This window comes from Mustelus asterias, chromosome 26, assembly GCF_964213995.1.
Source record: "Mustelus asterias chromosome 26, sMusAst1.hap1.1, whole genome shotgun sequence".
NCBI classification, from domain to species: domain Eukaryota; kingdom Metazoa; phylum Chordata; class Chondrichthyes; order Carcharhiniformes; family Triakidae; genus Mustelus; species Mustelus asterias.
Window position 1 is genome coordinate 6994114 of NC_135826.1, and position 144179 is coordinate 7138292.

The 144179-nt window shown below is 45.9% G+C and overlaps 1 protein-coding gene across 3 annotated transcripts; it reads right to left on the reverse strand.

Annotated features, from left to right (window-relative positions):
* Positions 1-25392: 25392 nt before the first annotated feature.
* Positions 25393-98208, reverse strand: tnfaip8l1 (tumor necrosis factor, alpha-induced protein 8-like 1). 3 transcript variants are annotated; one of them, XM_078198136.1, is made up of 2 exons: positions 98005-98208; positions 25393-27185 (listed from the first exon to the last, which is right to left on the reverse strand). In XM_078198136.1, the coding sequence occupies exon 2, from the start codon at positions 27178-27180 to the stop codon at positions 26620-26622; it is 561 nt and encodes a 186-aa protein (XP_078054262.1). In that variant the 5' UTR covers positions 27181-27185; positions 98005-98208; the 3' UTR covers positions 25393-26619. The 3 variants fall into 3 exon arrangements, with proteins under 3 accessions (XP_078054262.1, XP_078054261.1, XP_078054260.1); XM_078198135.1 differs by having other exon boundaries at positions 97964-98208; XM_078198134.1 differs by lacking the exon at positions 98005-98208 and adding an exon at positions 55980-56230.
* Positions 98209-144179: the final 45971 nt, after the last annotated feature.

The following is a 144179-nucleotide window of genomic DNA, read 5'->3' on the forward strand; positions in this document are numbered from 1 at the left end:
ATATTTATTTGATTGGTTTATTCATCTCACTGTAAAGCAAGAAGTTAAATATTTTATTCAGAGTTTGACAATACGAAGTGACACTTGCAAACGTTCGGGTGATGTCACGTAATCAAATGTCATATAATTTAAAGTTTAAAGTTTATTTATTAGTGTCACAAGTAGGCTTACATTAACACTGTAATGAAGTTACTGTGAAAATCCCCTGGTTGCCACACTCTGGCACCGATTCGGGTACACTGAGGGATAATTTAGCATGGCCAATGCACCTAACCAGCGTGTTTTTTGGGCCATGGGAGAAAACCAGAGCACCCGGAGGAAACCCACACCAGATGTGGGGAGAATGTGCAGACTCCACACAGATAGTGACCTGAGCCGGGAACGAACCCTTGTCCCTGGCGCTGTGACCAAAATGGTGTCACTCAAATCATCATGGCTGGTGGCGGGGGCGGGGGGGGGGGGGGGGGGGGGGGGGGGGGGGGGGAGAGGAGTGGGGGGAGGGGGAGATTGGGGGGGAGGGGGTCAGGGAGTGAGGGGCAGTATTCTTTCATGTGGAAAGGAGGAAAGGAATGGAGCATAAAACAGTGCTACTGACATGTCAGTCTTTTTCCTTAATCGAGGCTCCCCCCCATTTCCGGTTGACAGGACACTCAACGGGGTCCGACCCATTTCCTGCACCTCTGCCCTCACCCCTCCCTCTCCTTCCCAGAAACATAATTGGGTCCCCCTTGTCCTCACTTTTCACTCCACCAGGCTCCGCATTCAAAGGATCATCCTTCGCCATTTCTGCCAACTCCAGTGAGATGCCACCATGAAACACATCTTCCTCTCTCCTCCATTTTGACTCATGTTTTGTCCCAACACAACCAACCCACCTCCGTTCCACACCCTCCCTCTGCCATTCCCACCACCCACAGCACCTCCCACCTGCCCACTGGGCCACCTGTCACTTGTTCTTAACTTTTGTCGACAATGAGCACTGGACTTTGTTTTTGCTTTAATACATTGTGTTATCAGAGAATCCCTACAGTACAGAAGGAGGCCGTTTGGCCCATTGAGTCTGCACCGACCACAATCCCACCCAGGCCCTATCCCCATAACCACATGCATTTACCCTAGCTAGTCCTCCTGACACCAAGGGGCAATTTAGCATGGCCAATCCACCTAACCCGCACATCTTTGGACTGTGGGAGGAAACCGGAGCACCCGGAGGAAACCCACGCAGATACAGGGAGAACGTGCAAACTCCACACAGACAGTGACGCAAGCCGGGAATCGAACCCGGGTCCCTGGCGCTGTGAGGCAGCAGAGCTAACCACTGTGCCACCGTGCCATTCTTTTACCTTAATGCCGCTATTAGCAGCTTCTATTTTCCAAAATACTGCCATTAACACTTCCTCTGTCTTGTGCCCTACAAATGTTGCAATCTCTCCAAGCTGCCATCTCTCACTGACTTTCTACTTTCTCCACCTGCTCCACCTCCTCTGACATAATTCATCACATTTCTCCCTCTCTTTAGCCCTGAAGAAGTCATACGGATTCGAAGTGTTTACCTTATTTATTTTGCTCTACAGATGCTGCCAGACCTGTTGAGTATTTCCAGCATTTTCTGCTTCTATCAAAGGAATTGAACAAACAGACTTCAGAGCCATTGTTGCCAGTTGCAGTCTGTCTGACTCACAGGACACTCTGTAATATTTCACCATGCTTTGCTGCACCCAACTACATCCCTGTGCTTCTGCAGAGACAGGGACATCCTTCTTTTTAATTGCAGAGAGTGAAGTAGGACCTGCCAACAAGGAATATTGAATTAACTTCTTCAGAGTTGATTGGTCTGAACTTATATATAAATAATCCTCTACACAGCTGCAGCCAGAAGATAAAAACAGGGAAATAGGAGTACTGGCCCAAATTGGTCTTGCATATCTTAGGTTGGAATGCCAGGGGCAGGTGATGGCATAGTGGTATTATTGCTAGACTATTAATCCAGAAACTCAGTTAATGTTCTGGGGACCCGGGTTTGAATCCCTCCATGGCAAATTGCAGAACTTGAATTCAATAAATAACATATCTGGAATTAAGAATCCACTGATGACTATAAAACCATTGTCGGAAAAACCCATCTGGTTCACTAATGTCCTTTAGGGAAGGAAATCTACCATCCTTACCTGGTCTGGCCTGCATGTGACATCAGAGCCACAGCAATGTAGTTGGGTGACTCTCAACTGCCCTCTGAAATGGCCTAGCAAGCCACTTAGTTGTGTCAATTGCTCAAGAAGGCAGCTCACCGCCACCTTCTCAAGGGCAGCCAGGGATGGGTAATAAATGCTAGCCTAGCCCATGTTCCACAATTGAATAAAAAAGTTTGGACCAGGACACCGACTTCTCAATTTTTACTGCGGTTTTTCCTTCTGGTACAAATCGCAGCAAAAGATGAATGTTTTCAGGAGGATGCAATGCTGGAGTTAAACAAGAAACCAAATAGCCATGCTGGCACAGAGAGCAGGAAACTAGCACACGCACACAGATTGTTAACGGTCTCAAGCGTATGAACCTTTGGGTGCAGCAAAGTGACGTCTACATGGATCAGTGCACATGCATAGGAGGCCATTTTGTGTTGGCAGGAGGCATGGTGTATCATTTAAGTATCAGGCACAATGTTATGTGACTATCAAGTATCACATACTCAAATATTTTAAAAAATCATGTATGGGATGTGGGTGTTGCTGGCTAGGCCTAGCATTTACTGCCGATCTCTAATTGCTCTTGAGAAGTTGGTTGTGAGTTTCCTTCTTGAACCGTTGCAGTCCATGTGGTGTAGGTATATTCACAGTGCTGTAGGGGAGGGAGTTCCAGGATTTCGACCCAGCGACAGTGAAGGAGCAGCGATATATTTCCAAGCGATATATTTCCTGATGGTGAGTGACTTGGAGGGGAACCTCCAGGTGATAGTGTTCCCAGGTATCTGCTGCTCCTGTCATTCTAGTTGTCGTGGGTTTAGAAGGTGTTGCCTTGGTGAGATCCTGCAGTGCATCTTGTAGATGGTACACATGGCTGCCACTGTGCGACGGTGGTGGAGGGAGAGAAGACAGAGTGCCATACTAGAGTTTTAGCATTGGGAAGAGGGCAATTATGTAGACCTGAGGAAAGAGTTGGCCGAAGTAAACTGGACACAAATAATGGAGGGCAGGACAGTTGAGGAACAATGGCAGATGTTCAGGGAGATATTGAATATCTCTCAATTAAAGTATATTCCCGAGAGGAAGAGGAATTGTAAAAGGAGGAAAAACGTCCATGGCTAGACAAGGATGTCAAAGAGGACATAAAGGCAAAAACTAGGGCATACCAAACTGCAAAAGCTACTGGTAAGCTGGAGGATTGGGAGAACTTTAGGGTTCAGCAAAAGGCTACTAAAATAGAATCAAAAGAGTGAATGCGAACTATGAAAGGAAACTAGCAGAAAACATAAACACAGATACCAAAAGCTTCTATAAGTATATGAAGAGGAAGAGAGTAGCTAAAGTGAATGTTGGCCCTTTAGATGATGATACTGATGAGGTATTAATGGGGAACACAGAGGTGGCAGAGGCACTAAACCAATATTTTGCCTCTAGAGAATAAAGAAGATTTTCCAAAAACTGTAGTTAGTGCAGAGGAACTTGGTGCAATAACCATCAATAGGGAGAAGGTATTGAATAATCTAATGGGATTAAAGGCAGATAAGTCTCCGGGACCTGGTGACCTGCACCCTAGGATATTAAAGTAAATGGCAGCAGAGATGGTGGATGCATTGGTTGTGATATTTGAAAATTTCTTGGATTCTGGTAAGGTCCCGGTGGATTGGAAACACGCTAATGTGACACCCCTATTGAAAAAGGGAGAGAGGCAAAAAGTAGGAAACTATGGGCCGGTTAGTTTGACCTCTGTGGTGGGGAAGTTGCTGGAATCAATCATTAAGGATGAGATGAATGAGCATTTGAAAAGACATGGCTCAATCCGCCATTGTCAGCATGGTTTTATGAAGGGAAAGTCATGCTTGACAAACTTGCTTGAATTCTTTGAGGACGTAATCAGCAAGGTGAATAGTGGATGTGGTATATCTAGACTTCCAGAAAGCATTTGACAAGGTGCCGCATGAAAGACTGATCCAGAAGGTGGGATCGTAGGGGATTGGGGTAGAGTACTAGATTGTATTGAGGATTGGCTGACTGACAGACAGTAGAGGGACGGGATAAATGGGTCCTTCTCTGGCTGGTGAAATGTAACTTGACAGGGGTCAGTCCTCGGACCTCAACTGTTTGCAATCTATATAAATGATCTACAAACAGGGACAGAGTGTAACATAGCAAAATTTGTGGATGATACTAAAATATGTGGGAAAGCAGGCAGTGAAGATGGTATGAAAGTTTTACAGATGGATATAGATAGGCTAGGAGAATGGGCCAAAATTTGGAGTTTAATGTGGATAAATGCGAGATTGTCAATTTTGGCAGAAAAAATAGAAAGGCAAATTATTATCTAAATAAAAGCAGATTCAAAATGCATTCGGGCAGAGGGATCTGGGTGTCTATGTTCATGAATTGCAGAAAGTCAGTATGCAGGTGCAGCATGTAATAAAAAACGCAAATGAGATGTTGGCATTTATTGCAAAAGGACTGGAGTTTATAAATAGAAAAGTGTTGCTGCAATTGTATAGGGTGTTGGTGAGACCACATCTGGAGTATTGTGTCCAGTTTTGGTCTCCTTATTTGAAGAAGGATTTGGAAGCAGTTCAGAGGAGGTTCACCAGATTGATTCCAGGGATGAAAAGGTTGATGAAGTGGGAAAAACATAAAGATGGGTACCTAACACATAAAAAGGTTACCTGGGAGAGAGACATGAAGCAGGCACTGACTTTTAGCGCAGACAGCTACTTGAAATTAAAACATGCAGGACAGACAGTTATTTAAAGTTAAACATTCAGGAATCAGATACTGCAGGAAACCAGTAAGGGCTTGAGGCACTTTTGAGATAAGGACAGACCTAGGACAATAAGGACTGATAAAGAGATTAGCCACAAATGGGAACGGGAATACATAAATGCAGGAAAACCAATTACTGTATGTATAGACCGAAACTAAGTCATTGATAAGTCACTGAAAGAGGAAATGTACCCATTCTATGAAACAATGTGATGTTAAAAGCCAATGTCTGTATATGTCTGGCTGTAACGATGTGTTAAACTATCGATCCTACTCAGCTATAACGATGTGTTAAATGGCTAATGTCCGGACTATCCAGTGTCTGAAAAGTATAAAAATGAACCACTCCTATTGTATCATTGAGAGAAGGGAGCTGCTAAAGTACTGCGGAGTGCCAGTGCCTTTCTCCACGAAGCTTCGTTAAATAAAACTGTATTGTTGAACCTCCAGTCTGACTCCGGTGGTTTTCTCACAACAGTTGATGTATGAGGAGAGATTAAACAGTTTGAGCTTATACTCGCTGGAGTTTAGGAGGATGAGAGGGGATCTGATGAAGGTATATAACATTTTAAAAGGGATTGATAAAGTAAATGTAGACCAAATGTTTTCTCTTATGAGGCAATCTTGAATAAGAGGTCACAGGTACAGGTTGCGAGGCAGTAGATTTAAAACTGAGATGAGGAGAGGGTGATGAATTTGTGGAACTCACTGCCCCATAACCCGGTGGAGTCTGAATCACTGAATGGCTTCAAGAAGGAGATAGATATATTTCTAATAAAAAAAAAGGAAAGAGGGATATGGAGAACAGGTGGGGACCAGGGAGAGATCAGCCATGATCTGATTGAAAGGCAGAGCAGGCTCAAAGGGCTGAATTTGCTTACTTCTGCTCCTAATTCCTATGTTCCTATGTTGTGGAAGGGATGACGATCCAGCGGACTGCTTTGTCCTGGATGATGTCGAGCTTCGTGAGTGTTGTTGGAGCTGTACCATCCAGGCTAGTGGAGAGTATTCCGTCACACTCCTGACTTGTGCTTTGTAGTTTGTGGACAGGAGGTGGTTACTCATCACATGATTCCTAGTCTCTGACCTACTCTGGTAGCCACAATATTTATATGGCTGGTCTGGGCCCGTTTCTGGTCAATGGTACCCCCAGGATGTTGACAGTGGGTGATTCAGCGATGGCAATGCCATTGATTGTCAAGGGATGATGGTTAGATTCTCTCTTGTTGGAGATTGTCTTTGCCTGGCACTTGTGTGGTCTAATGTTGCTTGCCAACCCACGCCTGGATATTGTCCAGGTCTTTCTGGATTTGGACATGAACTCTCAAGGAATGCATCATGTCAGAGTTGGCAACCCTGGAGAATGCACAAAAGCTGCAGTAATCCTTGCGAGTTAGTGTTATCAGCTGGATAATGGCAGTCTACACACTGTTAATACAACCACAATTCACTCAATGGATAGTGGTTACTGCCACCTGGTGGCCAGAGTAGCAGGCAGCGAACCATGATTAACAAGAAGGATCAAAACAGGCTTCCTACGGAATGTAGTTGATTGTGCCATTCAGGCGAAGTGTCTCCCGCATTAACTTTCATGCAGGTTGTTACAAGTTGAACATTCAAGATCATATTTTAAAATAACGCTTTCACAAGATAGTTGCACGTGTTCAAAGGTTTGGTCAAAGTTTTGGCTTCTAAGCAGAACCTTACAGGAGGAGTGGGTGATGGTGAAGGGGTGAGGTACAGAGGGCAAACTCTAGAGACTGGGGCTTAGGTGATTGAGCACACAGCTACCAGTTTGGGGAGGGGGGTGGGGGGCGGGGGTGGGGAGGGCAATAGAAAGGGAGGATGGTGAAGGCCAAAGGAAGGGAAACTTTTTCAGAGAGACTTGTTGGCTTGGAAGGGGTGATAGAGATAGGGAGAGATCAGACCATTACAGGATTTAAACCCAAGGATGAGATTTTAAATTTGAGTGGCTGAGGGACTGGGAGACAATGTAGGTCAGTTAGGACAGGAATGATAAATGGGGGGGGGGGTGGATTTAGTATCATAGAATCCCTCCAGTGCATTCAGCCCATTGCGTCTGCACCGACCCTCTCCCAGTAACCCCACACATTTACCCCACCAATCCTCCTAACCCACACATCCTTGGACACTAACGGGCAATTTAGCATGGCCAATCCACCTAACATGCACATCTTGGGATTGTGGGAGGAAGCTGGAGGAAACCCATGCAGACACAGGGAGTACCCTGTATGGGCAGCTCAGTGACACAGTGGTTCGCACTGCTGCCTCACAGCGCCAGGGACCCTGGTTCGATTCCTGGCTTGGGTCACTGTCTGTGTGGAGTCTGCGTACTCTCCCTGTGTCTGCGTGGGTTTCCTCCAGGTGCTCCGGTTTCCTCCCACAGTCCGAAAGACGTGCTGGTTAGATGCATTTGCCATGCTAAATTCTCCCTCAGTGTACCCGAACAGGCGCTGGAGTGTGGCGACTGAGGAATTTTCACAGTAACTTCATTGCAGATGCAAGCCTACTTGTGACAATAATAAATAAACTTAAACGTAAATTTAAGAATGTGTAAACTCCACACAGTTGAGAATGGAATTGAACCCAGATCCCTGGCACTGGGAGGCAGCAGTGCTAACCATTGTGCCAAATAGAAAACAGACAGCTTTGGACAGCTGAGGTTCATGGAGATTGGTAGATGGGAGAATCAGCAGGAGAGAGTTGGAATGGTTACATCCAGAGATGATAAAGACATGATTGAGAGTTTCAACTGGACCTGGGAAGAGTAGATATAGGTGGTGGAATGGATGTGGAAAGAGGTGGCCTCTGTGAAGCAGTGTGAATGCAGTCAGGAGCTGAACTTAGTGTCATGTAGAATGCTGAAGTTACAAAGCACCTGATCCTACATGAGACACGGGGTAGGCAGTGAGATTATTCAATGGGAACTGAGTTTGTGAACATGATAAAACAATTTAATCTTCCATATATTTAAGTGGAGGAAATAAATGTAATAGTATTTGTTATATATTTAAGACGTTGCAGGTGTATTTTAAGTGCTGATCACATGATTTGAATGTGATGTCATTAGGGTCTTGCAGAGACTGTTGCTTTACTTTAATTTGTACTCTGTATAGGCAAGAGGTCCCAGAATAAATCTCATGTTGTTTGAATCAAGGTGTGCAAGCCACACCTGTTCTTTTTGTTAAAACCCACAATCGCTAACGTAGAACATTACAGTATGAAAACACTTTTCCTTGGAAAATAAGCCAGTTTTTTTTGATTAACCTTGTACACAGCAGTGCAAATATCTTTCTGGAAATCATGGTTGATGGATCAGTAAATGGGAAAACACATTTACTTTGGAAGACATCTGTACTCTTATGAGTAAACCATCTGTGCACAAACAGATGAAGCAGGCTGTTCATTTCACTGCTCATCAAATCCAGATTAAAAAGTTCACAATTCCAGGACTCACCCACAGTGAGAGTTAATGTGTGTGGGACCCATACCCCAGTGAGAGTCAGTGTTTGTGTGAAACTGTACCCCAGTGAGAGTCAGTGTGTGTGGGACCCATACCCCAGTGAGAGTCAGTGTTTGTGAAACTGTACCCCAGTGAGAGTCAGTGTGTATGGAACTGTACGCCAGTGAGAGTCAGTGTGTGTGGACCTGTACCCCAGTGAGAGTCAGTGTGTGTGGGACCCACACCCCAGTGAGAGTCAGTGTGTATGGAACTGTACCCCAGTGAGAGTCAGTGTGTGTGCATCTGTACCCCAGTGAGAGTCAGTGTGTATGGAACTGTACCCCAGTGAGAGTCAGTGTGTATGGAACTGTACCCCAGTGAGAGTCAGTGTGTATGGAACTGAACCCCCGTGAGAGTCAGTGGGCCCGATTTCACCATCAAGTTGTGCCCGTTTTCGGGCATGAAAACTTGGTAAAGTCAGGCGTGAGGCAAGTAGTATGATCTGTGCCCACCTCTGCGCCCGTTCGCCCTTTACCAATGGCCGAAAATGCTGCCGTCAGGACCGCACCCGAAACTGGCGCAACGTCAATTTAAATGCATTTGCATGCATTTAAATTGACTTAATGGGCTACACCCCCAAACTTACCGGCACTTCCCCCTTTACCAACACGTTCGCCCGTCCAGATTCGACGCGAAACAGACATGGACCGCAAAGGTCCGATTCGGGTGCTCCAGCTTCTGAGGAGGTAAGTTCAGAGCTTCCAGCGGCTCTCTGACTCAGATCAGTGTCGGGGAGGGGGGGGGGGTGCGCAGGGGGATGAGGTGGGTCAGATTGTTCTCTGGAGGGGGGGGCGGGGAGGGTAGGAGTGGGGCAGGGGCAGGGGGGTCCGCTGCCACTCTGCGTGTGATTGGTGGGGGGGAAGGGAGGCAGGGGGCTGCAATTGGTCTGGGTAGCGGGGGCGTACATGGATAAGGGGGTCAGTAATGTTCGGCCATTGCGTTCAGCACCGCTCACAGGCTTGTGCAGCGAGATTCGGAAATGCTGCCCCCCTTTCCCCCCCACCGATCACACATAGAGTGGCAGCCACCCCTGCCCCTGCCACCCCCGCCAGAGAGCCATCTGACCCACCTCCCTCCCCCCCCACCAGAGAGCCATCTGACGCCCCCCTCCACTCCTACCCCCAGAGAGCAGTCCAATAAGTCAATTTAAATACATTCAAATGCATTTAAATTGATATTGATTTACCGGGATGTTGCCTGGTATGGAGGGTCTTAGCTATGAGGAGAGATTGGGTAAACTGGGGTTGTTCTCCCTGGAAAGACGGATAATGAGGGGAGATCTAATAGAGGTGTACCAGATTATGAAGGGGATAGATAGGGTGAACGGTGGGAAGCTTTTTCCCAGATCAGAAGTGATGTTCACGAGGGGTCACGGGCTCAAGGTGAGAGGGGCGAAGTATAACTCAGATATTAGAGGGATGTTTTTTACACAGAGGGTGGTGGGGCCCTGGAATGCGCTGCCAAGTAGGGTGGTGGAGGCAGACACGGTGACATCGTTTAAGACTTACCTGGATAGTCACATGAGCAGCCTGGGAATGGAGGGATACAAACGATTGTTCTAGTTGGACCAAGGAGCGGCACAGGCTTGGAGGGCCGAAGGGCCTGTTTCCTGTGCTGTACTGTTCTTTGTTCTTTGATGTCGTGCCCGTTATGGGCACGGTCCCGATGGTGGCCATTTTCAGTCATTGGTAAAGGGGGAACGGGCGCGGATTGCGCCACTCGCCTCACACCCAACTTTACCAAATTGTCACGCCCGGAAACGGGTGCAAATTGATGGTAAAATCAGGCCCTGTGTGTGGAACTGTACCTCAGTGAGACTCAGTGTGTGTGGAACTGTACCCCAGTGAGAGTCAGTGTGTGTGGAACTGTACCCCAGTGAGAGTCAGTGTGTGTGGAACTGTACCTCAGTGAGAGTCAGTGTGTGTGGAATGTACCCCAGTGAGAGTCAGGGTGTGTGGAACTGTACCCCTGTGAGAGTCAGTGTGTGTGGAACTGTACCTCAGTGAGAGTCAGTGTGTATCGAACTGTACCCCAGTGAGAGTCAGTGTGTGTGGAACTGTACCCCTGTGAGAGTCAGTGTGTGTGGAACTGTACCCCAGTGAGAGTCAGTGTGTGTGGAACTGTACCCCTGTGAGAGTCAGTGTGTGTGGAACTGTACCTCAGTGAGAGTCAGTGTGTATCGAACTGTACCCCTGTGAGAGTCAGTGTGTATCGAACTGTACCCCTGTGAGAGTCAGTGTGTGTGGAACTGTACCCCTGTGAGAGTCAGTGTGTGTGGAACTGTACCTCAGTGAGAGTGAGTGTGTATCGAACTGTACCCCTGTGAGAGTCAGTGTGTGTGGAACTGTACCCCAGTGAGAGTCAGTGTGTATCGAACTGTACCCCAGTGAGAGTCAGTGTGTGTGTGGAACTGTACCTCAGTGAGAGTCAGTGTGTGTGGAACTGTACCTCAGTGAGAGTCAGTGTGTGTGGATCTGTACCCCTGTGAGAGTCAGTGTGTGCGGAACTGTACCTCAGTGAGAGTCAGTGTGTGTGGAACTGTACCTCAGTGAGAGTCAGTGTGTGTGGAACTGGACCCCTGTGAGAGTCAGTGTGTGTGGAACTGTACCCCAGTGAGAGTCAGTGTGTATCGAACTGTACCCCAGTGAGAGTCAGTGTGTGTGGAACTGTACCTCAGTGAGAGTCAGTGTGTGTGGAACTGTACCCCTGTGAGAGTCAGTGTGTATCGAACTGTACCCCAGTGAGAGTCAGTATGTATCGAACTATAACCCAGTGAGAGTCAGTGTGTGTGGAACTGTACCTCAGTGAGAGTCAGTGTGTGTGGAACTGGACCCCTGTGAGAGTCAGTGTGTGTGGAACTGTACCCCTGTGAGAGTCAGTGTGTATCGAACTGTACCCCAGTGAGAGTCAGTATGTATCGAACTATAACCCAGTGAGAGTCAGTGTGTGTGGAACTGTACCTCAGTGAGAGTCAGTGTGTGTGGAACTGGACCCCTGTGAGAGTCAGTGTGTGTGGAACTGTACCTCAGTGAGAGTCAGTGTGTGTGGAACTGTACCTCAGTGAGAGTCAGTGTGTGTGGAACTGTACCTCAGCGAGAGTCAGTGTATGTGGAACTGGACCCCTGTGAGAGTCAGTGTGTGTGGAACTGGACCCCCGTGAGAGTCAGTGTGTATCGAACTGTACCCCAGTGAGGGTCAGTGTGTGTGGAACTGGACCCCAGTGAGAGTCAGTGTGTGTGGAACTGGACCCCTGTGAGAGTCAGTGTGTATCGAACTGTACCTCAGTGAGAGTCAGTGTGTGTGGAACTGGACCCCAGTGAGAATCAGTGTGTATCGAACTGTACCTCAGTGAGAGTCAGTGTGTGTGGAACTGGACCCCAGTGAGAGTCAGTGTGTGTGGAACTGTACCCCAGTGAGAGTCAGTGTGTATCGAACTGTACCTCAGTGAGAGTCAGTGTGTATCGAACTGTACCTCAGTGAGAGTCAGTGTGTGTGGAACTGTACCCCAGTGAGAGTCAGTGTGTGTGGAACTGGACCCCTGTGAGAGTCAGTGTGTATCGAACTGTACCTCAGTGAGAGTCAGTGTGTGTGGAACTGTACCCCAGTGAGAGTCAGTGTGTGTGGAACTGTACCTCAGTGAGAGTCAGTGTGTGTGGAACTGGACCCCCGTGAGAGTCAGTGTGTATCGAACTGTACCCCAGTGAGGGTCAGTGTGTGTGGAACTGTACCTCAGTGAGAGTCAGTGTGTGTGGAACTGTACCCCAGTGAGAGTCAGTGTGTATCGAACTGTACCCCAGTGAGAGTCAGTGTGTGTGGAAACTGGACCCCAGTGAGAGTCAGTGTGTATTGAACTGTACCCCAGTGAGAGTCAGTGTGTGTGGAACTGTACCCCAGTGAGAGTCAGTGTGTATTGAACTAAAGCCCAGTGAGGGTCAGTGTGTGTGGAAACTGTACCCCAGTGAGAGTCAGTGTGTATTGAACTGTACCCCAGTGAGAGTCAGTGTGTATCGAACTGTACCCCAGTGAGAGTCAGTGTGTATTGAACTGTACCCCAGTGAGAGTCAGTGTGTGTGGAACTGGACCTCAGTGAGAGTCAGTGTGTGTGGAACTGTACCCCAGTGAGAGTCAGTGTGTGTGGAAACTGGACCCCGGTGAGAGTCAGTGTGTGTCAAACTGTACCCCAGTGAGAGTCAGTATGTATCGAACTATACCCCAGTGAGAGTCAGTGTGTGTGGAACTGGACCCCAGTGAGAGTCAGTGTGTATTGAACTAAAGCCCAGTGAGAGTCAGTGTGTGTGGAACTGGACCCCAGTGAGAGTCAGTGTGTGTGGAACTGGACCCCAGTGAGAGTCAGTGTGTGTGGAACTGGACCCCAGTGAGAGTCAGTGTGTGTGGAACTGGACCCCAGTGAGAGTCAGTGTGTGTGGAACTGGACCCCAGTGAGAGTCAATGGGCAGAATGTTATGAAAATTATTTTAAGTGTCCAGCTAACATGAAAATGGGAAAGTTACAGATCTATTTTTTGTGTGAGATTTCACACACAGTCCTGTGCATATAGTGCATGGTGAAATGGTCTAGACTGCTTCTAGCTGCTGCAGGCAGTGGGCTGGGCTTATTTCACCAGCCAACCTGCAGAGGGAGTTATTGCACATGTGCAGACCTCTGTGTCAGCACATGCGCAATAGCAACTGCAGAGGAGGCTATTGTGCTTGTGCATCCTCTGATTCAGTACATGCGCAACAGTAGCAGCAAAGTTCTGACAGACAGAGTGCTGTCAAGCCGCTGTTGCTGCAGGCAGCCTCAACAAACTACCGCCTCTCCCCCCCCAAAATTGCAGGGGCCCGTGGTCGATTGTGAGCCCCATTCCGCCCAAAATGCAGCCCCCACCACCTTCCTTGCTGCCCAGACTGATTATGCCCCCCAGATGATCCCAATGCGGAGCGCAACATCCCCCGTCCTCCCCCCGCCACCGATCATCTGCAAAGTGCTGCGAGCGCCTCTCCCCAATCAGGCCTCCCCTTAAGGCCCTGTCCCACAGACCTGCCCCTATAAGCCCCGCCACGATAGGTCCAACCCTATAAGCCCCGCTCCCCTGAGAGTATGGATCCTGTGTATGAATGTATATTGTTTCTAGGAAGCATAGATGAATCACTTTATGAGCTCAACTCATTATCTTAGATCAATTGCATTATAAAATTCCAACCATTCTAAATGTGGGTGTTGGATAATTCATATTAGCCACTCTTGTGTTATGTGATCCTGTCAACCGATTATATGAACAATTCTAACTTGCATTTATATAACGACTTTTGTCCTGCAAAATGGTACAAGAGGCTTCATCAAACTAAATTTAACACTGGAGCACATGTCAGGGCAGATGTCCGAAACAAATAATATTGCAAATTGTTCTTGAATCGCAAATCCAGTCCGAAGATCCAAAACTCATAATGCATGGTCACAGTAACTTTTAAACTATTCAGGAAGAAATATTGATTAGGCGACGTCAAGTTTGAGTTTTCAATACCCATGAATGAGAAAAAAAGTCTCCTGAAAGCACTGACTCTGGTTCCAGAGGCACAGTCGTACTCTAGTACCCTCCCTAAATGACAATTTTAGATCTGTCAGAGTACACAATGTGTGTCTGTGTGCAAACTATTCAACTAATATGGACATCACAATGTAATCTTGTCTTCTCCTCTCCTGACATTGCAGGTGGACTTTACACAAGAGCTCCCCATTCTGTGTGGTTCCTGCCAGATACATATCGACTGACATATCAGCAGAAGCCTCAACATCTAAGTTTAACTGTCCTGAGAAATGTAGACCATAGGTCCAAGCCCTTTTAGACATTGCGATGAATGCTATTGAGAAAATGGCTTTATAAAAATTATCAGGAACAATTTTTACACACAAGCATTTAGGATTTTGGCTTGCCGGGGGATCAGTCCTCTGTGAATCGCTCTCAAGTAACTGCCTGGGTGTTGGGGATGAAGCTTTGCATTCCGATGTTCAGAAGCATTGGGTTCAACAGAGAGTTCTCAGCAGAGTTTTTGGGGCTATTCTGATCTAAACCACTGATGAGATTGGGGTCTTTCAAGGCTCAGCTAGTGAAACATGGCTCCCAGGAGATATTAATAAACACTGCACATCTCTAGCCCATGAGTTCAAAGACTGCAGGTGTCTGTGTGAGCCTTTTGCAAGGTGAGTTTGTACATTCTCAAGGTACTCCTGATACTTTGGACACAACCCTACCACCTCGCCCACCCTGGAAGCGGGGCAGGCGAGGTTCCGAGAATGGAAATCTTTGTTGGCCTCAGGCGGGATTTAACAATCTCGCCCGAGCGAGGCCATAAAATCCTGCCCTTTACTCTTTCATGGGATGTGGGTGTCACTGGTGAGGCGAGCATTTGTTTCCCATCCCTAATTGCCCTCAAACTGAGTGGCAATTCAGAGTCAACGACATTGCTGTGGGTCTGGAGTCACATGTAGGTGAGACCAGGCAGGGATGGCAGATTTCCTTCCCTCAAGGACATTAGTAAACCAGATGAGTTTTCACGATAATCAACAATGGTTTCATGGTCATCATTAGACCTTTAATTCCAGATTTTTATTGAATTCAAATTCCACCATCTGCCATGGTGGGATCTGAACCCGGGTCCCTGAAACATTACCCTGGGCATCTGGATTACAAGTCCAGAGGCAACACCACTGAGCCACCACCTTCCCCTTTGCTCAAGGTGGTTTCTAACACGGCAACTTACCCTGCAGAACATGATGCCAACACTAGGTTGTCTGAAAAAGGAAAGTATCTTACTCGCCAACTAGTAACTCCAGTCTGGATGTGTTACCGGCTGAATTTTCTCTTGATTTCATCCAACCAGGGGAAAAGAAGTCCAGCTTTGGGGTCCAATGCTGTTTACCCAGGATCTGTGCAAATCAACCCTGGAGAGATACAGGGAAACAATTTCCTCTGATGGTGGAAATCAAGGTGGCACAATCTTTAACTCAGAGCTGGATCCTTTGGCAGGAAAGTCAGGAAGTATTTTTCTGGACAAGTGGGAGCAGGAAATCTGGAATTCTCTTCCCCAAAAGCTGTGCAGACGGAGACAGAATAGCGATGGACATGGGGCTAAGATTGGTAAATATGAATTGAGGCGCAGAAAGCAATTACCAGGAGAAGTGGTCCAAATGGAAGCCTGATCCTAACTAAACCACTTAAAGAGGTTTGTTTTTGAAAAAGAAAAAGAACATCTTAAAAAGGACTTCAGTGGCTCAAATGCATATGGAATGTACAGTTTGTTTCCCACAGTTTATATTAGAATAGGTCAGCCAACAGTCAAGTTTCTATTTTTATTGCTGCATTTCCCAATATAGGATAGCACAGACCCAGCAAACAATCAGTCCCAACAAACAAAGTGTCTCCGTCTTCAATTGCTGACAAATTGACATTACTCTCTCTGTGTGTATGGATTTTCTTTCCAGCCTAATCCTCTCAGTCTCTTCTCCCAGCACGTTTTGGCATTTATTTTAGGCTAAATCTGTACTGGCTCCTCATGCCCAGTGACGTCTCACCCATGCGAGCATTTCTTATGCGCAAATCTAGGGCAGCGCGTGTTGGGAGGCAATTCAACCATGATGTGCAACACAACTGAGCCCAATCTGATCCACACCCAATGTTTAAAGCGTCAGGGATCTCTGACCATTGATCGGAAAGAGGAATCCGAGAGGACTCTTGTTTCTTCACCTTTGCCCAGAGGAAGGACAACATTAGTATCCCAGGCACCAGCTACTTCAACATGGGCTGGAATATATAGTGGCTGAGTAGTGCATTAATACCAGAGGCTCTAGGGTAGTTATAGTGTTAACAAGCCTGCCCCACTTCCAAGGGATGGGCATTTTCTTCATTTTAGCTTGTTGGATATTGGGAGCATCCCAGAGTGAATACTTTCTGTTCAGAGTTTGATTGACTGACGAGTGAACTAAATTGAAGCTGCTTAAGAAGAAAAGTTAGACAACTGCCTCACGCAAAAGAGGGCTTTAACCTCTGGGTGACTGACTGAAGGGGCCCCTGTGATTTTAACATTTGGGTTGATCTGAATTCATCAGGCGAGCAGTAACACTCCAAACAGGCATCCAGATGTTGCATTGCAAACGATGGTGATTGGGGGTTTGCGATTGCAGAGGGCGGGGGTCCCAGGACAGCAGTGACCCAGATTATTTTTGTGACCCTTGGAAGATCACTCCCCCTTCAGGGTCCACGATAATAATAAAACACTTGACTCACCTCTGCAAGTGGTAACAATTGCTTCACAAATCACAAAATCAGACAAAGAAGGCACTCTGTGAGGTGCAGCTGCCTTGTTGTGGGTTGCATTATCTGGAGCTCAGTTTGTAACCAAGGCCCAGGAGGTGATCAGAGGTCAGGGGGGCAGTGGAACTTACGTCCTTTAATTTAGTCTCATTTAGTGCATTGGCCACAGGGTGAGGTAGCAGCAAGCACAGTTCAACCGTGTACCCTTCAGTGCAATATACACCTCTCCAACTCTTAATTCATCACCTCAGTCTGCTTCCGACAGGGGTAAGGTTGCCAACCTAGAGTCTTTGGGGATTAAAGATTAATCTCCTTGACAATTTGAAAGATTATTGGAACATTAAAAGCAATGGCATGTTTTTTATTCTTTTGACGTTTTCGGCAAATGTTCTCCTATTAGTTATAAAAATATTGGGAGATTGGGATAAAAGACTGGGGTAATTGGAGACAAGAGGTCAGGGGAATGGATTCAGGGTTGGCGACTTTACCCAGTCCCAGAGAAGGGGCCTGAAACCAAGAATCAAGATATACTCTCTCTGGCTAATAATCCCGACAGGGTGGAAGGAGGCCATTCGACCCATCGAGTGCGCCAACTCCCCGAAAGAGCATCTTACCCAGGCCCAAAACCCCACCCTATCCTTGCACATTTACCATGACCAATTCACCTAATCAGCACATCTTTGGACTGTGGCAGGAAACCTGAGCACCCGGAGGAAACCCACGCAGACACGGGGAGAATGTGCAAACTCCGAACAAACAGTCACCCAAGCCAGAATCGAACCTGGCTCTCTGGTGCTGTGAGGCAGCAGTGCTAACCACTGTGCCACCTTATAACACTACATAATGTTTAGAGGGAAACCTATACTTACAGTTCTGGATGTTTCCCTCTGCCCTCTCCCCAATCATTACACTTCCGAATCCAGTAACATCACTGGCTCAAATGTTAATCTAATTTTATTTGATTTTTTAAAACCACAGATATAGTGGTATAGATGGTATGGTATACCATCTCAAAAATCAGTCCTATTATTGTTATTTTGCTCAGCGCCTGTTATAAAGATCTAACGTCCTCATTGATAAGAAAATGCTTCTCAGTATTTGAGAAAAAGATGTACAGAATTAAAATATACATTTGTTATTTATTCAATGGCTGAAACTTTCTGTGATACCAGTGCTTGAAAACTCTGAGAATCCTCGGGTGTCAGGGCATTGGATTGTCCTGAAATATTCCCCAGGGCTACAGTGGCATCATTGGTGGTTTCCAATTGGATGGCATCGCTTGGTTTCCATTCACGACCCACCCAAGATTGAGTGACCTGGGGGAGGGATTCAGGGCTGGTTCCTCCCCTTTTCTTGCTCTTCCACAGGAAGTGGAAGAATGCGAATAGAAAGCAAGGTCAGCCCAGCTCCCAAGCAACCATTAAGAGACACGCATTAAGACACTACTATGTAACAACACCATTAGGCTTGTATTGAGTTTTCCCTTTCCCTATGGAGAAGTAACTGTCCACATTAGGTTAATTGAAATCAGGAACTCATATCTGATTTCTTCCCGGCCCAACATTCAATCCTTTACACCAATACAGTACAAACAAGGCAGGGAGATGGTAAAATGTTCTAAGAGGGAAACATTCTCTCAGTCAGGCAATCCTCCCACTCAGAGTCATAGAGGTTTACAGAATGGAAACAGGTCCTTCGGCCCAACTTGTCCATGCCGCCCAGTTTTTACCATTAAGCTAGTCCCAATTGTCCGGATTTGGCCCATATCCCTCTATACCCATCTTACCCATGTAACTGTCTAAATGCTTTTTAAAAGACAAAATTGTACCCGCCTCTACTACTGCCTCTGGCAGCTTGTTCCAGACACTCACCACCCTTTGCATGAAAAAATTGCCCCTCTGGATTCTTTTGCATCTCTCCCCTCTCACCTAAAACCTATGCCCTCTAGTTTTAGACTCCCCTTTCTTCGGGGAAAGATGTTGACCATCTAGCTGATCTATGCCCCTCATTATTTTGTAGACCTCTATAAGATCACCCCTAAGCCTCCTACACTCCAGGGAAAAAAGTCCCAGTCTATCCAGCCTCTCCAAATGACTCAAACCATCAAGTCCCGGTAGCATCTGAGTAAATCTTTTCTGCACTCTTTCTAGTTTAGGACAAAACTATACAGCAACCTTTGCAACAAACATGGAGCTTGAGCAACTGTTGCCTAGAGTATGACAGCCCTGGTAATGATCCTGGTTGGTGATGGTGCAAAGTCTAGTAGTACTGCAATGGTACTCTACCTTTAAGAGATATATTTAAGAGATATATATTTCAAGCAGACTCTGGTATTTTATCAGTGCTGTGTTGTCTGTACCTGGTATCCTTTATTGCTGCTGAGGCAGTATGATTGATAGTACGTTGATTTTAATCTGGACTAATGCAGTGTTCTGGGGTTTCAATGGTCCTTTGGGGATTGCTGAGTGGAGCTTAATTGAGGATAATTGACAGGTCAGGTGATATGCCTGGGGACAGCTGTTTTTATAGAACATTCCAAATTTTTCCTTTTGTTTCTCAGTTACTGCCAGAAGCTGGTGGGAGAAGGCAGTGTCTCTCTCTCCAGGGGCTTTTTAGAAAGTATGAAGACCGGGACGCCTCAGAGACTTGATCCAACATTCGAAGGACCAATTCACAGCAGGTGTTAAGAAGCTGTAAACCCAGCATCAGTGAGCATACTTAGACCATAAGACATAGGAGCGGAAGTAAGGCCATTCGGCCCATCGAGTCCACTCCACCATTCAATCATGGTTGATTTCAACTCCATTTACCCGCTCTCTCCCCATAGCCCTTAATTCCTCGAGAAATCAAGAATTTATCAATTTCTGTCTTGAAGACGCTCAACGTCTCGGCCTCCACAGCCCTCTGTGGCAATGAATTCCACAGACCTACCACCCTCTGGCTGAAGAAATTTCTCCTCATCTCTGTTCTAAAGTGACTCCCTTTTATTCTAAGGCTGTGCCCCCGCGTCCTAGTCTCCCCTGCTAATGGAAACAACTTCCCTACGTCCATCCTATCTAAGCCGTTCATCATCTTGTAAGTTTCTATTAGATCTCCCCTCAACCTCCTAAACTCCAATGAATATAATCCCACGATCCTCAGACGTTCATCGTATGTCAGGCCTACCATTCCTGGGATCATCCGTGTGAATCTCCGCTGGACCCGCTCCAGTTCTGTGCCAAGCCCGCAGAAGGGTCTATGTCTGTGGGATGGTGTTTAACTTGGAACAGCAGAGATAGTTAGCTGTTATACTGTGTCATGTTTCAGTTTTGTAATTGGTAAAAGTTTTGCTAATTCTTTTCGTTATATTTTAACTGTGTTCTTAAATAAACTTTGTTTGATAAAAGCTTCCCTATGGGTCACTTGAATCATACCTGGAGTGAAACACCTCATGCTCACCAATGCCAAAATCAAATGTAAAGTTTAGGGTCTAGGCTAACTTCATAAAGCACCTTGGAGTTTCTGGCCGAGGTCTTAGCACACACTCTTAAACCCAGTTCCAGGTGGAGCCCCCTCTGCTCCTCGACTGAGTGAATGATTTGTAATCCCATTGTCAACATTTTATCATTACCATCCGGACAGGGGTAGGATGACCTTGGCTTCTCCATGACCAAGAGGGGATGGCTGGGAAATAGGAAATTTGTAAATGCGTGAAATCTCCACACAAAACACAATCAGCTGTTGGCCTAGCACAGAGCAGTAACCGATAGCTCTGTGGCCAGCACACTGATGGACAACAGCTCTGTAGTGATCTTGCATCCTGATATGCAACAAATCTTGTTACGCCTCGCTCTACATTGTGAAGCCCATAGACAGCACGGCCTTGCAGTCCTTCCTGAACGCGCTTTCTGAGGATTTAGACAACAGCAAGGTGGAGTGGTAGGGTCTATATCACCCACTACCTCCAGGGCAAGCTGACAAAGGATATACAGTCCTCAGGAGATGAGAACGTTCCTGGAAAGTAACCGGTTTTACCAGCTGAGTTGTATTCGACTGGAGACCAGCTGGAAATCTGCAAACGTATGCTTGTGGCTGGCAACATTTCCAAATTGATGAGCTAAGTTTAAGTTTATTTATTATTGTCACAAGTTTTCTTACATTAACACTGCAATGAAGTTATTGTGAAAATCCCCTAGTCGCCACACTCCGGCGCCTCTTCGGGTACACCGAGGGAGAATTTAGCATGGCCAATGCACCTAACCAGCGCATCTTTCGGACTGTGGGAGGAAACCAGAGCACCCGGAGGAAACCCATGCAGACATGGGGAGAACATGCAGACTCCGCACAGACAGTGACCCAAGCCAGGAATTGAACCCGGGTCCCTGGTGCTGTGAGGCAAGAGAGCTAACCACCCATATGAGAGGGGAGGCGTCACACCCTCATCCACAAACAGAAGGGGGAATGAGGGAGAAAATCAGAAATTGGTGGCCCATATCTTCATGCTTAATACCAATTCCAAACCCCTAAAGTCATTGCCAATCAGAGCACATCTGCTCTGGAGTTGGTTATCCAACTGATCACACCAGCATCGTCTCCAGCAAGAAAATCTCTGAAAGCCTTAAGATGCAATCGCCATTGTACAGTGCAGGAGGGTGAATATCTTCCTCATCAGCTTGGACAACGTGAAGGTCTTTGATAGAATATCGCACACCGACCTGACGAACGTGCTTTCCAAAGAGGGGTTTGGGGAGGGAATCCGCAATCGGATCCAACAGCCTGACAGACATTTGTAAAGTTTTAATCACCAGGCAGGAATCAAAAATTTTCCATTCTAATTTAGGGCGGCACGGTAGCACAGTGGTTAGCACTGCTGCTTCATAGCTCCAGGGACCTGGGTTCGATCCCCGGCTTGGGTCACTGTCTGTGTGGAGTTTGCACATTCTCCCCGTGTCAGCGTGGGTTTCCTCCGGGTGCTCCAGTTTCCTCCCACAGTCCAAAGATGTGCGGGTTAGGTTGATTGGCCATGCTAAAATTGCCCCTTAGTGTCCTGAGATGCGTAGGTTAGAGGGATTAGCAGGTAAATATGTAGGGATATGGGGATAGGGCCTGGGTGGGATTGTGGTCGGTGCAGACCCGATGGGCCCAATGGCCTCTTTCTGCACTGTAGGGTTTCTATGACTTCTATGATTAATTTGGAATCAGGCAAGGCTGTCCTCTCCCTTCTGTGTGTTTGTGTGTGCGCTGCATCAATACTTGTGCCAAGTCCATTAAGAAGGATGCTGGTATATGATGAGAAATCCCAGGTTCAGGTCAGGATCTCCCTGTTTATGGACCATGTTGCTGTCTTCTGCTCCTGTCTGTTGTCAGTCCACAGAGTAATGAGCATCTGGAACTCGAGTAAATTGTAGCAAAGGCCAGGCTATGTTTTTTGGGAACTGGGCCGATAGCTCTTCTGCCACCTTCACCATCAGGTCAGAGAACCTGAACATACAGGGAATATGAATCAAAGAGGTTGGGGTGTGTATCAGTAACCCAGGAGGAAGGTACACCTAAAATAAAACACATACTGGGCATGTAGGAATGTCACTTCCTCATTTGTGGCAAAGAACATCACCACCTGGCACTCTCAGTAGTGCTGTGTATCTTAAGTTTGAAGTTTATTTATTGTCACAAGTAGGCTTACATTAACGCTGCAGTGAAGGAATTGTGAAAATCCCCTAGTCGCCACACTCCAGCACCTCCAGGTAAATTGAGGGAGAATTTAGCATGGACAATGCCCCTAACCAGCACGTCTTTCGGACTGTAGGAGGAAACCGGAGCACCCAGAGGAAACCCACACAAACATGGGGAGAACGTGCAGACTCCACATAGACAGTGACCCAAGCCAGGAATCGAACCGGATCCCTGGCGTTGTGTGCTACTAGCCTTGCCTACAATCCACTCCTGTGCTGTGACAGTCATCCAAGCCCTTTTCCACTTCACCTGGGGGTTGAAAATGAACCTTGCTCACAAGGAACAAGTTATTAAAATCTTGAAACGAACCTCCCAGAAAAATTCTAAGTGTCGAATTTTGAAAATTGGAGTAAATCACACTGGGTTTTTTCAGCGGGATGTTGAAAATGAATCTCCTATACTCTAGTGCACTCTGCAGCGCACAGCGGGAATCACTCGGAAAAGCTGTGGGCAGGACCTATTCCCACTGAAGAAGCTGAAATCAGTGCGCTGAGTGGGCCCCGTGCATGCGCACATCTCTGGAATATTGCTAAATAAATCCTTCCAGCATTGACATTGCTGGCCTCAACCTCCCACGGACATTGCTGGCCACTCATCCCCCTCCCCCGCTGACCTCCCCATCACGCTAGAGAGGGGGGAGACGCTAGCAGGTGCAGAGATTCTAATTGCGCACCCGCTCATAACATGCTAAGGTATGTAAACGCATGGTTATGTCCGTTATGTTGATTTTCAGCATGGTTCCGTCCATGCTGAAAACTTTGGCTACGAGATGCGCGGTGACCCAGATGCCCAGCGCGAATCGGCCACCGCTCAAGTTTCCCGGCCCACTGCGCTGAAAAATTAGCGCACCCCCCTCCCCACCCCCCCTCTCCCAGATTGATGGGAAGAAAACCTACCAAGTGTTGCCCTCATCCTGATGGCTTCTTTTGTGTGTGGCTGCAAAAAACTAAGCAAAGATCCCCACTATGCAAATACCAAGTGTCTCTGTGCTTTGAAATTCTATTGACTCCCAGTTTAGTAAAGGTTGGTTCTGGTCACGATGCTGTGGAATTCTCCATTTAGATGGACCATGCCCTTGTTGAAAGTTTTGTGCCAAAAGAACCATTAATCACATGTGAATCAGACAACAGCTGGCATTTAAAGTACCTGACGCTCTAAGGGAAAAGTAGAGGGTCTATCCCGTCTGATCATTTCCGTCAGTTATTGGGCAAAATGCCTCACTGCCAGAAATTTCAAGCAAGAATCAAGATGTAGCTTGGCCAGTGGTAACAAGGGTCCTCGCTGTAGGATGTTTCACGCACACTCAGGAGTCTCAGCATTACGGGACCCTGTCCTCGAGACGGCTGGAGTGGGAAGTGTGCATTTGCAAAGACCATCTGGGAAAAGATGCCAGCCGAAAACCTCTGTCTTCCTTCATGGCTGCGATTTTCTGGTGCCGCCGAGTGTGAATGGAGTTTTGGTTGGAATGCAAAATTCCCCGTTTTCAGCGCAGGCACGGAAAAGATCGGAGAATCCCACCTACAGTTTTTTTTTGTGTCCGAGTTCATCTCGAGCATCTCGATCATGTGGGATTGTTCCAGGGGGATGCACATTGAGACAAACATCCAATGCTGCTGGAAGGGCCGTCAACTCAGTGAAAGACTCGAGTCTACCAATAAAAGGAGCTGCTCATGATGGAATGATGCAGACCAGCACAACCCAAGATCCAGGACTTGGTGCAAAGGGAATGCTCTGAAGTTTGCTGCAGCCACCACAAGGGCTCAGTGGGAAGTGAAGGCCCGACTGCCATTGTATACCGGGAGACCGGAACCGGTGTAAAACTCCTTGGGCTGCATGTATCTGAAAATGTTTAATCGTTTAAGTTTATTTATTATTGTCACAAGTAGGTTTACGTTAACACTGCAATGAAGTTACTGTGAAAATTTAAGAAGGCAATTGCCCCATTAGTGGATTGAGGTCTCGCATTATTGAATCCCTGCAGGAAGAGGCCATTTGGCCCATTGAGCCTGCACAGAGAACAATCCCATCCCATACCCTAGCCCCATAACCCCACGCATTAACCCTGCTAATCTCCCGAACACTAGCGGTCAATCTATCATAGCTAATCCACCTAACCTGCACATCTTTGGACTATGGGAGGAAACCAGGGCACCCAGCGGAAACCCACGCAGACACGGGGAGAATGTACAAACTCCACACAGACAGTGACCCGAGGCCGGAATTGAACCCAGGTCCCTGGCACTGTGAGGCAGCTGTGCTAACCACTGTGTCACCGTGCTGCCCTGTACCACAGATAACTACTCCATCTGAAGAAGGAGCAGCACGCTCCGAAAGCTTATGGTATTTGCTACCAAATAAACCTGTTGGACTTTAACCTGGTGTAGTGAGACTTCTTATTGTGCTTACCCTAGTCCAACGCCGGCATCTCCACACCATATCCTAACCAGTTGACTTGTAGTGCACTGTAACATTTGGATTGTACTGTAATGTACCTCTAGAAATGCAAGAACAAAACATATTTGTAAAACACAGATGTGGCTCAGGCAAACCTGCCGGTCAAGTGGTTATCATTTGGTGTGTGCCCAGACAGCAAGTGTTGGCATGATATTCAAATCATTTGGGCATCACAGCTCAGCTTGATTGAAAGCTACACCCAGGAAGAGCCACTACTTGTGATTCTGACTGATATTTATCCCTTGCTTGAACCAGCTCAAACATGTCTGCTGCTATTGAGTGATGAACTAACTCAGTGAAGCCCAAAAGCCTGGCTGGGTGTGGCTCAGCACACATCACTCTAGTGATGGATTTACTAACAGTGCTGTTGGGGAACTTACAGTCAGTAACGAGAGAGGAGCATTGAAATGAATTTGACAATTTTTCAACAGTGGACGTACAATACAAATATTTAAAGCACAGATGTGATAGAAATATAGATTAGAACCGCAGTATACAAACCATTTCACATTATAAGAGTCGCCAATCCTCCATTTTGAAAACCAATTCACAATACTCCCCAAACAATACACAAACTCATCAGAGATTCAGACTGGCTCCAAGTACAGACAGTAGATAGGCAATCGCACACAAATGGACCCAGGAGGTTAGATGTCTCAAAGCCAAAAGAAACCCCAGAGTCATAGCTGGTATCACACTTCAAATAAACATGGTATATAATCCTTTTGACATTTGTGGTAAAAAATAAACTATGCAAGTCTGGATCAGGATCAGCAAGTCCATTTAGCATTTGATTTGTTTGATGGCTTCAGGCTAAAACCGCAGTCTTGCTGAGAATCAGTGTTTTTATAACCTCGAAGCCAAGGCTTTGCAATTGGAGAATGATTGTAGTGGTTCACAGTGGTTGCGAGTGCTCGATGGGCTTGGATCGTGTTCTCCTTTCCTCCCAACTCTGCCCCAGATACTTTCCTTCCTCTCTCAAAAGCGTCAACTCTTGCCAAAGGCATCACAGCCCCGTGTATCTCAGCCACGCACGCGAGTCCAAGTGATGGTCGTGGTCAGGCTATTTGGCTGTAGAGGTAGCATAGCTGAGCCTGATCGTGTTCACATAAACTTCTGAGCCAGGTTTAGCCAATCTGATTTCGCTCCACGCATTCTAGCCCAGGATGACCGAGCTCAACTCCCATCTACGACACTTTCATGGCTAAGTCCAGCCCCTTTGACTCAAATAGGGATCGAGCCCAAAATGATTTGGGTCTACACAGCCCAATACAGATTACTCATCTACCAGATGGACAGGAGACACTGCGTCCAATGTATGTGAAAGCTAGTTCCATCACAATTGATTCCAATTATTTGTTAAAAGGGTTTGGCTTTAGCCTGGATCCATTGAAAGACGATTTCTCCATTTCCTGTATTGCTCACACGTGTATTGCTGTGTAATGTGGCTTAGAAAATGGGTCATCCACAGTTTAATGCCCTAGTAATTAAATGAATCACTGTAGTAAAAATACTTCAGCATCAAATTGCGGTAGGGTATTTTGCCATCTGTGTGGGGAAAAGGAACCTCATCAGAACAAACATCTTTATGCCATACATTTTTTCAAAGCTCTCCATCTCACAGTACATCCTCTCGGTCACGCTTACAAATGCCCCAATCAAATGTTTCCGTCTTCTAGCATTTTGTTAACCCCTTCACAAAGCTTCTTTACATGCATGCGGTAAGATTCTGCCGGACCGTACAGCGTCGCCAGGAATTCACTGTCCGCAAAGTGGTTAAAGATATGGTCAATGCGCCCGTGGGACTTGGACGTTAGGTGCCGCTTGATGGCCTGGTGGAGCAACTCCCTGCACTCATTCAGGATGTTGGCAAGGACCCGCCGGTCGAACGTGAAGTCAATCTGGTAGAAACTGACGGCCGTCATGGCCAATTGGTGGACCTTCTTGCGGAACTTGTCCACCACGACCAGCTCCTCTGCACTGAACTGGTTGTTCCTGTAGAGAACCCCGAGTTTGACCACCACCTTGATCAGGTTCTTAATGACCTTCTGGGCTTCCTTTTTGTTTCTCGTATATTCCTTGGTCACCTGGTAAAGTTCATCCAAGACCTCACTGCTCGTATCGTCAATGAAGATATTGGCCATGCTTTTGCTGGCCATCTTGCCGAGCAGCTTTTTCTGTGCCTGTATGGCCAGGTGTTTGGTGTTGAAGACATCCATCGTCTCTGGAAAAGAAATACAATTCCACATTAGGAAATAGTTGCAATCTGCACCCCCACCTTCACATACACCACTTCCCCTTGAATCAAAGAAGATGATGGCACAGAAATGAGGCCATTTGGCCCACTGCATCCTTGCTGCTGACAGTAACCATCCAGCCTAATCCCACTTTCCAGCTTTTGGCCTGGAGCCTTTTAGGTTCCGGCACTTCAAATGCAAGTTCAAGTACGTTTTGAATGTTACAAGGGATTCATCTGCTGGCCTTCCGGGCACTGTGATCCAGATCCTCGCCACCCGCTGGGTACAAAAGAAAAACCCCCTCAATCCTCTCTCAATCCCCTACCTCTGACCCTAAACCCAGTCATATTGGATATGGACACTCAATCTTCCTCTCCACTCTACCTGGACCCCTCACCATTTTAAACACCTCACTTAGTTTTCCCCTCAGTTTCCATTGTTCCAAAGAAAACAATTCCGGCCTATCCAATTATCCCTCAGAACTAAAATTCTCCGGTCCTGGCAACACTCTCGTAAACCTCCTCTGTACCCTCACAATTGCATCATATTGCTCCTGTAATGTGATGACCAGAAGTACACATTCTACTCCAGCCATGGCATAATGTATTTGTGCTGTTTTAAATATTATTTATTAACATGGGTCTCAATGACAAGTCCAGCATTTGTTGCCCATTCCTAATTGCCCTTGAGCTGAGTTGACTTGCGCAGCCATTTCAGAGGGTAGTTAAGAGCCAACCATAATTCTGAGAGCCTGGAGTCACGTGTAGGCTAGACCAGGGTAAAGACAGCAGATTTCCCTCCCTCGGGCGACACGGTGGCACAGTGATTAGCACTGCTGCCTCACAGCGCCAAGGACCTGGGTTTGATTCCCCGGCTTGGGTCACTGTCTATGCGGGGGGAGTCTGCACGTTCTCTGCGTGAGTTTCCTCCGGGTGCTCTGGTTTCCTCCCATAGTCCGAAATACGTGCTGGATCGGGGCATTGGCCATGCTAAATTCTCCCTCAGTGTACCCGAGCAAGTGCCAGAGTGTGGCGACTGGGGGATTTTTCACAGTAACTTCATTGCAGTGTTAATGTAAGCCTACTTGTGACACTAATAAATAAACTTTAAAATTAAAGGACATTAGTGAACCAGATGGGTTTTTACAGCAATCGATGATGATTTCATGGTCACCATTACTGAGACTAATGTTTAATTCCAGTGAGGATGGGTGAGGGGGAAAGAGTCAAAGCCAGATGTTAATATTTTAAATTAACCACAACAGGTCAAGATTAACAAGTTTTGATGTTCGGCATTGGAACACGCTATTGTTCGACTATTCGAAAAGAGATAAGAAGTAATTAGAATGTGAATATATATCCTGAGGTGCCATACATTATGGCTGCACTACTGTCATGTGCTGAATAATAATGTTATAAGTTGATCAGTAAATCAACCGCATGGAGAGCAACAAGAAATACACTTAATGAAGCTCCAACGCTCGGAGTCTAAAATGTGATTATTTCTAATTTATGGGAACCAGAAGTCATAACAGGCCCATTCTTTTCACAGGCTGTTCAAAAGCCTGCTTGTAAAATGAGTGATGCAGTGCCAACATCTTCAAAATGTTTGCGCTAAGTTCTTGAACGTGCTCCACAGATGGTGCACAGTGCATGCCAGAGATCATCTGGCAGATCTCCGAGCCCCCACCTCCCCCACCCCCAACCTCCATTACAACACTTCCATCCGAGGTGGGAGTGAAAAGGTAGGTTCGACACTGACCCCCGAGGTCGGTGTAAAGTTTATTTATTAGTCACAGGTAAGGCTTACATTAACACTGCAATGAAGTTACTGTGAAATTCCCCTAGTTGCCACACTCCGGCCGGCGCCTGTTCAGGTAAATGCACCTAACTAGCACGTTTTCCAGAATGAGAGGGGAAACCGGAGCACCCGGAGGAAACCCACGGGGACATGGGGAGAACATGGAAACTCTGAACAGACAGTGACTCAAGCCGGGAATCGAACCCAGGTCCCTAGCGCTGTGAGGCAGCAGTGCTAACCACTGTGCCACCCACATGGTTGTGGCCACAATGGGCAGGAGGTTAGACATTCCTGTGCATTGCTGAGAAACGTCACTTGCTCCTCAGAAAGAAGGGCCTGTGATTGGCAGGGAGGGTGCTTCACAACGCCAACGGGCCTGTCTTGACTGGCCAGCCAGTCAAGGTATGCCTGAGTAATGTGATGCGGACACCACAAACTGTGCACAGCAGAGAAACTCCACCCAATGTGCTCTCCTGGGAGGATGTTGCTCAGATTATGTTGTACAGTAGGTTTAGCATTTAAAGCTGCTCCGATTAAGGAGGATTGGTCCAGTACAGACCAAGGTTCAAATTAGGGTTGCCAACTATAATGAAATGCATTCCTGGAGGTTTCATCACATAATTTGCCTCCACACACCCCCACCACGCTCCAGTCATTAGTCGGCTAACATACCTACCCTGGTGACGCACTGCCTTTCTACGCCAATTGGAAAACAAAAGCCTATTACCCAATTGGGCATCAGCCAAATAGCCTTTCCCCCATCCCCATTTTCAATGTTTTTATAGTTGGTAAAGAGAAACGTTCGAAGAAAATAAACCAAAATTCTTATGAATGTTCCTATGATCTTTCTTCAGGACGGTACACAGCAGTGTCCTGGAGATTGACTTTCATTTCCTGGAGACTACAGACCAGCCCAAGGCCTGAGTCAGGTGGAGCTGCGAAGAATAGAACCAAGTGGCCACAGCTGCCTCTTAAAGGTATAGAGAACCACTGCAGGAAATAGCTTCTCCCTGCCCTACTGGTGGCAAAACTAACCAGATACCAGCTCTCTACACAGTCCATTAGGTACACCGAGCTGGGCAGATCAACCATTTGACAGCACATCAGCTGGGATACCAGTGGGCCACCATAGCTGGCCCTCGCGCCTGGGTTAGGGAAGTGTCAATATCAGAAATCAGCCCTGGTTCCTGCTCCTGAACGCTATCCAGCAAATGTGACAGAAAGCGAACACAATCAAATCAAGGAAAACCTCCACGTGTTGGGAATCAAATTTAGACAGGGAGTACAGGAAACATGCAACAGGTTAAGAGAAAAGGCAAGTTAACACTTCAATTATAAGATGCTGTCAAAGGTGCTAACCCTAGCCTGAATGGTAGCACCTTATGCCTGATGTAGAAGTTTGTGGGTTTAAAATCCCACTCTGGACACTTGAGCACAAAATCCAAGCTTACACTCCAGGACGATATTGGAGGAGTGCATCTGGCCCTCAGACGAAAACAAAAGATCCCAAATTAATGCAGTGATCTGGTCAATACGTAGCCCTTACTAACAGCACAAAAATAAATAATTAGGCCGTTACCTCATTGCTGTTGTGGGAGCTTGCTGTGCGCTGATTGGTTGCCATGTTACCATACCACATTGGCGTACTTTGAGGTGTTCTGAGATTGTAAAGGAAGCTAAATAAAGGCAAGTTGTTCTTTTGTTTGCTTCTTTCATCAGGACATTCAAGATACCAACAGGACTATGTATATTTTTATGCTGGATTCCATGACATCATTCAGAAAACAATATGCCATTCTTCCTGTATCCTGGAGACTATCTTCCATCAACCAATGCCACCAAATCACACAATCTAGCCATTTACTTCCCTGCTGGATTCAAATTAGCTTTGTATTTGCCTACATATTAATCACTACATTTCAAAGGAGAGGTCTAAAGGTGTCACAATGGACTGCCAATCCAACTCCAATCTCAAAGCCATGCCCACAGTTTGGCAGGGTGCACGGCATAGCAAACTGAATTTGTGACCTTCCTGGACAATGACCTTTGCTGTTTCAAGTTCCATTAGCTTGATCAAGATGCCATGTGAACTGAGAGAGTGAGCGTTGGCAGGCCATTTGGACATAGCAGAGGGCATCCCAACCAAGTCTAAATCTGTCCATTTCTAACATTCAGCCCCCAGCCGAGGGAGGAAAAACCACTCTGGATTCCTCACTATCCTCCGAGTGGAAGGCATTCCAACTCTCCAAGGTTACTCTGGAGTCTCCTGCGCAATACTAGCTAGGCCCTGTCAGTAGCTGAAAGGACAGTTTATGAAGCATGGGGGAGAGGTGGGGAATAGGTAAAACGGGGTCTTTATAGACAGGTCATGAAGTACCTGGGCCCCTGGATCCAATTGCTTGGCTCACAATTATTCTTTGCCAATGTTTTAGTGTTTTCATTCCTATAGAACTATAGAGGTATACAGCAACACAACGCCCATTTAGCCCATAAGGAAAGCATAAAGTGCTGGGGAAAAAAAACGCAGCAAGTCAGGCAACATCTGTGGAGGGAGACAGAGCTAATGGCTGGATTTTCACCCTCAAGGATTTCATCCTGAAGGCAGCTGGTGGGAGTCAGGACGTTTCCCAGCTTGTCTCACCCGTCTTGGGAAAAAGCACCAGAAAAGATGAGATTTTCATTGGGAAGGAACAGGGTTTGAGAACTGCTGTGGGGCCAACTGACCCAGGAAGGGGTTTGGAGGCAGATAGGTATAGAATCTCTACAGTGCAGAAGGAGGCCATTTGGCCCATCGATTCTGCACCGACTCTCCAACAGAGCATCTTCCCCCCCCCCCCCCGTAACCCCTACATTTACCCGACTAATCCCCCAAAGCTACACACCTTTGGACACTAAGGGGCAATTTAGCATGGCCAATCAACCTAAACCTGCAGATCTTTGCACTTGGAGGAAACCGGAGCACCCGGAGGAAACCCTCGCAGACATGCGGAGAACATGCAAACTCCACACAGGCAGCCACCCAAGGCTGGAAGCGAACCCGGGACCCTGGCGTTGTGAGGCAGCAGTGCTAACCACTGTGCCACCCTTAACATATTGATACATAAAGGGTCTGGATGATAGACACCTTTATTTTACCAAAGGCATGCGGGCTTAGGAGAATCCAAGATGATCCCAGGGATGAAAGGATGAGATAAGATGCGACACTGAGAAAAGGTATTAAAATAGCACAGGGAATGGGCAGAGTCGATGGAGAACAATTGCTCTCTAAATATGTATATATAACGGGCGGCACGGTGGCACAGTGGTTAGTACTGCTGCCTCACAGCGCCAGGGACCCAGGTTCAATTCCCAGCTTGGTTCACAGTGTGTGTGGAGTTTGCACATTCTCCCCATGTCTGCGTGGGTGTCCTCTGGGAGCTCCGGTTTCCTCCCACAGTCCAAAGATGTGTGGGTTAGGTGGGCTGGCCATGCTAACTTGCCCCTTAGTGTCCGGGGGATTAGCTAGGGTAAGTGTATGGGGTTAAGGTTGATAGGGCCTGGGTGGGATTGTGGTCAGCGCAGACTCGATGGTCCGAATGGCCACCTTCTGCACTGTAGGGATTCTATGATATCAACGTCAGTTGCGCTATTTAAATAGTGGGAGAGGTACTAACCTGGGAAGTAAGGACATTAAGGAAGATAGAAAAAAAAGACTGGAAATTGGAATTACATGTCAAAGCTACCAAATTGAAGACTTTGAGTGGCCAATTGCTACTTTGATACAAAATAAGTATATATTTGAAGATATTATTGGAAAATGGGGGAAGGATGGGGAAGAGGAAGGGACGTATTTTATATTAAGCTCACGTAGGAGAGCATTCCAGTTGTTTTTGGATGGTTTGCATTCAGCAGCTATTAGATATTTCCCATGAAAATCACACAGTACAAACATGACGCTGTGACATTCGATCAATGGCAGAGAATGATCACACTTCAAAAGCAGCTAGTGTTTCCACAGAAGAAGGGAATGCGTACCATGATGGATTTAGATGGAGGAGGCTGGAGTGCAGCATTAACACAGGCACGGACTGGTTGGACTGAAATTATAGTTAGCACAGCAACAGGCTGGTGTAATCCTCTGCAGCAATCTCCCTCCCTCTTTCTCTTACCCCCACACCTCAACATACCCCCCCACCTCCAATATAATATTTTGGAACTAATTCTTTGGTGGATTGTGAAGGTTCTTTTACATCATGGAATCTCGTCCATTGGGAACTTCCATTCAGGAAGAGAAGCCACCGGATGTGACCATCTGACTACGATTAGATAGACAAGAAAAGGACAAGGTGAGAACAGTTCAACCCAGCTGGATGATAGTGAGTGGCATCGGAGGAAGTTCTGCCTCAGCTGGAGTGTTGTGTTCAATTCTGGGCATCACAATTTAGGGTTGGACGTGAAAGCGAGAGAGGGTGCAGAAAAAGACTTACAAGAATGTAACCCTCATGTAATAACAGAAAATGCTGGAAAAACTCAGCAGGTCTGGCAGCATCTGCGGAGAGAGAAACCAAAGTTAACATTCCGAGTCCATGTGACTCTTCCTGTATGTAACCCTCAACCCTGTAACCAGATAAATGGATAGTTTAGAGAAGCTGGGAGTTGCTCACCTTAGGATAGAGAACGTTGAAAGGAGATTTGCCAGGAGAGGCAGTGGTGTGGTGGTACTGTCACTGGACTAGTAATCCAGAGACCCAGGGTAATGCTCAGGGGATCCGAGTTCAAATCCCATCACGGCAGATGGTAAAATTTGAATTCAGTAAAAAAATCTGATGACCATTAAGTCACTGTCGGAAAAACTCATCTGGTTCAGTAATGTCCTTGAGGGAAGGAAATCCGCTGTCCTTACTGGTCTGGCCTACATGTAACTTCAGACCCACGGCAATGTGGTTGACTCTCAAATGTTCTCTGAAATGGGGGGCTGTTCGGGACGAGCAATAAATGCTTGGCCCAGCCAGTGACGCCCGCATCCCATAAAGAATTTTTTAAAAATCATAAAGAACCAAGACAGTTCTTGGTTCTAGAAAGAAATGGTGTCATTGGCAGAAATTTAAAGTATCAGAGGGCACAGATTGGCAAAAGAAGCAATGGTGATGTGAGGAAAAAATTATTTTGACCCATCGAGTGGTTAGGCTCCGGAATGCATTGGCCTAGACTGCAGTGGAGTCAGATTCAATAATGACTTTCAAAAGGGAGGTGAATAAGTAGTTGAAGAGAAAACATCTGCAGGGCTATGAGGAAGGGGAGTGAGGCTAGCTGAGCTGCTCTTGCATAGAGCTGGCACGTACACGACGGGCTGAATGGCCTTCTTCTGGGCTGCAAACCATCCCATGATCTTACTGATAGGAATTGCAAAACAGAATTAAAAATACTAGCACACAAACAATGACCCGGAGATTTGAAAACCAGTTTTTTGAACATATATCACTGCTGCCCAAAGCAAGCGAAAAGAAAAACAACTTTCATATAATTCCCATGGATGTTGTTCTGGCTTTTAAACACCAGATGAGTTTAATCCCTACATTAAGAGGGAAGCAGTTCTAAATACAATGCTCATCATCTGTTCTTTTTTTCCCCAAATTAAGGCATTAGTCAAGTTTGATTGTCATTCTCTGATGAGTCTCCTCTGTTATACAGTCTGGGTTCCATCTTCTTTAAGCTACAAATAACTAAGTGTTCTTTCCTGTGTGGGAAGTCTGAATGCAAGTTTATTTTTGACTGTGACAATAGTTTGAAGTCATGCAGCGACCATCACGGGATGCACATGGTCTTACTTCAACAGCGCACTACGGAAGACAATCTCACCAATGTTGACGGCACAAAGATGATTGTTAAAACTCAGTTTTGTACTTTTATAATCAATTACAATTGTTGTTACATAAGAACATAAGAAATAGGAGCAGGAGTAGGCCATCTAGCCCCTCGAGCCTGCCCCGCCATTCAATAAGATCATGGCTGATCTGACGTGGTTCAGTACCACTTACCCGCCAAGGTTACACTATGTGTATTGAGCGCAAAGCAGTTTTGACACTAAAACTTGTATAGTGTCGGTCTTGGGTGTCTGTCTGTGTGGAATTTTCATATTCTACCCGTGTCTGCATGGGGTTCCTCCGGGTGTTCCGGCTTCCTCCCACATGTGCAGGTTAGGTTGACAATCCATGCCAAATTGCTCCTTTGGGTCCCAAAATGGGTAGATTAGGGGAATTAGCAGGGTAAATATGTAGGGTTATGGGGATAGGGCCCTGATGGAATTGTTCTCAGAGAGTCGTTGTAGACTCAATGGGCCAAATGGCCTCCTTCTGCACTGCTGGGATTCTATATTGCAAAGGTTGAACTGATCGTAAAGGCAGCAGGAGGGAGATTTCCTCCTCCCATTATATCTTGCTCAGGTGGTCAGGGAAGACTTTGCTTGCTGCAATGTGGACTTGGGGCGAAGTGGTTTCGCACCAACACAACAGTTATAGTGTAAATGCAGCCCGAATCTAGAGCCAAGGCCTGACCTTAAAGTTAAAGTTTATTTATTAGTCACAAGTAAGGCTTACATTAACACTGCAATGAAGTTGCTGTGAAATTTCCCTAGTCGCCACACTTCGGCGCCTGTTCGGGTCAATGCGTCTAACCAGCGCGTCTTTCGGACTGTGGGAGGAAACCCATGCAGACATGGGGAGAATGTGCAAACTCCACACAGACAATGACCCAGCCCGGGAATCGAACCGGGCTCTCTGGTGCTGTGAGGCAGCAGTGCTAACCACTGTGCCACCCGTCCCTAAAGCTAGAGAAAGATATAATGGGAGGAGGAAAATCTCATTCCTCCTGTCTTTGGGACCTGATTTATACTATACAAGTTTAGCATCAACATATGTTTCAGGCTGAATCTAAATGTGTAGTGTAAATATCTTGCAAAACAAGCTTCACAACCGAAACAATGTCAGCTCAACAGGAGGGAGAGACTTTGAGCAGTTAATTGTGAGCAGTGGTTGATGGAACCTGCTGCATCTACATGTTGGTGCTTGGAATGTGACAGGAGCACTGAAGCTATGTAGGTGTGGAATGTCAGATTCTAATTTCAAACAACAGCAGTCTTTAGATAACAGGAGGCAACATGCCCCGCAAAGCGTTTTCCAGCTATGGTATGCCAACCATTTACACACTGACAATTCAAAATGTTAGGAAGCCATTGGATGTGACATTCTGGCTACGATTAGATAGATCAGATAGACCTTAAGGGTCATCCAGACTCGAAACGTTGGCTCTATTCTCTCTGATGTGGAGATGCCGGCGTTGGACTGGGGTGAACACAGTAAGAGTTTTAACAACACCTGGTTAAAGTCCAACAGGTTTATTTGGTAGCAAACACCAATGGCGATCAGGATGTCGGGGGTCGGGGAGGGTCCGTGGGGCTGGCAAATGAGGAGGAGTCTGTTGGTGGGGGAGAAGGGGGGGGGGGGGGCAAAAATGCCAGCCCCACAGACCCTCCCCGACCCCCGACATCCTGATCACCATTGGTGTTTGCTACCAAATAAACCTAATGGTGTTTGCTACCAAATAAACCTGTTGGACTTTAACCTGGTGTTGTTAAAACTCTTACTCTATTCTCTCTCCACAGATGCTGTCAGACCTGCTGAGATTTTCCAGCATTTTCTAGTTTTGCTTCAGATTCCAGCATCCGCAGTATTTAGCTTTTATCAATTCAAAAATGTTGTTTTCTCTCCAGCTTCAGGTTGGCTCATATTAGTTCGGCTGGACTTGGGGCACCATCACCTCTGGGGTCAGGGGGCGTTGGATTTTCATGTAACCGGGTTAGAGGGCATAACCTCGAGGCACCAGTGCAATACCATGGCAGTGCTATATAGTCAGTCAGACATACCAGGCAGAATTTTCAGTGTCAAACCATTTTCTTGCCCATTTTTCCAACGAGGTAAATGGTGGTAATTTATGGCACTCTGTGCAATACAGTGTACTGGGAGATTTCTTGCCCCCCCCCCCACTTTCTCCCCCACCAACAGACTCCTCCTCATTTGCCAGCCCCACGGACCCTCCCCGATCCCCGACATCCTGATCGCCAACCGCACCCCCCCCCCCGACAATTGCCAGCCCCAACCCAATCGCCGGCCTCCTGATCGCCGACCCCACCGACCAGCCCCTCCCACCTCACTGCACAGTTCCCCCCTTCCCTCCCTCCGACAGAAATCAGGCACGAGCCTGACTTTTCGCCTCTCGCTCATATTTCCCACCCCCACTACACTACCCGACCAGCGCAGCAGGGCGGAACATCCCACCCTCCATCTTTCAGGGTGAGTCAGTCTGTTAGCTGAAAATCCCAACGTCCGACACAAAGCCGGGCAGAAGGGTCTCCTTGACTCCCCGCCAAAATTCCTCATCAAGCATCAGATGAATTGGTCATTCATTTCATAGCACATTGTGTGACTTTGCTAGTGCAGAGTGATTACCGCATTCACCAGTCTGACAAATTACTTCATTTCCTGAAGTAAGTCATTGTGTGAAGCATTTTGAAATGTTCCCATAGGAAAGGTGCTGTACACATATTAGCATAAAACCAGTTGGTGTGATGAATCGAGGCAGGAATGGGATTACGGGTTTGAACTCTGACATTTCTACAGTTATAGAGTCATAGAGGTTTACAGCATGGAAACAGGCCCTTCGGCCCGACTTGTCCATGCTGCCCAGTTTTTTCCATTAAGCTAGTCCCAATTGCCCACATTTGGCCCATATCCCTCTGTACCAATCTTACCCATGTAACTGTCTAAACGCTTTTTAAAAGACAAAATTGTACCCGCCTCTACTACTACCCCTGGCAGCTTGTTCCAGACACTCACCACCCTCTGTGAAAAAATTGCCTCTCTGGACCCTTTTGTATCTCTCCCCTCTCACCTTAAACCTATGCCCTCTAGTTTTAGACTCCCCTACCTTTGGGAAAAGATGTTGACTCTCTACCTTATCTATGCCCCTCACTATTTTATAGACCTTTATTAGTTCGCCCCTAAGCCTCCCATGCTCCAGGGAAAAAAGTCCCAGTCTATCCAGCCTCTCCTTGTAACTCAAACTATCAAGTCCCGGCAGCATCCTGGTAAATCTTTTCTGCACTCTTTCTAATTTAATAATATCCTTTCTATAATAGGACGAACAGAACTATACACAGTATTCCAAGTGTGGCCATATTAATATCTTGTACAACTTCAACAAGATGTTCCAACTCACGTATTCAATATTCTGACCAATGAAACCAAGCATGCCGAATGCTTTCTTTACCACCCTGACAACCTGTGACTCCACTTTCAAAGAGCTAGGAACCTGTACCCCGAGACCTTTTTGTTCTATAACTCTTCCCAATCCCCTACCATTAACTGAGTAAGTCCTACCCTGGTTCGATCGGCCAAAATGCATCACCTCACACTTGTCTAAATTAATCTAAGTTATTGCAAGTAAACCTATTTCCTAATAACTGATTTCTCTACATTACGAAGGCACAGAAGTAAATAATTAAAATATACTCTATTTTACAGAAAATGTTGGTGTTGACTTTCTTCATATCGTCAGTATCCATGGTTGACTCTTTTGAAAACTATATGCAGTTCAAGATTTAACAGTGTTTAGTACAGCCTGAACGGGTGTAGGTACTGGTTAAATACAAGGAAACTGTTGGAACTATGGATGGCCAAGTATAATTTAAATACCATGTAATTGATAAAAGACAGATGAATCTTTGAAAAGTGAAACAAAAACCAACTTGCCTGTCTGTTTTAGAACAATACCGAATCCCTCAGTTACCAATCTCTCGAGCAATTTAGATTAAAATTCTCATCCCTCTTTTCCTTCTCTGCTCAAATTCCTCCGAGATCTCTGGCCAATGCCAGCCTCTTGTGCACCTGTGATTTTACACACTCCACTGTGCCTTCCGTTGCTGAAATCCAAAACTCCGGAATTCCCCCCCAAAACCTCTCTATTTCTCTCTCCTTTAAACCTCCCTCTTAGACCAAACTTTTGTTCAGCTGCCCTAATATCTCCTCACGTGGCTCAATGTCAAATTTTGTTTGATGATCCTTGTGGGACTTGGGATTTTTTAGCATGTTAAAGGTATGACATAAATGCTCGCTGTCATAGAACCATAGAATCCCTGCAGTGCAGAAGGAGGCCATTTGACCCATAGAGACTGTGCCCATTCTCTGACAGAGTATCTTACCCAGGTCCACCTCCGTGACCCCACACATTTACCATGGCTAATCCCCCTAACCTACACATCTTGGGATGCTAAGGGACAATTTAGCATGGCCAATCCACCTAACCTGTGCATCTTTGGGCTGTGGGAAGAAACCGGAACACCCGGAGGAAGCCCACGCAGACAGAGAGAGAACATGCAAACTCCGCACAGACAGTGACCCAAGGCCGGAATTGAACCCAGGTCGCTGGTGCTGTGAGGCAGCAGTGCTAACCATTGTGCCATGTCATATCAATGTATCTCCACAAATCCATCCTCGAGTGCATACATTCTACTGATTTTGCTAATTAATTCCAACTTCTCAAGCTTCTAATCTATGTTCGCTCAGATTTGAACCCTTCAACAATTTGTTCAGATCAACTTTGCCGATTGCCTTTATAATCTGGAAAATTTCAACCAGATCTCCTCAAAGAGTTCCTCCCTTTCCAAACAGGAAGCTCCCATTTAGCCTGCTTCAGCTATCAGCAGAATTCTTATCCCTGCATTGCCCCGTAACCCTCTGAGGGCAATGATATCACGAAAAAGATATTTGAGAAAGGTCAGGCAGCCAGGTTACAACGAGGACTAAGCAACCAAAGTTGCCAGAAAGCCTCAAACTTTGGCTGCCATTGTCACCAATAGATAGTCAAAACAACATTCAGAATTTCAAAACACTTCCATCCAAGATCAGATAGAAAAGATACAATGCTCAACTGAAGCAATACCTGCCAAAAGTATAAAACATTCAGGAAGGAAACTATTAGTAACGCACCATAAATAACTTGAGTAATTGTCTCTAATCAAAGTGAACAGGTGTAACAGTTGGTATCTGCCAAATATTTAAAGAATGTCATACTAACAGGGAAGTGTCATCAGTACCAGATTCTTGGTAATATAGGAATACTCTAAGCAGATAACCATTGGTCCACCTCAACTACCTTTCCAAGTCTCCATGTAAAATTATGGTCTCAAAGGGTTTATTTATTAGTGTCACAAGTAGGCTTACATAACAGTGCAATGAAGTTACTGTTGCCACACTCCGGCGCCTGTTCGGGTACACTGAGGGAGAATTTAGCATGGCCAATGCACCTAACCAGCATGTCATCAGACTGTGGGAGGTAACCGGAGCCCCCAGAGGAAACACATGTAGACATGGGGAGAACGTGCAAACTTCACACAGACAGTGACCCAAACTGGGAATTGAACCTGGATCCCTGCAGCAGTGCCAACCACTGTGCCACTGTGTTAATTTTGGACTTATCCTGCAAATAACCACACATCCAATCTGTACTCGACTGCTCCAGCACTCTTCCTGCTGGCCTCTCGGCCTCCACAAGCATTAGCCAAGCTTCGAGTCACTCCTCCTGGCTCCAATTCTATTTTCTGTGAGGCAACTTGTAATTTTGTGTACAACAAAGGTTCTGTATAAATGGAAGTTGCTGCACTTTAGATTGTACAGCAAAGTCTCTCCACTCTTTGCTTGTGCTTCATTCCCTCATAATTGGAATGAGACTTGTTACATTGGGTTTGCAGCAAGAAAAAGATCATTCATCCCAATCAGTGCGAGTGCTCATAGAATCATAGAATCCCTACAGTGCAGAAGGAAGCCATTCGGCCCATCAAGTCTGCACCAACCACAATCGCACCCAGGCCCTATTCCCGTAACCCCACATATTTACCCCTCATCCCCCTCTCACTTGGGTAAATTTAGCATGGCCAATTAACCTAACCCTCACATATTTGGACTGTGGAAGGAAACCGGAGCACCCGGAGGAAACCCACGCAGACACGGGGAGAATGTGCAAACTCCACACAGACAATGACCCGAGGCTAGAATTGAACCCACGTCCCTGGCGCTGTGAGGCAGCAGTGCCAACCACTGTGCCACCGTGCCGTGTGGAAGGACTCTCCCCTCATGCATTAGGGGAGGCAGTGGTATTGTCACTGGACAAGCAATCCAGAGACCCAGAGCAAGATCAAATCCCAGCATGGCAGATGGTGAAATTTGAATTCAGTAAAAAAAATCTGAAATTAAAAGTCTAATGATGACCATTCCCGATTGTTGTAAAAACCCATCTGGTTCACTCACGGGAAGGAAATCTGTCATCCTTATCTGGTCTGGCCTACATGTGATTACAGATCCACAGCAATGTGGTTGACTCTCAAATGCCCTCTGAATCAAGGGCAATTACAGCTGGGCAATAAATGCGAGCTCAGCCAGTGAAGCTCATGTCCTATAAAGTGAATTTTAAAAAAAATCATACCACCCTCCTTCCACTCAAATCTACCTACCTCCATCAGCAGATCCTTCTACTTGATCTTATCGAGATTCCCCTGTGTCAATGCTATTTGCCTCAACTACCTCTCCATTCTTAAAGTTACAAAGCCAGTGCTCAGAGTGGACGGGGCAAACCCAACTCCATTCCTTGCTTGTTCCAAAAACCAAATTCAAAATCCAGTTGAATCCGATTCAAGGTCCCCAAAAGGGAGACAAACAAGACCCAAGCCGACAAAATGAGGCATTGCAACCCATCTTGGGCTTGATCTGACTCTCTGGGTAAAGAAGTTTCTCCTAAATTCCCTACTGGATTTATTCACAACCATTTTATATTTGTGATTCCCTGGTTTTGTAGATTCTCTTGTTATTCTCTTTAGGGAATTTCTCTTGTGATGGTGATCAGAATTGCAAACACCGTTCCAAGTATTCTATGCGCTGTAAGATTCTCAGCATATAGCTGGCATGTAGGAATGTTACTGAATGTGGGGAGGGGGAGGGTGAGTTAGTGTAGCACTGGGAATTCGGGATAGTTAGTATTCTTCCATGGAATGCAGAAACCGTGTAGAAGGACCCCGGCCTTCCTATCGATTTCGTTGGAAGCTGTAGCCACAAACATTATGACAAACTATGTTCGATTTTTCCTTTGTATTTCCATCTCTGCAGTTCACAGCTTGCTGCCAATGTTATTAACCTATTCATTGTTTGGCGATGTAATTTAACACTTTGTTATGCATCAACCACTTAGGGAAAAATAGGTTTCAGTGATTCCATTACAGCAAATTCAAAAGGCTGTTTCTCTGACGTGCTATTTATGTTACAATTATAGGTTAGATTTCTATTCTTGCTCCAGAGGCATTGCTGTAATATAAAGACACTTTTGTAATCATTCCACACATTCTTGGAGAGAGGAAAGTGCATAAACATAAACTCATGATTTTTGTGTGATGCCATCTCTATTTATATTTTTATTATAATCGAGGGCAGCACGGTGGCACAGCGGTTAGCGCTGCTGCCTCTCAGTGCCAGGGACCCCGCTTCAATTCCCGGCTTGGGTGACTGTCCGTATGGAGTTTGCACATTCTCCCCATGTCTGTGCGAGTTTCCTCCGGGTGCTCCGGTTTCCTCCCACAGTCCAAAGATGCGGGGGTTAGGCGGATTGGCCATTCTAAATTGCCCCTTAATGTCAGGGGGACTAGTTAGGGTAAATGCATATGGGGATAGGGCCTGGATGGGATAGTGGTCGGTGCAGACTCGATAGGCCGAATGGCCTCCTTCTGCACTATATGATTCTATGACCTGTTCTGGCTACGACCCCTAACAAAACCTGCTCAAAGTCGGACACTCATGAATTGCTTTTGGATTGAGGAAGCTTGGTCAGCCCATTCTCACAAACGTATCAAGAAAGACCCTGCAGTTTTCTCTCCCGTTCATATCTTCCACATTTTGGGTGGAATTTTCCATTCTGGAGACCAAGTCCGCTGGTGGGTGAGAAAGTTGGGATGATTCCTGCCAGGCCGGTGAACAAGTGCAAACTCCCACCTTTCGGTTTATTATGCATTTTCAAATCTCAGCTTGGCAAATCTCGGGTGGGCAGGAATTGCTCGCTCCACCATTACCTCAAGGGGTCAAAAGCCCTGGCACCATATTTAAAGGGACCGAGACAGATATTCACTCATTGAAAGCCAGGAGCTCCGCAGAATCCATATAGATTCCTTGTGGCTGGAACGCACACCGGAGAAGCTTGCAGATGTGAGCTAACACATCCCGAGACATAAGAGGGCGCCTCCAACATGGCCTTTCACTCGTCTCTAGATCAGAGACTGCCAGCCATACACCCATGGTCATGCCAATGCTCACCATTGCTGTGGTTCATATTCGCCAGCCTCTTCACCTTATAGAAACACTGCTGCTACCTCTTACTGCTTGGCCCTTTCTCTTCATGGCGCTGTACCACCCAATGCCAATGGGCACTCGAATGATCCATTATGTGAGCATGTCCTTTCCAGGCTTCCCTCCATCTCAAAGGCAGCACTAAGTGCTATGCATTACCTGCCATCCCGGGGTGGCACGGTGGCACAGTGATTAGCACTGCTGCCGCACAGCGCCAGGGACCCAGGTTCGATTCCCAGCTTGGGTCACTGTCCGTGCGGAGTTTGCATGTTCTCCGTGGGTCTGCATGGGTTTCCTCTGGGTGCTCCAGTTTCCTCCCACACTCCAAAAGACATGCTGGTTAAGGTGCATTGGCCACGCTAAATTCTCCCTCAGTGTACGTGAACAGGCGCGGAGTGTGGCAACTCGGGGATTTTCACAGTAACTTCATTGCATTGTTAATGTAAGCCTACTTGTGACACTAATAAAATAAACTTTAATACTTTACACATGGCACTCCTTCCTAGTGAGGAACATCCTGGAGGATCAGAGATGGGCGTTCCTCACATTCATACATGAATGTGCATGGACCAGGATCATGAGAGCCAAGTCTTGAGTGAACACTTTTCTGGTTGTTGCCACGACCCTCAAAACTCTGTCGAGAGTCCATGTCCTTGGCAGCAGAGAAAGAATAATCACGATTCCTCGTCAGCCATGACCATTTATCCAGGAGGATGGCAGTTTGGAGTCACGAATTGTCTGCCTTTCACCAGCCATATCCCTTGGAAGCATCCACCTCCCTCCGTTCTTTTACCCTTGTCTGATTGCAGCTGATAGCAAATCTGCAGTCCAAAGCCAATGTGGGGTTTGTACATTTCATGTAAAAATGCTAACTACCCCAAGCTCCCAGTGCTACCTGCAGGGCGGCACAGTAGCACAGCGGTTAGCACTGCTGCTTCACAGCTCCAGGGACCTGGGTTCGATTCCCGGCTTGGATCACTGTCTGTGTGGAGTTTGCACATTCACCTCGTGTCTGCATGGGTTTCCTCTGGGTGCACCGGTTTCCTCCCACAGTCCAAAGATGTGCGGGTTAGGTTGATTGGCCAGGTTAAAAATTGCCCCTTAGAGTCCTGAGATGCGTAGGTTAGAGGGATAGTGGGTAAATATGTGGGGGTAGGGCCTGGGTGGGATTGTGGTCGGTGCAGACTCGATGGGCCGAATGGCCTCCTTCTGCACTGTAGGGTTTCTATGATTTCTATGATGTCTTGGCAAGTTCAGCCTTAAGTTTACCATTCACTAATTTTAACTGTGACAATGGTTGGTTAGGGCAAGTTTAGGGCCAGTTATAGATGGCAGAGGGAAGTTATGTGTGGAACCGGAGGAGATTGGTGAAGCATTGAACCAATATTTCTCTTCGGTGTTCACGCAAGGGGACATGAATATGGAGGCTTTGGAGAGGGTGCAGAGGAGGTTTACCAGGATGTTGCCTGGTATGGAGGGGAGATCCTATGAGGAGAGGCTGAGGGATTTGGGATTGTTTTCGCTGGAAAGGCGGCGGCTAAGAGGGGATCTTATTGAAACATATAAGATGATTAGAGGTTTAGATAGGGTGGATAGTGATAGCCTTTTTCCTCTGATGGAGAAATCCAGCACGAAGGGGCATGGCTTTAAATTGAGGGGGGGTAGTTATAGAACCGATGTCAGGGGTAGGTTCTTTACCCAGAGGGTGGTGAAGGATTGGAATGCCCTGCCAGCATCAGTAGTAAATGCGCCTAGTTTGGGGGCGTTTAAGAGATCCGTAGATAGGTTCATGGACGAAAAGAAATTGGTTTAGGTTGGAGGGTCACAGTTTTTTTTTTTAACTGGTCGGTGCAACATCGTGGGCCGAAGGGCCTGTTCTGCGCTGTAATGTTCTATGTTCTAATGGACTGACTAATGAAGTGGTGACTGGATATACCATTAACCATCTTATATCCTTCCATTCGGTGTCCTCCTAATCACCTCTTTTTGAAGGCAAAGAACTTTAAACATGAAGGATTTCAGTTCTGGTCTTTTACTTCTAAATGAAGTTCTGATGGCAACTAATGAGATCCAGGAAAGATTGAGCTTTATTGGATAAATATGGGTCAACTCAATTATTTTATACTCCTTGTGCTCATTGGCAGCAACATGTCTGACTACGAACAAACTCTTAACAAGTGTAAGCTTCCTTAACTGAGCAAGGCAGTGACTTCAGAGCTAGATCCATGTGACCACAAGAATGCACGTTTGAAGCTGCCATTGCTGAATCTGCCCCAGTGTCTACCAAGGGGCAAATTCCAAATCCTGGCGCCCTTATCTAAAGCTGAATTAGGTCCATAATGTGAATGGGGTTTAAAAATGAATGGTTTGATTTGATTTATTATTGTCACATGGCAGCGTGGTGGCACAGTGGTTAGCACTGCTGCCCCTCAGCTCCAGGGGCCTGGGTTCGATTCCTGGCTTGGGTCACTGTCTGAGCAGAGTTTGCACTTTATCCCCGTGTCTGCGTGGGTTTCCTCCGGGTGCTCCAGTTTCCTCCCACAGTCTGAAAGATGTGCTGGTTAGGTGCATTGACCTGAACAGGCACCGAAGTGTGGCGACTAGGGGAATTTCAGTGACTTCATTGCAGTGTTAATGTAATCCTTACTTGTCACTAATAAAAAAAAACTTTAACTTTAATGTATTAGTATACAGTGAAAAGTATTGTTTCTTGTACGCTATACAGACAAAGCATACCGTTCATAGAGAAGGAAAGGACAGAGTGCAGAATGTACTGTTACAGTCATAGCTAGGGAGTAGAGAAAGAACAACTTAATGCGAGGTAGGTCCATTCAAAAGTCTGATGGGTCCAGAGAAGAAGTTGTTCTCGAGTTGGTTGGTATGTGTCCTCAGACTTCTGTATTTTTTTCCCGACGGGAGAAGATGGAAGAGAGTACTTCCGTTGTGCATGGGGTCCTTGATTTTGCTGGCTGCTTTTCCGAGGCAGCGGGAAGTGTAGACAGGGTCAATGGATGGGAGGCTGGTTTGCGTGATGGGCTTGTCACTTTGATATTTTCTCTGAACATCAAGAATACTCTATAAACCATCAAATTTGAGATAGACAGAGGGAGGGACTGTGTGGTACAGGGCATCTCTGCCCAGGAGCAGAATTCAAAAGCAGACTGGTGGGGTTAGTCTGCGGGCTGTAAGGGTACAGACATTAAAACCAGGGTACGGATACGAGTGCGCAGTACAAGATTGCTTCTGCCTGGCAGTGTTAACTGAAAGTCCTCCGGATGGTTAGGGCTGGGAAGCAGAAACAATCGCAGCAATGTAGTAGGAGGTTCAGACACATATTGGAGGCTCAGGAGAGAGAAATTGGTGAACAGTTTAAACTTTACCTGACGCAGAGGCTGGTACATGTTTGCAGTGAGTTTATTCAAAAAAAGGATCTAGGGAGTGCACTACGTAAATGGTGTTTGTCGAACTTTGGAGTCAGACAGGCACACCACAATGATATTACTAGCCCCGTGTGTCCCGAAAGTTCAAAGGCTGAGGCAGACAAAAGGGAGTTTTATTTTTTAACCAGTTGCACAGTACAACTATACATAGGAGTCTGAGAAACAGGGTGAATGGTTGAGCTACACTGCAACTCCATTTCCCTGCCTTGGCTCCATATTACAGATAGCCTTACTTATCAAAACTCTCCATGTGAATCTAATTAACCCAATCTTTCAGGAGAAAATTCCAGATTTCGACTGTCTGTTGTGCAGAAGACATAATAAATGGTCCAACTCAAATGAGATTATGTCCTTCATTCTCGATTTCCCCACTTGAGATGGTGACAGAGTGGTAATGTCACTCACTGGCCTAGTAATCCAGAGGCCCAGCCTAATGCACTTGGGACATGGGTTCAAAACTCACCAAGGCAAATGATAAATCAGGAACATAATGCTAACCTCAGTAATGGTGACCATAAATTCTGTTTGTGATTGCTGTGAAAACCCGTCTGGTTTCCTAATACCTTTTAGGGAAGGAAATTTGCCATCCTTACCCGGTCTGGCCTATAGGTGACCTACAGCAATGTGGCTGACTCTTAACTGAACCTTGAAATGGCTTAGCAAGCTACTCAGTTCATGTTTTTTTACTGTATCACATTTCTATGTTTAGTTGAGTTGAGGTTGAAATGTGTTTCAGTTTAAGCTGACCATTGCCAGATATTAACCACCCCAGCACAGGGCACATGCCTGTACTGTAATTGGCTTAAATAGATGACATATAATGCAAATTGTTTACAGATTTTAAATCTTAGCTTTTCAAATGAAAACCAGAATATTTGCATTTTATAAAATGTTTGTCCTTTTTATACTATATCTTTCTAACCTCCGACAGCTAATTGAAATCTGTTTAGATGGGTAACAAATAAATGCTGATCTTGTCAGTGATGCCTACATTTTATGAAAGAATAAAGAAAAAGAATAGAGGAGAATGAGTTCTCAGTGTTTATCCTGTTGAATTCCTTTAATAATTCGATGAAATCACTGACTAATCTTCTATAATCAAGGGAACACGGGCCAAGCTTATGCAATTGTCCTCATAACTTAAGCTTTTATTCCCTGATATCAGATTGGATAGTAAAACTGGAAAAACACTCTCTCATTTCGTACCACAAACATTCCCAACCTTGAGAAGAACACAAAATTCACCAAATATTTAAAAGATGGCATCTACGCTCAGTGAGGTTTGGTACGACGCCATCCAATGGCAGGGAGGAGAATCCTCCGAAATTGAATAAAATTTAATCCACGCTATGAACACTGAGCCAGGCTCAAACAAAAGCTGCTCACTAAATATTTAATTACATGACCAGGGTCAATTGTGTGTATAAAATGGCAGAGGGCATACTAAAACTGTAAACTGCACTAATCAGTAGCACCTTTACTAGAGTTCAGTTTTGGTCACCATGGCTAAGTAAGCAATTGGCAACACTGAACAACTCAAGTTATTTTTTTTAAACTTCATTTGTGGGATTTGGGCATTACTGGCCAGCATTAATTGCCCGTCCCTAACTACCCTCCATTTCAAAGGGCATTCGACAGTCAAGCACCTTGCTGCGGATCTGGACTCACATGTAGGCCAAACAAGAAGGGCAAATTTCCTTCCCTAAAGAACATCAGAGATGGGTTCTTATGGATTCCTGGTCATCGTTAGACTTTTATTTTCAAAATTCTAGATTATTATTGAATTCAAATTTCACCATCTGCCATGGTGGGATTTGAACCCGGGTTCCCAGACCTTGCCACGAGTGCCTTGCCCAGAGGATCTCGCGACGGGCAAATGTCGGACTGCCTCTGCCGCTGCATAACCCTCCCTCGGGCCTCAGGGCAAAAATCCCACTTGCGATTTTCCGTCTCCAAAGATGCTGCCAACCTCCTGAGTTTTTCCAGAATTTTCTGTTTGCATTTCAGATTTCCGGCATCTGCAGTATTTTGCTTTTATCATAAATGATGGATTAGATTGAATGCGGAATGCTCTTAGTGTAGTTTAAGATATTCTTGCTACGTACACAAATATATGTAGCGTCGGGATCTGGTTTAACTTCGTAAAATTTGCATTTATGCCTTCTTTTCACTTATAGATGCAAGGGGTAACACGGTGGCACACTGGTTAGCACTGCTGCCTCACAGCGCCAGGGACCCAGGTTCAATTCTGGCCTCGGGTCACTGTCTGTGTGGAGTCTGCACATTCTCCCAGTGTCTGCATGAGTTTCCTCCGGGTACTCCGGTTTCCTCCCACTCTCTAAAGATGTGTGGGTTAGGTTGATTCGCCATGCTAAATTGCCCCTTAGCATCAGGGGGATTAGTGGGCTAATGGGGATAGGGCCTGGGTGAGATGGTCATCAGTGAAGGTTCGAAGGGCTAACAGCCTCCTTCTGCACTATAGGATTTCTATGATTTGATGATAAGTAGCTAGTGGATTTGTAGTGTTGTTAGGGACAAGCAAATGGTTAAAGTTGCTCATTCCCAGGATGTTATACTGTTTGAAGTGTTCGGGCACAATTTATCTGCCATGTCTAGCCGCTACTGGAGTGCAGGATGTGCAATTTCTGCCTGCTGATTTATTTGTGTGACTGCATTGTGAAATGAGATAGCCGGGACAATCTTGAGATAAAGGCGTAGCACAATGCAGGGCAGGATGATTAGTTACATCCTAGATAGCCGAACGGGGATTTGCATCCGGTTACTGTAGGAACTATATCATTGCTGGGGGTGTTGTTCACAATCACACCTTGTCATGCCATAATGAACCAGCAAGAACAGTGTCTGTGAGAGATGGCTGCCCAGAAAGACTACGAGTTTTCCCTCACAACAGTAAAGTCAGGATTGATGAAGGTTACCTTTCTACCCAGGGAAATGTAGAGTCATAGAATCGTAAGAATCATAGCATCCCCACAGCGCAAAAGGCGGCTATTCAGCCCATCGAGTCTGCACCGACCACAATCCCACCCAGGCCGTAACCCCACATATTTACCCTGCCAATCCCCCTGACACTAGGGTTAATTTAGCATGGCCAATCAACCTAACCTGCACATCTTTGGACTGTGGGGGGAAACCGGAGCACCCGGAGGAAACTCACGCAGACACGGGGAGAACGTGCAGACTCCACACAGACGGTGACCCGAGGCCGGAATTGAACCCGGGTCCCTGGCGCTGTGAGGCAGCAGTGCTAACCACTGTGCCGCCCCATTGCATTCATTTTTCTGTATGTCCTTCCTGAAGAGACATTGGGCAGGATTTTTATGGCCTTGCTTGTCCCGAAACCCTAAAATCCCGCCCGAGATTAACGGACCTTTCCATCTTCCAGCCCTCGCCCGCTCCGATTCCTGTGGTGGGTGGGCTGGTAAATTCCGGCCATTTTCCAGCTTGCCCCAAGTTTGGAAAATCTTGACCGAAGTCAATGAACCTTTGCATGGTCCGTGTCCCGACCACTATGATTCCCATGCCGGGTGGGACGGGAAAATTCCACCCACTGAGTATGTCAAAGACTTGATCAAATGCAAAAAATTGTTAAGTGTTGCAGAGGTTTGTCAGATTTGGAATTCTCATAATGCCAAGCAGGGGAGACAAAAAATAATCTTTGTGTTCATTCAGGAATAGTTTGATGGCGGGATGAGGGAGGAGAGAGAGACGGAAAATACATTTGTTTCAGAAATTCTGGACGTGTGAACCAAGGTGGACCAAGTACATCCTCTGAATCTGAGCTCCAGCTAAATCCTGCAGCCATGTGTACCCTGAGATTGAGAATATGCAACAGCAATTAGACTGCTGGTCACAGACACAAACAGAAAACACTGGAAAATCTTAGCAGGTCTGTGGAGGGAGAATAGAGCCAATGTTTCAAGTCTGGGTGACCCTTCGAATGTCATTATTTTGCTTTATTATAAAAGCAGTATTACACTTTTATCTTGCTGGTCACAGGTCTAACACAGTAAGAAGTTTAACAACACCAGGTTAAAGTCCAACAGGTTTATTTGGTAGCAAAAGCCACACAAGCTTTCGGAGCCTTGAGCCCCTTCTTCAGGTGAGAATATCACTCACCTGAAGAAGGGGCTTAAGGCTCCGAAAGCTTGTGTGGCTTTTGCTACCAAATAAACCTGTTGGACTTTAACCTGGTGTTGTTAAACTTCTTACTGTGTTTACCCCAGTCCAACACCGGCATCTCCACATCATGGTCACAGGTCTAGGCAGGGCATGTTACAAGGCCAATTGTCTTGCTGTAATATTTACTCTATAGGCACTAGCACGTTGTATTGCATTCATTTAAAATGAATACCTCCGTTAAATGTAATGTATTGTAAATACAAGCCAATAGCTGGCACTTCTTTTAAAAATAAAGAATATATTTGGAGATGATTAAGGTTAAAATGTCTTGTGATTATTTCCTTTAAATTAACAGTGCATTAAAGGAACATAAACACATAACTGGATTACAAAGATTTATAACTTGTACAGTTAGGAGGAACATAAAGCATGCAACTGGAGTCATTGCAAATTGGTTTCAGCATTGCATCAAGATAAACGATGTGGTGTAACTTAAGTTGCCTGAACACAAAGATCAGCTGAAGGAGATAGCCTCGCCTCATTTCATCTGCACACGCACTACACTGCAAATGCAGCCAGTGGAAAATAAAGTTTAAATACTTCCACCAGACAACGGAGGAACTCTTGTAAACTTCAGTTTGAATAATTTAATTGCTTCGATAGGGTGGACCATCCAATTGGATAATTGATGCTGTTACTAGTTTTGGGTCTGCCTGCCTTAGATACGGCAGTACAAGCCAGCCACTCTCGTAGCAGTCCAAGCAGCTAACAGTGTGTCTGCCTTGTCCAATAAGTAATTGTACAAAAGGTAACTTAGGACATAACAACAGAATCCAATTGGGAACTGAACTACATATTCTCCCCATCACCCAGACCTGTTGAGCTGTAGTATTTCACAGAGAGCACAGGTTATTGTGCAGAGGAACAAATGTAATAGAATCCTTCCTCAATCCAATCAACTACCAAACCCTCCTGCAGAACAAGAAATATTATAAACCCAGCTCACACTATTTCTGTGAGCAGATTCGAGTAAATTTTTATGGCCAGCCTTTGCATTTAGAATAAGGGCGTGATCTTACACGCTCGCCGCATGATCGACTGCCGCGATGAGCATGCGAGGCCAAAAATCAGGATCGTGCTGGCCGCAAACCAATTTTTAACCGCATGCAATCGTCCCGGCCGTGTTTTGTTGGCGAGATCAGCTGCGTGCTCAGAAAGGGTGCGGAATCAGCATCATCCGGGCTCACTTGCGCTTACCTCCTCGCCGTTACAACCTCTCACCAGCGAGAATCACTGCTGGCAGTGGAGGCCAGATGTGATGGCCTCAACAAAGGCTGGAGGCCATTGAAGCCCCGGGTGGTTAAGAGCATGGCCGGGCAGTATCCATGGGATAGTACCAACTTGGCATTGTCCCCTGGCAATGCCCACCCAGCCCCCTGGCTCTGCCCACCTGCACCATAACTGTGCTAGGTGCTGTGCCAAGTGGGTGGGGCTATGACGGAGGCAGAAGCAATGAGGGAGTTCCGAGTTGGGGGGGTGGAGGGGAGGTCTGCAGATGGGTTGGGGTGATCAGCAGAGGGGATATGCAATGGGGCGAGTTGATCAGCTGGGGGAGGGGGGGGTGGGGAGGGGATATGCAATGGGGCGAGTTGATCAGCTGGGGGAGTGGGGGGGGGGGGGGGAGAAAGAGCCCAGTAAAAGGAGGTGCATGCAGGGTAGGGCATGGGGGACTTATCAGGATGGTCCCTGCGTTGCCATGGGGGGGATTGCACTGCCGCTGATGATTGTGGGAATGGTATGGGGTTCACTAGGAGATCGGGGTATCTGTACAATGGCACCCCAAGCAGTCTGAAACCAGCTTCACCGGCGAGCTTAGGCTCTGCCTCCCCCCAGTTCCAATGGTGAGAATCGCACCTCTGTCCAGAAATGTGACTGAGTGGCAGAAGATTGCATTTTCAAACTCTCATGAAAAACAAGCTGAAACTCTCCCGCTTTCTCGCTCATTCAGCACTTAGAATTATTTTTCGTAAGATCGTGCCCCAAGTCTCAGCATGTTTCTAACTTGCTTGACAAAGCTTCCTCCCAAAGCCTAGCTGGCTAACTGACTGGGCTAAGTGTCTACATTTCACTTTATGTTCCCAGTAGTGGGAGTGCAGTGTGGCCTATTCCTTACTCAGGAAATTCACCAGAAGATCTATCAACGTAACTGGCTCCAACTCCTTTCCTTTGAGAATATGGGTTTAAAGAAAACATTTTCCTTTGCTTGTCGCATCAATATAGGCCACCATAGAAACATAGAAGTTAGGAGCAAGAAGAGGCCCTTTGGCCCATCGAGCCTGCTCCGCCATTCATCGCGATCATGGCTGATCGTCCAACTCCATAGCCTAATCCTGCTTTCTCCCCATAACCATTGATCCCATTTGTCCTAAGTGCTATATCTAGCTGCCTTTTGAATACATTCAACGCTTTGGCATCAACTACTTCCTCTGGTAATGAATTCCACAGGTTCACCACTCTTTGGGTGAAGCAATGGTCTACCCCGAATCCTCAGACTGCGACCCCTGGTTCTGGACACACCCGCCATCGGGAACATCCTCCCTGCATTTACCATGCTCAGTGGGCACTCGCTATCCATGAGCCTCGACAAACTGGCTGGTATGACTTCAATATACACCTTCATTACCCAAAAAGTGACTGCAACCCAGGGTTTTTTTTCATATAAACTTGTGCAAAATCAACTTAGTTACAACAAGGAATGCTTCCTTTTAGTTAAGATCAAGTATCAGATCAAACCCAAGATGGGGTGCAATGCCTTATCCTGTCAGTTTGGATCTTGTTTGCTTCTCTTCTGGGGACCATGAATGGGATTCAATTGGAATTTGAATTTGGTTTTCGGAGGAATGGTTTTGGGTTTGCCCGATCCATTCTGAGTATTGGCTTAAGGATGGAATAAATTTTTTTTTAAAAAAGGAACACTTAACTATCACTAATTCTTAAACTGATACAAATAGTTTTAAAAAGGATCAAAAGTCTTGAAATGTAACAATTAACAACTGAATTCTAAAGTTAAAGACTTAAGTTCTTAAGGGCCCCACGCACCCCGGACATTCTCTCTTCCACCTTCTTCCGTCGGGAAAAAGGTACAAAAGTCTGAGGTCAGATACCAACCAACTCAAGAACAGCTTCTTCCCTGCTGCTGTCAGACTTTTGAATGGACCTACCTTGCATTAAGTTGATCTTTCTCTACACCCTAGCTATGACTGTAACACTACATTCCACACTCTCTCCTTTCCTTCTCCATGAACGGTATGCTTTGTATGGCGCGCAAGAAAGAATACTTTTCACTGTATGTTAATACATGTGACAATAATAAATCAAATTAAAAAGTTAGAGGACATCTGGGCAAGCAAAAAAGTTTTTTTAAAGTTTATTTATTAGACATAAGTAGGCTTACATTAACGTTGCAATGAAGTTACTGTGAAATCCCCAAGTCGCCACATTCCGGCACCTGTTCGGGTACACTGAGGGAGAATTTAGCATGGCTAATGCACCTAAACAGCACGTCTTTCGGACTGTGGGAGGAAACCGGAGCACCCGGAGGAAACCTATGCAGACACGGGGAGAATGTGCAGACTCAGCACAGACAGTGACCCAAGCCGGGTATCGAACCTGGGTCGCTGGTGCTATGAGGCAGCAGTGCTAACCACTGTGCCACTCCAGTATAAAAAAAGAGTTCCATTTCCTCTAGCTAGAAAAGAGTATGGAGTAGGCACTATCGTTCATAGAAACCATAGAAACGCTACAGTGCAGAAGGAGGCCATTCGGCCCATCGAGTCTGCACCGACCACAATCCCACCCAGGCCCTACCCCCATATCCCTACATATTTACCCTCTAACCTACACATCTCAGGACACTAAGGGGCAATTTTAGCATGGCCAACCAACCTAACCCGCACATTTTTGGACTGTGGGAGGAAACCAGAGCACCCGGAGGAAACCCACGCAGACACGACTAGAATATGCAAACTCCACACAGACAGTGACCCAAGCCGAGAATCGAACCCAGGTCCCTAGAGCTGTGAAGCAGCAGTGCTAACCACTGTGCTACCGTGCCGCCCCAGTTCAGTTCAGTTCTGTCTTGCTGGGAGCAGGTGCTAGATTCATGCTGGTACCTGCAGATATACAGGATCCCAACAGCTTCTCACCCTCAGTCGACATCCTCCTCATATCTTTTTGCTGACATGAGAGCAATGAAGCTCTACAGGCCGGAGATAGCTTAAGAAAAGAAAAAGATCCTTTTCTAGTCTTCAAAACTATTATTTCTGCAGTGCCTGATCAAGATCCAACTTGTAGACATGGCATCTCATCAGATTACTCAAAACTTGGTTGCAAAGCAAAGGAACGCTGTTTGTGGGCTTTGTCCGTGTTTTCTCTATTTTCCTGTAGTTTTGAACTTACTGATAACTTGTTATGTTAAACTCACTGTTCCCCCTGACAGCTAATACAATCCAAGCCAGTTGATGAAGTCAAAATCTAGACACGGATCTTTTCTTTACTGAGGGAGTATATTGACTTTTCCAGGTGTCCCCTGATTATATATGTAAGTGCTGAATTAAACAATGCCCTTTGCCAATGCATCTTGAGAATATAAACAATATTATTAACAATGATAACCTTGCTTTTAAGAAATGATAACCTTGCTTTTAACTTAAAGGGCAAAGAGAGAGAGCTCTTTTTCCCTGGAATGTTCTCTACCAAGTTTTTTTTTTAAATGACCAAGTCTTGTTCAAATTCACTTTCAGTGCTACTCCCAGAAGTACAGCTTTATCAAAGTTTCTTTTGGGTAATCTGATTTATTCATGATATTCTAGTAGTTTATCCAGGTGCACAGGGGTGACTATCGCGGTTATCCAGAAGCAACCTCAGTGCAGCGAGAAAACTCGACTCGTTTCGACTTGCAGTTTGATTCTGATCCAAACCTTACCTTCTTTCCATTCGCCTTCCAACTCCATGGCTGGTTCCGATCAACAGTATAAGTGGAAAAGCTTGGACAAATCACAGCTGAGAGCAGGGCAGTGCCAGTCAATACAACAACAAAAAAACCCGCCAAGTGTCCAAGGGGTTCAATCGCCAAAGGAATCCCGAGCGTGCACCAGTCGGGACACTTGTGAGAAGAGTTGAGGAGACGCTCTTTATTGGAAGTTGTCAGTCCAGGTTTACCCTGCCCTGCCCTCCTCCCCGGCTGACGACAGACACCCTTTCAGGTCCAGTCAAACAGACAGCTGGAAAGCATTCTTCTCTCTTTGATATGATCAGCGCTTGCTGAAGGTTGTAGGGTGGGACTAGGGGGGAGGTGGGGGTGGCAGGGGGCAGGGTGTTGGTGGGGATAAGCACACAGGCAGTCACACTAACTTCACAAACAAAACATTAGGAATTTGCATTCATTTTGTCTGATGGGTTTTGTATAACATGTCAACTATTTTATATATATATAGCGTATAATCTGAATGTCAGAATTTGTATAAAAGGAGTTAACTGTTTTGGAGGTAAACCTTCAGACTAAAGGAAAGGTCACACCCAAAACGTGAATGAGTTTTCTCCTTACGCTAATGGATAAACAATGTATTTCCCCAATTTCCTATTGTGCCAAGCGTAAAGAAAACAATTTGCAATTATACTACAAACAGTGCAAAAAGGAAATTCCTCTCTCTCTCTCTCTCTTCCTGACCAGAAGGTTCCAGGTTTAATCCTCATTCTGCAGTGAGTTCGAGCCAGGTAGTACTGGAGTTGTTGTGTTAACCCTCTCTAACACCAGGTACGGGAATTAGAATTCCTGCACTAGAGGGGTCAGTGGTTAAGTACATCACTCGTTGTGGTACTGAGCCACTTTGGGGCGGCACGGTGGCACAATGGTTAGCACTGTTGCCTCACACTGCCAGGGACCCGGGTTCAATTCCAGCCTTGGGTGTCTTGTGCAGAGTTTGCACATTCTCCCCATGTCTGCCTGGGTTTCCTCCGGGTGCTCCGATTTCCTCCCACAGTCCAAAGATGTGTGGGTTAGGTGGATTGGCCATGATAAATTGTCCCGTAGTATTAGGGGATTAACAGGGTACATACATGGGGTTGAGGAGGTGGGGCCTGGGTGGGATTGTTGTTGGTGCGGGCTCGATGGGTCAAGTGGCCTCCTTCTGCACTGTAGGATTCTATGACAACAATTGCAACCTTTATTTGTATAGCACCTTTCATGCAATCAAACATGTCAAGGTAATTTACAGAAGCCACACAATGCAGTATTGGGGCAGATGACCAAAAGCTTGGTCTAAGAGAAAGGCTTAAGGAGCATCTTAAAGAGGAAATGAGAGGCAAAAGAGATGGAGAAATTTATGGAGGAAATTCCAGAGCATTAGGGCTTTGGCGCAGGATGACATGGTCACCAGTGTAGGAGATTCAAAATTGAGGAGACTCAAAGGGTCGGATTTTCCGGCCATGCTTGCCCAAGACTGGAAAATCAAAAATCCCACCCAAGGTCAACGGACCTTTGCATGGTCCGTGTCCCACCCTCTATGATTCCCATGGCAGGCGGGACAGTAAAATTCCACCCAAAAGGTCTGAATTGGATAAGCACAGATAGGGATATCTCGTAAATAGTTCAGAGGGTTGTGGGACTCAGGGGAGCCTACAGAGATGGGGAAAGGCTAGGTCACGGATCGATTTAGAAACAAGAATGGGAATTTTGAAATTTAGGCATTGCTTGACTGGGAGCCAACGTACGCTAGCGAGTATAGAGGCAATCGGTGAACAGGACTAGGTCCGAGACTGGACACATGCCGGACAAACTCAATTTTCCAAAGGGTTGTATGCATGAGGTCAGCCAGGGGACACCATTGGAATCGTCAAGGTTAGAGGTAACATAGGTAAGGATGAGGGTTCTGACAGCAGATGAGCTGAGGCAGGAACAGAGTTGGGAGCCACAGAAATAGAAATAGGTCATCTTAGTGATGGAGTGGATATGTGGCCAGGGTCAAATGTCACAATGAGAGTGCAAACAGCCTAGTTCAGTCTTAGGCAGTTGCTAGGGACAGGAATGAAGTTGGTGCCTAGGGAATGAAGTTTCTGGTCTTCCCAATGTTTAATGGGAGGAAATTTCTGCTCATTCAGTACAGTACTCATGCTATGTTTTGGATGATGTGGTTGAAAGGCAATGTGTTGTGTGAAATAGGAGGGGGCCAATGATAGACCCTTAGGAGATAGCAGAAGGAACAGTACTGGAGCAGGAAGAGACGCCAAAGCAAGTGATAGCCTGGCTACGATTAGATGGACAAGAATGGAATCGCGCAGATGGGCGACAGAGAGGAGATATTGGAGGGGGGATGGATAACCATGTCAAAGGCTGCAGACAGGTTGAGAAAGATGAAGGGATAGATTACCTTTGCCACAGTCACATTGGATTCATGTGACTTCGATAAGAGCTGTTTCGGTACCAGGTTTGGACTGGAAATCTGATTGGAGTAATTCAAACATTGGCCAGAACTTTACAAGGGAAAGGGAAGTTAAAACAGCAGGGATTGGATTCCTTCCGGAGTCCTGCCTACCCCAGATGTGATTTTATGCTGGGGCGGACAGGGCCTTGGACGGAAAGCCTGCCCATGCCGACATTAAGGCCCTCAACTGGCCACTTACGGCCATTTAAGGGGTTTTCCCACTCAGCCTCAATCTTTAGTCTGGCAGATGCATGATGACCGAGGGTGGGAAACAGAAAATATTCTCGCCCTCAATTTTGGGGAGGTGGGGGTGGGGTTGGGGGAGGCAGTGCCTCCATTGGAAGGCCTCTTCAGGATGGAGGTGCCCAAACCCTCACTGGATCTCTCGCCCCACCCGGGCTCCCCTGCAGTAGCAGGATTGTCTCCCCTCATGAACCCCAGGTCACCCCCTCATCTTCCCAGAACCCCTGGTACCTACCAGCTCTATGGATATTGGACTGCAGTACCTTTGCCTTCCACTGGAGGGCTGTGCCTGAATATCCCTAATCTGATTGGCCAACAGCTTCCCAATTTTTTTTAAATCTACGGGATGTGGGTGTTACTGGGCCAGCATTTATTGCCCATCCCTAATTACTATCCATTTCAGAGGGCATTTAACAGTCAACCACATTGCTGTGGGTCTGGAGTAAGGGGCCAGACGAAGCAACGATGGCAGATTTCCTTCCCTAAAGGGAAACAGGTGGACTTTTACAACAATCAACAAGGGTTTCATGGTCATCATTAAACTTGTAATTCCAGATTTTTATTGAATTTAAATTTCACCATCTGTTGTGGTGGGATTCGAACCCGAGTCCCCTGAGCATTACCCTGGGTCTCTGGATTACTATTCCGGTGACAATACTACTATGTTGCTGCCTCCTGTGGATCGATGTCCCCCCAGTTGAGCACAGAATGGCAGTGGGTCTGTTGGAGTGGGCGGGGAAACATTCCCTGCCAATTCTCCAGATGATGGGAGCCAAGCACTCGCCATCCTGAAAATTCAAGCCATGGAGTTCCAAGAAATATGGATTTTGGAGCTGGCAATGCTTTTAAGGACATATGTGAGGGGAAGGGGTTGGAGGAGGGGCGTTGAGTTTGTAAGGTGCTGTGGTGATTGTCCCTTTAAGGGCAACACAGCAGAGTAAGGATCACATGGCTCTTAAAGAGACAATCACCATGGGCGCATTCAAGCACTGTTTTCCGAAGGGAGGGTGATGATTTAAAGGAAAGAGGGACAGTATTTGAAGGGAGAGAAGAAAGCAGAGCAGAAAAGTTTCCTCCTTGTTTGGGCTGAGTTAGCTGAGGACAATCTGCAACAACTGCTTCAGGCACCCTGGGCCAGGGAGGAGTAAGATCACCGGGGTAGTCACTGTATCACTATCCTATGTCCCAAGCCTGAACAGGGACATGTACACATGTCCACACACACACAGCGAGAGCAGTCCTTGCTGTTCAGGGTCAGGGAATTAGAAGTGCCAATTGGGAGAGACAACGTACAACTGCTTATCATCAAACTGTGCCCCAGCAAGGCAATATCTTTAGTCAAGGGTGGGAGAAAACTGCAGATAAATGGACAGAATTAACTATGCCTACTGTTCTAAATCAAGGCGATGATAAGTTACTCACTAGCTTTGTTGGGGCCACAATGTCTGTACAGCAATTTGCATCAGGGTAATTCTCAGGAATGCTGCATCCTCAATCATCGAAACATAGTGCAGAAGGAGGCCATTCGGCCCATCAAGTCTACACCAACAACAATCCCACCGAGGCCCCATCCCTGTAACGCCACATATTTACCCCGCCAATCCCTCTAACCTATGCGTCCCGGGACACAAAGGGGCAATTTAGCATGGCCAATGCACCTAACCCACACATCTTTGGATTCTGGGAGGAAATGAAAGCACCCGGGGGAAACCCATGCAGGTACGGGGAGAACGTGCAAACTCCACACAGACAATGACCCAAGCTGGGAATCGAAACCCAGGTCCCTGGAACTGTGAGGCAACAGTGCTAACCACTACACCACCGTGCCACCCCAAATGATAGCATGTGAATTATACCTGCATATTCCACGCTGTGAACAGCCAAACCTTTTGGTCGGAATTCTCTGGCTGTTCACACACTGCCGCCATTGCCAGAGAGAACGGAGAATTTGGCGCTCAGCCAAATCTCCACTCTCTGCAGCGGGACCGGAGAATCCCACTGGTGTGAAAGGCTGGAGAATCCCACCCATAGTTCCAATATTTCAACAGTTACTGAGGAAGCAAAGCACCTACGCAGGAGAACACCACAGGGTCAGTGCTTCCTATAGCCCTACAGTCCCACACAGCAGTGACATCTGCACTTATGGAAGCTGTGTTTCATTCCTTTGCCTCCTTCTCAGTTGGCAGCCATGGTTGAAGACTGTTCCTGACACTGAGTCACGAGGTTCTGGGTTCAAGTCCCACTATAGGACGCAAGCACAAAAATGAAAGCTGATAGTCCAGTTCAGTACTGAGGGAGTGCTGTACTGCTGGGGGTGCCATTTTTCAGATGAATTGTTAAATGGAGGCCTTGTAGGGTAAAAGAAAATCCCACAGCACTAAAGAGGAGCAGGGGACTTATCCCTGATGTACTGATTTTGATTTGATTTATTATTGACACATGTATTAGTAAACAGTGAAAAGTATTGTTTCTTGCGCACTATACAGACAAAGCACACTGTTCATGGGTACAGAGGGGAGAGGCAAAGGAGAGGGTGCAGAATGTAGTGTTACAGTCACAGTTAGGGTGCAGAGAAAGGTCAACATAATATCAGGTAGGTCCATTCAAAAGTCTGATGGCAGCAGGGAAGGAGCTGTTCTTGACTCAATTGTCCGTGACCGCAGACTTTTGTATCCTTTTCCTGACGGAAGGCAGCTGACTGATATTTATTCCTCAATCAACATCACACAAACAACTCATCTGATCGCAATCACATTGCTGTTTGGGGGAGCTAACTGTGTATATGCTGGTTGTCATGTTTCCTTCATAATAACACTGCAAAAGTACTTCATCGCTGTAAAGCAGTTCGGGATAAAGCGTGATCATGAAAGACTCTATATAAATGTGAGTCTTGTTTCATTGTACACTGAGAATGAAAGGCAAACATAATGAAAGTCTACTGCAAAATCAGAAGTCCAGCAGACTATAATCACAGGCCCATTATTACGGGTGAACGGTTGGTGGACCAGCTGTGCCCCGCGGCTACGTTAAAAGTAGAGATTAGAGATGACAATTGCTTACAATAAATGGCATTCTTTCTCTCTCTCTCAGGCAATTTCACCTTTCTATGTGATTATCACCCAATTAATGTTAGAAAGGTAGAGTTAGCTGGATATCCAGGTCTTCGAGGCTTGTCTTTTTCTGGCTTTTGAAGCTATTTGAAAGCCAGCCTGGGGGTGAGAATGTTGTGAAGGATTTTTCCTCCTTGACATTATGGAGTTTTACACGTCATTGAGGAACTTAAGAACAAGATATGGCTATTTAACTCCTCGAGCCTGTTCTGCCATTCAACAAAGTCACGGCTGATCTGTGACCTAATATGCGCTGAATTCCTTAATGTGTTTAGAATATAAAAATCTATCAATCTGAGCTTTAAAATTTACAATTTTGTTTTATTTCATCCATGGCGTGGGGGCATTGCTGGCTGGGCCAGCATTTATTGCCCATCTCTAATTGCCCTTGAACTGAATGGCTTGCTAGGCCATTTCAGAGAACATTTAAGAGTCAACAACATTGCTGTGGATCTGGAGCCACATGTAGGCCAGACTAGGTAAGGGCGACAGATTACCTTCCCATTGGTCAGCCAGATGGGTTTTTACAACAATTGACAATGGCACAGTGGCTAGCACTGCTGCCTCACAGTGCCAGGGACCCAGTTCGATTCCTGGCTTGGGTCACTGTGCGTGTGGAGTTTGCACGTCCTCCTCATGTCTGCGTGGATTTCCTCCGGGTGCTCAAGGTTCCTCCCACTGTCCAAAGATGTGCTGGTTAGGTTGATTGGCCATCATAAATTGCCCCTTAGCGTCAGTGTGATTAGCAGGGTAAACACGTGGGGTTACGGGCATAGGGCCTGTATGGGATTGTTGTTGGTGCAGACTCGATGGGCCAAAGTGCCTCCTTCTACACCGTAGGGATTCTATGATTGATGGTCATCATTGGGCTTTTAATTCCAGATTTAGTATTGAATTCAAATTTCACCATCTGCCGTGGTCCCCAATGCGTTACCCTGGGTGTCTGGATGGCTAGTCCAGTAACAATTTCACTAGGCCACCATCTCCCCTATCTCGAACTTTCTCTGCCATTCAATAAGATCTTGGTTGGTCTGATCATGGCCTCAATTCCACTTTCCTGCCTTTTTCCCTATAATCCTCAAGTCGCTTATAGTTCAAGAATCTATCTAACTCAGCCTTGAATACATCTAAATCTTCGCCGTCGCAGGTCACTGGCATAGATAATTCCAAAGATTTATGACATGCTTAGAAAAAACATTCCTTCTTCACTCCACTGTCAATAGTGGACCCCTTAGTCTGAAGCAATGTCCTTTAGCTCTGGGCCCTCCCAAGAAGGGAAACATTCTTGTATTAGTTACCCTGTGAAGTCCCATCAGAACCTTGTGTTTCGAGAAGATCACCTCTCCTTCTAAACTCCAATCAGTATAGGCCTGACCTGCTCCACCTTTCCTCATAAGATAACCTTTTCTTCCCAAGGATCAAAATTAGTGAACCTTCTCTGAACTCGATGCATATCTTTCCTTAAAATAAGGAGATAAAGATTGGGCTTTTCCGGCCACGACGAGGATTGTCCAGTCTTGTCGAAAGTCAATGGACCTTAGGCCGGCCCACTGCATCCCCTGCAGCTAGTCCTGGAAAATCCCAGACTAAAACTGTATGTAGCTGTGGTCTCACCAATGGTCTGTACAGCTATAACAAGACTTCCCTGCTATACACTTCCCCATTGCGATAAACTATTTATCTTCTTAATTAATTGCTGTAGCTGCATGTTAACATATATTAAATTCCAAATTTCTACCAGAGACATTGTGAGATGTTTCTTAATTTTACTCCTCAAAAACCTGGCTCTAATCTTTACACCATGTCCCCCTCATCATGGACTCTCCAACCAGCAGAAATAGTTCCTCTTTATCTACCCTGTCTAGTCCCCTCAATATCCTGAAAACTTTGATGAAATCACCCCTAAATTTCAGGGACTGACACCCCCGTTTGTGTAATCTCACCTCACAATTTAATCCCAGGAGTCCAGATAAATCTGGTAAATCTACACCGCTCTCCCTCCAATGCCAATATGTCCTTCTGATTTTGCGGTGCTCAGAACTGAAGCCGGTAACCCAGGTGTGGTCTAACCGGGGATTTGTAGAGCTGAACTGGAAGCAGGGGACTGCTTCAAATTCCCTTTCGAGAAACACAGGACAAGGAAAGGGGGAAAGGGTAGGAGAATGGCACTTGGCCATCATTGGAGAACTGGTCAGACATGATGGGTCAAATGGCCACTTTCTGCACTGTAACAATTCTCTGATTCTGTGACAGATGAAGAATTCATTACAAGAATCATAGAATCCTTACAGCGCAGAAGGCCATTCGGCCCATCGAGCCTGCACTGACAACAATCCCACCCAGGCCCGATCCCTGCAACCCCATGTATTTACCCTGCTAGTCCCCCTAACCTACGCATCCCTGGGGCAATTTAGCATGGCCAATCAACCTAACCTGCACATCTTTGGAGAGTGGGAGGAAACCGGAGCACCCGGAGGAAACCCATGCAGATACGGGGAGGACGTGCAAACTCCTCACTGACAGTCACCCGAGGCCGGGAATCGAACCCGGGTCCTTGGTGTTGTGAGGCAGCAGTGCTAACCACTGTGCCACCGTGCTGCCCCAAATACCATTTTCTCCCTCCCCAACATATCCCCACAGAGTGAGATTGAAACTTGAATTGTTGGCCTCAATACACAAACGTTTTTTATTTCAACTGCTCCTACAGCACACAGTCACGAAATGGTAGTCAGCCAACTGAATTGAAAGCAGTTTCATTTTTATAACTCAGTATGGAACATGTAGGAATTAACCTGTGTGAATGGTGGAGAATTAAGAATATTATCTTAGAAGTAAAGTCCTGTAGAAGGTGATAGTGCAAGAAAATTAAGCAGAGAATGACTGAGCAGCACTCCCATCCATTCTTACCTTTTGACCAAGGGTGCTCAGACTTTTAAGAGTCGTGGACCTTCAAGATATAGACCACCATCAATTACATATAAAACGTAAACCCCTGTGCTCATTGTTGCAAACATCTGAAGTTGTCAGTACAGTTCGTCAGGCTGTGATTTAGCATTTAACCCCATTGGAGGATTATGCAACACGCTTTTCGAAAACATCCAAATCCACAAAATTCAAAGCAGAAAATCAGTGAATAAAAATATTATTGGTTAGATTTTTGTAACTGAGGCTTGCACGGAGAAATTCCCTGACTTGGCAGACCCATCTTGTTTTAACAGACCCCTCCGTTTAAAGGACTCCGTTGGACTCCATTTTCACTCGGGGCGGAAAGGGGGGGGGATAGGAGGGGACAGAGTCAGGTTTGCTGACCCAGAAGCAGATCATAGTGGCCACAGCGGTGGACGGATGCGGAGCTGGGTTTGTTAGAAAACCCAGCTTGGTTCTCTGGGTCTGCATCTCAATTGTTTTAGAAGGTGTTAGGCTCTCCAGTGCTCACACCACACATTCTCTCACCCACTCCCCCCACGGCCCTTCAAAACCCCCTTTGGCCCATCATACCCAAATGTTATCTCCATAGTTGCTCATCAAGCATTTATCATGGGCAGACCTCAGGAGCCACGAAGGGATGAAATAAAAACTTCCAGCAATTGAATACAGCTTTCACTCATACACACTTGATTGTGGAAAAAAAACCTCCCATTCATAAAATGCATTCAAAGCTTCTAAATCTCAAGTGGCTTAGCTCTTAGTCAGTCCCCACATCAGAAACAGCTAATCATTTAATAGCCTATTAAATTGTCAATTAAATTGTGTACTTGGAACCCCCCCACTGTTAAGATCATTGTAGCTGTTGAAACTCAGCCAAACATTTCTAATGACATAATAACAGTCCTTGGGAAATGTCAACTGAAAACTCTATTGAAACTGCATGAATAGATAATTCATTTTTCTGACTTAACTTGATGTGGGCATAAAAGTCGACCTTTAAAGCTTCAAGAAACTTCCCCCAAAAGTGAGGGGTCGATTTATCCAATGAGCATAAATGTGAATTACTGGTGTGGGTGTGAGTGGCCGCCATTTTGAAATGTCAGTGGTGCACCATGCAAAAAAATGGGTGAAATGGGCATGGTTTTAAACTTCACGCATCTTTGTAACATAACACATATCGCCTGCTTGATCCCTTACATTCAGCTATTAGATACCAGTAATTATAATATCCATTGTGAAAAGTTGAAGCTGACTACTATAGTATGTCATGGTGGATCAACCTATTTGTCGAGTATATACAAAAACATGACTGTTGGAGCCAGGAAAATGGGATCAATTTATGTGACAATTTACAGCAAGGGGCGGCAGGGTGGCACAATGGTTAGCACTGCTGCATCACAGCGCCAGGGACCCGGGTTCAATTCCAGGAGTTTGCACATTCTCCCCATGTCTGCATGGGTTTCCTCTGGGTGCTCTGGTTTCTTCCCACAGTCCAAAGATGTGCAGATTAGGTGCATTGGCCATGCTAAATTGTCCCTTAGTGTTCCAAGATGTGTAGGTTAGATGGATTAGACATAGTAAGTGTGTGGGGTTGCAGGAATAGATCGGGGTGAGGGCTTGGGTGACATACTCTGTGAGAGTCGGTGTGAACTTGATGGGCCAAATGGCCTCATTCTGCACTGCAGGGATTCTATGATTATGATGTGAAGTTCTTTCCATTTCAAATAACTACAAGTACATCAGAAAATATTGCTTTTGGTTCCCTGTGTTTATGCGTGAAGGGAATTGTACTGGCCACAAAAATATTTCTCCTGAAAACATTGCTTCCCACCATCATTGGGTCTCTTCCTGTCCTCTTCACTCTTTCCTGTATTGCTATAGCTCCGGACAGCAAAGAAATTGGGAAGGAGGACAATTATTTTGTCCTTTCCATGACTTCATGGCCTCCCAAAGTATGGTAATGTAGGAAATTTGGCAGCCAATTTGTGCACAGCAAGACCCCACGAACAGTAGTGACATAACAACCAGATAATCCCACTTTAAACAAAAAGCTGATGTTGGTCGAGGAATATCTGCTCGACGAAACGCTGGGGGAGATTCCTCATTGCTCTTCATTGAAATAGTGACAAGGGATGTAATCTGTCCACCTGAGATGGCAGAAGGAAGCTTTGAAGGAAGTTACCTCTGACAGTGCTGCTTTCCATCAGTACCGTAGCAAAGTCTCAGCCCCGAACATGTACTCCTGTCTCTTGAGCAAGGAACCACACACATTGTGACTCAGAGAGGAGAGTGCTGCCACACACACCAACATCTAAAGTTGGTTTATAATCTTATATAATATTGGGAATTAAGAATCTACTGATGACCATGAAACCATTGTCAATTGTTGGAAAAACCCATCTGGAGTCAAATGTAGGCTGTCCTTACCTGGTCTGGCCCACATGCGACTCCAGAGCCACAGCAATGCGGTTGACTCTCAACTGCCCTCTGGCAACTAGGGATGGGCAATAAATGCTGGCTCGGCCAGCGATGCCCATGTCCCATGAATGAATTAAAAAAACACACAACTACTTGTTGCAAGAGAGAGAGAGTCAACCACAGAATCCTGCAAAGTTTCAACTCCATGAGAACTAAACAAACCATCATTTCCAACTAACCACAGCAACCAGAACCTTTATAATAAATTCTGCAGCTTTTTCCTTCCCTTAACCCCAGGCTGCAGCACACTGCAAAGCAGTCAAAGCTTGCCTGGAAGGATTGAAACTGCTTACACTGGGACCAGAAGAATGTTAGTATTTCCTGTTTCTGCCTCATGGGCCTCCTGCAGAAATCGGCAACACCAATGTAAACTTCCTGGATTCGGCAAGCGCTGCCCTCGACCCAGTCTATAGCAATCTCCTATTGACCAGCATACTCGTGCATCAGGATTTTATATTCCCATTTCAGTACATCCATCTTTCTTATTTGTCTTTGTTAGACTGACAACTTCCTCCCTCCCTTCCACACAAGCACCGACACGCGAGTGGGTCCACCGGTCATCCTTTGGTCACCTCAGCCTTGTGCCAGAGGCTAGAGGAGACACCTTCAGGGTTATCACAATCGACTCAGGTCCTTGCCCTAATGTGTTGACACTTAACTTTGCAGCACAGGTCACCGGAATTAACCTGTCCCCAGACTGCTGGAGTTAAATGTCACAATTTTGAGAATTACAATTTGCCAACTTTGACACTAAGGTGCGATCATTCTGACTTATTTGGCAATAGGAAGGGTCAGAGTGCACAACAATGGTGCCAATTTATTACAGTAAGAAGTTTAACAACACCAGGTTAAAGTCCAACAGGTTTATTTGGTAGCAAAAGCCACACAAGCTTTCGAAGCTCTTACTGTGTTTCTTCTTACTGTGTTTACCCCAGTCCAACGCCGGCATCTCCACATCATGGCCAATTTATTATGCAGTGTTTTCTTTTATTTTAATACCACCTCAAAATTACAAGTCGTTATATCTGGAACAATGTCCTAACAGAGTACTAAAAATATTAAAATTGTAGACAACTTCATTGTTGTGTTTAGTGCCAATACTAAATTCTTTAAAGTTTAATTATTAGTGTCTCAAGTAGGCTTACATTAACACTGCAATGAAGTTACTGTGAAAATCGCTTAGTTGCCACACTCCAGCAACTGAGGGAGAATATACTGTGGGAGGAAACTGGAGCACCTGGAGGAAACTCACGCAGACACGAGGAGAATGTTCAGACTCCGCACAGACAGTGACCCAAGCCGGGAATTGAACCCTGGTTCTGTGAGGCAGCTGTGCTAACCAGTGTTAAAAAACGGGTTAGAGGAATATGCGGAATAGGCAAGGAGGTGAATTTGACACCAGGGAGAGATCAGCAACGTTCTGATTGAATGGCACAGCACAACAGGCTCGAAGGGCTGAATCTGCCTACCTCTGTTCCTAATTCCTATCTTCTTATGTTCCATTGAGGAAAAAGGTACTAAACCCCTTAGGCATTCATGTTGTGAGACATACTTGTGTTATTTTTAATATTGTAAGAAATCCGAATGCTCAATCGCTGCGTTGCCTAGATACAGGCCCCGCACAGACAGCTACAAACCAAATGTAAAGTCCCCAGGGCTCATGCGTGGAAGGAGGCTTCTCTGTGACACACTACCAAAAACCTCCAACAAATACCAACACTGCCTGCCTAACTTCCCAAAAACTTGTGTTTGCTACAAGTTTGTTTGGCAATAGGAAGGGTCAGAGTGCACAACAATGGTGCCAATTTATTATGCAGTGTCCACACAAACAAAAACTGGCATGTAGCAAACTGGCCGCTGATTTTCTCACCATACTGGTGTATATTTTTCATTAATTTTAAAAATATTGACAAATTTGTCGTTAAAGAGTGATAGTCACGCTAGGAAACAACTCTCCCCCCCAAAAAACGAGTTTCCATGAATTTCAGTGGAAAGAAGATTGGATATAGTGAAAATAATCCATGTTGATTTGGTACAAAGCTGTTTTTGTGCAGTTACTATAGGCTAGTTTCACCCCGACAGAGTTTTGTTCATATTGTTATGTTCTTAAGTCATGAAAGAGATCATAAACCTCAGCTTTTTGCTCATTTAAAAAAGGACTTTGTCGAACCAAAAGATGGCTGTTACAGATCACGTGATTTACATGTTGACTACAGTTTCTGGAAGTTTCTGCAGCAGCTTAACTTTCATCCTTGTGAAATCTCACATCTTGCATTGTAAGGACACATTACAATCAACAAAACCAGGGACCAGCAGACTTTAAGAGTTACAGTGTCATAAAGTGCAGAAAAGCCCTTCGGTCCATCATGTCTATGCTGACAATAAGTACCACTGAAGGAGTGCTAATCTCATTGTTTCACACTTATCCCATATCCTTGAATGTTATGATATTTCAAGTGTTTTAAAGGTTGTAAAGGTTTCAGGCCTCCGGTATCTTCCCAGGCTGTGCATTCCAGATTCCCACCACCCTGAGAGAAAACAAATTCTCAAATCTCCTCTGAATCAACTTCAGCCTGCAAACATCAAAGCAAGACTCCAGGCTGACCAACAGTCTGCATTAAGTCTGAGCTCTTTGAAGCCTGTTTCTCCAGAGGATTCCTGCCATCATCAGCCTAGCAGACTAAGGCCAAGATTTTCCAATTGCCACTGGAGAATCAGCAGCCTAGCCGGAAGTCCATTTAATTCTGGCTGGACCGGTTGATCCCAGTGGCAGGCCATTCTATGATGGATGGCACAGTGGCTAGCACTGCTGCCTCACAGCGCCAGGGACCTGGGTTCGATTCCCGGCTTGGGTCACTGTCTGTGTGGAGTTTGCGCATTCTCCCGTGTCTGTGTGGGTTTCCTCCGGGTGCTCCGGTTTCCTCCCACAGTCCAAAGATGTGCGGGTTAGGTGGATTGCCCATGCTAAATTGCCCCTTAGTGTCAGGGGGAACTAGCTAGGGTAAATGCATGGGATTATGGGGATAGGGCCTGGGTGGGATTGTAGTCAGTGCAGACACGATGGGCCAAGTGGCCTCCTTCTGCACTGTAGGATTCTATGATTCAGGCAAGGCTGGAAAATCCCACCTAAATCTCAATATACCAACCTCATCTCACTGCGCCACCATCAACTTTAAAGAAATTCGGTGAAATCCAGCTTCAGATGGCTGAACTGTAGCTCCTCCACCTGGGAACCTCACTGAGCTCTGGCTTGCTAGACTTTGGCAATTATGTGAACTAATATCCATATCAGTGGTGCTATTGCTTGAAGTTATTCATTGCTGTTAAAACTCCTCTTTCCTATCTTCTCATTGTATGCACGTGTTTAAGTTTATTTATTAGTGTCACAAGTAGACCTACATTAACACAGCAGTGAAGTTACTGTGAAAATCCCATGTAGGTGTGAAGTTGTGACCATTCCCCGGGTTGGAATGCTTGAGTAATCCATACTTCTGATTTAGCCCCAAGGAGAATTTTCTGCGAGTCACTTTAAAATTGACCCCACAAACAGAAGGTTCGGGGAAACAAGCCACAGCCTGTTTCAAAAATTAAAACACCTCTACTTACGGACAGTCCAAAGATTATGGGGATTATGCATCCCCATATTTAACCCGCACATATTATGCATCCCCATATTTAACCCGCACATCTTTGGACTGTGGGAGGAAACCGGAGCACCCGGAGGAAACCCACACAGACACGGGAGAATGCGCAAACTCCACACAGACAGTGACCCAAGCCGGGAATCGAACCCAGGTCCCTGGCGCTGTGAGGCAGCAGTGCTAGCCACTGTGCCATCCATCATAGAATGGCCTGCCACTGGGATCAACCGGTCCATTGGCCAGGTTGATTGGCCAGGTTAAAAATTGTCCCTTAGAGTCCTGGGATGCGTAGGTTAGAGGGATTAGCGGGTAAATATGTGGGGGTAGGGCCTGGGTGGGATTGTGGTCGGTGCAGACTCGATGGGCCGAATGGCCTCCTTCTGCACTGTAGGGTTTCTATGTTTCTATGTTTCTAGACAGCAAGAAAAATGACAGAGTTCCATTTGTCTCCCTCTCCTGGCCGTAACAATATTTAATGAAATTTGATGACTGTACATGGACCTTCTAGGTTTATTTATTAGCATTTATTAAGTAGGCTTACATTCACGCTGTAATGAAGTTACTGTGAAAATCCCCTAGTCGCCACACTCCGGTGCCTGTTCGGGTACGCTGAGGGTGAATTTAGCATGGCCAATGCACCTGCACATCTTTGGACTGTGGGAGGAAACCGGAGCACCCGGACTAAACACACGCAGACATGGGGAGAATGTGCAAACTCCACACAGACAGTGACCCAAGATGGGAATTGAACCTGGGTCCCTGGCGCCGTGAAGCAGCAGTGCTAACCACTGTGCCACCGTGCCACCCGTCTGGGATCACAGTCAAAAACTCATTCATTTAACATGGTGGGCATTACAATTCAAATGGGCGCCATTACACTAAGTGTGGTGCGTATTTCAATGGTGAAATATGCCCTTTGTGGACTATAGGCCATTGTATCCCTGCAGTTTATTCATCCACTTAAAATAAAGTTTGGTGTTGATGACCTCTGAATTAATCAAACTGATGCAACAACACAATGGTGTTGCCTCAATAGTTCCAGTGCAAAAGTATCAAAAATGCAGCAGTCTTTCAAATATACGAAGGGACTACATTTCAAACATCAAACATGCAGACAGTAATGCAGTCATGGAAATTTAAAAATGCATAATATTATAGCAGTGTATTATAAACAGCATATTACAGTGTGATCTCTCTAAAATACATCAAACCCCGTGTAACAATGTAGTATAAATAGCATGATCTCTATAAAATACATCAAAAACAGTGGAGCCAAGCTACGAGCAGTATTAATAATAAATGATATTACTTTATTACAACCCATCTATTATTAAATGGTACAACTCCAATTTCCTCATTTTAATTCTGAGCTCAGATTCAAGATGTTGTGGTGCCTTTGATCTTATTGGTCGCTGTGAAACTTATGGCTTCCCTAATAGTTTTAGTGAATAAACCCGTCGTTATTTCCTGAGGCTAACACTAAGCTACACAGACCAGACACTCCAAATGTCTGATTCCTGATCTGTGCTGGGCTAGTTTGTGGCAGCACAGTGGCTCAGTGGTTAGCACTGCTGCCTCATGGTGTCAGGAATCCGGGTTCAATTCCGGACTTGGGGTCTGTATGGAGTTTGCACATTCTCCCCGTGTCTGCGTGGGTTTCCTCCTGGTGCTTCAGTTTCCTCCCACAGTCTAAAAGTGTGCAGGTTAGGTGGATTGCCCATACTAAATTACCCATTAGTGTCCCAAGATGTGTAGGTTAGGGGGATTGGCCAAGCTAAATTACCCCTTAGTGTCCCAAGATGTGTAGGTAGGCCGTGATAAATACGTGGGATTATAGGGATAGGGCGAGGGGAGAGGACCTGGGTAAGATCCTCTGTCAGAGAGCTGGTGCAAACATGATGGGCTGAATGGCCTCTTCTGCACTGTAGGGATTCTATGAATCTATGGATGGAGCTGGGGCAGGAGGAGGGTAAAGGAACAGGGGGCAGGAGGAAGAATCAGTTCTGAGCATACTCTTGTTCTCAGTATGTAGCTAGTCCAACCTTTCTGAAAGGTCATGATTGCGCTTGGCTCCGATATTCCCCAGCAGTCAATTAGGCTACTGAAGCTAAGGTCACACATGACAAATGACCTACTTGGGCCGGGAACCAAAAAGGCAATCTGTGGTTCCGTGTTTCCCAGCACTTTTAATAAAGGGCCAGCGGGGAGGAAGAGAGAAAGAAAACCCTAAAAAGGTCAGTCTGGAGGAATAGCATCTTGCTGATTAAAACCCTCCCTCATCACTTTGTTTCATTGAAAAGAATCCAAGGCAACAAGTACAGAAAAGGCGGAAACAGCCCCAAATATACTTTGCACAAGGCAGAAGCTTGTTTCCTCCCGGTTCCTCACAGTTAAACATCTCAAATTGTTTGGCATGGCTTTTAAAGTCTAAAACCATTGAAGTACAAAACAGACTTGGGAGGAAATCAAAGGCCTCCCAGCAAGACTGAATGAATGATAGTATCTTTAGGCAAAGAGAACATTGGAACTTGTTCATACCAATGAACCACAAGCCTTCACAAATAGACTAATAAGATGGTGGGTAGCAATGTCTTAGACAAATGCCCGCTGACCTCCGAACCTCTGGGCTTGGGCGGGGAGAAACAATGTGAAGTAGGTTGGAGCTCTGACGAAGGGTCATCCTGACTCGAAACGTTGGCTCTACTCTCTCCCCACAGATGCTGCCAGACCTGCTGAGATTTTCCAGCATTTTCTGCTTTTGTTGGGCCTGGGAGTTTAGGAGAATGGGAGGTGACCTTATGGAGATATCTAGGATTCATGGGGACATGATATCCTGTTTTCCCTTGTGGGAGAGTCTAGGACCGGGGGCATAATCTCAGAGTAAGGGGTTGCCCATTTAAGACAGAGATGAGGAGGATTTCTTCTCTCAGAGAGTAATGAATCTTTGGAATTCTTTACCTCAAAGAGCTGTGGAGGTTGGGTCATTAAGTATGTTCAAGGCTGAGATAGACAGACTTTTGATCAGTAAGGGAATCAAGGGTTATGGAATAAAGGTGGAAAAGTGGAGTTGAGGATTCTCATATCAGATCAGTCACAATCTCATTGAATGGCGGAGCAGACTCGATGGGCCAAATGGCCTACTTCTGCTCCTATGTCGTATGTTCTTATTTTCCTTTGGAGTGCATAGCCTCTTTCAATTATTTTGCATGGCCAACCTCTCTGTGATCTGCACGGGAACTTTTGGGTTGGCTTAGAGGGAATATTGATTCGGTGGGGGGGGGGATTGGAGTCAATCCAATGCCCCTGACCACATTCAACCTAATCCCTAGCAGCTGGGAGCCAACCCACACAAAATTGCCACTAGCTCAGTTTTAACTCTGGTTACATTATAACATATGTAACTATGATAACATTGGAGTCTGTTATAATGTAACCAATGGCAAAATGATGTGGTGGTCAGCTGACCCGGTATAAATACAAAACAGATAGGGATTGTGGGAAACTTGTGTGACCCAGGGCATGACCTGAGTGTTGGCGTAATGAAGTTTCTTTATTAAGCCTTTTTCTTTGATTTACTTTGTGAAGTTTGTTCTTTTATTGCTTGCAACTGAAGTATTCTTACTGCCAGATGAACAACATACTCAATAGAAATGCGGATAACTCTTCTCAACTGATAATAGAACAGCCCAAAGTGAAAGATGGCCATCTCGGGAAGTGCCTATACTGAGTTAGTCAATCTCAAGTCAGGACCTATTTTTATTTTTTCCACAGAAAATAGGCTAGGATTTTTTGCCCATCCCTAATTGCACTTGAGAAGGTGGCAATGAGCTTCCTTCTTGAATTTCTGCAGTCCATGTGTTGCAGGTACACCCACAGTGCTGTTGGAGTGTTCCAGGGTTTTGACCCAGCAACAGTGAAGGAACAATGATATTTCAAACTCAGGATGGTGGATGACCTGGTAGAGAACATGCCCTTGTCCTTCTGGGAGGTAGAGGTCGCAGGTTTGGAAGGTGCTGTCAAAGGAGCAATAGTGCACCGTATCTTGTAGATGGTACACACAGCTGCCACTGTGCATTGATGGTGCTGGGAGTGAATGTTGAAGGTGGTGGAAGGGGTGCTTTGTCCTTGATGGTGTCAAGCTTCTTGAGTGTTGTTGGAGCTGCACCATCCAGACAAGTGGAGGGTATTCCTTCACAATCCTGACTTGTGCCTTGATGGACAGGCTTTGAGGAGTCAGGAGGTGAGTTCCCTCCACAGAATTCCCAACCTCTCGCCAGCTCTTAAAGCTGTATTTATTTCACTGATCCGGTTCAGTTTCTGGTCAATCAGAATGTTGATAGTGGGGGACTCAGTGGTGGTAATGCTGAATCGCTTGTTGGAGATGGCCATTGCCGAGCACAAATAGAGTCATAGAGTTTTACAGCACAGAAAGAGGTCCTTCGGCCCATTGTATCTGTGCTGGCCATCAAGCACCAATTGATTCTAATCCCATTTTCCAGCACTTGGTCCATAGCCTTGTAAGCCACGGCATTTCAAATGCTCATCTAAATGCTTCTTAAATGTTGTGAGGGTTCCTGTCTCTGCCACCCTTCAGGCAGTGAGTTCCAGATTCCCACCGTCATCTGGGTGAAAAAGGTTTTCCTCAAATCCTCTCTAAATCTGCTGCCCCCTAGTTATTGACCCTCTACTAATGGAGAAAGGTTCTCCCTATCTAGAACTCTCCTAATTTTGTACACATCAGCCTTCTCTGCTCTAAAGGAAAACAACACCAGCCTAACCAGCCTGATGAACCTCCTCTACACCCTCTCCAGTGCAATCACACCCTTCCTATAGTGGCAACCAGAACTGCCCTCCGGCTGTGGCCCAACGAGTGTTTTATACAGCTCTGTCATAACCTCTCTGCTTTTATATTTTATGCCTCGGATAATTAAGGCAACATCCCAAATGCCTTTTCAACCACCTTATCCGTGTGCCCTGCTGCCTTCAGAGATCTTTGGAAATGAAGCTACAATTGGTCTGAACACCCACAGCTGGGGAAGAGTGAGAAACTTGAAAGTCAGACAGGCGCTGGAGTGCGATGACTACGGGCTTTACACAGTAGCTTCATTGCAGTGTTAATATAAGCCTACTTATAAACTTATCCCTGAATACTATTTAATGATGCTTGCTGAGAAGTGGGTGTGTGCATCTTTTCCCGAGTGAATAGAATGCCGGTGGCGGGGGGGGATTGATGGTTGTGGGGGAAGAGGGAGTAACCGGATTGAGTTCTTTACAATTATGAAGGGGTTTTGACAGAATAGAATGAAAGAAGAATGTTTCCATTTGTAGTGGAGTCCAAAACTAGGAGTCATAATTATATGATAGCTATTAATAAATTTGATTTAAATACTTCAGAAGAAGCTTCTTTACTCAAGAGAGTATTTGGAATGAACTTGCGGCCACATGGAATCGGGAGGAGGAACAGCATGGACGCTTATAAGGGAAGTTAGAAATGCGGGAAGAAGAAAGATGCTCATGCACAAAGCACTTTCACAACCACTGGACATCTCAAAGTGCTTTAACGATAATGTGTGATTTAATCATTGTTATAATGTAGGAACACAGCAGCTAATTTGTGCTAATGAACGCCCAGAAACAGCAATGTGATAATGACAAGTTAATCCGCTTTTGTGATGTTGATTGAGGAATAAATATTGACAAAGACACTGGGGAGTAACTCCCCTGCTCTTCTTCAAGATGGTGCCATGGGAACTTTTCCATCCTCTGAGCAGACAAGCTGGGGTCTCAATTTAACATCTCCTCTTGAAGACAACACCTCTGACAGTGCAGGCTTCCCTCAGTACTGCACTAGAGTGTCGGGTTTCGATTTCTGTGTAGCAGCCCTTGTGAATTAGAGGCATCGGCCACTCCTGACACTAACACGAGGGAGAAAAGTGCACTCGTAGAGTTTGATGAAATAGAGTTAGAGGAAGCTTTGTGTGGAGCCAAATGGAAATTGCTGTTAATTCTAGGGAAGAATTAGGGGGGATTATGGTACCTATTAAGAGTTAACATTTTCAGAATAATGCATCACACACTTGTATAACTGAAATCCCCAACTCTCTGCTGTTCATTACAATCTCTTGCAAAGTGTCACCATTATTTTCAAACAGCACAGAACCCAATCTCTCCGAAGGCCTGTTTACGATAAAGCCTCTTCTTGGCCTCTTTCTGTAGGCCTTGTGCAGCCAAAATACAATTGGCCACAAAGGACCAAACTCGATACAGCACAGGGCCACCGGGAAATGGTCCGATCAAACAGCAGTTCAAACCAAACTGGGAACAACAAACAAAGAGAAAGAACAAGAGCACATTGTTGATTTATATTGCTCTGTCCACCCACCGTGAAGCAATTAGCAAGGCCACAATGAGGTCCTGCAAAGCTGATTGCAGTTTGATGCTGATCCAGCTGGTGTACTACAACAGATTTTTAAACTACTGGAATGTTGAGCATTTAGACTGAAGTGTGCCCAGGCAAGTAAGTATCTATCCAATGGTCCAGTGGGTATGTGCACTGGCATTTGATTCTTGGTCTGAATTAGCCGTCTTCAGCTGGGTAAGCATGGTCAGCGCTCGGGGGAAAGGGGGTCTTTAGAGGAGGCTGATGGAATTTAGCCAGCGTTCCTTCTCCTCCTCAGTATCCAACTGCTCTTGCTGCAAAGTATGCTTGTGTAGGTGTCAAGGGGGGGGGGGGGGGGGGGGCGTTTTTCAGTGCATTGTACAGTTTTACTTTTAGCTGGTGTACTTGGTCAATGCCTTTGTGCCCTCTGACATGGCATGCTTGGCCAGTTCCCCGGGCAGCAGCAGGCACACAGCAATCTGGATCTTCAGGGAGGTGCTCTTGTTGTAATGGCAAGAAGGAAGCCTCACCCGCGATGCGCCCAAAGATGTCATTGGTGAATGAATTCAGGATGCTCATGGCCTTGGAGGAGATGTCAGTGTTGGGGTGAATTTACTTTGTAGATGTAGATGGAGTAACACTCCTTCCTGGACCTCCTCCTCTTCTTGCCCACTCTTTGTTGGTGGCTTCATCCGGGCTTTCTTGGCACCCGCCTTGGAAGCTTGGACTTCTTCTTCAGGCATGGTGCAGACTGCAGAATAACTGAATGGTGTTGGCCTCATTCCTATGTCTCCTCCTAATTAAATAGCCTGTGGACACCCACTGTCATTAAACAAGATAACGGAGGACAGCCAGTAGTCAAGCCATCTACACCCCTGCTTGAGCCAGTAGTTTCAGATGGAGGAGAGGGATGGGAATGTACGGACATATGGGTGCAGGGGGAGGTGGGGGAGCATTGGAATCAAAAAGGAAACAAACTTTCCATCTTACATTTAAATTATTAGTGCACTCCAAAATATCAAATGTTCATTTGCAGGCATTTAACAAGAGGGCACAGAGGAGGTTCACCAGGATGTTGCCTGGGATGGAGCATTTGAGCTATAAGGAGAGACTGGATAGGCCTAGATTGCCTTCTTTGCTCGAAAGAAAACAAAGAGGGGACATGATTGAGGTGTATAAGATTATGAGGGGCATGGACAGGGTGAGCAGGGAGCAGCTGTTCCCCCTGGTTGAGGGGTCAGTCACAAGGGGCATACTTTTAGGGTAAGGGACAGGAGATTCAGAGGGGATTTGAGAAAAAACCTTTGCACTCAGATGGTGGTGGGAATCTGGAATGCACTGCCTGGGAAGGTAGTCGAGGCTGTAAATCTCACAACCTTTAAAAAAATATTTGGATGAGCACTTGAAATAGGATAACATTCAAGTATATGGGACAAGTGCAGGAAAATGGGATTGGTGAGTCTTTAGTGGTAGATGTTGTCGGTGCAGACTCAATGGGCTAAAGGACCTTTTCTGCACTGTATGACTCTACGACACTAACAGGAAGAACTTTCTTTAAGATTCTGCTTCAAGGGTTCCAATGGTTAAGAATTATCACCTGGTCTAACTGACTTTTTTGAATCGAATTATTGACACATGTATTAGTATACAATGAAAAGTATTGTTTCTTGTGCACTATACAACCAAAGGATACCGTTCATAGACACGGAAACAAGAGAGTGCAGAATGTAGTGTTACAGTTATAGCTAGGGAGTAAAGAAAGATCAACTTAATGCAGGGTAGATACATTCAAAAGTCTGATGGCAGCAGGGAAGAAGCTGTTCTTATGTCGGTTGGTACGTGACCTCAGACATTTATATCTTTTTCCCAATGGAAGAAGGTGGAAGAGAGAATGTCCAGGGTGCGTGGGGTCCTTAATTATGCTGGCTGCTTTGCCGAGGTAGCGGGAAGTGTAGAGAGAGTCACTAGATGGGAGGCTGGTTTGGGCTACATTCACGACCTTTTGTAGTTCCTTGCAGTCTTGGGCAGAGCAGGAGCCATACCAAGCTGTGATACAACCAGAAAGAATGCTTTCTATAGTCGATCTGTAAAAGTTGGTGAGTCATAGCTGATGTGCCAAATTTCCTTAGTCTTCTGAGAGAGTAGAGGCGTTGGTGGGCTTTCCTAACTATAGTGTCAGCATGGGGGGGATCAGGACAGGTTATTGGTGATCTGGATACCTAAAAACTTGAAGCTCTCGACCCTTTCTATTTCATCCTTGTTGATGTAGACAGGGACATGTTCTCCTCTATACTTCCTGAAGTCGGTGACAATCTCCTTCGTTTCATTGACATTGGGGGAGAGATTATTGTTGCCACACCAGTTCACCAGATTCTCTATCTTTTTCCTGTACTCTGTCTTGTCATTGTTTGAGATCTGACCCACTACGGTGGTGTCGTCAGCAAACTTGAAAATCGAGTTGGAGAGGAATTTGGCCACACAATCATAGGTGTATAAGGAGTATATTAGGGGGCAGAGAACACAGCCTTGTGGGGCACCGGTGTTGAGGATGATCGTGGAGGAGGTGTTGTTGCCTATCCTTACTGATTGTGGTCTGTGGGCTAGGAAGTTCAGGATCCAGTCGCAGAGGGAGGAGCCGAGCCCCAGGCCACGGAGTTTGGAGGTGAGTTTCGAAGGAATAATGGTGTTGAAGGCTGAGCTATAGTCAATAAGGATTCAGTTAGGATTCAATAAAGACAGGATTCAGGTTAAATACAGGACTCATCACATTCAATTTAAACCAAAATCCTGAGCAAGACATTGGCTGGCTCGCTGTCAATGGTAATGCCCCCAATGACAGCAATCCTAACATTCTTTCCACAGTCAGTACACAGCACAGCAAAATGAGAATGCAAATAAACATCTTTTGGGATTTGTTTTAAAAACAAAAGTGCATTGACTCAAATGGCTGAGTCATTTGCACCAAATGGATGTCTAAGCTTGCTATTGGCATGGGACCAATAGGTCTCCCGCGTCCACACTGTAAGGATGCCTGTAAGCAACTCAAGTTGATCGGGATCGCAGTAGACGCGTGGGACGTTCTTGACCAGCATGCCAAGAGACAAGAAGTCAGGAAAGAAAATGCAGAGGACTAAAGAAGTGACCAGGTGGTGGAAAAAGAGAGAGAGCAGGCCAGAAGGAGAAAATATCAGTCAATCTCAGGCCAACACCATTCATCTGTACCGGCCGCCAAAGTGACTGGCACTCGCAAATTAGCCTCTGCAGCCAAAACAGACAATGTCCAGAAGTCACATGCACCCTGGGCGCAGTCCATCATCTACTCAGGCGGACTGATGCAGGAGGGATCGATGTATCATTAAAAATCTTCCATCAGACCCATTTACATCCTTACTTCTTGCCAAATATCTCAGCCACATCTACCAAAGAATTCTGTTACACTGACACTCCTAATGTTTTTGCAGACTCTGCCAGCTTGGTGGCAGTGTGGGGAAGTTCCCTCAGTTTCCTAACTCCGTTGCCTTCTTGTAAATATATAAAAAAAATACAACTGACACCATGGACAATTTTACTACAGTTTATTTGTCACTTTAGGTTCCATGAAATGGTAAAATATATGGGGGACATTTTGATGAAAAGTGTAAACTGATGTTACATGGGTGCTATGCTAATAAGACTGTTTAAAAGTCTGGATTTCACCCATGATTTGTCTGGGTACATGCCTGGGCATTCTAAAGCAGAGGCCTACACTCAGAACACTGATTAGGAGTAATTTCTCTTGGAGCGGCGCTTGTAGCCTCCAGTCACCCATTTTAAGGTGTGCAGTTTGCTGACAGGCATTGACTCTGCAAATGAGAAAGAAGGTTCACTGGTTCTCGGGGGAGACACAGGAGATCTTGCTAGAGGGGGTACAATGGAGAAGGACTGTCTTGTGTCTGCAAGGAAGAAGGGGGAATGGAGTTCGCAGAGCTAACTAATGCGGCAGATATGAGAGATTAGCAAGGAACTCACAACCAGGAGCACTGGACACATGACCGGGCGGACTATTTGACACTTCTCAGTAACTCCATCGTCCACATCACAACCTCAACCTACTCCAACTACCAACGAAATACGCTGCCCCCAGGTTAGTGACTCTTTGCTAAAGGAAGTAGGTCCTTCCCAACCATTTAATCCAGGCCCCTCATCATTTTATGCATCTCAAGTAAATCTTCCCTCAACCTTCGCTGTTTCAATGAAAACAGCCCCAGCCTATCCAACGTTCCCAAAACAATCCTCATTCATAAAGCTCCAGAATGTCTCATCGCACACATCTTTCTATCGCAGCCACACACCCTGCACACTAACTCTTCTGTTTTTCTTTACTGCTTGTTCCCAGCGACAAGGTCCATCTTTTCCTTCCCAGAAGAATTGGAATTGGGGGTGGCACAGTGGTTAGCACTGCTGCCTCACAGCACCAGGGACCTGGGTTCAATTCCCGACTTGGGTCACTGTTTGTGTGGAGTCTGCACGTTCTCCCCATGTCTGCCTGGGTTTCCTCCGGGTGCTTCGGTTTCCTCCCACAGTCCAAAGGATGTGCTGGTTAGGTGCTTTGGACATGCTAAATTCTCCCTCAATGTGCCCGAACAGGTGCCGGAGTGTGGCGACTAGGGGATTTTCACAGTAACTTCATTGCAGTGTTAATGTAAGCCTACTTGTGACATTAATAAATAAACTTTAAAAAAGGCAGAAGAGCCACCTTATTAGCCCCCTCCCAGAGGATGGGAAGATGAAGACTGAGGAAGAAGACACTGCCAAGCACTACTACTGTCACCGGCATCAGAAACTGACACTTCACATAACACAAGGGGATTTGGAATAGTTGTGGGTAAGTAAGGAATACAGAGTGGTCACACACCATTAGATGACATGACCCTTGCACTGCCTCTGGCCATGGTATCTCGCATTCTCCCCATCATTGCCTCTCCAAGGGGAGTGATCTCCCAGGGTTGTGTTTCTCCTCCTGCACGCTGGACGGCAGGGTCACCACAGGTGCAACCTAGCTGGGGTTAATGTGGGATCATAGCCCTGTTGTTGCAGCATTTTTGGTTCTGAATCAGGACCCTGACATCAGAGTCAAACTTGCATCCCCGATCCTGCACCGAGGGGAAAAACCGTCACCCAACAGCGCTTTTCCCTCCTTTGGCCAACTGGTGACCAGACTCACCATCAAATTAAGGACACCAAGCAGGTTCTCAAAGGTGGGGAACTAGAAGGAAGCCTCCATCTTAGAAGGAGCAACATCCAGCCTTTTAGTTAGCAGAGAGGGAGAGAGAGGAGGCCTCCCCTCTTTAGGTTTCAGCAACTTTTAAAGTAAAAATGTCAACATCAGCTGGTGAGGGGGCACTGTGTGCCCACCTTGAAGCAGCTGGTCTGGTCCTGATGCCATGTGGAGCCTTCAGACCATCTTCTGCTAATTGGCTTGAAATAGGCCATTAAATTGCCCAAGTTGACTACTCACAGCTTGCTTCATCCTCCTCCCCCTCCTCTCGTGCCTCCTGATTTTGACCGTCTGACACCATTACTACAGAATGGGGATGAGAATCATAGCCAACTGATAGCCAAGTTCCGCACACATGAGGACAGCCTCAACCGGGATCTTGGGTTCATGTCACACTATCTGTAACCCCCCTCGAAGGCCACATCATCCCGACTTGGAAATATATCATCGTTCCTTCACTGTCCCAACAGTTAAAATCCTGGAACTCCCCCAACCAATAGCACTGTGAGTGCGCCTACACCATACAAACCTCAGTGATTCAAGGCAAGTCTTCACTTCCTCTAGTAATGTGTGGCCATCAGAGCTGACCCTTGGAGACTTCCTCTCAGAACCTGGGAAGGCCAGCAACAAACAAAGTGCCAATCACAACTTCTGAAAATTGCTTACACTCAGTCATGTCAGTGTTGCTGTTGGGGTCATGACCTTTCCCTCTTGTGTCTATGGGAGTAAACCCAAAGCACCAGGAATATACAGACACAATATGGAATCACAAGATAACTACACATGAGAAAAGCCATCCCACCCAATTTAGTTTATCCATCCAGAAAGATCTTTAAGGGCCTCCATCTTAAGATGTGGAGATTGTGGTGTGGTGAACCATAGATGGTTACCACCATGGGTACTTGTACATATGTTACTCTTGTTACTGTTGGGGTTAGGGTTGGGGTGTTCCACCTGTTAGCATTGTTCTGTGGTACACTCCGTTTGGCTCCGCCTTCTTACAGGGGTATAAAGGTCACTGCTACCTCCTAGTAGCCCTTAGTCTGGGATAGTATTGTTAAGCAGTGTGCTCTATTCTTGTTGGGAATAAAAGCCTATATTCCCGGGTACGTCCTAGCCTCCCGTGTGAATCAATCGCGCATCAGAGATGCCAGTGTTGGACAGGGGTGGGCACAGTAAGAAGTCTCACAACACCAGGTTAAAGTCTAACAGGCTTACTTGGAATCACGAGTTTTCAGAGCGTTGCTCCTTCATCAGGTGAAGGATGTTATGGGGACTGGAAGGTATGGATTGTAATGAGGGGCTGGTTAGGCTGGGACTTTATTTCTCTGGAGCGTAGAAGAATGAGGGGGTGACCTTATATAGGTTTATAAAATCATAAGGGGCATAGATAAGGTGAACAGCCAAGGTATTTTCCCCAGGGTAGGGGAATCCTAAACTAGAGGGCATAGGTTTAAGTTCACCATCTGATGAAGGAGCAGTGCTCCGAAAGCTCATGATTCCAAATAAACCTGTTGGACTTTAACCTGGTGTTGTGAGACTTCTTACTGTATTTTAAGATCAACCTTGAGGGGCTGAATGGCGACCATGTTATGGTTTTCAACCCCACTCCTCTAACTGAAACTCTGTTCTACATGTTGTTTTCCAAGAGCAGGTCACTATGTGGCGAGTGGCTCCCTCCTGACTCCCCAAACCCCGTCCACTATCTACAAGTCAGGAGCAGTGTGATGGAGTATTCTCCCCTTGTCTGGATGGGCACAACTCCAATAACGCTCAAGAAGCTTGATGCCATCCAAGCCAAAGCAGCCTGCTTCATTGGCATCCCACCCACTGCCTTAAACATTCATTCCCTTTCTCCACTACCAATGCATAGTGTAGTATTGGCCAATTACCAAGGCTCCTTCGACAGCACTTTCTAAACCTTTGGCCTTCATCATTTAAAAGGACCTGGGTAGCAGACACATGGGAACACCACCAGCTGCAAGTTCCCCTCGAAGGCCACATCATCCTGACTTGGAAATATATCATCGTTCCTTCACTGTCCCAACAGTTAAAATCTTGGAACTCCCCCAACCAATAGCAATGAGTGCGCCTACACCATACAAACCTCAGTGATTCAAGACAGCAGCTCACCACCACCACCCTCTCAAGGGCAATTAGGGATGAGCAATAAATACTGGTCTAGCCATCAATGCCCATTTAAGGGCAGAAATACAATTGCACTTTATATGACAAATTTGCTGATATCAGTCCAATATTTATCTTCGTATTACAGGAGCTGGGCCTGTGTCCCTTTGCCATCCTCACAGTTCAATTTAAAGAGCTTTTCCCAATGAAGCTTCTCAGTTCCACTGATCAATGTGTACCTCTGTATGATCACCTCTGTGCTTCTTTAGCTCTTATCTTCCCTTTGCTTTCAATGGTTTATTAAATCCCTTTGACTTCAACTAAATTTATGAATTCATCTCTTTACAGTCACAGAGTCATAGAGATATACAGCACAGAAACAGGCCCTTTGGCCCAACCTGTCCATGCCGACCAGGTTTCCTAAACTGAACTAGTCCCATTTGCCTGTGTTTGGCCCATATCCCTCTAAACCTTTCCTATCCATGTACCTGTCCAAATGTCTTTTAAGTGTTGTAATTGTACCCGCCTCTACCACCTCCTCTGGCAGCTCATTCCATATACGCACCACTTTATGTGGAAAAAGTTGTCCCTCAGGTCCCTTTTAAATCTTTCCCCTCTCACCTTAAATCTATGCCCTCTAGTTTTGGACTCCCCTATCCTGGGGGAAAGACCATGGCTTTTCACCTTATCTATGCCTCTCATGATTTTATAAACTTCTATAAAGGTCACCCCCTCATTCTCCTACGCTCCAGGGAGAAAAGTCCCAGCCTATCCAATCTCTCCTCTTAATTCAAACCTTCCAGTCCTGGTAACATCCTTGTAAATCTGTTTTGCAACCTTTCCAGCTTAATAACATCCTTCCTTTAGCAGGGTAACCAGAATTGTACACAGCACTCCAAATGTGGCCTTACCAATCCACTCTAAGGGCTGGATTTTCGAGCCACGCTCGCCCCAAGACTGGAAAATCCCATCTGAGGTCAATGGACCTTTGCATGGTCCTGTCCCGCCTGCTACGATTCCCGTGGTGGGTGGGGCGGGGAAATTCCGCCCTAAATGTCTTCTTTTTCCTATTTCCTGCCTACTTGCAGTTATCTTGTCAAGAAAGCATCCAGGGCTTCTTCCCAATGAGAAGAACGCTATATAAATGCAACTTCTAATTGTTAAACTAAAGCCCTTATCCTAAAAATTGATTCTGGAGTGGGAGCGGAGGCCTTTGGACTGCACTGAGGTTACGGAGGGGGAAGGGGAGGAGGTAGAAATTGCTGATAGCTTCAAAAATTTCCCTTGGCACCGAGTTCTTAGTTACAATTTTGGATCTGAGTCAAGTGATTGTATCAGAGTTAATAATGTAACCAGTTACTTCTGCAAAGCAAACAGAAAGACCATTGATTTCTGAACACTCGCTGTGCCGGGTTCTCACTGTAATCTTAAATAGAAACTAGTCTCTATGATAAACCTTAAAAATAACTTTATGCATCTTGCTGGAATGTCAAGCCAGATAGAATGTATTTTATCATGCTCAGTAACCCATCATTTTAGATAACTTACTGGGCGTATCAGTTGGTATGTGAAGGCACGCGGGTCCACGCTAATAAAATCGCAGAATTGTTACAGCACTGAAGGAGGCCGTTCGGCCCATCATGTCTGCCCCAGCTCTCCAAATGAGCAATTCACTTAGTGCCACCCTCCCACCATCTCTCCGTAACCGTGCCCATTCTTCCTTTTCAGATAACAGTCTCATTCCCTTCTCAATGCCTCAGTTGAACCTGCCACCATCACACACTCAGAGTCATACAGGGTTACAGCATGGAAACAGGTCCTTTGGCCCAACTTGTCCATGCTGCCCTTTTTTAACCCCGAAGCTAGTCCTAATTGTCTGGATTTGGCCCATATCCCTCTATACCCAACTTACCCGTGTAACTGTCTAAATGCTTTTTAAAAGACAAAATTGTACCCACCTCTACTACTATCTCTGGCAGCTTGTTCCAACACTCACCACCCTCTGTGTGAAACAATTGCCTCTCTTGACCCCTTAAACCTATGCCCTCTAGTTTTAGACTGCCCTACCACTGGGAAAAGATGTTGACTATCTGCCTATCTATGCCCCTCATTATTTTATAGACCTCTATAAGATCACCCCTAAGCCTCCTACGCTCCAAGGAAAAAAGTCCCAGTCTATCCAGCCTCTCCTTATAACTCAAACCATCAAGTCCCGGTTGCATCTTTTCTTTTCTCAGGCTGTGCATTCCAAGTCTTAAGCACTAGCTGTAAGAGAAAAGCTTGTTTTCCTATCACTTTGTCTTCTTTTGTCAGTTACTTTAAATTGATGCCTGCTTGTTCTTGATCCTTTCATGAACAGGAACAGTTTCTCCCGATCTACAATGTCTTGACCCCTCAGTGTTATGAATATCTCTATCAAATCTCCTCTCAACCTTCTTTTCTCTAAGGAAACTTCTCCAACCTATCTTCATAATTGAATTTCCTTAGACCTGGAATCATTCTAGTGATCCTTCTGCACTCACTCCAATGCCTTCAGATCTTCCCTAAAGTGAGGTGCCCGGAACTATATTCAATACTCCAACTGAGGCCAAACGGTATTTTATACAAGTTCAACATAACTTCTTCACTCTTGGACACTATTAATTAAGCTCAGGATTTTGTATGCATTATTAACCACACTCTCAACCTGTCTTGCCACCTTCAGTGACTTATGCACACACACCCACACACTCAGGTCTCTCTGCTCCTGCACCCCATTTAGAATTGTACCCCCTATTTTCTACTGTCTCTCCGTGTTCTTTCTACCATGTGGCATGAATGTTACTTGCCAGTTGTCTCTCCATGTTCTTTCTACCAAAATAAATCATTTCACATTTTCCTGCATTGAACTTCATCTGCCACTTGTCTGCCCTTTCCTCCAAATACTCAATGTCAACACTATGCTTCTCACAGTTTCCAATACTTCCAAGTTTCATTTAAATTGCAAATTTTGAAACTGTGCCCGACACACCAATATTTAGATCAATTATAATAGGAAGAGCAAGGGTCCTATCACCAACCCCTGGGGAACTTCATTACAAACATTCCTTCATTCCGAAAGACATCCATTCACATTACTTTACATTTCCTCAGCTAATTTTGTATTCATGTTGCTACTGTCCTTTTGATTCCATGAGCTATAACTTTGATCGCAAGTCTGTTGTGCAGCCCTGTATCCAATGCCTTTTGGAAATCCATTTGCAACACATCAACAGCATTGGCCTCACCAATCCTCGGTGACCTCATGAAACAAACCTCAAAGAGGTCAGTTAAACATGATTTTCCCTGAACAAATCTGTGCTGGCTTTCCTTACTTAACCTGCATCTGTAATCATGAGTACTGATTTTGTCCCAAATTATTGTTTCTTGATGTTTCCCTACCACTGAAGTTAAACTGACTGGCTTGTAAGTTGTTGAGCTTATCTTTACCTTAGTGTGATGAACAGGTTACATTTTAAGATAAATGTCAAATGCTGACCCAAATAAGGGAACTGTATGATGAATTCTTTGATGAGAAAGACCCAATCACTTATTTCAAAATGTAGCAGACAATTCCACTTTTTCCAAATGTCTCACTGGTTAGATACACTTCCCAGGACAATGTTGGGCACAAAGACCAGGACATCTCAGGTTTGATTCCCAGCTAATGTAATGGATTCAGATTGTATCTGTGTAATTGGTCTCAGTGCCCCTGGACTAAGAGATAAAAATCAGAAAACATTCCTGCTTCTCACCACTATCTAGTGAGCCTGTTGAAAAATGGACATGGGTGAAGATAGAAACAGGCTTGGCTGTGGAAGTGGTAACGATTATTACCTTTCAGGTCACCTACTGAACAGACCCCAGTATCCATGGAGACAGATACGAAAAGACATCTACTTCATTGTACCCAGCAAAAGTCAGCATCTTTGGAGCTGACTTCAAGGCCACCTTTGACCAAGCGTGGCATCAAGGTGTCCAAACAAAACTGGAGTCAATGGGAATCAGAGGAAAACTCTCTGCAGGTTGGGGACATACCTAGCACAAAGGTTGTGGTTGTTGGAGGTCACTCATCTCAGCTCCAGGACATCAATACACGCTTGTCCTAAACCCAACCATTTTCAGCTGCTTCAATTACCTTCCTTCCATCATAAGATCAGAAGTGGGGATGTTTGCTGATAATTGCACAATATTCAGCACCATTCACGACTCGTCAGATACTGAAGCAGTCCATGTCCAAATGCAGCAAGACCTGGATGATATCCAGGCTTGGGCAGACAACTGGCAAGTAACATTCATGCCACATGCATGCCAGACTATGACCATCTCCAATAAGAGAGAGTCTGACATTCAACGACATTACCATCACTGAATCCCATACTATCAACTTCTAGGGGTTACCATTGACCAGAAACTGGACAAGCCATATAAATATAGTGGCTAAAAAAGCAGGTCAGAGGGTTGGCATCATGTGATGAGTAACTCATCTCCAGACTCCCCAAAGCCTGTCTACCATTTACAAGGCACAAGTCAGGAGTGTGATGAAATACTCTCCCCTTGCCTGGATGGGTGCAGCTCCAATACTCAAGAAACTTGACACCATCCAGATCAAAGCAGCCCGCATGATTGGCATCCCCTCCACAAATATGCACTCCCTCCACCACCGATGAACAGTGGTAGCCATGTGTATCATCAACAAGATACACTGCAAGAACTCACCAAGGCTCCTTAGACAGCACCTTCCAAAGCCACAACCACTACCATCTAGAAGGACAAGGGCAGCAGAAACATGGGAACACCACCATCTGCAAGTCCCTCTCCAAGACACTCACCATCCTGACTTGGAAATATATCACTGTTCCCTCACGGTCGCTGGGTCAAAACCCTGGAACTCAGAGCCCAACAATAACGTGGGTGTACCTATGCCACAGAGACTGCAGTGGTTCAAGATGATAGCTCACCACCACCTTCTCAAGGGCGACTAGGGATGGGCAACAAATGCTGGTGTAGCCAGTGATATCCACATCCTGTAAATGAATAAAAGAAAATGCTGGAGGGGAAAAGAAGGATAGATTTCCACAGGTAAATCAAGAGAAGTCATTCCTTGCTGATGACTAACAAAGAACGTACAAATCTTCCCTAAATACTTTGCTTCATCTGAGAATATCAACATATTGGGTACAGCAGAGGGCAGCAATCAAAGACAGTTCTCACAAAGACAGAAGAAAGGAGTTGGCTTCTATCCAGAAGGCGGCGGACTAAAACCAGATTCTTTGGCATGTCCTAAAAAGGCCAGCGATGCAAAAAATAGGTCTCGGAGGAAACTAAGTAAATAAAAACAGCATTTCAAATATCTCATGCACTTTCTGATTTGCTGCTAAACCACAGCAGTGAAGAATAATCCCGGATTGGACCCCAACTGAATTAGTCAATCTTGGCCAGGGCTGCAACCACATAATCCACTTTGGCAGCAATAATAGGAAGACAGATTATTACTTGAATGGGTGTAAATTGAGAGAGGTGGATACTCAGTGAGACCTTGGTCTCCTCGCGCATCAGTCGCTGAAAGTAAGCGCGCAGGTACAGCAGGCAGTAAAGAAGGCAAATGGCATGTTGGCCTTCATAGCGAGAGGATTTCAGTACAGGGATAGGGATGTTTTGCTGCAATTGTATAGGGCATTAGTGAGGCCACACTGGAGTATTGTGTGCAGTTTTGGTGTCCTTATCTGAGGAAGGTTGTCCTTGCTATAGAGAGAGTACAGCAAAGGTTTATCAGGTTGATTCCTGGGTTGGCAGAGCTGTCATATGAGGAGAGACTAAGTCGGTTAGGATTATATTCACTGGAGTTTAGAAGAGTGAGAGGGCATCTCTTAGAAACTTATAAAATTCTCACATGGTAGATTCAGAAAGAATTTTCCTAATGGTGGGGCCATCCAGAACTAGGGGTCATAGTTTGAGGATAAGGGGTAAACCTTTTAGAACTGAATAAGTAGTCTCACAACACCAGGTTAAAGTCCAACAGGTTTATTTGGTAGCACGAGCTTTCGGAGCGCCGCTCCTTCACCTGATGAAGAAATTTCTTCACCCAGAGGGTGGTGAATGTGTGGATTCACTACCACAGAATGTAGTTGAGGCCAAAATATCTGATTTCAAGAAGAAATTAGATATAGCTCTAGGGGCTAAAGGGATGAAGGGATATTGGGGGGGTGGGGGGGGGGGGAATCAGGAAATTTAATTTGATGATCAGCCATGATCAAAATTACTGGTGAAGCAGGCTCAAAGGACCGAATGGCCCACTCCTGTTTCTAGTTTCTATGTTTCTATCTCAGAATTCCAGAATCATAGAATTGTTACGTGCAGAAGGAGACCATTTGGCCTATCAGTCTGCACTGGCTCCCCGAATGAGCATCTTGACACAGTGCCAGTCCCCTGCCTTTTTCCCTGTACCCCTTCACATTGTTTCCATTCAAGTAATCATCTATTGCCCTCTTGAATGCCTCGATTGAACCTGCCTCCTCCTCACTTCCAGGAGTGCATTAAAACCAGAACCACTCACTGAGTGAAAAAGTATTTTTCTCGCGCATCATTTGCTTCTTTTGCAAATCATTTTAAATCTGTGTCCTCTCGTTCCTGATCCTTTTACGAGCGGCAACAACTCTGTCCATCCTCCTCATGATTTGGAACATCTCTATTAAATCTCCTCGTAGTCACCTTCTCTCCAAGGAGAACAGTCCCAACCTCTCCAATCTATCCTCATAACTGAAGTTTCTCATCCATTCTTGTAAATCTCTTTTGCACTCTCTCGAACACATTCACATCCTTCCTGTGGTGTGGCACCCAGAACCATACACAACATTCTGACTGAGGTCTAACTAGTGTCCTGTATAAGTTCAGCATAACCTCCTTGCTCTTGTACTCTACGCCCAAAAACTTTATTAATTGGATTTAAATCTACTGCCATGGAGGGATTTGAACCCATGCCACCCCAGAACAATCCAGGCCACTGGATGACTATTTTAGTGACATTGCCACTAAGCCACTGCCTCTCCCCAATATTTTTCCCTCAATCAACATCACAAAAGCAGATTACCTGGCCATGATCATATCTCTACTTGTGGGAGCTCTCTGTGTATACATCAGCTGTCACATTCACAACATTATGATAGGAACTACACTTCAAAAATACTTCATTGGCTGTAAAATACTTTGAGATATCTGATAGTTGTGAAAAGTGCTGTATGAAATGCAGGTTTTCCTTTCTTAATCCACTTATGCTACAGTGTGAGAAACACAGGGAGTCTTGTACATGGAAGAAACAGCAACTGCCTCATTCCTTAGGAGCCGGACTTTTTTTCTCTGGAGCGTAGAAGGCTGAGGGGTGATCTTATAGAGGTCTATAAAATAATGAGGGGCACAGATCAGCTAGATAGCCAATATCTTTTCCCAAAGGTAGGGGAGTCTAAAACTAAAGGGCATAGGTTTAAGGTGAGAGGGGAGAGATACAAAAGTGTCCAGAGGGGCAATTTTTTCACATGCAGTGTGACGAGTGTCTGGAACAAACTGCCAGAGGTAGTAGTTGAGGCGGTACAATTTTGTCTTTTAAAAAGCAGTTAGACAGTTAGAACATAGAGAACATAGAAAAACTACAGCACAAACAGGCCCTTCGGCCCACAAGTTGTGCCGAACACATCCTTACCTTCTAGACCTACCTATAACCCTCCATCCTATTAAGCTCCATGTACTCATCCAGGAGTCTCTTAAAAGACCTGATTGAGTTCATCTCCACCATCACTGACGGCAGCCGATTCCACTCGCCCACCACCCTCTGTGTGAAAAACTTACCCCTAACATCTCCCCTGTACCTACACCCCAGCACCTTAAACCTGTGTCCTCTCGCAGCAGACATTTCCACCCTGGGAAAAAGCCTCAGAGTCCACCCGATCTATCCTCTCAACATCTTATACACCTCTATTACGTCTCCTCTCATCCTTCGTCTCTCCAAGGAGAAAAGACCGAGCTCCCTCAGCCTATCCTCATAAGGCATGCCACTCAATCCAGGCAACATCCTTGTAAATCTCCTCTGCACCCTTTCAATCTTTTCCACATCCTTCCTATAGTGAGGCGACCAGAACTGAGCACAGTACTCCAAGTGGGGTCTGACGAGGGTCTTATATAGCTGCATCATTATCCCCGGACTCCTAAACTCAATCGCTCGATTGATAAAGGCCAGCACACCATACGCCTTCTTAACCACCTCCTCCACTGCGGGGCTGATTTTAGAGTCCTATGGACCCGGACCCCAAGGTCCTTCTGATCCTCTACCGTACTAAGAGTCTTTCCCTTTATATTGTACTCCTTCATCCCATTTGTCCTACCAAAACGGACCACGACGCATTTATCTGGGTTGAAGTCCATCTGCCACTTGTCCGCCCAGTCTTGCATCCTATCTATGTCCCTCTGTAACTTCTGACATCCCTCCAGACTATCCACAACCCCACCAACCTTCGTGTCGTCGGCAAACTTACCAACCCATCCCTCCACTTCCTCATCCAGGTCATTTATGAAAATGACAAACAGCAAGGGTCCCAGAACAGATCCCTGGGGCACACCACTGGTGACCGACCTCCATTTAGAAAAAGACCCATCTATACCCACTCTCTGCCTCCTTTGGGCAAGCCAGTTCTGGATCCACTGGGCAGCAGCCCCTTGGATCCCATGACCTCTCACTTTTTCTAGAAGCCTTGCATGGGGGACCTTATCGAACGCCTTGCTAAAATCCATATAAACCACATCTTCCCGTTACATGGGTAATATGGGTATAGAGGGATATGGGCCAAATGCGGGCAATTGGGACTGTTTAAAAAAAATAGGGCGCATGGACAAGTTGGGCCGAAGGGCCTGTTTGCATGCTGTAAACCTCTATGACTCTATCAGGCAGCTCGGAGCCGAGGCAGGAATTCTCTGACCTCGCCTGGGATTCTCCGGTCCAGTCGCTGTGAATGGAGATTTGGCTGGGTGTCAAATTCTCCATTCTCGCCTGCAGCGGTAGTGGGGTGTGTGAGATGGAGAATTCCAGCCAGAGTCTCTCATCAGGAGTTAAACAAGATGGGAAAATTACATTCACAGCCCATCTCCTGGGTAAAAAGTCCAGTCATATCATAGAGTGCCAAGCTGGCATGAAAGTTGATTTTTTACACAGAGAGTAGCGGGTGCCTGGAACTCGTTGCCGGGGGAGGTAGTGGAAGCGGATACGGTAGTGACTTTTAAGGGGCGTCTTGACAAATACATGAATAGGATGGGAATAGAGGGATATGGTCCCTGGAAGGATAAGGGGTTTTAGTTAAGTCGGGCAGCATGGTTGGTGCAGGCTTGGAGGGCTGAAGGGCCTGGTTCCTGTGCTGTAATTTTCTTTGTTCTTTGATTGGTTATATTTTCATTATGGCTCTGCTATCAAAAATGGTTCAGGAATCAACTTTGTTAAAAGAGATAACATTTATTTGCCCATCAAAAACCACAGGAAGAGTCAGCAACAATCTGTTTACAGCAAATTCAGTAACAACTGCATTTCATTTTACAGAGTAAAAATCATCAAAATAGCTCGTAACCTTCTTGTATGATCTGAACACCATCTCTCATCATACCCTTCTATATCTTTTCCCTTTTCCAATTCATGTAGCTATCAATTTTAATGATCTCCCATAGAACCATAGAAACGAGCTAGCATAGAAGGGGGCCATTTGGCCCATCTTGACCATGCCGACCCAAAGACACCCATGTGCCCTTTCTAATCCCATCTTCCTGCACCTGGCCCAGAGCCCTGCAGCTTATAGCATTTATGGTGCAGATCCAGGTACTTTTTAAACAAGTTTAGGGCCTCTACTCCACCACCAATGCAGGCAGCAAATTCCAGACACCCACCGAAAATGTTTTTCCTCATGTCCCCTCTAATCCTTCTGCCACTTAGCTTGAATTCATGACCCCCTGGTTTTTGAACTCTGTCAAGGGAAACAGTTTCCTCCTCTCTACTCTCCCTATCCCTCACAATTTTGTAATCCTCAGTCACATCACCCTTCAGCCTTCTCTGTTCCAAGAAAACAACCCCAACCTCTCCTTGTAGCCACAATTCTCCAACCCTGAAAATATTCCAGTAAATCTTATCTGTGCTCTCTCCAGAGCAATTACGTACTTCCTGTAATGTGGTGACCAGAACTGCATACAATATTGAAGTTGTGTAGCCTCACCAGTGTCTTATTCAGTTTCATCTTTATATCTCTACTTTTATATTCTATACCTCTGCCAATGAAGGAGAGCATTCCATATGCCATCTTTACAATCTTATCTATCTATGCAGCTACTTTTAGGAGCCTGTGCACTTGCACGCCAAGATCTTTCACTTCATCTACCCCTCTCAGTATGTTGCTGTTTATTGTGTATTCCATTTTACTGTTTGATCTCCTCAAATGCATTACCTCACACTTATCAGAGTTGAACTCAATCAGCCACTTTCCTGCCCACTTAAGCAATCTATCTATATCATTTTGGAGCTTACAACTATCCCCTACACAGCCAATTTTTGTGTCCTCCGCAACTTTTCCAATCATGCTACCGCCCCCACCTCCCCCCGCCCTCCCACCTCAAGTCCAAATTGTTAATATATAAAACAAACAGCAGGGGTCCCAATACAGAGCCAGGCGGAACACCACTTAAAACAGCATTCCACTTGCAAGGGCAGCCTTCACCCATTACCCTTTGTTTCCTGTTACTAAGCCAGCTTTGGATCCAATTTGCCACATTACCCTGCATCCCATGGACTTTTACTTTTTTGATCAGTCTGCCATGTGGGACCTTGTCAAACGCCTTACTAAAATCCATGTAGACAACATCCACTGCACTACCCTCATTGATCCTCAAAGAATTCAATCAAATTTGTAAGGCATGACCTTCCCTTAACAAAGTCATGCTGACTCTCCCTGACCAGTACATGTCTTTCTAAATGACAGTTTATCCAATCTCTCAGGTTCGAGTCTAACAACTTGCCCACCACTGAAGTTAGACTAACTGGCCTATAATAGTTTGGCAGTTCCTTCATACCCTTTTTAAACAACGGAACAGCATTTGCATTCCTCCAGTCCTCACCTATATCTAGTGAAGATTGGAAAATAATCCTCAGAGCATCTGCTAGTTCTTATCTGACCTCCATCACTATCCTAGGCAACAATCCATCCGGCCCTGGTGACTTTTCCACCTTCAAGGATTCCAACTCCACTAACACTTTCTCATTCATTATTATTATTTAATCCAATATTCTACACTGCTCCTCTTGGACTATTATATCCTACATCATACCTTTCCTTTATGAATATGAAGACAAAAAATTCATTTAAAACTCTTCTCATATCTTCTGCACATTCCCACAAGTTCCCTTCTTCATTTCTAATCGTTTCCACTTTTTCCTTACCTTTCCTTTTGCTCTTTATAAACTGGTAAAACATCTTTGGGTTTTCCTTAATCTTGCTTGCAAATATTTTTTCATGCCCTCTCTTTGATTACCTTATTTCTTTTTTTACTTGATCCCCGTACTTTATATATTCCTCTAGGCTAGCTGCAATGTTGAGTTTTTTTGTGACTATCACAAGCTTATTTCTTTTTTAAATTTTCCCCTGTATTTTTCTGAACAACCATGAGGGTCTAGATTGGCAGTACCATTCTTATTTTTGGAGGGGGCATGTCTGCTTTGTACTCTAAGGATCTCACTTATTTAAGTTTATTTATTAGTGTCACATTTAGGCTTACATTAACACTGCAATGAAGTTACAATGAAAACCCCCTGGTCGCCACACTCCAGTGCCTGTTCGGGTACATTGAGGGAAAAGTTTGCATGGCCAATGCACCTAACCAGCACGTCTTTCGGACTGTGGGAGGAAACTGGAGCACCCGGGGGAAACCCATGCAGACACGGGGAGAACGTGCAGACACCGCTCAGACAGTGACCCAAGCTGGGAATCAAAACCGGGTCCCTGGCGCTCTGAGGCAACAGTGCTAATCACTGTGCCACCATGCCACCCACTCCAAAGATGTGCAGATTAGGTTGATTGGCCATGCTAAAATTGACCGTAATGTCAGGGGATTTGTAGGGTAAATACATGGGGTTACGGGCATAGGGCCTGGGTGGGATTGTGGTCGGTGCAGACTCGATGGGCCGAATGGCCTCCTTCTGCACTGTAGGATTCTATAAAGTGCTTCCCACTGATTAATCCTTTAGCACGCTTATCCAGTCCACCTCCCTGGTAATTCCCAACCCTGCTTCAGATCAAAGTCCTTTCCTGGCCTGAAACGAAAGGATATTTATCCACTGAAGCTGTTGAGAAAAGTACAACGTCATGTTGCCTTTGAAAGTTCTTGGTAAGTTTACTGAGGTCTCACAACGAGTCATTCGGTTTTAAACACCCTCTCCCACTACGGAGATGGATTGTGTAATTCATGTCAAAACACCATTTAACATTCAGTAATCCAAGTGAAATTCTAGTGTTTATTGAACAAGTAAGTCCTGGAGCGGAGGTCAGGTTGGTGACCCAGGTGAAACATACACGCTGGTTAAAGTTTGTTACACATCACCATGGAAACCTCTCTACCGCCTCTGTGCTCTCCTGATTGGTACAAATTAAACACTCTTGGCTTCCGATTGGCCCAAAGACACGTCCTGTAGACTTGATATATTTCAATGGGATGAAATTGGCATTAAAATGAAAATTAGCATTGGCCACATCCTTAGAAAACAGTTTCACTCCAGTTCAATTGTTAAAATTATTGCTTTTAAAAAAAAATCATTCGCCCCCAACATGCTAATTCCAAGCTTCACTAACTTTCTTAAAAAAAAAGTTAGGTTATTCTTTCCCCAATATATATTTGTCGAGGAAAATACAATTATTGTGGCGAAAAACACACAAGTACAAATGCTCTGGGGAATACAGAGATTGAAAAATGAATAGATGTCAAGGAGGTGTGTGTCAGGCGAGGGGTTTCTGTAACTGGACTTTGTAAAACTGGTTATTCGCAATGAGCAGTGGGAGGACAAGAGACAAATCTCTCTACATAATCCCAATGGGGTTATGTAAAGCTTAAAAGAATGTAACTGACATTGTTATATTCAATTGCCCAAATTGTTTCCAGTGCAAGTTTGAGGCACCATTCCCTTCTAAATTACACGTTTTCCCATACCTTGAATCATTGTAATCTATATCATATCAGTCTCTCTCTGTTCCCTGTCTGTTTGTCCCGATAAAATCATTCGAGGTTTTTTTTTTACCTGTTCTCCCAAAGCCGCCAATTTTGATCCGGCGAGCTTACTTTTTTTTCCTGAACAGAGTTGGGGAGCAATAAAACCTCCTTCGTTCCCTCTGGCCGCTTTGAGAGGTTGTAAATCCGCAGCAGGCTCCAGAGTTTGGAGGGTGAATCATTCGCCAAATAAACAGCCCAGGGCTGGTGGTGCAAAGAGAAACCGAACCCCCTCCTCCTCCTCCTCTGTCAGCCGAGTTTGAAACTTGACTCCACAGAAAAAAAAAGTTTCAAATTTTCAAGGAACTGTCATGTAACATACAGCAGCGGGGCGGAATGTTGATTGACATTCAATGTGGCCAATCTAGATACAAACTGGGGCTACCAGGGCAGCAATCAGCACTTAACAAGGGGTGGATACTAAGCAGAGAAATGTCTGAAAGGGGCCAAGTTTCAATATTGCCAGTTTATTTTTTCTCTCTTTCTGTACGCTTCCTTTATCCAGCCCATTCCCATCTGGAGTCTTCATTCCCCAATGTATCCACTGAACTCCACCGGCTGGATTAGCATTTAGGCTTAGAATTTCTGAATGAATGTTGCGATAAGTGGTTTACACATCCTTGTTTTAATAATGTTCTTTCCCCGTTCCCCACACAGTCTCCCACCAGATTCCGGTGTATTTATTTATACAGAAGTGCAAACACACTAAGTACAAAAAGAGAAATGTATGAATAATGACACACTGGGATGCATCAGTTAAAGGGACTACACCTTTTTCTTGAACTTTTGATAAACTCCTGGCTGCCCAGACAATCTGGAAACTGGTTGAAAATAACTTCAAACACTATTTGGGGACCTACTGTTACTCTAGTAGGTGATTGAGGGATTACATTGTCATGTGCATGTATACATGAGTATCCAGGATGCCACATCACACACTCCTGCACTATACAGTCTCTTTACCAAATCAACATTGTGTCATTCCACCACACAGGCACTTGGGGAGATGTGAAAGATATACTCAATGAAAGGTTCAGAATCTGAGTCAGATTATTCCAGACTTCTGGGAATCACAAGACATAACACCTACCACTTTCACAGGGTCACTTATCTTGGAAGGGGTTTGCCAATTGGGCCAGTTCCCACTGATGTGGAACTGTCCAGGATAATTGCAGAATTACTGCGAAAATTAGTTGTGTAATTTGTTTGCTTGGATTATCTTGTAGCATTTTTGCTGTCTTGTGTCTCAGCATCATAAGAACAAACAAAGAACAATACAGCACAGGAACAGGCCCTTCGGCCCTCCAAGCCCGCGCTGCTCCCTGGTCCAAACTAGACCATTCTTTTGTATCCCTCCATTCCCACGCCGTTCATGTGGCTATCTAGATAAGTCTTAAACGTTCCCAGTGTGTCCGCCTCCACCACCTTGCCCGGCAGCGCATTCCAGACCCCCCACCACCCTCTGCGTAAAATACGTCCTTCTGATATCCGTGTTAAACCTCTCCCCCCATAATACAATCAGAATTGTTAGACATGAGGCAGGATGTTGCTTGTCCCGAAACAATGAAATCCTGCCCGAGGTCAACGGACTTTTCCATGGTCCTCCCCTCTTCCGCTCCGATTCCCATGGTGGGCAGGACAGGGCGGTAAAATTCCGGCCATGATCTCCCCTCGACAAAGCCATGTTGACTATTCTTCAGGGAAATGGCCCCATTGTCAGATATGCTATCTATTCCATGTGGTACCATCCTTCAAGAAGGAGAATAGGGAAAAAAACAGGTAATTACAGGTCAGTGAGTCTAACATCAGTGATAGGGAAATCATTGGAAAAGATTCTGAGGGACTGAATTAATCTCCACTTGGAGAGGTAAGAATTAATCAAGGATAGTCGGTATAGCTTTTGTGAAGGGGAGATCATGTCTGACAAATCTGATTAAATTTTTCGAGGAGGTGATTAGGTGTGTAGATGAGGGCAGTGCAGTTGATGTAGTCTACATGAGCTTCAATCAGGCTTTTGACAAGATCCAACATGGGACACTGATCAAGAAGGTAAGAGCCCACAGGATCCAGGACTATTTGGCAAATTGGATCCAACATTGGCTTAGTGGCAGGAGACAGAGGGTGATGGCCGTATGTTGTTTTTGTGTCTGGAAGCCTGTGTCCAGTGGTGTGCCACAGGGATTGTTACTGGGTCCCTTGCTGTTTTTAGTGTACACAATGATGTAGATGGGGATGTCAGGGGGTGGGGTGGGGGTGTGGTATCATCAGTAAGTTCACAGTGGTGTAAATAGCAAGGAGGAAAGCCTTAGGTTGCAGAATGATATAGATGGGCTCGTCAGATGGGCAGAACAGTGGCAAATGAAATTTAACCTGAAAAGGGTGTGGTGATGCATTCTGGGAGGATTAGTAAGGCAAAGGAATACACAATGAGTAGTAGGAGGTTAGGAAGTACAGAGGACCATGATGAATGTGGTCAGGTCAAAGCTTATAGAAAATAAGGCGTGTGCTTCAACATCTGGACACAAAAGAGGAAGCAGCTGTTCTTCCTGTGTACAGACTCACAGACTTCAGGGGTAGTCGCACTGAGAAATTTGGGAGAAGGTGACCAACAGTAGGTACTGTTATGTCAGTCAGGGACAAAGAACAGTTTTTGGGTTAATCACCAGGCAGAGTGCTGGGGAGGATGAATCCCCTATTTGAAGAAACAAAGCTTTTATTAAAGATCATGGAATCACCAGAGGAAAGCTTGCAACTGGAGTATATCTGAGTATGTTCAGTGGACATTCCAACCATTATTTTGTAAATTGAGTTTGTGTCTTGATATGCCCTGTTTGTGAACAGAACTCTCACTTACCTGATGAAGGAGCAGTGCTCCGAAAGCTAGTGGCTTGTGCTACCAAATAAACCAGTTGGACTTTAACCTGGTTTGTGAGACTTCTTACTGTGTTTACCCCAGTCCAACACCGGCATCTCCACATTAGTAGATGGAGCGACAGGGACTTTGTTTAAATGGACACTGGACGATTCACACCAGTGGGACAGGGAGAAAGATCCTGTTAAATCTGGGAGCAGCTTGAAACTTTGTAATCAAAACTATATTTCTGTTGAGAGTATGGTGTAATGCACAAACATGGCATGGGATTTTAGCTGTGTTAAGAAGTTAATAGGCAATACTTTCTGTAGTTTAGTGTATTAGCCACCTACTAAATAGTGTTTAGGAGCTCTTGGGAGCAGTGAGTAGCGTCCCTGCCTCTGAGCTAGAAGCTCTGGGTACGACTCCCATCCCAGGACTTGATGGCCAAGGAATCATATTCATGGCACGGCCAAGCAGGGTGAACATCAATCTGCAAATCCTCCCAACATGCCAATGGCTGGTGGTAAGAATGGGAAAGACCCCTGGTCAGCCATGCTTGATGTGGAGTGGCACCCCTTGAGCTATAAGCCTCTGGTGACAGACTAGTGACCTGTTCTGGCAATAACTAGCTATGGAAACAGATGAAAGTCTGCCTTAATGCACCACCAGATGTGAAAGAGAATTGGAAGTAATGTCAAGTTTCTGTTAATTTTAGTTTGTTGATTACAGTAAAAGTCTTAAAATGCAAACTCATTTTGTGTGATCCTTTAAGTTAGTCACCGGGAAATCTACATCTCTTTTTTTGAAAAGTTATCAGTCTGAACAGGGATTGTAACAATGACTTCAGACTTCCCAAAATTTAGCTGGAGGAATCACAGAAGAAGACCATTCTGTCCATCAAGTCTGTGAAGAGCTTTCCAGTTGATCCTGCACTTTGTGTTTTTCTTTAATATTCCTGCAATTTTTATCATTTAACTATTTATTCAATTATCTTTTGAAAGCCACTATTGAATGTTTCTCCCACCCAATCAGGCAGTGCATTTCAATTCTTAATCACTCATTCATTAAAAAAAAATTCCTCTCACATTTCCTTTTGTTCTTTTGCCATTTGCCTCAAATCCATACCTTCTGGAATTGACATCTCAGCCACTTGAATCAGTTTCTCTTCATTCATCCTACTGAAACCCTTCATTATTTGCTACACTTTGCAAAAATATCCCCAAGCTTTGTCTGTTCTACCTGAGGAGAATGATCCTAGCATCTACAGCCTATCCACATCGCTGTAATACTTGGTCATATTCTACTGAAGTAGGAGCGAAATATAATGGGTGCTGGAGATCTGAAATAAAAACAAAAAGTGCTGGGAAAATAACTCAGCAGATCTGACAGCCTCTGTGGAGAGAGAAAAGCAGAATTCATGTTTTGAGTCCAAATGACTCTTCTTCGGAATTTGGACCATTCTAGTGAATATTCTCTCAAACCCTTCCTAACCTGCCCAAAGTTTGTGCCTGGAATTGAACACACTTCTGGATTAGTGTTTGATATTGGTTTAACATAACCTCCTGGGTTTTTTGGCTTTGTTTATAAAGCCCATATGTTTTATTAACTGCTTTGTTCACCTGTCTTGCCATCTTCAAATATCTCTGTCTTGTGCCTCCTTTAAAATTAGACCATTTAGCGTCATTGCCTCGACAAATTCTTCCTGCTGAAATATATAATCTTATATATTGGGTTAATTAAGATTCAATCAAGACATGGGGCTGAATGTCCTGTGGTTCTGGGGGTATGGGGATGGTCCAACTTGTTCCATTGACCGACCTGCAAGAGAAGGGACTTTATCAGAGAGGGCAGGACACACACCATGCAAAGGTCCGTTGACCTCGGGTGGGATTTTCCAGCATTGGGGCGATTGTGGCCGGAATATCCTGCCCATAATGTCAGAGCAGCAATTTAACAGCACAGAGGTATATTGAGGCCGAGTAGATCCAGATTTAGAACAGGATATCATGGGTCTAGGCAGGGAATGTGACACTATGGTCAGGATCTTGCGGCCCCGCCAATGTGTGTCAGTTGGAGTGAGATCCACAAACCCCGCTCTCCTCTGGCACTGACAGTCGTGGATTCCCAGATGTGCCTGCACCATGCAGTCAAAGCCCTGCACCATGGAGCTCATATGCAGAGCCATGGTGCGGACATCTCCTGCCATGGAGTGCACATCCTGCACCAATATCCCCACTGCAGGCGCCACCGTCGCAGTGTTGGCCTCGGTGCGCTGCACCATCTCCTCAGATAGAAGGCATTGGGACTCCTCCAATTAGCCTTGTGCTCCGGGGAGGGCTGCAATCATCCCTTCCTGATTCTTGTGACTCTGTGTTTGCAGCTCCAGTGGGAGAACCAGGCCCAGGGGCACATCATCGGCAAGGGGCTCATCAGAGCCCTCGGCATTGGCATCCCTCTGAGTGCCGCTTCCCTGGGATGCCCTGCCTCCACCTGCTGTGAGGTTCTCACCAGTGAGTGACCTAGAAGCCTGCCTACTTATTGATCCCACTGAGGTGTGAGTATCTGACGCCTCTTCATGGTGGGGTTGGAGAAGTCCCCCTCTTAACTGCTGGTGTCCTGTGGTTCTGGGGGTATGGGGATGGTCCAACTTGTTCTGTTGGCCGACCTGCAAGAGAAGGGACTTTATCAATGCATTACAGGGGATACGGAGAGAACATTGACCAGTCATGGGAGACTTGAGGAATGACAGCATTTGTGTTGAAGACTGTCTCTGCTGCCCCCACTTCACCAGCAGCGCAGGCAAGCACTTCCTCCTAGCCAGCCACATTGAGGGCTCACTCCTCAAACTGTGCTCAGGCATGACTCCAGTTGGCTGCACACGCTGACAGTTTTCCCTGCAATGACACAGAGAGGGAGAGTGTAGGTGGGAGTGTTGACATTTAAGATGATGATGAGGTGTGGCAGGCGTGGGCCTTGAGTGGGAGCGTTCTCCCTGTATCTGCGTGGGTTTCCTCCGGGTGCTCTAGTTTCCTCCTACACTCCAAAAACATGCAGCTGAGGTGGATTGGCCATGCTAAATTGCCCCTGAGTGTACCAAGATCCCCAAAGTTAGGGGGAGTAGTGGGGGAAATGCATGGGGTTACGGGAATCGGGTGGGGGGTGGACCTGGGTAAGATGCTCTGTCGGAGAGTCGGTGCAAACTCGATGGGGATGGATTGAATGGCCATCTTCTGCACTGTAGGGATTCTATGATATTCTTTTAATATTGGCAGGATTTCACTGTGTGTAAGTTGGCTGTGATGTTTTTATGTATAACTCCAGTGACTGCAATTCAAAAATAATTAATTGGATGAGAGGCACTTGGGATGTCTTGAGGACACAGGGAGTCACCTTTTAGTGTGAGGGCTTTTCTTCTCTCTTTTACCTTGCCTGACACAGAGGCCTGTTTGTCAAAACTTTGTCCTCTTGTACTCAAGACATTCACAGGAGTACAATGTGAGGGAAGTCAACAAATTTAAACTGTATGAGAAGAGAGTGCTGATTGGTTGGCTGATGAATAGAGGCATTGCCATGAAGAATGCAGCAGTTGATGGTGACTGACAGTTAACTGCCAAGCATTGTTTGAAATTTAAACCAGGCAACCTGACTGTGATTGGTCAATGTGATGCCCTGAGGAATGAACCAGTGAATGGCTGTCACTTATTTTGTTTAGCTGAAACAGGTTCTTTCTTGTTCTTTCTATGTTCATTCTGTCTGCCAAGCACAGGGGCCTATGCATTAGTATATGTAGTTTCCAGTACACGCGAATGCGCCACATCATGAGTCTGACTGACGATTTTAAACTGGTTGTCAGCATGATTCTTGGCACACCGAGGGTTATTTAGTAAGTGTTGTTCAATGGTGGAATCACAGCGAATGTTGGACATTGTGATTTGAGGTGTGCAAGCAAGGGCTCGTGGCGAGTGGAGGGGTCAAGTTTGATGTGGTTCACCAGTCTCTGGAAGGTGCAACCTACATACAGCCTGCTTTCTTTTCATCTCTCCTTTCTCTCAAAGTAGTGAGGCAGGAAATCTGAGCGTGCTCAATCCTGACTGTCTTTTTCTCGGTGCTGGAGGCTAGATCTTATAATTATACCTGTTTGGTTGCACTGCAAGTCTGAAGCAGTTCATTAACAGTGCAAAGCCTCCAGTGAAACTGGTTCATGCTTTTAGTTTCATTTGAGACATTTGATCCTTTGCTATTCCTCACAAAATCCAAAGATAAAATAACATTTCTCAGTGTTTTTACTATTGCTCCAGAAATTTATCCTAATGATACAATTATTTTGACATTGTCAGTATATGTCTTTAATTTATTTTTGTCTGCCTGTGTCCATCCTAATGTTTTCTACCTTCAAAGTGGATGAGCACTTGTCACGACATAACATTCAAGGCTATGGGCCAAGTGCTGGTAATTGGGATTATGGGCGGCACGGTGGGACAGTGGTTAGCACTGCTGCCTCACAGCGCCAGGGACCTGGGTTCGATTCCCGGCTTGGGTCACCGTCTGTGCGGAATCTACACATTCTCCCCGTCTCTGCGTGGGTTTCCTCCGGGTGCTCCGGTTTCCTCCCACAGTCCGAAAGACGTGCTGGTTAGGTGGCCATGCTAAATTCTCCCTCAGTGTACCCAAACAGGTACCGGAGTGTGGCGTCGAGGGAATTTTCACAGTAACTTCATTGCAGTGTTAATGTAAGTCTACTTGTGACACTAATGGATAAACTTAAACTTAGGTGGGGAGAGGGTCAGGTGTTTATCGCTTATCAGTGCAGACTCGATGGGCCAAAGGGCCTCTTCTGCACTGTATGAGTCTATGAAACATTTTCTCCGTAGTCCTTTCCTCTTATTTGTTAGCCTCGCCTCATTGGGGGCACTGGCTCTTTTGAGTTAGAAATCCAGAGATTCGAGTGTATTACTGAGGGAGTGTTGCACTGTCAGAGGTGCCTCCTGAGGCCGTGTCTGCTGTCCCAGATGGATGTGAAAACTGACATTATTTGAGGAAGATCAGGGGAGTTTTGCTCAGTGCCCTGGCCAATAATTGTCATTCAACCAACATCACGTAAATCAGATAACCAGTGTGCTATTTCATTGCAATTTGTGAGTGCTTCCTGTGCGCACTGCATTTTCCTACATTAAATCAGTGGCCTTTGTTGTCTGTGAAATGTTTTGACATGCCCTGAGCTCATGAAAGGCAGCATGTAAACGCAAGTTTGGACATGATACTATCTTTACTGTCCTATTTCAGTTGTACGAGGATCACCATTCTGTTCCTGTGTGAACATTGTTTGATCTCAGAGGTGGGCTCAGTTGGAAGCCCCTTTGTCTGAGTCAGAAGGTTGTGTTTTCAAGCCACACTCCAGAACTTGGCACATAGTCTAGTTGGACAGTCCAGTGCAGCACAGAGGAGTGCTACTTTGTCAGAGACACCATGCTTTGATAGTAACATTAGCTTAGACACCCATTTTCCAATGTGCATGAGCATAAAAGACCGAATAATGCAATTTGAAGATGAGTGAGTGTGTTCTCTGAGTGTTCTATGACGTCCCTCTCTCAGATAACCACCAAAAGCAGATTAATCCATCATTTAAGTTTTTTTTAATCAGTGTCACAAGTAGGCTTACTTACACTGCAATGAAGTTAAAATTCCCTCGTCGCCACACTCCTGTGCCTGTTCGGGTGCACTGAGGGATTATTTAGCACGGCCAATGCACCTAACTAGCACATCTTTTTGACTGTGGGAGGAAACCGGAGCACCCAGGGGAAACCCATGCAGACACGAGGAGAATGTGCAGACTCCACACAGACAGTGACCCAAACCGGGAATTGAACCCAGGTCCCTGGCTCTGTGAGGCAGCAGTGCTAACCACTGTGCCACCATGCCGCCCCATGTAATCCATTGCTGTTTCTGGAACTTGGCTATGTGCAAAACCTCATGTTTGGTCCCACAACAACAGCAGTTGCTGTGCTTCCAAGTGATTAATTGCATGTGAAATGTTCGGAGAGATGTGATCAAAGAACATATAAGCCATGTTTTCACTGGCTCCTTCGGAACACAGCTGGCAGCTTTTGCAATCTACACTTCTGTCTATCTATTTACTGGAGCAGAGAAGAAACATTGCCTCATAGAGCGAGTCCAGTCAGAAACTATCAGACATTAGGTTACTGTAGACTGTCTGGCTAACTTCCTGTCTATCATCCAGTCCCACTCTCTCATTCCCGTGGGCATTGCTGCATGTGGCCATGCATAGCTCGGAGGTCAAGTGCCATCAAGGTGAATGGTAAACTGCCTAATCTGGGTCGGGGTGTGTTTTGTGAATTTTCAAAGTCCTCAGGCATTCTCCGTTGAAATTGTTGAAGTTTTTTACTCAGTGTAGCTGGTTTATTCCAGGAGGTAAAAGGAAAACATGAACATGGAGGAGGCATTGCATGGGAAGAGATTTTTTATTGTTTCGTTGTTTATCTTTTTCCTCCCACTGCATGTTAAGAAAGAGAGTATTTGGAACTTGTGATTCTTGTTAATGTATTAAATCGAATATGGAGCAGTGTTTCAGCTTTGGGTGCAATTTATAATTTTGTGCAAATTATCAAAAGATATTGCTGGAACTTCTGGACTCTGGGGCAGTGCGGGGCGGGGGGAAGGGGGTTGGGTTTGTATCCCATTGTAAGGAGACTGCACAGCTCCCAGGCATGGAAGATCCCAGGCATGGATTGAACAAAGAATAAAGAAGAATAGGCCCTTTGGCCCATGCCCATCATGATGCCCTAACTAAACTAAAAAAAACCTTTGCCCTTACTCAGACTGCATTCATCTATTAAGGAACATTGGACGCCAATTGTCTGATGACCCGGATTATATGACCCCACTGTCCGAAGGCTCCCTGGCCTGTATGACCCTCCCTCTGACTGTCTACCCCGCTTCCCCCACCAAATTCTAACCATTTACAAGACATACCCATCTCTTCCCTGGCTTGGAAGTTGCCTTTGAACTCACCTGATGTGCCGCAAAACAGAGGCTCTGGCCTCATTCTGTTGATTCTGATCGATGGGAGGGCTCAGAGCGCGCTGCCCTGTACAGTTCTATTCTGGCCTGAGTCAGAACGTCGGGCGAGACAGGATTAAGAAGATTTCCGGCTGAGAGGAAACCAGGAAAGGAGTGGCATTCCGACTCTGATGGGCACTGCCCAGACGTTCAGGCCCATTTTCTCCCCCCAAGTATCTGCTCAAACTAATTTGCATGTCGTCAAATACAAACCTTCCACGAAGGCAAGTGGCCATCACTTTAACACACAATTGAAGAAAATGATAACTTAAAACAAATCTTTGATAAGATGGTGTTTGGAGCAGTTTAATTACAACAACCGATAATGGACTTAACCCAAAGAAGAAGCATTTTAAATGTGTCAATCCACTACCTGTGAATAGTGCAGTTACAAATGACTCAAATGTAAATACAGAACAATTTTGCAGTTAAGTTTAAGTTTATTTATTAGTGTCACAGGTAGGCTTACATGAACAACACAATGAAGTTACTGTGAAAATCCCCTAGTCGCCACACTCCAGCGCCTGTTCAGGTACACTGAGGGAGAATTTAGCATGGCCAATGCACCTAATCAGCACATCTTTTGGACTGTGGGAGGAAACCGGAGCACCCGGAGGAAATCCACGCAGACACAGAGAGAACGTGCAAACTCCACCTAGACAGTGACTCAAGCCGGGAATTGAACCTAGCGTTGTGAGGCAGCAGTGTTAACCACCGTGCCACCGTTAGATTGGAGCAAAGTCAAAAGTCCCTTCGTGACCTCCTCTGGCTGGAGCTGTTTGGAGCTTCCAGTGAGAGATACCTCGCAGACCCCAGAGCGAGGCAACACCAGCAAGCTCAGGGAAGTCACACCCCCATTTTTACTGCACTGGCTGCCGTAAAGCAGGTTAGAATCATAGAATCCCTACAGTGGAGAAGGAGATTATTCAGCCCATCGAGTCTGCACTGACCTTCCAACAGAGAATCTGACCCAGGCCCACTGCTCTATCCCCGTAACCCCACATATTTACCATGGCTAATCCCCCTAACCTACACACCTTTGGACAGTAAAAGGTTATTTACCATGGCCAAATTACCAAACCTGTACATCTTTGGAGTGTTGGAGGAAACTGCAGCACCCGGAGGAAACCCATGTAGACATGGGGAGAATGTGCAAACTCCACACAGACAGTCACCCAAGGTCGAAATCTGAACCCGAGTCCCTGGCACTGTGAGGCAGCAGTGCTAACCACTGTGCCACCGTGCCACCCTCAAGGGCCCAATGAAAATGACAGGCCAGAGAATAGGTAAGTGACTATTTTAGTGGATGGGATTTGGCTGGTTGGCAGTGGGGTGCGGGTGGTCCAGTCGGGGTGGGGTAGGGTGGGGTCGTGTCCGGTGGGGGGATGGTGGTGGGGGTTCAGGTAATGTTGGGAGGGGGATCTGGTTGTGTCAGGTCTGGGGGGGTGGGGTGATGGGGAGTTTGGGTTGTTTCGTCCAAGGTGGGGGTTGCGTTTGGTTCGGTGTGTGGGGTGGTGGGAACGTCAGGCCATTCCCGGTCTGGGAAAGGTTTTGGGTCATATTAGGTCTGGGGTGGGAGGGGGTTGTGTCGGGGGGGGGGGGGGGGGGAATATTGCGGGGGACAGAATTGGACTTAGAGGTTGGGGGAAACCATTGGGGGGGGGTTGAGAATACCTGGAGGAGTTGATGAATCAGGGTCGGGAGTGTAGGGCTTGTCCCATGTGGGGTTCAGTCTGGGTGTTTGAAATAGTTGTGCTGAAATCAGAAGTGCTTTGATTTTTTTACTCTTTCAGAGTAACTACCTGGGTAAAACTAGCAGAACGGTACGAAATGAGCAAATTAAATCACATTCTCGGATGGTTACTAGCGCATCACAATTGTCCAGAGGAAGTTAGTGCTTCTCGATAATTGCTGAGTACACCCTTATCTGGGAAGTTCCGAGAGGGATTCCCCAGTGGGTACCCCCGCAAAACCAACTCTGGGGAGCCAGGAGGTTACAGGCCTATACATAGATATCCAGAGTATGTAGTAATGGAGCAAAGACACACTCCAATTGCACTATTGTTATTTTTAGCAGCTTGTGAAAAGGAATGAACTTTAATTTAATAAAGTTAATTTACTGTTAGAAAGATTCCCACTGTGAGATTAAATTGATTCTCATGTAGCAACGAGGCAGTGGGAGTTGGGTTGAGATGTATACGGTTCACTGCAGAAGCTGATAAAACTGCTCTGTCTCAGCTGGAATGACAACTAAGATGCTTCATTTGGCCCCAGTACCCTTGAATTTCAGAGGGGTAAATAAACAGGTGGATACTGTTCCTGATTGTCATGCAGTGTGCGGATGTTAAGTGAGGACCAGGATCAGCTATAGCGCCTCTTACAGGCACTTATGAAGATATGAAGTCAGAACAGAAGTAGGCCATTCTGTCCCCCGAACCTGCTTTAGCCATTTACTAAGATCCCAGCTGATCTGTTTGTGTTTTGAGTTCTACATTCCCATCTACCCCCGTAACCATTATTCCCTTGCCCAACAAGAATCTATTTACCTCGATACAGACTCGATGGGCCGAAGGGCCTCTTCTGCACTGTATGTTTCTATGATTCTATCTCTACCTTCAAAATGTTCAGTCACCCCGACTCCATCACCTTCTGAGGCAGAGTTCCAAAGTTGCATAACCCTCTGAGAGAAAGAAATTCTCCTCGTCTCTGTCCTAACATGGGGCAACACCTAATTTTAAAACAGTGCCCCCTGGTTCTAGATTCAACCAGAAGAGGAAGCATCCTTTCAATGTCCACCTTGTCTATACCATTTAGATACTCAATCAAGGCATCCCTCATTCTTCTGAACTCCAGGGGAGTGGATGCCCTCGTGGTATTATCGCTGGACTATTAATCCAGAAACTCAGCTAATGTTCTGGGGACCCGGGTTCGAATCCCGCCATGGCAGGTGGTGGAATTTGAATTCAATAAAAAATACCTGGAATTAAGAATCTACTGATGACCATAGAACTATTGCCGATTGTCGGAAAAATCCACCCGGTTCACTAATGTGAATAAGGAAATCTGCCGTCCTTACCTGGTCTGGCCTACATGTGACTCCAGAGCCACAGCAATGTGGTTGACGCTCAACTGCCCTCGGGCAACTAGAGATGGGCAATAAATGCTGGCCAGCTGGCGATGCCCATGTCCTACGAATGAATAAAAAAAAGCCCAAACTATCCAATCTTCCTTCATAAGACAACCCGTTCATTCCGGGTATCAGTCTAGTAAACTAAATTGCCTTGTGGCATCTCAGAGAAAGCATTTTAATTGGGAATGCATAGTGAGTAGGCAGTGGATGGTGTGAGCCTCCTCTATTTTTGTTTGTTTAGATTTTAAATTCTAGTTTTTTTTTATTGATTTAAAATTTCACGATCTGCCATGGTGGGATTCGAACCTGGGTCCCAAAAAAATTATCCTGGATTGCTAGCCCAGCAATGATACCACTACACCATTACCTCCTTGACATCATTAGTTTGAAGCCGAGGCTAGTTTAACTTTGGGCCTCATTTATATTCTTAAACAAAAACAGAAAATGCTGGAAAATCTCAGCAGGTCTGACAGTATTTGTGGAGAGAGAATAGAGCTAACGTTTCCAGGCTGGGTGACCCTTCGTCAGAGCTGGGACCCCACCCCACCCCCCACCCCACCCTCACCCCTCCCCCCATTTATATTCTGCTGACCAGTTGCTAATAAAAATGACAGTGTAAAAGAGTCAGCTGGTCAGCCGGGGTGGGTGAAGGTCGAATGGTGCAAGGGATGCCCGGCAGCACTGTGGTTAAGCCGGGTGGGCTGGGGGGGTTTGGAGAATTGTCAGAACAGGAGCCAAGGGCAACAGAGGACCGAGTGTTCCTTATGAGGCTGCTCCCACTCAGCTGGTGTCACTAACAAAAATTTAACACATGTTTGATCTCTTCTTCCTGCAGACTATAGCTGGAATTCTCCCAGAAAATGTTCTAAGTGTCGAATTTGAATGAAAACTGGAGTAATTCACCCAGGTTTTTTCAGAGGGAGTTCAGAGAAGAATCTCCCAAACTCTGTGCACTGCAGAGTGCATCAGTGTTTCCTCCGGGTGCTCTGGTTTCCTACCACAGTCTGAAAGACGTGCTGGTTAGGTGCATTGACCCAAACAGGCGCTGGACTGTGGTGACTCGGGGAATTTCACAGTAACTTCATTGCAGTGTTAACGTAAGCCTTACTTGTGACTAATAAATAAACTTTACTTTAAATCAGTGAGTGGGTTCTACTCCTGCTGGAGCGGCCCACTGCCCATGCGCGATCTGTCAGTGCCGAGATCGACACATGCGTACTAGCCCTGCACTGCCAGCCTCCCATATGCTGGCCAGCCCCACGATCCCTACAACGCTGGTTCTCCGCCCCCCTACAGCCCAATTGTTGGCCCCCCTGACCATTCCTGGACCAGCCCCGAATCCCCCCTTCTTGTCCCACCCTGATCTCTAGCCCCCCCCCCCCCGCCGATTCCCCATCCCCATAGTCCCGACACCCCCACAGTCCCGAACTACTCCTGCAGTTCCGACCTCCCTGCAGACTGATCTCCTGCCACCCCCACCAGTCCACCCCGATCGCTGACCTCCCTCCTTCCCCCACCGATCCTGTCTGCAGAGTGAAAGTGGACCCCCAAGCCTCACCGATTGCCCCACCATGCCCCATCCCCATCAGGCCCTGACCCCATATGCCCCACCCCCTTGGTGCTCGATGGGCAGTTTCAAGGTGCCCCCTGGGCATTGGCACTTTGCCCCTTGGATGGGAAAATATCTGGGAGAACTTTCCCGTAGGTATTAGAAGGAGGCACAAGGGTGAAAGAAAAGGCCTATCTTTATTGCAGCAGACTGTTCTGCTGAAGAGGGTCTTCATTTCTATTCATTGCTTTGGGTCTGATATGTGAAGTGAGGAGAGACTGAGATTCATAGATTCATAGAATCCCTACAGCACAGAAGGAAGCCATTTGGCCCATCGAGCCTGCGCCGACAATCCCACGAAGACCCCACCCCATAACCCCCCGTATTTACCCTGCTAATCTCCCTGACAGTAAGAGACAATTGAATGTGGCCAATCCACCTAACCTACACCGATAACAATCCCACCCAGCCCCTATCTCCATAACCCCACGTATTTACCCTAATAATCCCCCTAACCTACACACCTTGAGACACTAAGGGGCAATTTAGTATGGTCAATCAACTTAACCCACACATCTTTGGAGTGTGGGAGGAAACCGGAGTACCCGGAGGAAACCCACGCAGACAAGGGGAGAATGTACAAACTCTGCACAGACAGTGACCCAGGCCGGGAATTGAACCTGGGTCCCTGGCGCTGTGAGGCAGCAGTGCTGACCACACTGCCACTGTGCATCCCAGTTGTGCCACCATGCTGCCCTGTAGCCATGACTTATTTCCTGATTAGGTATTCTGTCAAATGATATCCTGGTCTAGATGCCCGATTGGGTGTGGAACCACCCCCCCTACCACCTCCCGCACCACTAATGGGCATCTACCAGCAGAGGGGGCGGACGGGGGCGGGGCGCTAAATGACTATCCCAATCTTGATTCACCGAGCTGGGACGACAGAGGCAGGGAGCGAGCAGACCCTCGCTATCTGATCCACATCCCTCACCCCACCAAAAAACTGTAAACTCCAGCCCCTCGAGCGAACTAGCAAGAGCAGAGCTGGGCGCCGAACAATCCATATCCCAGCAAGAGCCAATGACCACAGTAAAGAAAAGGAAGTATAGGAACGTAGCCAATCCATGGGGACAGCAACCCAAGATGATCAATGTTGTCGAGGGTTCAGTATCTTAAAACCAAAATGCATGTCAACTCCTTCAAGCAGGCTAGGGAACGAGCGAAGATGTTTACAGCATTGACTGGGGACAAATGGAAGCTGTTTAAAGACACATTGCTGAACATCGAGGCAAAATGCATCCCGAGCACTGACTAAACACATGTCACACTTGATGAATGAAGAGAAATAAGGAAGCAAAATAAACATTGAAATCCCTGCAGGGAGAAAATGAGAAACACTTTGACAGAACGACAAAGAGAAATAGGGAAGTAAGTATTGCCTGTAGCTACTAAACACACACAGAGAAAGACAGTGCAGACTGCTTAGAAGTGGAGACAATACCAAACCAGGAAGGGTAATTAAATCCGAGGAGGTAACCGAACAGAATGTAATTGAACAGGTCAGGAATAGGCAAACTACACTAGGTATCAGAATTGTACATGGGAAAGGGAATTTAAAAAAAATATTCTCCATGTACGTGCCAAAACTAGCCAAGGGTGAATTTGAAAGAGACTGTGGAGTTTAATAAACATAATGCCTAACACTGCTGGCACGGTGGCACAGTGCTTAGCGCTGCTGCCTCACAGCGCCAGGGACCCGGGTTTGATTCACTGTCTGTGTGGAGTTACACGTTCTCCCACGTGTCTGCATGGGTTTCCTCCGGGTGCTCCGGTTTCCTCCCACAGTCCGAAAGACCTGTTGGTTAGGTGCATTGGCCATGCTAAATTCTCCCTCAGTGTATCCAAACAGGCGTCAGAGTGTGGCGACCAGGGCATTTTTACAGTAACTTCATTGCAGTGTTAATGTAAGCCTACTTGTGACACTAATAAATAAACTTTACAAAACTCAGAGGAAGAATCATCCCGTAACCGTACCGCCATAACACCACCACGTTCAATTCTGACCATCAAGACTCAAAGGAGATATTAACGCTCTGAAGCTGGAAACAGAACAGCTCCTTGAATTAAGAGTTAGATATGAAGAAGCATGGAATCTTCATGTTTGAAACGAGGTGTCGCAGAGGTGACCTTAGAGAGGTTTGTAAATAGTATAGGAAGGCTAAATTTAGAACGGGACATTGGAGTTAAACTATCGCATTAATACAAAGGAGCGCAAGAGTCAAACTGCTGAAAGGTATATATAGAAACTCTGTCGGGAATATATTCTTCACAAAAAGGATCAACATATGAAATCAGTACATTTATACATAAGTTTAATATACAGGCTTACAACACAATTGGTTCCTGGAAACTGCGCATATGTCAAAATGTCGCAAGTTGGAATTGACTTTCCCATAGGAACAATGTCATAAACAGGAGATTGTTTTCTGAACTCTATTTTCACTGAAAAGTAAAGTTCTCTTTCCATCAACTTGTGGCCCAGACACCATGAACAGGGGATTAGAGTCACCCCTCATTTAATGTTTTGTAGTTTCAGAGAGAAAACCAATCTACAATGAGTGTTCAGTAAACGCAAACATTTTGTAAAACAGGCAGTCAGTTTTAAGCTGGGGGTTTTGTCACATTCAAGTTTGCGAGATCTTCTATATCTGAGAAGCATTTTGCTTTTGCTGAGGGGTGGAACATAAACAAACAGTTGCTGGTGTGGCAACGCAAAGTTGAAACTGACATTGTAAAGCCAAAAGCGGGTGTAATTTTACAAATGTCATAACTGCCATTCAGCATAACTCGAACATTGTGAAGTCGAGGACAGCCTGCCTATCGATTAAGGTAAGTTAATAACAACATATGAAATTAATTTCCATTTGAGATAGTGGAAGGAAATATTCTACAATTATTTTGGATGAATGAACTAAGGTGGATTAAGGTCTCCTCACCTGTATCATAGAATCATAGAATCCCTGCATTGCAGAAGGAGGCCATTTGGCCCATCGCGTCTGCACCTAACCACCTTTTATTTTACCCAAGCCCTATCCCCGTAACCCCATGTATTTACCCCACTAATCCCCTTAATCTACATATTTTGGGACGCTAATGGGTAATTTAGCTTGGCAAATCCACCTAATCTGCACACCTTTGGACTGTGGGGGGAAACTGGAGCACCTGGAAGAAACCCATGCAGAAACAGGGAGAGCATGCAGACTCCACACAGACAGTGACCTGAGGCCGGAATTGAACCTGGGTCTGTGGCGCTGTGAAGTAACAGTGCTAACCATTGTGCCATCTTGCCACCATACACATAATAAGCTCTAGGAGAGCACTAGGAATTGCAAGGAAAGGCCTCAGTGCCTTCATCTAGGAAGGTGGAAACATTATCAAGATCATCTACGTTGAGCTTTGCAACATTATCTGAGTTTTCACCCAATCACTGAATTCATATCTGAAAAACTCACTGATCTGTCACTTCTCTTGGTTCAGGTAGCTGTATAGATCTCATGACCCTGTTTAAAGAGAACAAAGTTCTCCTGGGTGCTTGGTGTCATGGTGGCACAGTGGTTAGCACTGCTGCCTCACAGCACCAGTGACCCGAATTCAATTCCAGGCTTGGGTCACTGTCTCTGCTGAGTCTGTACGTTCTCCCTGCGTCTGAGTGAGTTTCCTCCGGGTGCTCCGGTTTCCTCTCACAGTCTGAAAGACGTGCTGGTTAGGTGCATTGGCCATGCTAAATTCTCCCTCAGTGTACCCGAACAGGTGCTGGAGTGTGGCGACTAGGGGATTTTCATTGCACTGTTAATGTAAGCCTACTTGTGACACTAATAAAATAAACGTTAAACAGAGTTGCAGCAAACATCATCAAAAATAGGAAAACAAAAGTGTTTGTGACGGAAAACAAGAAAATGCTGGAAATTCTCAGCACGTCTGCAGAGATAGGAACACAGAGAGGGGAATTTTACCATTTTGAGTCTAAGTGCCGAATCCGGGCGTCAAATAGATCCGCGCCTGGAATCTTCTTTCCAGCGCGCCCATACGAGTTTTGCCGGCTCCGGTCCGATTTGTGCTGTGGGCGGGGCTTAGCACTGGCGGACTGATCGGAGCTCTGAACTGCGCATGTGCAGTTAAAAAAAAAACCTGACAGAGCGCGCCCGGGCGCGAAAGAAAAAAAAAGCAGAAAGCGGAGAGAGCGGCTCTCTGATGATCATCCTCTGGTCGGGGGTGGTTGGGGGGGGGGGGGGGGGGGGGCGGCAGTGGAGGAGGAGAGGGGGTGTGACGTATCATCCTCTGGGGGGAGGGGTGGGAGAAGGGGGGCTGTGACGTATCATCCTCTGGGTGGAGGGGAGGTTCCGCTGCCAGTCTGCGGCTGATCCCTCCTCCCCACTGGAGGAACGATTCCCTCCGCTGGAGTGGCCGTATACTTCAAACACCAAGACTGTCATCATTCACCTCAGCATTCCGCTGGTCAACTGAGTGAACTTGAACAAGCAGTGGGAATTATCAATGTAAAGCTGCTTCAGCAGTGCAAAAAAAACACACCATCCTCGCCGGGGTACCAAGAGACAACTCAGATCCAAATGAATTACTCAAGATTATTTATCCTTCTATTTACTCCTTCGGGACAAACATGGCTCATATCACAAATCTACTTAGTCTTTGGCATTTACACTGGCCGTTTCATTCTGTATCAGTGCCCTGAACAGATGGTGCAAAGAAAGTGTGGCACTGTTGCGTTCCGCTGAGGTGAATGATGACAGTGTTGGTGTTTGAAGTATGCGGCCACTCCGGCGGAGGGAATTGTTCCTCCGGTGGGGAGGAGGGATTGGCCGCAGACTGGCAGTGGAACCCCCCTACAGAGGATGAAACGTCACACCCCCCCTTCTCCCACCCCCCCAGAGGATGATACATCACACCCCCTTCTCCTACCTCCCCCAGATGATGATACGTCACACCCCCCCCCCCTTCTCCCACCTCTCCAGATGATGCAACATCACACTCCCCCTTCTCCCATCCCCCCAGAGGGTGATACATCACACCCCCCTTCTCCCACCTCCCCAGATGATGCAACGTCACAACCCCCCTTCTCCCATCCCCAGAGGATGAAACGTCACACCCCCCCTTCTCCCCCCCCCCCTCCCCCACAGGATGAAACATCACCGCCCCCCCGACCCCCTCCAACCAGAGGATGACCTGGGTCAGAGAGCCGTTGCAGGCTCTGAGCCCGCTCTTCGGAAGCTGCAGCGACGACTTCAAACTTTTATCTACCAGGTCATTAAAAGCGCGGATCCGGATCGGGCCAGAAGACGGTAAAGTGGGATTTTGCGGTAGAGTTGGGCGTGCAGTTCATTAAGTCGATTTAAATGCATGCTAATGCATTTAAATCATCGGCCGGACCCGCGCCCGAATCGGGCGTCGGTTAAGCCGCGATCTGCTCGGAATTGGGTGCAGATCGCATTAAAGGCCCGACGCCCAACTTTACCGCAATTCGGGCGCGAAGATTTGGTAAAATTGGGCCCAGAGTTAATGGACAGGATTTTCAGGAAGTCAAAAAGACTGCAAACTTATTAAAAAATGACATGTGGGCTCGAGATGGGGAGGTTCCACCCCCATTTCTAATGGACCCAGTTTTTACCAATAGGGGAAAGGGGGCAGAGTGTGATTGACACACACAAGAAACTTGAACTTAGCAGCGTTATTTGAACTCAGTATCGAGTTGAAACAAACTCCATTTTAGCTGATCTCAGAGCTGCAACCTGCACTGTGGAAATCATGAATTGATGGAGTAAAAGCTCTTGAAGGCAGGCTAAGGTTTGGTTAACTGTCATAAATCTCTTGTTTTTTAATGGCCCACTCTTTAAATTTTACAAATAATAGGCTGCATCTATCATATAAGTTAAAAAAATCTCTGTTGGATTGATTTGATTGACAGGCATATGTTAGAAAAAAGTAGCATCTGGTCATTTTTTTTCATTTGTTGATGTTTCCCCATGGACTATCATTCTGTCATTATGAATGCTTGGCTGAGTTTCAAAAGTTACAACTATCTAAGCGGTGGTTCTTATTTCACCATTCGATTGACAGCTTAAATAAGTTATTAAAGAATTATCTCTCTTTGATGTGACTACTGAATAAAAGTTTGCTTTACCAGCAATCAATCACTTGTGGAGGTTTAAAAACTTTGAACGGATTTTATGAACGCGAGCTTATCCAGTACTAAATGTGTAGGAGTGAGAGTTTTATCCAATTGTTAGAAGATTAATTTTTTCATCTACATATAGCTCCTGAGGTCTGTCCAAGGTGGTTTCTGGGTGAGTGGATATTATTCAGGGGACACACCCAAAGAACAAAGAACAAAGAACAGTACAGCACAGGAAACAGGCCCTTTGGTCCTCCAAGCCTGTGCCGCTCCTTGGTCCAACTAGACCAATCGTTTGTATCCCTCCATTCCCAGGCTGCTCATGTGACTATCCAGGTAAGTCTTAAACGATGTCAGCGTGCCTGCCTCCACCACCCTACTTGGCAGCGCATTCCAGGCCCCCACCACCCTCTGTGTAAAAAACATCCCTCTGATATCTGAGTTATACTTCGCCCCTCTCAGCTTGAGCCCGTGACCCCTCGTGATCGTCACCTCCGACCTGGGAAAAAGCTTCCCACTGTTCACCCTATCTATACCCTTCATAATCTTGTACACCTCGATTAGATCTCCCCTCATTCTCCGTCTTTCCAGGGAGAACATCCCCAGTTTACCCAATCTCTCCTCATAGCTAAGACCCTCCATACCAGGCAACATCCTGGTAAACCTTCTCTGCACTCTCTCTAACGCCTCCACGTCCTTCTGGTAGTGCGGCGACCAGAACTGGACGCAGTACTCCAAATGTGGCCTAACCAGCATTCTATACAGTTGCATCATCAGACTCCAGCTTTTATACTCTATACCCCGTCCTATAAAGGCAAGCATACCATATGCCTTCTTCACCACCTTCTCCACCTGTGTTGCCACCTTCAAGGATTTGTGGACTTGCACACCTAGGTCCCTCTGTGTTTCTATACTCCTGATGACTCTGCCATTTATTGTATAACTCCTCCCTACATTATTTCTTCCAAAATGCATCACTTCGCATTTATCCGGATTAAACTCCATCTGCCACCTCTCCGCCCAATTTTCCAGCCTATCTATATCCTGCTGTATTGCCCGACAATGCTCTTCGCTATCCGCAAGTCCAGCCATCTTCGTGTCATCTGCAAACTTGCTGACTACACCAGTTACGCCTTCTTCCAAATCATTTATATATATCACAAATAGCAGAGGCCCCAGTACAGAGCCCTGCGGAACACCACTGGTCACAGACCTCCAGCCGGAAAAAGACCATTCGACCACTACCCTCTGTCTCCTATGGCCAAGCCAGTTCTCCATCTAGCCACTTCTCCTTGTATCCCATGAGCCTTAACCTTCTTAACCAACCTGCCATGTGGGACTTTGTCAAATGCCTTACTGAAATCCATATAGACGACATCCACGACCCTTCCTTCATCAACCGTTTTTGTCACTTTCTCAAAAAACTCCACCAGGAGTATGTGAGGTTGCTTGTTAGCTCCCAGGCGTATCTCCCTGACTAAAAGGCACCTGGTGCCTGATCAAGGAATTGGGCATCAGCAATGGGCGGCCCTGTTCAGAGCCACCCATTGCCCTTGCTATCTAATTCCCTCTCCGCGTTTTGTCTCCCTCTGAGCACACTCATATGCTTCCAGGGATGTGTCCCTGATTAAAAGCCACTCACTGAGAGACCACCCTTGTCAGACTGCGGGAGCCATATGGAGATGAAAAGAAAACTTCCATGAATTGGATACAACTCTCACTCCTACATATTTGGTCGTGGATAAGCTCCCTCCTGTCATTACTCACTTATAGTGACAATACTAGGCCTAGGTCAACATCATATAGGTAGGAACCACTGTAGATGATTGTCTCAGTTTTCCTTTGTTTTGTAGCACTCAATCCTTGCTATTATAGTTAAGGATGCAAGACATGTACTATCACCCTTTTCCTTCTTCTACATTTTAATCCCTCCCTGTCCATTTCCTTCCTTCTTTTTCCTCCCTCCTCTTCCAACTCCATCCACTTTTTTCTTCACTTCCCCTCAACTCTTTCCATCTGCCTCATACCCCCTTCTTTTTGTGCCCCATGTCCACTTGACTCCACTTACCCTCTGCCCTCTAACCTTGCCTGACGTTACTTCGCCTCGACTGCCCCTGCCCGATGCCCCAGCACATTGGCTATCATTTGTATAAAGCTAGGGTCAAACTGGACCAAACTGAACGGAGTTGCCAGAAGTTGCAGGTCTGAATCGAAAGAGTATGTGGGCTTGTGTGATCCAATTCACCCAGCGCATTTCTCCTTCCAGCACCTCCCAGAACAGCTGGGATAATACTCAGCAGGAAGCACTCATCATAAATGGGTTCTGCCATGTCTAGTAGATGGTATCAGCAGTTCCAGATGTCTGTCAGTAAATGATTAGCAAAAGAATAGTAGCCCTGGTTCAGACCAGAGACAGACAGGTGAGCATTTCCCCAGGGCTGACCTTCATTGAGAAAAATTTGATGTTCGGCCCATTAAGATGTTAAATCCTTTGGGGGTAATTTTGATTTTGACGGTGTGTCATGGGTAATATTGATTCCGATGATTTAGTACATTGAAGCCAATGGAAGCAAATTTAAATTAACTAACAGTCAGCTGAATAGATATTGCTCATTTCACATGTCACTTCAAGTCAACCCCCCCCTCCCCTTCTCAGTTTTAAGAAACAACAAAGAGCGAACTTGCATTGACATAGCGCCATTCACAATCTCAGGACATTCCAAAGCCAATTGAATACTTTTAAGTCTGGCTCAAGCAAATTACTGCCGAAGCTGGAATCTTAAACTAAAACAGAAAATGTTGGAAAATTGGGGCGGCATGGTGGTTAGCACTGCTGCCTCACAGCATCAGGGACCCGGGTTCAATTCCGGCCTCGGGAAACTCGCCTGTGTGGAGTTTGCACTTTCTCCCTGTGTCTGCGTGGCTTTCCTCCGGGTGTTCCGTTTTCCTCCCACAGTCCAAAGATGTGCGGGTTAGGTTGATTGGCCAGGATAAATTGATCCTAAAATCAGGGGGATTAGCAGGGTAAATATGTGGGGTTACAGGAATAAGGCCTGGGTGGAATTGTGGTCAGTGCAGGTTTGGATGGGCTGAATGGCCTCCTTCTACACCATATGAACACGTTAGCTCTATTCTCTCTCCACAGATGTTGCCAGACCTGTTAAGATTTTCCAACATTTTCTGTTAAGTGTGGTATCTGTTGTAACATAGAAAAACATAGTTGTAAAACAAGTTGTAACATAGGGAAAAAAACAAAAATATCAGACAGTGGGTGTTGTTTTCATTAGTAATATGATATTGTACAAGTTACCAACCCAATACTAAGGTACTAAGTCCATAAATAGACATGAATCATCAGGTACAAAAGAAAAGAAAAGACTGATCTGCCCCAGAACTCCCTGGGGGAGGTGGATACTGCAAAGTAACACAAGGAAAGAAATAGGGATTGATTGTGTGTTTTAACATTGTCGATAGGGTCGGGGGGAGGCAGAGGGTACAAGTATCTGGAGGTGTCAGATTTTTGAGTGTGGCTTTCAGCTTTTGTTTACCAGTGTGGCTCCAGTTTGTGTCAAGCTTGTTGAAGGTGGACAGATGGCGTCTCCAACAGGAACCTGGAATTCTATGGGAGGAAGTGTTGGGGAATTCCAATGAATCATTGGTTGATTATAGAACTGATACAGTCCACGCTGACAAGTAGCCAGGCAACTGCATGAGCCGAGAGTCTGTAAACCCTGCACTGACTAAACTGGCCTGACTAAACTGAAATTAAACTTCAATCCGGATTAAGAGAAATTCTTTCATTTTTTTTTGCGGAGAATCATTGTTTTTCTCAAAGTTGTCACCAATCACTCTTTGTGGACATTGCGGCTGGAATTCTACCGTCCTGCCCGCAAAGGGAATCGGAGCCGGTGGGGGGGAGCATGAGAAGGCCTGTTGACCTCGAGTGGGATTTTCCAGTTTCAGAGAAAGGTCTGTTGACCTCAGGTGGGATTTTACAGTTTTGGGGCAGGCGAGGCTGTATTGCTCTGTTATATTAGTTTGATAATTTTTGCAGGAAGGAGTGCCAGCCTGCAACATGAACACACAAATTCTGTGAAAGGCTCTAACCTTTAATTTCCTCTTCAAGTAGCTTCAGACTTTAGTAATGGCAGTGATTACCATTGACCCCCTCTTTCATGTCTTAATTTTGCTTTTGTAATGAAACAAAAATTGTTGCATGTATTATTTTAATCTCCTCCCCCATTTCGTTCCTTTCTTTCTCGGAAAGCACTAACACAGTTGGAGTCCATAGCTGTCCTATATATTTGAAGATCTTCAGGCCACATGTGGTTTGAAAACATGGCTGCCTCTGTCTCTGTGTGTTGCCATTAGCAACAGTCCTGCTCTGGAGTCACAGTAAATGCTTTTGTGGAAGTTGTCAGCCCATCCATGTTTTAAAAAATTCATTCATGAGACATGGGCATCGCTGGCTGGGCCAGCATTTATTGCCCATCACTAGTTGCCCGAGGGCTGCTCAGAGTCAACCACATTGCTGTGTCTCTGGAATCACATGTAGGCCAGACCAGGTAAGGATGGCAAATTTCCTTCCCTAAAGAACATTAGTGAACCAGATGGGCTTTTCTGACAATCGGCAATGGTTTCATGGTCATCAGTAGACTTTTAATTTAAGATTACTTTAATTGAATTCAAATTCCACCATCTGCTGTGTTGGGATTCGAACCTGTGTCCCCAAAACATTACTTGAGTTTCTGGAATAATAATCTAGCGATAATACAACTAGGCCATCGCCTACCCATGTAGACTGATTGGTCGGCATGATTTTCCCTTGAGATTGGGCCCATGTCCAGAATGAGACATTTGAGCATCAGAGGTTCAAATAAAATCTCTCTCTCCCACTGCCAAATCTTTCCCTTTGGGAATGGATCTATCAGATGTGTGCAGGACTGACGCACCTACTCAGGGTTTAAAAGCTCATGAGTGGTTGGTTAGAATTTACATTCTTGACAATGTGCCCTCTCTATTGGAGATGGGAAATTTGTACAGGGCAGCAATGAGGAAGTCACATTATGGACTTGTACAGCCAGTTGGAGAGTTCAACTTCCCCATAGGAAGTGGGATGCAAGATGGTGAAACCAACTTTCTGGCAGCTGTTTATGTTTGTCACATTACCATCAAATGGCCAGGACCTCCTCTTGGTGCCCCTCCAATGTTCTTTCTGTCAGAGGCAATTCTGTACAAGTGACTTAATTTCGAGCACGTGTTTTCAGTAGGTGACCGGTACTTTCACCTTCTGCCCTTGCTTGTTCCATCAAGGGGAGGCGGTGGCCTAGTGGTATTATCGCTAGGCTATTAATTCAGAAACTCAGCTAATTTCCTGGGGACCCAGGTCCGAATCCCGCCATGGCAAATGGTGGAATTTGAATTCAATAAAAAATGGTTGGAATTGTGAATCTACTGATGATCATGAAACCATTGTCGATTGTTGGAAAAACCTATCTGGTTCACTGATGTCCTTTAGGGAAGGAAATCTGTCATCCTTACCTGGTCTGGCCTACATGTGACTCCAGAGCCACAGCAATGTGGTTGACTCTCAATCACCCTCCAAGGGCAACTAGGGATGGACAATAAATGCTGGTCAGCCAGTGACGCCCATGTCCCACGAATTAATAAAACAGAAATCCTTCGCTGCTGACTGTGGAGGTGAGCTTTTAATTGATGGGCCCTAACCTGAGGAACCTTTTGTTTATCTGTTCTCAGGTTGTGGGCCAATGGTCATCATTACAAATATAAAATGGAAACTGAAAATGCCAGAGTTACTCAGCAGGTCAGGCAGCATCAATGGAGAGAGATGCTTCATGCTAATGATCCATCCTGAGTTGCCCCAAGAAGGTGAAACTTCTTAACCCACTGGGAGCAAGTATTGATACAAGTGAGTGCCTTTGTAGACAATCTCGGAAAGATATTGGAGTCAACCACATGATGATAGACAGGAGTCACGTGTTGACCAGATAAGACCATGGCGGCACTGTGGCACAGTGGTTAGCACTGCTACCTCACAGCGCCAGGGACCTGGGTTCGATTCCCGGCTTGGTTCACTGTCTGTGTGGAGTCTGCACATTCTCCCCGTGTCTGCGTGGGTTTCCTCCGGGTGCTCCAGTTTCCTCCCACAGTCTGAAAGACGTGCTGGTTAGGTGCATTGACCTGAGCATGCGCTGGAGTGTGGCGACTAGGGGAATATCATATTAACTTAATTGCAATGTTAATGTTAGCCTATTTGTGACTAATAAATAAACTTTAACTTTAAGATAAAGGTGGAAGGTTTGTTTCCCTGGAAAGGGATTAGTAAATCTGGTGAGCTTCATTGTCATTTATACAGGAAGACTGGGGAGTTATCTTTGCTGTCCAGGCCAATAATTAACCCTCAATCAACATCACAAAAAATAGATTGTTTGGTCATTACCACATTGCTGCTTGTTGGAGTTCGCTGTGCACAAAATTTACTGCTTCACTTCCTACATTTTTCAACAGTTCCTACGCTTGAGACGTACTTCATTGGTTGTAAGGTCCTTTTTAAGTAAATTACCTTGAAATCTTTGTCCTGAATTGTCCATTCCAAAACTAATTATGAGTCTTACAGCAGAGAGACCTGGGGGAATATCCTTTTTATTCATTCATGGGATGTGGGTGTCACAGGCTGGACCACCATTTGTTGCCCATCCCTAATCATCCTTGAAGTGTGTGGCTTGCTAGGCCATTTCAGAGGGCATTGACGTGGACGCAGGTAGGCCAGACCAGGTGTTTTTTTACGACAACTGACAATGATCACCGTTATACTTTTAATTCCAGATTTTTATTTATTTCACCCTGGAGAAGGTAGTCAAAAAGGCATACCTGCATGCTTGCCTTCATCGGCCGGGGCATTGAGTTTAAAAATTGGCAAGTCATGTTGCAGCTATATAGAACCTTAGTTAGGCCGCATTTGGAGTACAGTGTTCAATTCTGGTCGCCACACTACCAGAAGCATGTGGAGGCTTTGGAGAGGGTACAGAAAAGATTTACCAGGATGTTGCCTGGTATGGAGGGCATCAGCTATGAGGAGAGGTTGGAGAAACTTGGTTTGTTCTCACTGGAACAACGCAGGTTGAGGGGTGACCTGATAGAAGTCTACAAGATTATGAGAGGCATGGACAAAGTGGATAGTCAGAAGCTTTTTCCCAGGGTGGAAGAGTCAATTACTAGGGGCACAGGTTTAAGTTGCAAGGGGCAAGGTTTAAAGGAGATATACGAGGCAGATTTTTTACACAGAGGGTGGTGGTGCCTGGAACTCATTGCCGGGGGAGGTAGTGGAAGCAGATACGATAGTGACTTTTAAGGGGCGACTTGACAAATACATGAATAAGATGGGAATAGAGGGATATGGTCCCCAGAAGGGTAGGGGGTTTTAGTTAAGCCGGGTGGCATGGTCGCTGCAGGCTTGGAGGGCCGAAGGGCCTGTTCCTGCACTGTAATTTTCTTTGTTCCTTGTTCTCTGCTGTAAGTGGGATTTGAACACAGGTCCCTGGAGGATTCCCTTGGTATCTGGATTGCTAGTCCAGTGACAATACCACTACACCACAACCTCCTCTTCCCAATAGGTGCATAAGTGATTGAAGGTGGCAGAGCAGGTTGAGAAAGTGGATAAGAGGGCATTCTAACTTTATAAATGAAGGCTTAGGTCAGAATGGAAGCAGTGGGCCTGGCCCAGGCTTAAAAGTCAGGGACGAGTCTGGCTCCAGGTTGGCCTGTAGCCATTGTACGGCTGTTGGTCATCCTACCAGCTATTACTCCCTTTGCTAGCAAAAAGGTACATGAAGGCACTTGCAGGAAACACATTATCCAATTCAGATGCCAAGCGAATGGGGATGTTGAGTTAGGCCACTGTGTGGTTAGAAGCTGCGTAGTTAGACTATATAATAACTCCAGGAGTCGGCTGTCAAGGAACAGTGCTTTATTGCACAAAACAAAATAAACAAAAACCCCAAGCCTGTGGTGAACACAACAGGTCCCAAATAGGACAATGCAAGAATGGACTCACTCAAGGGCCTGCTTTATACAGGGCTCGGTATATGAACTCCACCTGGTGAGTTAATTACCAATCCCTAGGGAGCTCATATTCAACGATACTACCTGGAAGTCAATTAGTGACTCCCCTTGTAAGACGTGGGGGTTATCACAGACCACTTGCCACGCTGACAAGCAACACTGTAGCTGAGCATTACAATACTCAGCCTGGATCACTGCATGCCTGTGTGAGGTCAAGTTCATGGTGCAGAGGGCTGGTTCGGTCTCGTAATGCGACATTGTCACCTCTGCTCCACTGCCTGGTAACTGATTAGTCATCTCTGGTAACTGCTGTTGAAGACATTGCTTTGCCCTGGTGTGACAGATGGCTTGTGCTGGTTTAGTGTAATTAAAATGAGATTACTCAAGCGCTGTGCATCCGTTTAAACATAAAGTGCTGTAATTTTTGCAGTACATTCATATACACATGCACAGAAAAGGTAAACAGAATGATTCATGCGTGGGATTGTTTGAATTCCATTTATATTTCCCTCTCTCCTTCCCCCACTCCTTTCCTTACCTTTAGGTAATTAGCATATTGTTACAAGATGCCATTCTCATTCGACCGTGGAAATAGTCTTTGGGAATAGGTGATAAACACTGTAGAAGGTGCGGCAGTATCACTGGGGCTGGCAGTCCTTTGGTTTCACAACCCAGTGGCCATTCTACACGTGAGAGCTTAGAAAGGCAGGCTATTAGACCAGGAGAGGCATCATACCCAGACCAAAATGATTTTGCTGCCAAAAATGTCACGCATGCACACTCTCTGGGCCGCACTCAAGCTTTTCGCACATCCTTAGGCCTCTTTAATCTGCCGCACTCAGTTGTGTTCGGAGTTTAATTTGTTTTTCTTCCATCGCCATGACTCGAGAGAAAAAATAATTCAAGTTAATGGCTGCAGTGCTGACTCACTGTGCTCAGCTACAGGGAAACCAATCCAGAATTTATAGTGATTAGAGGATTTTCACTCTTGTTAACGAGTATTGGGTAAATGCTGCCTCTGTTCCTACAGCACCTGACAAATGGGTTATTAGTATGTGTCTAATTATTCCCCACACAGTCACGCTGGGTTACATTGTTTTGGAACGCCTGAAGTGAGACATTTTCCGCAGTCAGGAGGACAGCTTTTGCTCAACTTTTAGCTCCTCACTATTCAATCTCTGAAAGATTTGACTTACTCTCCCATGAGGAAGTTCTATCGGAATACTCCCTGGTCCTCAAAGACAAAATGCTTGAGTATTCATCCTTCTTCATCGTTCCGACACTATTTAACCCTGACTTGACTGCCAGATGATAATCATCAAGGCCCATGGAGTACTTGGGTGTTACAGTCTGAACCTCTGTCTTTGTGGTCTTGTGGCGCAGTGGGTGGCATCCCTGCCTCTGAGCCAGAAGCCTCAGTTTCGAGTCCCACTCCAGGACTGGATGGTGAAGGAAGGTGCGTTCATATCGAGCCCAAACAGGTTGAGTGTTAGTCTTAGAATTCCTTCCAATGCATGCCAATGGCAGGTGGCGAACATTGGAGAGATTTCATAGAAACCATAGAATCCTTACAGAGCCTATTCAGCCCATGGAGTCTGCACCGACTTTCCGAAAGAACACTCTACCCACGCCCACTCCCCACACTATCCCTGCACCCCTGCGCATTGATAATGGCCAGTCCATCCAACCTGCACATCTTTGGGCTGTGGGAGGAAACTGGAGCACCTGGAGGAAACCCACGCAGACATGAGGGTAACGTACAAACACCACAGAGACAGTCACCCAAAGCTGGAATTGAACCTGGCGCTGTGAGGCAGCAGTGCTAAACCACTGTGCCACCATGCCGCCCTGTGCCATCATGACTACCCATCTGGTCAGCCATATGAAGGAAAGCGCATTGCAGCCTCTGCCATCGCTATCCACGGCTCCAGGGTGTAACACCTATGTAAAAGCTCATGTTGCCACAGCAACTTGGACTTCTGGAATGAACTGGAACACTCCGGCATCACTGCCGGCTCTGCTAACCAATCTGCTGCCCAGCTGGGTAAGGACACATTCTTTTTATCCACTCCGGATTCTAGATCTTGGCGTCTCTCCTTATCAGATTTGATGTTGTCCACTTCAGACTTCACAATAATGTTTCCATTCCACACTCATGGGGATTAAGTTTTAATTAATAAACAGGATGCACTGTTCCCCCTCTTGCAAGGGGTGATTTTACCGTTCATTGTTCACAAGCTCATGTTTGCTGTTTTTCTTCCATTGATCACAATAGCAGCTGTAACAAACCCTACCCAGCTGTGTTCCTGCCTGGGACAGGATGCTGAATTCCCAACTCCACCAGCCCCATTGTTTCCCATTGAAATAATACTCCAAGTTGTCTGAAACGTTTGTGCGGTCGCTGAGACCCTGCTAATGCTGGATCCAAGAGGAGTGCAGAAACATATGAAGTGTTGCTTGCCCTGCATTCGCTTGCAGACTCTATTGGGCCCACCAGGTGGCCAGGGGATAGGAATCGATGGGGCTAGGTTTCACCCAGCCAAATGGGCGATAACGAGGGGGTAACAAGCTCAAAATGAAGCCAATGGACGTATTGCACTGTTAATGGCTGTTGCATGGCCCTACTTTTCTGCGAAAAGTAGGTCCCAGTGGACCCAGATTGTTATTGTAGAACAGAATGGATGGAACCTGTGCTGTACACTCTCCAACCCGTCTCACTGTTGTTGCGGGCAAAGAGGACCAACAAAGGTAAGTTTACATTCCCAGAGGGAAAAACAGTAAAACGGGGAAATAAGAACAAACAAAGAACAAAGAACAGTACAGCACAGGAAACAGGCCCTTCGGTCCTCCAAGCCTGTGCCGCTCCTTGGTCCAACTAGACCAATCGTTTGTATCCCTCCATTCCCAGGCTGCTCATGTGACTATCCAGGTAAGTCTTAAACGATGTCAGCGTGCCTGCCTCCACCACCCTACTTGGCAGCGCATTCCAGGCCCCCACCACCCTCTGTGTAAAAAACGTCCCTCTGATATCTGAGTTATACTTCGCCCCTCTCAGCTTGAGCCCGTGACCCCTCGTGATCGTCACCTCCGACCTGGGAAAAAGCTTCCCACTGTTCACCCTATCTATACCCTTCATAATCTTGTACACCTCTATTAGATCTCCCCTCATTCTCCGTCTTTCCAGGGAGAACAACTCCAGTCTACCCAATCTCTCCTCATAGCTAAGACCCTCCATACCAGGCAACATCCTGGTAAACCTTCTCTGCACTCTCTCTAACGCCTCCACGTCCTTCTGGTAGTGCGGCGACCAGAACTGGACGCAGTACTCCAAATGTGGCCTAACCAGCGTTCTATACAGCTGCATCATCAGACTCCAGCTTTTATACTCTATACCCCGTCCTATAAAGGCAAGCATACCATATGCCTTCTTCACCACCTTCTCCACCTGTGTTGCCACCTTCAAGGATTTGTGGACTTGCACACCTAGGTCCCTCTGTGTTTCTATACTCCTGATGACTCTGCCATTTATTGTATAACTCCTCCCTACATTATTTCTTCCAAAATGCATCACTTCGCATTTATCCGGATTAAACTTCATCTGCCACCTCTCCGCCCAATTTTCCAGCCTATCTATATCCTGCTGTATTGCCCGACAATGCTCTTCACTATCCGCAAGTCCAGCCATCTTCGTGTCATCCGCAAACTTGCTGATTACACCAGTTACACCTTCTTCCAAATCATTTATATAGATCACAAATAGCAGAGATCCCAGTACAGAGCCCTGCGGAACACCACTGGTCACAGACCTCCAGCCGGAAAAAGACCCTTCGACCACTACCCTCTGTCTCCTATGGCCAAGTAAGAAGTCTCACAACACCAGGTTAAAGTCCAACAGGTTTATTTGGTAGCAAATACCATAAGCTTTCGGAGCAGAGCTCCTTCGTCAGATGGAGTGGATATCCACTCCATCTGACGAAGGAGCTCTGCTCCGAAAGCTTATGGTATTTGCTACCAAATAAACCTGTTGGACTTTAACCTGGTGTTGTGAGACTTCTTACTGTGCTTACCCCAGTCCAACGCTGGCATCTCCACATCATGACTCCTATGGCCAAGCTAGTTCTCCACCCATCTAGCCACTTCTCCTTGTATCCCATGAGCCTTAACCTTCTTAACCAACCTGCCATGTGGGACTTTGTCAAATGCCTTACTGAAATCCATATAGACGACATCCACGGCCCTTCCTTCATCAACCGTTTTTGTCACTTCCTCAAAAAACTCCACCAAATTTGTAAGGCACGACCTCCCTCTTACAAAACCATGCTGTCTGTCACTAATGGGATTGTTCCGTTCTAAATGCACATACATCCTGTCTCTAAGAATCCTCTCCAACAACTTCCCTACCACGGACGTCAAGCTCACCGGCCTATAATTTCCTGGGTTATCCCTGCTACCCTTCTTAAACAACGGGACCACATTCGCTATCCTCCAATCCTCAGGGACCTCAAGAATACTGGTCTGGACTGTTTTTTCCTTCTGGGATAGCGTTGTGGGACTGAGGGAGAGTGGGGTGCTCCTCTGGGCTCCACCAAATAATCTGAGCTGCTGCTTCCCAGGCATCCCTGCGATTGCCATCCCATCTTACCTGGCAGTACCGGAGCTACCTCAATATTACATCGGCCTCAACTCTGGTGGTCTGCAAGAGGATGCACGATTTGGGGTGGGCAGCTAACTGGCTCCCCTTGAGAATGAGGTCCACCTGGACCCCAGGAAGGTACCTGATCTGCCTCTGACACAATCTCTTTGGCGCCACGAACAGTGAGCCAAGCGTTTGCCAACTTCCTCCTTTCTATTGCGACATACCTCGAGTAAGACATTCACAGTCTGAGTGTACGGGACAAAACGTCATTCATAAAGTCCAAGTGATCAGTGCACACAATGCAAGGTGTGGCTTCAGGTTTCTATCGCCAGCGCTCCAATGAAGTTCAGAAAAGCTCCTTTCTTATAAGCAATCAATGCCTTTTTCAAAGGTACGTTTCCCAGATAAGACTTTATTGTTCACCTGTTCCAGGACGAGCCGTTAATGGGTGGCTTATTTACCTAACTTGCAATAGGCATCCATTCCGAACCAGGCTTAATTGATCCTCTGCCAATGTTTATTATGCTTTTAGCAAGCTGGTTGACTCTTAACTGCCCTCTGAAATGACCCAGCAAGCCACTCAGTTCAAAGGCAGTTTGGGGTTGGTAGCAATTTGACCTTGTCACTGACGCCCACAACCCATGAAAGAAGAATTTTAAAACATTACACCGCTCACTAAGGTTATACATTAATCAATCATGGTCAAAGTCTTTATACTCAATATCTCCCTTCACAGGCATTCGCTATAAATGATAAGACACATCTGGAGTGATATACAGCTCACCCTCTCTCACACATTTGCATTCCTCCATTCGCCTGCTATCCTTAGAGACCAGTTATAATTATACATTTCAATTGAAATGTTAACTCTTAAACCCTCCAACATGTTCAGCATACCCACCAGGTTTAATTTCTAATGCATTTTTATTTAGTGTGATGGATTGCATTGCAATATTATCCTCATCCATGAGTGCTGACCGATGTTGTTACCGTCTCCTGTTTCTTGTTATCGGGTGGGATTCTCCAGCCCCTCCTGCCACCAGGATTTTCCACTCCCGCAGAAGTCAACAGAGATTTGAATAGCTCGCTGCTGTAGGGGAGCCCCCCCACCGCCCCCCACCGCCCATGGTGAGGTGGAAAATCCTAGCTATATACTTGTGTTACAGTTCCCATAGAAACTGATAACTTTTCAAAAGAGATGGATTTCTCAAATGACTAATGGAAATAAACCAATGGGTGAGATGTTACTTTTAAATTTTTTTACTGTAACAAACAAACTAAAATCAACATGGATCAGACGTTAATTAACAGGCAATACATCAAATGAAAGAAAATGTTTTGCGTTCGCTGACGCAATTAAAATATGCTTTATGAAATGCTTTTACCCAATGCCACATTTCTTGCAGATATGGAGCATATTAGGAACAGTCTCACAGCAGGTCCCGGCCCTCCAACACGTTGACTTCTCTCCATAATAAGAACATAAGAACATAAGAAATAGGAGCAGGAGTAGGCCATCTAGCCCCTCGAGCCTGCCCCGCCATTCAATAAGATCATGGCTGATCTGACGTGGATCAGTACCACTTACCCGCCTGATCCCCATAACCCTTAATTCCCTTACCGCTCAGGAATCCATCCATCCGCGCTTTAAACATATTCAGCGAGGTAGCCTCCACCACCTCAGTGGGCAGAGAATTCCAGAGATTCACCACCCTCTGGGAGAAGAAGTTCCTCCTCAACTCTGTCTTAAACCGACCCCCCTTTATTTTGAGGCTGTGTCCTCTAGTTTTAACTTCCTTACTAAGTGGAAAGAATCTCTCTGCCTCCACCCTATCCAGCCCCCGCATTATCTTATAAGTCTCCATAAGATCCCCCCTCATCCTTCTAAACTCCAACGAGTACAAACCCAATCTCCTCAGCCTCTCCTCATAATCCAAACCCCTCATCTCCGGTATCAACCTGGTGAACCTTCTCTGCACTCCCTCCAATGCCAATATATCCTTCCTCATATAAGGGGACCAATACTGCACACAGTATTCCAGCTGCGGCCTCACCAATGCCCTGTACAGGTGCATCAAGACATCCCTGCTTTTATATTCTATCCCCCTCGCAATATAGGCCAACATCCCATTTGCCTTCTTGATCACCTGTTGTACCTGCAGACTGGGCTTTTGCGTCTCATGCACAAGGACCCCCAGGTCCCTTTGCACGGTAGCATGTTTTAATTTGTTTCCATTGAGATAGTAATCCCATTTGTTATTATTTCCTCCAAAGTGTATAACCTCGCATTTATCAACGTTATACTCCATTTGCCATATCCTCGCCCACTCACTCAGCCTGTCCAAATCTCTCTGCAGATCTTCTCCGTCCTCCACACGATTCACTTTTCCACTTATCTTTGTGTCGTCTGCAAACTTCGTTACCCTACACTCCGTCCCCTCCTCCAGATCATCTATATAAATGGTAAACAGTTGCGGCCCGAGTACCGATCCCTGCGGCACGCCACTAGTTACCTTCCTCCAACTGGAAAAACACCCATTTATTCCGACTCTTTGCTTCCTGTCGGATAGCCAGTCCCCAATCCACTTTAACACACTACCCCCAACTCCGTGTGCCCTAATCTTCTTCAGCAGCCTTTTATGGGGCACCTTATCAAACGCCTTTTGGAAATCCAAAAACACCGCATCCACCGGTTCTCCTCCATCAACCGCCCTAGTCACATCTTCATAAAAATCCAACATGTTCGTCAAGCACGACTTTCCCCTCATGAATCCATGCTGCGTCTGATTGATCGAACCATTTCTATCCAGATGCCCTGCTATCTCCTCTTTAATAATGGATTCCAGCATTTTCCCTACTACAGACGTTAAGCTGACCGGCCTATAGTTACCCGCCTTTTGTCTCCTTCCTTTTTTAAACAGCGGCGTAACATTAGCCGTTTTCCAATCAACCGGCACTACCCCAGAATGCAACGAGTTTTGATAAATAATCACTAACGCATCCACTATTACCTCTGACATTCCTTTCAATACCCTGGGATGCATTCCATCCGGACCCGGGGACTTGTCCACCTTCAGTCCCATTAGTCTACCCAGCACTGCCTCTCTGGTAACATTAATCGTATTAAGTATTTCTCCTGCTGCCAACCCTCTATCGTTAATATTTGGCAAACTATTTGTGTCCTCCACCGTGAAGACCGACACAAAAAACGTATTTAAAGACTCAGCCATATCCTCATTTCCCACTATTAACTCCCCCCTCTCGTCCTCCAAGGGTCCAACATTCACTCTAGCCACTCTATTCCTTTTTATATATTTATAAAAACTTTTACTATCATTTTTTATATTAATTGCTAGCCTAGCTTCATAGTCTATCCTTCCTTTCTTTATCGCTTTCTTAGTCTCTCTTTGTTGTTTCTTAAATTTTTCCCAATCACTTGTTTCTCCACTATTTTTGGCCACTCTGTACGCAGCTGTTTTTATTTTAATACTCTCCTTTATTTCCTTCGTTATCCACGGCTGGTTCTCCCTTTAGTTACAATCCTTGTTTTTTGCTGGAATATATTTTTGCTGAGAACTGAAAAGGATCTCCTTAAAAATCCTCCACTGTTCCTCAGCTATCCTACCTGCCAGCCTGCTCTCCCAGTCTACCTTAGCCAATTCATCCCTCATCCTATCATATTTCCCTCTGTTCAAACAGAGGACACTGGTTTGAGACCAAACTTTCAATACAAGGTCGAAATGTTCAATGTCCTTTGACAATCGTTCCACTTAGCCTGGATTTTCTTGGATACGATTATCACCAGCAAGACACACCACAGTGCAACCTTCAAGAGGCCCAGCCGTTCTGATCCCTTTTTTTGAACAGAAACCAAACTCTCAGAAGCATCCTGCTTTGTTGTTAGCATGAAACAGTTCACCTTGCTTTCCCATAGCAATAACTCCTTTGTTTCTGCATCTCAGACAGCAGCTGCCCTATTTCCTGTGATGTTGCAAAAAGATATTGAAACAACCATCCTTACTCGAATGGGATTCTTGTTTGAGTTCCCTCCACATGGCAACCAGATCACATGGGCATGTATACAAGCAAATGAACTTTCTGTTTTACTTTGAGTGTTCAAACCATAACCATCTTGTCAAGCTTATGATCCCCAAGCATGTATGTCCCATTTCCAATGCCAGTATTACATTGTGTCATAAAATCTGGCAGTTTTTTAATGTCAGGGTTGATAATCTATGGAAGTAATTCCAGACAATTGTTCCATTTACCAGTTCCCAGTCATCATCTCCAATGGCACAGGTTTATCTAAGGACCTGATATTATTGGCATCACATATCATTTTCAACCATTTGATCTTTTAGTCTCGGTATCATCTGGCTAATATTAAATATCACAAGACTGATAAAGAAATCGATAACATTGCTCAGAAAGCTACAGTGTCCATATTAAGAAGAAATCATGAATTTGAAAGGATCTATCCCTTATTATTCATCTTGTGGATATTCTTGCAAGACATTGCAGGCCGAGTACCCTTTATCCCAAACCCTCGGGACTGATTGTACTTTGGATTCCAGATAATTTCAGTTTTTGGATACCGTGTGTAAACTTACATTACAATAGCTTAAGTCTAGGTTAGCTAAAGTCTAAAGGAAATAAAATGGCAAGACAAGGAAGATGTATCATTAAATGATAGATACAGGATGCCTGGAATAATGTTCTTTTTGACATGTTCACCTACAAAAATCCCAAGGTAAACAGTGCACATAAACAATCAGAGTGCCAAGGCACACTGGGGCGTCCTGAAGACCTCCCAAGTGTGTCGTGAAAAATGATTCAAAATTCATGTAATCAATGTAACCATAGTCAGTCAGCTCCAAACCCAATTACAGCCAGTTGGCAGGCTACGTGTGAAGGTGCATGTGTTCGTGGATATCTGGTAGAGACAGAATCCAGCTTTCTCCCCCCTCAGAGTCAAACTGTCCTCCATACTCACTCTGGAGTGGATCCCCTGGATGAGATATTGGTGGCCCGTTTCCCAGAGTGATTCAGGAATTCGGGGAGGTGGGGGGACAAACAGTAAGAGGTTAAAATAATTTAAAGAGAAGTCTGCAGTCACACAAAAAGATACAGAAAGATCAACTTCTCTTCCGACGAGCTCTAATCTCTCTCAGTTACATATGTCACAGGAGATAGTCTTGCACACAGGCTGGTGATCAAAATAAGGAGACAGACTAATTTGAAAAAAAAACAGTAAACTAAAAAGCTTAAACTCATTAAAACAAATTCCTCACCTTCATCACAGACCTCAGAATGACAGGAGTAACAAATGGAGTCAGGATAATTGCTCATGAGTTGGGAATTAGTTCAGAGGTTTTTCTCAGTGGTGTCTTCCCATTGCAGCACTGTAGTCACAGACTGGAGAGTTCAACAACAGAGTGGGAGACTGGAGTGAATCTCTGGAAATTGTGCGCCTGAAGCCCAGTTGAGTACGGGGGTTGAGGGGAGTGGGGTGGAGGCGGAGGGGACGCAATCTGCCGAGGTTTGTTCCCACAGATTAATTTCCCTGTTGGATGAGCACAATTGGAACATTGGACTGTATCACTCACTGTGGCAACTAGGTATTCTGGATCTTGTTCACACCTGGGAAATGCCTCCATGATGCCTTTGTTGGTAAATGTGTTTCACAGCGTGCTGCAGGGTCAGACAGACTCCACACAGCCCAAAAGAGAAAATGCTGGAAAATCTCAGCAGGTCTGGCAGCATCTGTATAGAGAGAAAAGAATTGACATTTCGAGTCCAGATGACCCTTTGTCAGCCCTTTTCTCTCCACACAGCCCCGTCTGAAACCAGTTAGTTAGATGCAGATCATATCCGACTTCAGGACAGGAAAAAGTAGCCAGTTTAAGTTTAATTATTTGTGTCACAAGTAGGCTTACATTCACACTGCAATGAAATTACTGTGAAAATCCCCTATTCGCCACACTCTGGCGCCTGTTCGGGTACACTGAGGGAGAGTTTAGCATGGCCAATGCACCCTAACCAGCACGTCTTTCTGACTGTGGGAGGAAACCGGAGCACCCGGAGGAAACCCACACAGACACGGGGAGAACGTGCAGACTCTACACAGACAGTGACCCGAGCCGAGAATCGAACCTGGGTCCCTGGCGCTGTGAAGCAGCAGCGCCGCTGTGCCACCTTGCTGGCCGACTAAAGAGTTGAGAAATTGGTAGCAGTTTTACGCAGTTGGGGAACTTGTACACGTGCCTGAGTTCTCAGAACAAACTGAGACTGTCAGAATCACGTGATACATGTCACCATTTTCCCTTGAGTAATAGATACGGAAAACAGAATCTGCTTATGATGGACCACAATAGGATCAGCAGGCAGTGCTCTAGAACCACGAGGGCCAATCAGAGGCTTTCAGCTTGAGGGGTTGCAGTGGAGGGTCAGTGATGGAGAGATGCTTCAACATGGAGGTGCCCTCTCAGCAATGCTTTGTAAATTACACATAAAAATCAGATTCATCAGTCAGGCCAACATTGTGCTCATAGATTCTACAGTGCAGAAGGAGGCCATTTGGCCCATCGGGCCTGCACCAACTACGATCCCACCCAGGTCCCATCCCTGTAACCCCACATCTAGTTCCCCTGACAATAAGGGGCAATTTAGCATGACCAAATACCTTACCCGCACATCTTTGGACTGTGGGAGGAAACCGGAGCACCCGGAGGAAACCCACGCAGACACAGGGAGAACGTACAAACTCCACACAGACAATGACCCAAGGCCGGAATTGAACCTATGTCCCTAGTGCAGTGAGGCAGCAGCGCTAACCACCGTGCCACCCTGTTCTGTGGGGTTGTGGGGGACGGGGAGTTGTTGGAATCCCTCTAAAGGGTAACCTTTGACTGGACCTACACCCAGATAGGAAGGGCCTACAGACCAGTCGGAGTTGTGGGGGAGGGATGGAGGGGTGGTGGGGGGGGGGGGGGGGTGGGGTGTGGTTAGGGTTGGAGGCAGCCCCTCACAGCCCTGAGTTCACCTTGGCAAAAATGGCTGGCACTGGGAGCAGCCTCGGGAAACGGGCTGCTGATGGTTCCAGGCACTGTCCCCCCACTTCCACCTCTGGCCTGGGTGGGACCCGAAAGTCCAGCCCCCTGAGGGACAAGCTTGGCTCTCCTCGCACTTAAATAATTCACTGCCGAGGTCAGAGCTAAAAGCCTGCCACTTGAGTGTCATCCCCAAGAGCTGTGGAATTCCATTTCACTGTCAGGAAACGAGGGAATAAGACTGGAAGGAAAGAAAAATGAAAGAGTCATTCTCTGTGGCAGATGAACCATTTGAGCAGTGTGGCCTTAGGCCCACCAGGTGGCAGCCTACTCCAAGAAGTGGCCCCACTGAGTTTCCCACAAGGTGGAACCGGGATTGATTTTGACATTGAGTTACTCTGCCCCTGGTGTGGAGACACGCTCAACACCAGCACAAATGAGGGAGTTGGTCAATGTCCCCAGACCCACTGCTGTCTTAAAGTTCTGGCCACAGGGATCCGGCAATCTGTGCCACGATTGGGTGCACGGTGCTGGGAGTGGAGCCTCCCGATACTGGGGCCACATATGTTTACATTCAAGGTTATGAATGTATGGAGCATTCTGATCCTAACCCAAGGATAAGCCTAGCAGCTGGCTTTTCTGTTTAGCACACATTGTCGCAGCAGGATGAATAATTGCATCAGGCTACAGAGAGAGAGAGATGAATAGCTTTGAGTTTTATTTTAATTTTCTTCTGCAGGTGGTCCATTCTGTGTGTGTCCAGAATGCACAGACTGTCCACCTTCCTCCTGGAGACAGTGCCAATGGACTAATGGAATATCACAAATAAATGTGGCCTTCCTGACACACATATTTTTGGTGACCGGGGCACTCTGAATTTCCACCTCTCGAACCCAGGGTCACTGAGGGCAACTTTCGTATCTCGAATGTGTTCAGTGGGAGCAGCCTTCATCCCTGAGCTTGAGGCTACAAGTCTCACCCCAGGGATTTGAGCGCACAATCGAAGCTGACACTTGAGGGCGGCACGGTAGCGCAGTGGTTAGCACTGCTGCCTCACAGCGCCAGGGACCCAGGTTCGATTCCAGCTTCAGGTGTCTGTGTGGAGTTTGCACATTCTCCCCGTGTCTGCGTGGGTTTCCTCCAGGTGCTCCGGTTTCCTCCCACAGTCCAAAGGTGTGTGAGTTAGGTTGATTGGCCATGAGAAATGGGGGATGGGGAGTAGTGTCCAGGTTAATGTTAATCCCTAAAGTAAACGTCTTTAAACAGGATATTTGTCATTATCTGATTGCCGCTATTGGAAATGATATGAGCTAAGCAAATACTCTAGAAGTCCTCTTGATAAGTGGAGAAATAAGATTCTACTGTTCTCGACTAATAACCATGGATCAGGTGTAGAATAATAGAATCCTTACAGTGCAGAATGTTTTTTTAAAGTTTATTTATTAGTGTCACAAGTAGGCTTACCTTAACACTGCAATGAAGTTACTGTGATAATAAGGAGGGATTTATCCCATCGAGCCTGCACCGACAACAATCCCACCCAGGCCCTATCACCATAACCCAACGTATTTACCCTGCTAATCCCCATGACACTAATGGTCAAGTTAGCATGGCCAACCCACCTAAACTGCACATCTTTGGAGTAGGAAATCTTAGGAAATAAGATTTCCAGAAATTCTTTCATAGGATGTGGGTGCCGCAGGCAAGACCAGCATTTGCTGCCCATTCCTAATTGCCCCTGAGCTGAGCTCAGCTTCTTAGAGGGTAGTTGAGAGTCAACCACACTGATGTGAGCCTGGAGTCACATGTAGGCCAGACCAGTTAAGGATGGCAGATTTCCCTTCCTAAAAGAACAATAAAGTAAAGTTTATTTATTAGTCACAAGTAAGGCTTACATTAACACTGCAATGAAGCTACTGTGAAATTCCCCATGTTCATTAGTGAAGCAGATGAGTTTTTAACAGCAGAAAAATGACAGTTTCATTGCTGAGAGTTGCTTTTAATTCCAATTCATGACCATAATATGGTCGAATTCTTTGTCAAGGTGGATAGTGATTCCTCCTTTGCTGGATGTTAAACTGCTCCCAATCCTCAGGTCTATTGCTCTTTCTTGCCAATTTGTCTGCTTCTTCCTTGAAACTGATACTATCTCTAATTTCCCTGATAATCCATGGTTTGGTCACAATTCTCTTACCACTTTTGCGCCAAACAGGAATAAACAGCTTCTGGAGTTCACCTATTCATTCTTTAAATCCCTGCCATTGCCTGTCCATTGTCTTTCCTTTCAGTAATGTTTCCCAGTCCGTCATGGCCAATTCATGCCTCACACCATCTTAGTTACCTTTATTGAGATTCAGGGTCCTGGTCTCAGAATCAACGACATCATTACCCACCTTGACAAAGAATTCTACCACATTATGGTCACTCATCCCCAAGAGTTCTCTCACAATCAAATTGCCAACTAATCCAAGTCCAAGATGGCTTTCTCCTTTGTTGGTTCCTCAACATATTGTTCCAGAAAACCATCCCGTATGCACTCCAGAAATTCCTCTTCTCTAGTGCTGTGACTAATTTGACTCTCCCAATCTATACTCAGATTAAAGATATCCATAATCACAGATTTTCCTTTAACACATGCCTAATGCTTTTCCCAACATTACCACTACAGTTTGGTGGTGTGAGTTTAGAAGAGTGAGAGGGGGCCCTCATAGAAACTTATAAAATTCTAACAGGGTTAGTCAGGGTAGATTCAGAAAGAATGTTCCCAATCGTGGGAGAGTCCAGAACTAGGGATCAGAGTTTGAGGATAAGGGGTAAACCTTTTAGAACTGAGGTGAAGAGAAGTTTCTTCACCCAGAGGGTGGTGAATGTGTGGAATTCACCAGCACAGAAAGTAGTTGAGGCCAAAACATTGTCTGATTTCAAGAAGAAATTAGATATACTCTAGAGGTGAAAGGGCTCAAGGGATATGGGAGGGAAGGGGGGGGGAATCAGGATATTGAATTCAATGATCAGCCATGATCAAAATGAATGGTGGAGCAGGCTCGAAGGGCCGAATGGCCTACTCCTGCTTCGAGTTTTGATGTTTCTGTTTCTATTTATTAATTGAATACAAATTCCAACAGTGGGACTTGAACTCATGTTCCCAGAACAGTAGCTTCAGGATTAATAGCACAGTGACATTAGCACTACATCATCATTGTCCCGTAAAGATGAAGCAGGAGAAACAGTAAATAACGACAGTTACTAAATTACAAGACCTCACATAGTCCGACTGCCTCCAGCAAAACAATAAGTATCAGAAACCTGAGACAGTTCTGCTTTCAACAAACATGTCTTCAATGCCTCAATGGCAAAAGAAAAATTCATGGTACCCTCCTCTGCTTCTGCCCAAGTAGTTACTGTTAAGTCTGTGGATAGATTTGAAAACAAGGATGAGAATTTTAAAATTGAGGCTTTGTTTATCCCAGTGGGTGGCACAGTGGCACGGTTGTTAGCATTGCTGCCTCACAGTGCCAGGGACCTGGGTTCGATTCCCGGCTTGGATTACTGTCTGTGTGAATTTTGCACATTCTCCCTGTGTTGGCGTGGGTTTCCTCCGGATGCTCCGGTTTCCTCCCACAGTCCAAAGATGTGCAGGTTGGGTGGATTGGCCATGCTAAATTGACCATTTAGTGTCCCAAGATGTGTAGGTTAAATGATTTAGCCACGGGAAATGTGTGGGGGTACAGGGATAGGGTGGGAGAGGGGGCATGGGTAAGATACACTGTCGGGAGAGTCAGTGCAGACTCAATGGGCCGAATAGTCTCTTCTACACCGTAGGGACTCTATGATTCAGAGCCAGTTCACCAGCTCTGTAACATTCTTACTTATCTGCGTTTCCCCAGTTCTGGCCTTTTAAACATCCTCAGTTTTAATCTCTCCGCCATTGCCTGTGTCTGTCAGGGCTCAAAGCTCTGGAATCCCCCCTATAACCTTTTCCATCTCTCTATCTCTCTGTATTCTATATAGAATTCGTGAGGTTTATATGCCTTTAGGTCATCTACCTTAATATCACTTTATCTGGCTCTCTGTCAAATTTTATAACACTGCTGTGATGGGTCTTAATATCAAGAACAGAAAGTGCTGGAAAATCTCAGCAGGCCTGACAGCATCTGTGGAGAGAGAACAGAGCCAACGTTTTAAGCCTGGATGACCCTTCGTCAGAGCTAAAGACAAGGAAAATAAGTTGAGATTTATACTGTAAGGGTGAGGTGAGGGGGAAGGCAGGAGGGGTGGTGTAATTGACCAAGATGTCATAGATAAAAGGACAAAGGAAATGTAAGTGGTGGTGATAAAGGCTGAGAATGGTGCCAACAGCTAATCGTGGGGTGCCTGGGGGATCCGTGCTGGGACCCCAGCTATTCACAATATATATGAATGATTTGGATGAGGGAACAAAATTTAACACCTCAAAGTTTGCAGATGAACCAAGTTGGGTGGGAGGTTGAACTGCGATGAGGATGCAGAGATCCTTCAGAATGATCTCGACAGCCTGGGTCTGTGGACAAATCAATGGCAGATGCAGTATAATTTGGATAAATGTGAGGTTATTCATTTTGGAAGCAAAAACAAGAAGGCAGATTACTACCTGAATGGCTGTAAATTGGGAGAGGGGAGTGTGCAGCGGGACCTGAGTGCCCTTGTGCACCAGTCGCTGAAGATAAGCATGCAGGTGCAGCAGGCGGCAAAGAAGGCAAATGGCATGTTGGCCTTCATTGCGAGAGGTTTCGAGTACAGGAGCAGGATGTGTTGTTGCAATTATACAGGGCTTTGGTGAGGCCACACCTAGAGTATTGTGTGCAGTTTTGGTCTCCTTTTCTGAGGAAGGATGTTCTTGCTCTCGAGGGAGTGCAGTGAAGGTTTACCTGGCTGATTCCAAGGATGGCGGGACTGATGTATGAGGAGAAATTGACTAGGTTAGAATTGTTTTCACTGGAGTTCAGACAAATGAGGGGAAATCTCATGGAGACTTACAAAATTCCAACAGGACTAGACAGGGTAGATGTGGGGAGGATGTTCCTGATGGTGGGTGTGTCCAGAACAGTCTGAGGATTCGGGGTAGACCATTTAAGATGGAGGTGAGGAGACATTTCTTCAGCCAAAGAGAGGTGTGCCTGTGGAATTCACTACCACAGGAAGTAGTTGATTGAAAATCATTGAATGTATTCAAGAGGCGACTGGATATAGCACTTGGGGCGAATGGGATTAAAGGTTATGATGAGAAAGCAGGATTAGGCTATTGAGTTGGACAATCAGCCATGATCGTGATGAATGGCGGAGCAGGCTCAAAGGGCTAAATTGCCTTCTCCTGCTCCTAACTTCAGTGTATGTTTCTATGTCCATCGAGAGGTCGAAATGTGTAAATGGTAGCAAAGGACAACCTGAGGAATGTGGCGGATGGGCCTAGTGAGGTGGCAGGGGGAGGGGCTTCGAAGGGTCCTAGTATGTTTTACTATGTTTGAAGTGCTATATAAATGGAAGTTGTTGTTGTATACTGTCCAGCTCTAACACACCATCTTTCACATTATTTAACACACGAAGGTGCTGTTTGGGTAAGACGGAGGCTTGATGTTGCCCCATGAATCCACCAGGAATGTAATCATTCACACTGACATCTTAAAAGCGTTCCTTCACAGGA

Excerpts from the sequence above, each read along its gene's own strand:
- tnfaip8l1 (XM_078198134.1), bottom strand. The coding sequence starts at position 56,007 with ATGGAGTTGGAAGGCGAATGGAAAGAAG. Across the intron at positions 27,186-55,979 it reads GGAAGGCGAATGGAAAGAAG|AGACGATGGATGTCTTCAAC; the intron begins GTAAGGTTTGGA and ends TTTCTTTTCCAG.